The sequence below is a fragment of the Polyodon spathula genome, chromosome 10 (assembly GCF_017654505.1).
Source record: "Polyodon spathula isolate WHYD16114869_AA chromosome 10, ASM1765450v1, whole genome shotgun sequence".
Classification (NCBI taxonomy): domain Eukaryota; kingdom Metazoa; phylum Chordata; class Actinopteri; order Acipenseriformes; family Polyodontidae; genus Polyodon; species Polyodon spathula.
In genome coordinates, this window is record NC_054543.1 from 32,059,946 (window position 1) to 32,190,892 (window position 130,947).

Sequence of the window (130,947 nt, forward strand, 5' to 3'; positions counted from 1 at the left end):
CCTAGGCTCAACTTAAACGCTACCATCATGTGTAGCCCCTCCTTCGACTCGTAATGAATAGAGCTTTCGAGAAAAAAGATACCAGAAGCACATAACTCACTTTTGGAAGTTGCTAAACGAGGTGAAGTTACAAGTTTTATTCAAACTTCAGCCCAATCCTTTACCCGGTAGGGGATGCAAGTCCTAAAATGTTAGTATTGCTGTAAAAACCTTTGGGACCACTCTTCCAAATTTTGTGAAACGCTTTTGGTTTCAAGTGAAGCTAAAGTGTCACATAGTCCTAACTGAACTGGCGTTATTCTTTATTATTGCATTATCTGTGGTTAGATCTAGAGTAAATAGTGCCAGGGTGTGCTTCTAGTGGCACTAGCTCGGAGCTGAGGGGATATGAACTTACGTGTGGAACTTAGATTTCTTTGTTACAGTGACACATTTGAAACTACCAAAACCTCACTTAGGTGCATTTTACAAACTTCCTGAGTTGCCTGAAAAAAAATCTGAAAAAGGACCATGCTGTCTGTCTGCTCAATTTTGCAGAAAATTATAGTTTTGTGATCCAAGACGCTGCTCAAAGATTTCATTTGGACAATTCTCAGGCCACACTCCATCCGTTTGTGTTCTACTTCCATCAGGACAGTGAACTTAATCACATGAGTGTTGCAGTGATGAGTAATGAAATGCAACACTGCGTCGACAGTGTATGCATTTCAGAAGAAGGTCATTCCTTTGATCAAGAGGGAGGTCTCTGACTTGAAACGTATACCTTACATTACTTCAGTGATGGATCTGCTAGGCAGTACAAGAATCGCAAAAACTTTGCCAACCTTAGCTTTCATCAGCAAGAAGTAGGTGACTGGGTGAAGGTGTTGTATGAAATAAAATGTTCCCTGGAGAAGTTGAGACTGTCTCTGATGGAGCACAGGTGAAGGTTATGCATCCTGCCGGGCCGAACACCTGCAAGTGGCCCTTCCCCGAGGATAGGCTGTTCTATGAATGGATGCAAGTGACACCAGAAGTTCTTAACCCCTCAAGTTCCTTAAGTTTACCATGGTAATCTATTTTTATGTTTTCTATCAGTTTGTAGTTTTTAAAACACAACTAATTGAGGTTTTGGTAGTTTCAAATGTGTCACTGTAACAAAGAAGTCTAAGTTCCACACACAAGTTCATAACCCAAGCTAGTGCTACTGAGAGCACACCCTGTCACTTTTTACTCAAGAGTCTAATAACACCAGTTCAGTTAGGACTATGTGGTACTTTAGCCTCGCCAAAGTGTCCATAAGCAATGCTCGAATGCATAACAAATGCAACTTCAAAAATTTGCCAAAAATCCAAAATCTGCGGATGCCAAAATGTTTTCCTTGATTCTGGTAGAGCTCATTAACGCCTATCCAAAAACATCTTTGGGGGATATTTAGAGGCCCACCCACCCCCAAAATTTCAGAAGGGGTTAATGATGGGTGGGGGGAGCGTCTAAATTGAGCCCAGGGTCCAGGTCACAGCTCAAAGGGGAATTTAAAATAAAAAAAAAAAAAAGGTCGGGCAATGGCTCTGGTTTAGTTGGTATGGAATGACCCTATTCTACTAAATTAGATCCATCAGTCTGTGAATTCTGTAACTCTAGTTCTGTAAGAACATTTTTTAAAATAATGTTTTTAAATTATTTTTCAGCGCCAGCCTCGTGCCCTTCCACCAATGCCAAGGTACAGTAAAGTAATAATATTTAGATAACCATTTTTTTAAGTGCATATTTAGTTCAACAAAAGGAGCCATATTCAAATTACTTTTAGCTGAGTATTGGTCTATAGTGGGAGCATCAGTGTCTTAATCATAAGACTTACAGCCATCTTAACTTTAGATAGATGATATTGCACTTTCAGTGCAAGACTTCTACATCTCATGAAAATATCATTTTACAAGTATATCATTTACCAAGTTCCTTAAGAAAATACTGGATATTGTTGGATTGTTCTGGTTATATCAGGATGGCAAATACAGTACTAGTATTAAATAAATGAACTCTGTTGTGGTTATTTTGTGAAAATGCTGTAGTTGTGAATGTGTTTACCTGCACCAGAATTCATACTAAAGTTTACTTGGTTTTCACAGAGAGCAGTGCACTTGCTGTATCTAAATAATTAAGTCAAAGGACAAATGTGTAGTTTTAAATCAAGATCCTCATAGTAAGCAATATTGTGGCGGCTTAAAATTAAATGTTTATGATTGCACTATTGTAATTTAGCATGCTTTTGAAGTGCTTTAATTGGCATGAATTGTGTAGCGCCTTACTGTACAGACCGTACACTAGCATTGAATCTGGTTGTGTTTTTGTTGACATACTGTATTAAAGTAATAATATATGACGTTTGCATTTATGTAGGTTGTAAGGGCTGTTGCTTTTCAGATAAGAGATTGCTCTTTTAAGTCCTTTTAATATATATATCATCTTGATTGTATGTTTCTGTCTTTTCTTTCCATGCCCACTGTTGGCAAATAAAGCCAAAACACTGGAGGTAGGTCTACTTTTAGATTATGAATATTTGATCATGTGTATTTGGACATTAAATCTTCTGTAAAAAATAGCTTTAACTTATTTCTTTGTCCAGCAAGGAATCCAGGCATTGTAAGTAACTTTATTACTGGTGTACATTATAGGGTGCAAGTCAAACTAGTTTCCCTCCACAATTCACACTTTTTACAATGTGTATTATAAAATGTCTATTTTGATTTTTTACATTTTTTAATTTTATTTAAAAAAGCATATTTCTAATTGTGGTGTTATGCTTGTGGGTATTTTAAATCGAAGTTAACACCAGGGGTTCCATTTTTATTTTTAAAGTGTTAATCCGTCTCTATAAAGCTATTTTGAAACATGTTCTTTTTAGTTTCAACAGATGAGATGCCACTTAGCAAGACTAAAAAGAAAAAGTTAAAAACAACCAATGGAATAGGTAAGACAGAAGGTAGGGAGCACTTTTTAATTCAAATATATCAATTCGATGTACCTGGGTCATTCAAGAATCAATTGTATATTGGGGCTGTGTGGTCCATTCAGTGTTTAAAGGAATGGGCTTTTAACCAGGAGTTCCCCGGTTCAAATCCCAGCTCAGCCACTGAGTCCTTGTTTGACCCTGAGCAAGTCATTAACCTCCTTATGCTCCTTATGTCTTTCGGGTGGGACGTTGTAAGTGAATCTGCAACTGATGCATAGTTCACACACCCTAATCTCATTTCTTGTACAGTGCTTTGTGATTGTGGTTCACTATGAAAGGCACTATATAAAAAAAAAAAAAAAAAAGATGATTATTATTATTGCCCATGTGCTAGTGGTGGACATGGGTGTAACGATCATGATACGATACAAATCATGATACATCAGATCTTCCCGTGGTTTAATTTGTAGGATATGTATAAAATTATCATTGATGTTTGATTGTGTGTTCATATCAACTGTAAATCACATTTATCTTTCAAAAAACATGCTGCAAGTAGCTGTGTAGTGCTATTTAATTAGGTGCATATCAATTATTAAGCTTTAATCAGCCAAATGCCCTTTTTTTCCAGGATTTCTTTTGATCATAGGTAAATTGAAAACCATGCAAACTGTAGTAATGAACACACCAAAAAAAGCATGTTTATATCAATAAATTATAAGTAACCTGCTATGGGCTTTGACATCAATATTTGCGCTTAAGGTTTTAGTTGTGAACACATATTTCTACACTTGCAGTAGCTTGTGATTCAGAATCCCTTTGAAATCGCAAAACTCACCAATGGCTACAGATATTAGTATAATATATACAATTTTTATTTTTTGTTCTCCTTTAAGGGTCTATAATGCAGCCTGGCAGCTGGAGACATTCAGAAAGCAAAGAATCTCTGACTCCAGAACCTCTGGACATGCCCCCACAGCGCAAGAGAAAGAAGAAAAAGTCATTGCAAACACCCGGTGAGTGAGCCAGACGGGTCCCTCACAAAATGAAAAGCAGCTTGCTGTTCAAGTCAGACCATATCTCCTCCAGTACCTTCATAGTTAAGCTTATTAAGTCATGTAATTCATTTTCATATGTTGGTTCAGAATAACATCCAGCTGGTTAGTGCTGATGACTCGTTTGTCTATTTAAATCCATTCTGAATTAAGTATTTTAGAAACTTGAGTATGTTTTGAGACATTTTTCATGATTACTTGTAAAATCTGACCACAGACAGAGTTGATTAGTTTGCATTAAAGAATAATCTCTGTTTGCTGTACAGGTAAGGCAAGTAAACACACAGTTAATTTAACTTGTACATTTGTTTGTGATTTAACAAGATCCGTTTCACAACCATAGTACTCTTTTTGCCATTGTAATTTTGATTTATGTGCTATAGAATTACATAAAGCTAATAGGAAATTAGAGTTTATGAAGCTTTTTAATTATTAGCCTTGTGAGTAGCTATTTAGTGCTTAATAAAGGATGTTTAAAATTCATTCATGGCTGTTAGCCTGCAGAGAGGACATTGAATACAGAGCTCCGTACAGGAAACATGCTTTTCTAATTTGTACAGACATAGAATGCTTTCTCCAGATTCACTATAGAACGGTAATCACTATAGATAAAGATGCATCTGTGCCTTTATGCTTGGTTCTTATAACACTATGTAACACAATTTTTGTTCCTGGGTAGTAAGTGTTATTTCCTAATTGCTTATGCCTCAAAAGTATAGAAAATGGCTATTATTCCCCACAAACTTTGCTTTTGTGACCAGGACAGTGATATATGAATCCAAATTAACATGTATTTCTACTAAAGTAATATAAAAATGACTACAAAAGATTTAGAAGTGAGTAGTTGTTCGAGATTTACGATTATACTGTATTTACTCAACTACTCACTTTTGAAGCATAAGCAATTAGGAAATAACACTTACTACCCAGGAACAAAAAAAAATAAAAAATTGTTACATGGTGTAATTGCTGTGTTGAATCATTTCAGGGGACCTTGTGCACTATTTAAATTGACATTGTGCCTCTGTGATTAAACACAAAACACATTGATTAACCCTGGTGATGCGTCATCTCAGTTTAGTTGTTCGATTTGTAAAGAATTCTCTGCACAATGTTTCTTTGGTTTAGTAATTTATTTTCCTGTTTACCAGGATGATTTTATCAAATCAATGTTCCTGTTTTTTACTATCATAATTAGGGTTATGAAACGTATATAAATATGTGAAGATAATTAGGAAGCAAAAAGTTGTTTAAAGAGTCAGATACCTATTAGCCTTATGGATATTGGGTAGTAAAGGAGACAATTGGGGGGGGGTTGGGGAGTATTTCAGTATCCATTTAAAAATAAATACCAATAAAACATTAAATTTACTCTCAGCCTTTTAGAAGTTACTTAAAACCAAAATGAATTGATTTCTGATAATAGATTTCACTGTTAACTCAGCTAGCATAACCAAATGCAGCATTCACCTCTGTGGCTGGCTGTAGTAAGTGGATGTATTGCAAAACAATTACCAACTACCACAAACTTTCATTATCTCTCTACAAATACAGAGCAACCCGTTTTTACATCACCTCGCTTAATATTGTACGCCGTTTATTATCATGTTTTTTGAAAAACCACTTGCCATGCACCATAGGTTCTTTGAGAAATCACCTCTCAATATCATTTCACAGACCCGCTATTGTCATGTTTTGTGCAGCCTGTCAAATGCTTCGTGGTCGTGCTTTACTATGTAACCACAGGATATAATTAATTTCCAACGCAACTAACAACCAGTAATCATCTCGTCTGATAAACTGACATTTTGTGCAGCTTGTCAAGTGCTGCATGGGTGGTCTTAAAGGGATACAGTTCAGTTACAAAACACCAATTTTGAACAGTCAGTTTATACAAATGCACACAAAAAAACTCCAAGTATTGATATCGCTCATCAGTCGACAATTCATGCCTTTTTTAGATAATGATGCAAACTGTTTTGTTCCAGTTAATGATACAAAAGGTATTTGTCCTGTAGTAAACTATATGCATTTGTTTCAGTGTAAAGAACGACTAAACGTACAGTATTAAAATGCTGCTCTTTAATTGACAGTTTTCTTTCTTTTTTTCTTGTACTCATAATGTGCTCTCATAGGCAAACGTGAAACTCAGTTTATATCGTGACCCGCTATATATCACAAAGTATGTCTGCACAGCATTCATGATATATAGCAGGTTCATCTGTATCTTGTTTGGTACTTTCAACTGCCAGATTCCACTGAAAGTCTTGCACTATTTCAAAATCATGCACTTTGTGTTTCTGATATGAGTAAATAAATTGGATAGAGGAACCTTTTATGTATGCTTTTTATAGGAAAAAAAAATGGCAATCCTCATTAAGTAAATTACAAACAACACTGTAATATTAGAAAATAATAATATTGTTATTGAAGTAGAATTAACTAGTAATGGAGAAATGTCACATTATGTACAGTTATAACAGTCACACAAGAAGTGCTGTGTTATTAGACTTGCTTGGTCATATAAATGTTTCCCTTTTAGATTCTGAAACATCGTTTATGCAGAACACCCCATCAGAACCCTCCATGCAGACAGAGTTGCCGAATGACAATAGTGTAGACAATCCGGATGATTTTGAAGTGATCCGCAAGCCACGGAAGAGAACCAAGTGAGTGCAGCCACATCATAAAACAATTAGTACTGCCAGGTTTAACCACTGAACTTCTGATCCTCTGCTATATGAAATTTCCCTCTTTGAAACCGATACCTCCTCTAACAAATACAGCTATTGTCTTTCACCAGGTCCCTTCTACTGTACTACCTTCTTTGTCTCACCTTCAGGTCTAACTTAATTAAGCTATAGAACCCTAATTGAGGGGCATTACCATTTTATGTTTGACCACATCAGGAACATTTGAAACAGTACAGACAAGTTCAACTACCATGGTTATGCCCAATAATCAGAATTTGCTTTGGAATGGAGCTTCCTGATTGGTGGATTCCTGTCTTTCCTCAGGAAAACCCGTCCCACTGATCTCCAGTACGCCAATGAGCTTGGAGTGGAAGAGGATGACATCATCACTGATGTCCAGCCTCCCATTTCACCGCACACTCTTTTCACAGCTCCGATTGGCAGCAGCCAGCCAGTGGGAAAAGTGTTTGTGGAAAGAAACCGTGAGTACCGTCATCTTCTTGTGGTGGAAGAAAGGATTGATTTTTGTCCTTTCCTAAACTTTAATGCATCTTTGCCTGAACAGTCCATATACATATATATGTCACTGTCTTGTTTCACTGCAAATTGTTGAATAACTCCTTCCACTTAGTTTGACAAGCCATTGCTGGATTGTAACCTGTTTCTGTTGTTTTTTTGGCAGGGCGATTTCAAGCTGCGGACAGGTCAGAGCTGAGTAAACCTGCTGAACAAGCAGATGATTACATGGAGGTGAAATCCTTGTGGACAACAAGGGATGTGGCAATGAGCGTGCACCGGGGCTTCAGGTGAGTCCAGTGCCCTTTAAGAAATCTGTTCAGTTGTTTATGTTGGTATGTCAAAGTTATGAAAACCAACAAGCTCGTTGTGTATTTAGAATTAACCCTCAAATGATGAACATAAATTATGCAGTGCCATTTATCAGGAGCTCTTTTGGTGTTCTACTCCACATTTACCCAATTTACCACCCAGAAACAGCAAGTGCATTTGCAAGATAATTGACTATTAATAATAGTAAGTAATAGTCTCTCCTTAATAGTGGAGAGGCAAAAACAAGGTTTTGTTTTGGTAAAATTCAACCACCCGTGCAAAGGGATCAGGGCCTTGGTCAAAATAGAAATGTTTGTTAGGGTAATTATAATATTTTTAGCATAGTGACTGCTTTTTACCTCTTGGGTTGCGCCAAAGTGTAATTTATAGTCCTTTTTATAGATATTTTAGGCATTTCCATTCATTTTTTGTACACTCTTCCAACTCTGGAGGAGATGTGTTCACTGACCAGAGGCGGCTTGCTGCTGCTGTGTGCTTTTCAGAGTGATCGGTCTGTTCTCTCACGGTTTCCTCGCTGGATACGCTGTGTGGAATATCATTGTGGTGTACGTGCTGGCTGGAAACCAGCTCACTACCCTCCCAAACCTGTTGCAACAATACAAGACTCTGGCCTATCCAGCACAGTCCCTGCTCTACCTTCTACTGGCTGTCAGCACCGTATCTGCATTCGACAGGTATGACGGTCATTCACAAAGTTCTATTATGAATATTGAAGTTGGATCACTTATCTGCGAAATGGTAAGCTCATATGAAATCAGTTCTGTTAGTTGCATGTGGCTACACTTCAGTCATTGAACTGTGTTTTGTAAAGTGCTTTTGATTCATGTGGGAATAAAAGATACTAAACACAACTTCAAGTGCCTTTCCATCCCATATGTAAAAAATATTAAGAGTAAAAATAGTTATTTATCTTAACTTGTGTTTCTGTTTTATTTTTAAACCTTAAATACCACACAACCAATTGGCCAATTCCAAAATGAATGTTTTGCTCTTGCTAATGATTTCGCAAACAAACAATTATAGGGTGTTGTAGTTTACTGAGCAACTTCAGTATATAGGCTGTCCTGATTTCAAATTGCCAGTACCAAAGTAACATGGAACTAGGTTGTGTGCTTTTTTTTCATTTCCTTTCAGCTTTGTATCATCCCAATTAAATAATTCATTGAGCGTTGCCTGGAAATTTTTTATTGCTGTGTTCTGTTTTCTTTCTGCTGATAGGATTACTTTTTTATTGCTCTATCCCAGAGTTGAACTTAGGTCAAACCTAATGCATTTTGGTGTGACTTAATGAAATGAGCTATTTGGGTCACAGCCTAGGACCCTGTAAACACAACCTAAATTGGTGCTGAAGAAAGAAATGTCTGCTGATGCAGTGGTGGTTAGAGAAAAAAACACAATTGGCACCAAAACAGGACATATTGGGAAAGATGGGATCGTATATCATATCTGACAGTTTAAGATAAAAGTGCAAATGGGTTAAATAGTAGTACAGTAACTTTTTGTTAACAGTGCATATGTCTGTTACTGTGAAAAAAGAAAAAAAAAACTAAACTGGAGAGTATTTGAAGTTACTGTACAAGGAAATCTGCTCTCAAAAATGTTGACATTATTTATGGCATATCATTAAACACCTTCTAGATTTAACGGTTTCATAACTGGACTTGCAAGCAGTCATTTATCTTTAATCTTTAAGTAGTCATTAATAAGAAAGATTTTATTTTCATTTGCTTTGTTTACATTGCATCTGGGTGTGCTTGTAATTCTAGGGTTAACCTGGCCAAGACGTCTATGGCACTGCGTGGCTTTCTGACACTCGACCCTGCAGCTCTGGCCTCTTTCCGTAAGTAACCCTGAACAATTTCTAATATTTAAATGGTATTATTATTTCCTTAGATGAAAGCAATTATTACTTGAAATTCAGGGGAACTGCTAGGGTGAATAGCCCGTCAACAGACACAGCTACATAGACAAAGTTTATTGTGCATATGTAGCAAAACAGAAAGGGAACAGCAATGTGGACACTGCCTAACTCTAAATATTATTTTTTTGCTTTCTCTTTTATAGTGTATTTTGTTGCTTTGGTTCTGTCTTTAAGCCAACAAATGACCAGCGACAGGATAAACCTTTACACATCACAGTCTGCCAATGACACCCTATGGTAAAAAAAGAATTCAGCACTTTTTAAATGTATATTTTTTTCATCTCTTCTGCAAAGTTCTTGTTAAATATACAGTGGGGACTGGCACTGCTCTCCTTGGACCAAGCCCACCCCAAAACATCTATTACAATAGCATGATGGTTATTAAGTGTATTTTCATATTAAGGATATTTATTTATGGATGCAGTAACATCTATGAGTGATTTCTTCTAACCACAGTAGGTTGGTGGCCTTGACTCTCAGCCTTTCACAAGCCCTAGGATTAAAGATAACATATGGGTTTTGGCATGTTCTGTAGTGATGGCATTAAATAATCGTACACAGGTTATCACGGTTTTTGTTATTTGGTAAGTGTGTGTGTAAATATATATATATATATATATATGTGTGTGTGTGTGTGTGTGTGTGTATATATATATAAATTATTATTCCACTGAGCACAGTTTAGCTGTTTTCGTTTCCCTGTGTTTGTTTTACTGCGATTACCATTTCTTTCTAATGCAGGCCTTCCGGCTCTGAGCAACAGATCCTCCAGCCCTGGATTGTGGTCAATCTGGTGGTGGCTCTCCTGGTTGGAATAGCCTGGGTTTTCCTCTCTACCAGACCAGAAATGGATTGCACTGAAGGTAGCTAATTTACTAGTTTGGTTTTCTTTTAAATGTCAGCACACCAGTATAATCAAATCGTACTACCCATGTTTTTGACGGTTTCTTTAAAACCACTAGACAGATGCAGATGGTACACCAGGTGTCCATGAAGTCACTTTGTGTACATATACCTCACCAGTGAAAGAGATCTGTATTTTCAACATATAGTACAATCTGCCACCTTATCCCCCTGCACATGTTGCAGACAGTTTGTTATTAAATGGCTGCAAATGCTTCAAGAATTGACTGATTCTGTTTGTTTGTTGGTCTTAAATTGTGTTTTGACTATTTTGTCCTTGGGAGCCAAGTTTTGTCTTATCTTTGTATATTATCTACCTTCTATGGTAAGATTACCTATTGTTCCTCTCTCAGTACAATTTTTGTTTGTTCTCAATAGATCTCATATTTTCCATGGAAGTGGAAGAATACCCAAAAGAAACTCAAGCCTGAAGTATTTGTACACATGTTTAATTATGTATCCATTGTTTTGTTATATTGTTGTGAACTGTTTTTAAGAAATATATATTTTTATGTTTTATCATGTAGATAATCATATATTAGAAAAAAAAAAAAATCATTGATTTTTCAAATGATCATATTGTTCTCTTTCAAGGGAATGTAGTTAGTACTACTTACAATCTGAGAGACATTTAAAATCAATACAACAACACTACTGCTGTCATTTATTTTGCCAGTTTCACTGAGGATTTCAGACATTCCCAAAACACTAGGAACATCTTAAACACAGTGTCAGACTGTAGGCTTTAAAGCTTTGCTTTTAGGAATTGTGAACAGTGTTAATTTAACTTGACAATTTTTCTTTTCACTGAAACAATAAATATAGAGAGATTGAATGTTGTCAAACAGTCCAGTGACATGTACAAAAATGAATTACAAACCTGTAAAATGTGATTTATATTGCTACACTCCACTGGTGGTAAAACTAGCTGAAAGATAAACAAAGGAAGGTATAAAGTCAATTTGTTCTTAAGATGTATTAAAAAAATAAAAAAATAAAAAATAAATAGGCCCCACTAGACCTGCATGTCTTAATTCATATTTGGAAGGGTCTTTGAGAATATTCTTTGTTAGTCTATTAGGAGCAGAGACAAGACATCATTGAAGCTTGTACATGGCTGGCTGCTGATCAGAATGCAGGGCAAAGATCTCTGTGACAGGCTAGATTTAACTCATCTTTATTTTTTAGTGCTCAGACAAATATTTGTATAGTAAAACAAACAAAATGTATTCAACGGCAAAAGTTACTATGTTTTCAGAAATATATATTTTAACTGTAATATGGTATTGTGACCAAGTGGCTTTGTGGGTGACATCAGAACCAGGAAGTAAATGCACACAGGGATACTGGATCGAGGGTGAAACTGAGGCACTGTGGCCACACTTAGGTTTTATTAAATAATAAACAGCCTTTATAAATGAACACACAAAATAAAGGGCATGATGGCCAACACAAACATGGAACACAGATAATGAAACAAGTGTAACTATATTTAGCAATTGTTCTTTCTACAGACTCATGCCCCGCCTCTTGCACTAGTAAACGATAAGTTTTTTATTGTTTACAAGCCGAGGGGTTAATTAGCTATCAATTATCTTATTACCAATCAGCTAGTGTTTTGCACGAGTTTAAATATAAATGCATGACTGTCAGCTTGTTTAATAATCAGTAGCTGATCAGTCACGCATTCCCACGTGAGTAGGCTACACCAATATAAAATACAAACAGTAACAAGTAATGGCGGACGTCATTTCGCTTGTCCTGTGTTCTAAATCATACTAAACAATAATCATATTGGCTTTCCACCAGTCATCTATGTAATAAATCACAATACATAATAACAACAACAACAACATACACAGAGGGCAGGTAGCCTGCCACAGGTATATATTTTTTTCTAGCTAATCCAGAATTAAAGAATATATGAATAGTCCTTTTTAAGAATGTAGTTCGTTCCAGCACTATATATGTGTATGTAGTGCCCAAAATAACCACTTAAAATCATAAGCACCTAAACAGTCTAAGTGTCTATAAGCATTTAAACAGACCAAGACATCTTGTGGTACTCCTAAGAGTCCTAATAAACCACTGATAATTATTAAATAGATATACAACTAAAGATAAAGCATACCCGCATGCTAAAAGCTCCCACTGAAAAAGGCTTTAAAAATGTGATCTAGAAAAGGCATTGTTTAACAGGCCAAAAGAGGATAGTAATTTAGCATTTATTTGTTGTTCTGTACAAAGTACGACAGCTCCATGAATAAAGAGAACAAAATCTAAGGCCAAGAAAACAATGTTAGGTGCTGTGGTTTTGTTACGTCTTCATTTTGAAAATGTTTTTCATAAGTTACTTTTTTTTTAAATACTATTAAAGCAGACAACTTATACTTCTAGTAACAGGCCTAAACTCTTAAAATATTCTGTTAAAGAGTACAATAGAAAGTGCTAAAAACATAGATACATGGTCTACATTTGTGGGACAATATATTGTCAGTTTGTCATGTCAAAAAATGATGTAAAAATGGTTTGAAATGAGGGGAATTATAATTGAAGTGAAATTATTATTTTTTTTAAATAGAAACAGTGTGAAAATTTCCAATATAAATTGTTATCCTTTTTTTTCCTGACAAATAGTATTGTTTATTTTATTATTATTATGTAAATGTATCCACTGTTAATATTAAATGTCCCTTTGATCAGGGTTACATCTCCAAGTACAGGGCAATACAATTCCAGTACTGTGAATATCACAAAATATTAATATTAAACATATATATATATATATATATATATATATATATATATATATATATATATATATATATATATGTATATATATATATATATATTATATAATTATACATTGTATTTTTTTTCTCATTCTATATTCCTTTGTTGCATTTATAAATAAATACCATGAGTTAAACTTTACAGTTTAATTTAGAAAACCACCCTAGATGCATCTCATATAACATAGTGGAGTGACCCTTTTAATAGTTAATCTGAGGTAAATTATTTGTGGGTCAGTCCATTACCACCTGTGGTAGTGGGTCTATACATTATTGAGTCTCATGTCATTGTTATATAATTCCTGAAGCTCTGCAGTATTTGAGATACAGTTGAAATGTCTGAGCTTATCAAGCCAACAGTCCACACATGGGAGTAGTACTGTAGGTATCTGCAAACAGTCAGTAGCTTTCAGTTAATGCATTGTTGTCCGTTTTCAGCCAGGAGGTGCTTGTTTTTACACAATCTTGTTTGAGAAATCTCAAAATTGAGCCTAAATCAGTCATGAATCTACAACATAAAACCAAATTAACACTGGAAAATCTCATTCAAGAGATAGGAGAAAAGGAAGCACTAAATATTTGTGTTGTGGGTAAGGCTTGCTGGTGACAATGTAAACCGACTGTAGAGAATAGCTCATAATTCATTTATATTCCTCTTTTTATATTGTTTAATACATTTTTGAATACATGAGTACATTTTAAATCAGAATGTCATTCTGGGAAGTAGCTTTTGCTTTTGGTTTGTACAGCTGTTTGTGGAGATAGTTGTGTTATCTACAGTTGGCACATGCGGTTTTATCTTGCAGTTGTTGCGTGACAGCTGAATGATAATTGGGCTGTTAACTCCTGTAGTTTTATACAGATGTAAGTGCTTCCTAAGAAATTATAAATGTTAATAATTTGATGAAGAACTGTACATGTTACATAACTAATGATCATTTGAGATTTGCTTGCTATGTGTCATTTTTCCAACTGAACACCAGAGGGTGCCACAGTATACTGTACCTTACGGCAAGTTAACAACGCTGCACACTTTGGGCTGCATTCTCAGAGCTTTTTAACTCCAAATCATTATTAGCAATTGAAAAAAAAAAAAAAAAAAAAAAAAAGACAATGCTACCAAGTAGAGTGTGATTAATTTTATTTATAGGACCCCACAACTTGTTCAGCTACTTTTTAAGCAAGCATGGAAAATATAGTACTTTTAAATCATGATAGATAGCTTATTTATTCACCACACATGCTAATAAGTGTTTTAATGCAATTTTAAATTGCACAAAATGAAGCTGAGATTATCTCTGGGTTTAATTTGGTGTGAGAATACTTCTAGTGTGATGGTGTAGATAAAGCTGTTAATAAACACAGGAGGGAAGATTTTGTAGTGTCCAAAAAATGAAAGATGTCATCTAAGGTATCATAGCTCTATAATGCACAAGCATCTGCCTAACACTGTCAGAACAACACTGATTCAATGTGACAAGTCTGCAAGGTGTTTGCAATGTTCTGTATATAGCCTGTTGTGTTAAAATAAGGTTTAATGTTCATAAAACATTTCATGCTTGTCCTAAAAAGGGGGTAGTGTTTATCCTTGTCTTTGAACATGCTCTCTAACCTTGGGGAAAGTTTAACATTTAATTTACAATTGATATATTGTTATTGTCATTACATTTGTCAGGAATAACCACAAAAAGTCATGTGTATTTTTTATTTATATTTCTGTGTATTCTTGCTGTAGCTACTGAATCTATAGTATTCATAAATTATACTATGTTACAACCTTGTGCAATCTACATACAGTATAGACATACTATTTCGTGAAGGCCAAAGATCTCCATAAAAAAATGATTGGTGCACCAACCAATAATGGAAATGAAATCATTACTTCATATATCTCAAGCATTTTAGCACTCATTATTGTTTTTCATTAAGTAAATTGCTGTTTCATTCCATAGACAGAACGAAACACTTTGTAGACATTGCATCTGAGCCATCCTGACAGAGTTTTGGCAGATATTTCAAATGTATCGCTGATTTCAAGTACCCTGAGCCATATGTTCCCTGAGAATACTATATCTCAGTGTAGCTTGCTGTATAACTGGCATTGTGCCAACCCTCGCTCTATCAGAAGCTCAAGCTGCCACACAGGGAGTTTAACTTTTGAGCCTCATTTCTCCTTTGCTCTTGCAAAAGTCATGGTTCTGTGTTCAGCTACAAAAGTAATACTCTGGTATGCCTCAATGATACATTGCCAGCAAACACTGTCATAAACCATTTGCAACATAAAAGCACTCCGCACTCAGTCCTCTATGCCATTCAATTGGATGTAAAATGAAACAGCACTAAAACAAATCAAACATGTTTTGAAATCAGTGCACAAAAAAAGTTGAAGCATATTTCGACTTACTGAATGCAACCATCTTCTGAGGAGCAAAAAAGTTTTTTCTAAAAATAACCACTTGTATATTGTTTGGACCATTAGCAGTCTACAAGTATACTCACTGGGATACCGGTATAACATTAGTGCATTACCCTGAAGAAACCATGAAAGTACTGTTTGCAGACCACAGCATTGCCAGCAAAATGGCAACACAATGAATCTGGAATTAATAATGCCTGTCATACAGTAGCACAGTGGTGATGCCATAATACTGCAATGGATTTTCAGTGTAAATTGGTTCATAATAGGGTAATTCAATGGTATTTTTTCAAATCTCCCCAAATCTGTTTGCAACAGTGAACACTATACCAAGTGTCATAAGTCAGGCATCATAGGCAATATCGTATATTATGCAATTAGGAAGGTTTCCATTAAATCAGGTGGCCACATGTCCTGCATCATACATGAAAATTAATTTCTTCCTCTTTACTTAGACATTTCACAACTAAAAGAAACAGACACACCGTATGAACAGATGCAGGGGGTGCAAACGTGGGGGGAGAGTGGAATACTGTGGAATGACTTACTATTATGATACCTTTCATATACCAAAATCTGGCAAAAAAAACCCTGGTAAAATTTTACTCGTATCTCATACCACAATAGCTTTCCTTGATCGTTGCCCCTTACTACTGAACCATGAAGACCCTTTGGTAAAGAGATTTCAAATGTGCATATATTATACATACACAAGCTCCTGGAGGAAAAATTCAGAAGAAAGTTAACATCAACATTCATATTCCCAGTATAGCAATAGAAACATGAGTGCATCCATAACATTTATGCATAGTACATGGACTTTAATATGATATTGACTGCACCTTACAGAGGACATAAAAATAGGAGGAGTGGCAAACACTGTTGCAGCAGCAAAGGTCATTCAAAATGATCTAGACAAGATTCAGAACTGGGCAGACACATGGCAAATTACATTTAATAGAGAAAAGTATGAGGTACTGCACGCAGGCAATAAAATATGCATTATAAACATCATATGGGAGATACAGAAATGAAGGAATCTATTAAAAAGACTAGGAGTTTATGTTGACTCAGAAATGTCTTCATCTAGACAATGTGGGAAAGCTATAAAAAAAGGCCAAAAAGATGCTTGGATATATTGTGAAAATTGTTGAATTTAGATCAAGGAAAGTAATGTTAAAACTGTACAATGAAATAGTAAGACCTCATCTAGAATATTGTGCTCAGTTCTGGTCACCTCGCTACAAAAAGGATATTGCTGCTCTAATGAAAAAAGAGTGACCAAAATTATTCCAGGTCATATGCAGACAGACTAAAAGAATTGAATCTATTCAGTCTTGAACAAAGATGACTACGCAGTGATCTGATTCAAGCATTCAAAATTTTAAAAGGTACAGACAATGTCAACCCAAGGAACTTTTTCGACCTGAAAAAAGAAACAAGGACCAGGGGTCACAAATGGAGATTAGACAAAGGGGCATTCAAAACAGAAAATACAAGGCACTTTTTTTACACACAGAATTGTGAGGGTCCTGAACCAACTCCCCAGTAATGTTGTTGAAGCTGACACCCTGGGATCCTTCAAGAAGCTGCTTGATGAGATTCTGGGAACAATAAGTTACTAACAACCAGACAAGCAAGATGGGCCGAATGGCCTCCTCTCGTTTGTAAACTTTCTTATGTTCTTAAAAGATCACATGCATATGTTCTTATGATTGTACATGATTCACTGGGGACAGACATCAGTCTCAGTTACTTGCCTGATAAATACTTGAAGATGTGAAAAATATTATTGTGGCCAGCACTGGGTTTGAAATACATGTTAACATTATGTTCATAGGGTTAACCCTGGGGTAAACCTGAGAAAATAAAATCTGTGACACCAGCTCAAATGAATTGGTTGTTGTTTGCCTGGCCGTGCCCATTGGTCCTGATGTCAGCCAATGGGGTGTGTTTGATACTGCCACAAGGGAAGGTAAATACTAGAATAAAATGGGACAGAATACCTCCATATACTCTACTACGCCATCTAAAGATTAAGGAGCCCCGGGAAACCTTTAGGTAAATATAGAACTTTTAAAAAAAAAAATTATTTAGTAATCGGCAATTGATTTTACCTTGCTGTTCTCCCAATTTTTACTCTCAGCTCACTACCACCCCTGCACTGACTCGGGAGCGGTGAAGACGAACACATGCTATCCTCCGAAGCATGTGCTGTCAGCCGACTACTTCTTTTCACTCTGCAGGCCCGCCATGCAGCCAACCCAGAGCTACAGCATCAGAGGACAACGCAGCTCTGGGCAGCTTACAGCTTATAGGGGTAGCTTGTGCGTGGTGATCCGAGTTCCCTCTGGCTGACCTAAGCCCCCCCCCCCCCAGGGTGGCGCTCGGCCAATTGTGCGCCGCCCCCTGGGAGCACCCGTCCACAGTTGGCAGTGGAATAGCCTGGACTCAAACCGACGACCTCCAGGCTACAGGGTGCATCAGAAATGCTACACTGGCATCAGAAGCGGGATCAAGGACGGAACACCCGTGCGTCAAGCAGGAGCGGCTAAGAGGGAGAAACGAGCAGCGAGGTGGGACGTCTGTCAGCTCATCCAGGAACTCGGGTCGGAGCTCAACCGAATGGAGGAACAGGTCAGGAGCCGCGCTAAAAGACGACAGTCACCGGCGGCAGAGCGCATGGGGCCCGGCTGGGTCCCGCAGAGTGCCGCACCGGATACCTGAAGCAAGGAGATGCGAGTCTGTACCCGCACGGAAGAACAGTGGTCACTGCTGTCAGAGCGCATGGGGCCCACTGGGGTCCTGCAGGGCTCTGCGCCAGATAACTAGAGCCAAGCGAGACCGTGGGCCGATCAACCTGACGGTGACAACAGCAGAGCGGCAGGGAGCGAAGCTGCCCAGCTTTGAGGGCACCAAAAGCTGGGAGGCCTTCCACGTGCAGCTATCTGTGGTGGGTAAGCTTTGCAAGTGGAGTGGACAATAGAGTACAACAATTGACGTTTAATTGACTTTCAGTTTAATTCTTTTTTATTCATTTGGACACAATCTCCACTCAGAGACTACTGCTCTGTCCGCTTTGCTGCATGTCAGGAACCACACCACTGAATGGTGCTGCAGCCATCCTTATAGGCTTAGGCTTAGACCTGCTGGTACATGGTCCGACCTTCTCAGAGGCCCTGCTCCACCGGCGGAGGGTACAGCAGAGGATCCAGACCGCTAGAATGCAACTGCTCTCAGACAAGTGCCACCTGTGCAGGCGCAAGACCACCTTCCTTGGCCAACAGGTCAGCGAGGAGGGCATCACCACTGATCACCCTCGAACACGAGCCCGCCTTCTCCCAACTGCACCATGCTCTAACTAGCACTCCTGTGCTCGCAGCCCCATCCACAACAGCTCCCTTCACCCTGGACACCGACGCCAGCAACAAGTGCTATTGGCAGTAGTAAAAGCCATCAAACACTACTGTCCCTACCTCTGTGGTCGCCGGTTTGTGCTCTGCACCGATCACGCAGTGCTGCAGTGGTTGCTACGGCTCGGGGAATCCGAAGGACAGGTAGCCCACTGGCTTGAAATTCTCCAGTCCTACAATTGAACATCCAGCAATGGCAGGTAGTGAAGCACGGCAATACTCACGCCCTTGTCCAGGATACTGAAGCATAGCGCCGATACCGCTGTACTGTACAGAATACAGCCCCTGGTTCGTTGCTCCTCCGTGGGCTCTGCCATGATTGATTAGCATTGTGGGCTACACAATACTGTTTAGCATATAATTTGTATATCATTTGTGTACATTAGCATTAAGTTCAGCTTTGTTCAGTTCACCACTGGAACTCCTTATGAAACCAAGGTGCACTAGAGCAGTTCGGAGTAGCAGTGGAAGGTGTGCTAGCGTCAAAAGAGCGTCCAGGCCAACTTAATTGTTTCAGGCGGCATTCTACTCATCTACTTAATTGGGACTCAGTCAAAATGTTGTGCTTGAATTTAGTTTGGCACGCCTCTAGAGCACTGGTCTGAAACTGGCCTTATAGTCTTTTCTTAATTAAAACCCTCCTTTTTCAAGTGCAAATTAACGCCTGATAAATTAAAACAGTTAACACAGATTTGCTTTTAAATTCTCACGCAAACAAAATAGTCGCAAGAAGCCCTGCTCGTTAAGATATTAACATTATTTCTAAATCAACATAATTTCGGAAATCATGTTAGCATGATTATTTAATAACTGGACAGGCATAACGAACTCTTGAAAATGCCAAAATCAATGCTACATAATGATTTGTTGACTAACACTGGAGTTATCATTTACAAACCTTTGAAAATCCTGCCCGTCATGTTTTTAAAAATGCCCTACGGGATGCAAAAATGAGGATGATTTATTTTTTATATATATATATATATAGTATATATATAATATCTATATATATATATAATATATATATATATTTTTGAATTTTGAGGAGGCACTGCCTCTCTTGCCTCCTCTAAGTAGCTTCCACTGGATTATTAGATATTTATTCATTGAACATTTTTTAAATGCAGTCTTTATATGAAACCATACAATCAGGATTATCCAAAATGCACGTGGTCAGTCAGTGACCAATCAAATTACATTTATATAATTTTGCCTGCGTGTTCGTAAATTATAATGTACGGTCTTAAACCTGCATGCAGTCACGTGTTCATATTTGAATTGCCATATACATTATAGGACTATGTTTCTTTATAATGTCCAATGATTATATATTGCTTCATATATTATTTGATAATGCTTTGATAGATATTTTTTACTATGTGTATGCATCATCTGTGTGTGGGTTGCCTAGCTTCTGGCTACACATTCTAGAAAGTGATACAAAAAATAAAAAATAAAACTTTTCTCAAATTGTAATAGTTGATCAAGTATCCCTAAATATTTCACATATTTTTGGTTCCTTAAATGTATTTTTCAAAAGTATATATTTATTATATTTCGTTGTGACTACCATGAATACATATTTTAAGCCTCTAAATACAATTAGTTCATTGTCACGTTCCGACCTTTAGGTCTCTGGTACTCTTCTCTTCTTACTGCTGAATCTGAGATTGATTAATATCGTCTTGTTCGTCTCAGCCCGGCTTGTCGATGACGGAGGGGGTGATTCGTAGACGTGGTGTTGGCAGCGGTGCAAGCGAGGAACAAGACAATTCACTACAGGGCGACCGCTTAGCTGTTGCTTTAAAGCAAAAGTCAAAAATAACCAAAAATGCTGGACTTTGTAATATTTGCAGTTACTTTCCTAGTTATCCTCGTCAGCGCTGTGCTCTATTTATACCCGGTAAGCAAATAAGAGTGACGTGTTTTTTTTGTTTTTTTTTTTACACTCAAAGTTGACATGTTAGTACTGGAAACTTAGATGTCCGTATTTTTTCCATACCAAAAACATTATTTAATCTAGTGTAAATAAAACATGCATGTCGTCGACATTGTTTTTATTGTTATTTTAGCCTGCATATACACTGCCAAGTACAAGTTTACTGTTCTGCGCCCTCCCAGTCTGTTAAAATGTAGTTGCATATTTAAGCCTTTCTTAAGAAGCCTCTGCACCTGGAAGTATTAGTATTGCCACAGCAGTTGCAGTTCAATGTAGTGATGGGCAGTGCCCCCCATGTTCACATGACTAGCTATTTGTGTTTTTGCAACACAGAAGTAGTTAACTTTCAAATGTCGGGTTTTTGCATGTTTTTTTGTGAAAATGATTTAGAACTGCAGTATAGCACGTAGCATAACTAAGGAAAACTTGAAACAAATATGAAGTCAATATCATGACCCACAAGTACGGTAAATTATGCAGGGTATTCAGTAATGTGTTTTTAACTGTTATATTTGCCTTAAATCTCCAATCAGCAGTAGAACAAGGCCAGTCACACTATCTGGGGTCGTGGTCACTGGTGGTGTTCAGTTAGCTGAAATTGCTTGCAGGTTTGACTGTAGTTAATAAAGGAGACAGATGACATCAGTCTCTCTCATTTTTAGGCTTCTAGACAAGCTTCTGGCATTCCTGGAATTACTCCAACAGATGAAAAGTAAGTATGAAATGCAGGGGGTATTTTAACTTTCTTGTTGGATTTGGAGGGGAGGAGGGGAGGAGGGGGGGGGCAAGTTTCCTTGCATGCTTTGTACTGTAACATACAGAGATGTGCAGAAACACCAAAATATCACACTCACCTTTATTTTTTTTTCTTTGCATCTGGCACAGTGCATGCTAGTGGCCAAATGTTGTAACTGTTGTTCCTTTGAATGGGATTCATTTTATAAAACACCTCCCTGGCTATTGTCATAATTACATCATCTATTTAACACATCACATGTTGCCTAATGACCAACTGAGCTGTGACCACATTATTACAGTATTGAAAAAAAGCTCAAAGGCAATGTAAAATCCCAATTTCTCCACACTCCTAAGAATGAATGTGCTTCTGTCTATATAAATCCATCAATCTATCCCTCCACACATCCTGCTTCACTGTGCTAATGCGGCCCTGTATGTGTGTGCAGAGATGGAAACCTCCCGGACATCGTGAACAAAGGAAGTCTTCACGAGTTCTTGGTAAACCTCCATGAGCGATATGGGTCTGCTGCCTCCTTTTGGTTTGGAAGACGTCTGGTGGTCAGTCTTGGCTCGATAGACCTCCTCAAACAGCACATCAACCCCAATAGGACCTGTGAGTCAAATGATGATTAACAGATGTTATGTATGAATGATAAGAACTAGTAGTTGAATATCTGACCATGAAAGTAATGTCAGAGAAATATGTATTCTTTTTAATTGTAGACTGCTGTTTTCATTTGTAACCTTCCAAGCGCTGTATAAATATGTATTTGATGTATACACGCACAACGTATAGCAAAAATGTTAGTGTTTTAGCCACTGTAGTGTTGCATCATTCCACATTGGTGTTAAAATATGCAGTATTGCTTTATTGATGCAGCAACATCAGCTGATGACTTAACCAGCTCTTTGTGCTCAAAAGAAAAGGTACGAGACAGAGAGCTCTCCTGAGTGACACTTTTCTTTTTCTCCACAGCCGATACCTTTGAAATGATGCTGAAGTCGTTGCTAGGATACCAATCTGGGCTTAGCGGGGATGCAACAGAAAGTCACATGAGGAAGAAGCTATATGAGACCGGAGTCAGTAAAGCGATCCAGAGCAACTTCTCCCTCACTCTGAAGGTACAGAGAGAGGGAATACTGCCGTGGCACAACTGTCTTGTTCTGCCAGAGCTATCACCACTCGACTTTGCTATACTGATAGAAAGGCAGAGGTCTAACCAGATGGTGATGGATTCAGTCAAAAAATACAGGACCAGAGATTAATGGGCTGAATCATTAGCGTCTCGTGTTTCTCATCTCTGAAGGCAGGGGTTAAAATCCGGGTCAGGTAAGAGGTGAAATGAGATTGTTGGTTTCATCTTAGACTTAGTGCCCAGTACTGAATGACAGTGGGTGTTTCAGTTTTACTCACAGAGCAGTGAGTAGAAGCTCTCGTGTCAGCTGGTGCTGTGCCTGACTGTGGAAAATGACTTAAAGAATTTTGCAGTTTTGCAACTGCAGTGGTGTGTTTGGGGATAAATAGCATAAAGCACCAGGAACTAATTCTGTCCTCAGCATCTCTGTTGCAGAACAGAAAAGAAAACATAACATTTTTAAACCTGGTACTTTTTCATCCTTAACTTCAAACACTCACATGGCTCCACAGACTTTGATTAGCACTAATCTTAGACTACCTAATGTTACTTTATGTAAGGTATAGAGTTATACTGCGGTTTGTGACTTAACATTTCAAAAGGAAACAAATAGGAGGAAACAAATAAAATACTATTATTGTGTAAATCTAAAAACTGCAAATGTTTATAAAAGTAACAAAAAATGATTAACTTTTCATCAATTTGCAAGACCTTCATCCATTTGACATGCCAAGATGTGTTTTGAATATCCATGGGTATTATCCAGTTACCCAAGTCCTCAAATGCAGCAGTAGCAGACTTACAATTCCTGATCGAGGGGTGGGTTCTGGAAGCAGGCAGAATAAAAGTTGATAAAGCTACAGCCATTGCCCATTGTATTGCTGTTATGATCGTGGAGATTTATGATAAGTAGGTTATAATACTTAAATATACAAGAAGAAAACGACATGGAACTACAGTGCATAAAGCAGTAGCAGTTTTAAAATCTGCCTGAAGGAGACAGCATACTGTTGTTTACTATACAAAGCTACTCGTCGGCTCCTAATGCTGATTCAATTTCTCACCCAGCTATCACTCAGCCTGTGCACACCTGCGTTTCTGGGGTAATATATTCTCTGTGGTTTCCAATTAGTCTGCTAAGCTTGTGCTGTTCATATTATTTCACAGTCCAAGGCAGACACCTGCTGAACCAATCTGTTTTTTACACTGTTGCATTGCAGTCTATATCCTAGCTATATATATTGACCCCCCCCCCCCCCCAAAAAAAAACCATAATCTTGTTATTGTTGATACTGAATTTGATGTTGCTGTGCAGTATGATAACACAGTTAAACAGCAAGGCAGCAGCACTGTATTCCATGTCCATTTCAATGCCTATTAGATGACCTGTTCATTCTGTTCAAACAAAAGCCTTGCATATCTCAAACTGCTATATAATGGCTTATATTCCCTTCCCTTCATTGTGTAGTGTGTGTCACTTCATAAAATTAGAAGAATGCATGTAAAGATGTTCAAAAATCTGTCTGAATTAGGTAAGTAGATTAGTTTATATAATTTGCATTAAACATAACAGAAAAAGGAGGAAAACACATATTTTAAGGGTATCTGAAACAGTGAAGATCTAAAAACATTAAATTCAAAATACAAAGGACATATTAAGGAATATGTAATAGCACTTTTTTTTTTTTTTTTTTTTTTTTTTGCATAAACCATAGGCAGTGCAATGCCAGAAATAGCCGGTATTGTGTAATATACAGCTTTCCTCATTATCTACTCGAGATGTCTGATTTGTGTTGAAAATCCCTATTTGTGCCTGCCACTGCCGGAGTCATTTCATCAGCGAGGCTGTTCAGGTCAGACCAGTGTTTTCATCTAAATACAGCGCCAGTCTAACCTTTCTGAGAGTGACATTTAAAGACAATTGCAATGTGTTGCTGCCTTGAGAAATCATTTGCATTGGAGTTGATGATAGCTGAAATATATTTGAATACAAAAGATATACAACAAATGGGTGCTGAGGTTTGGTTTCAGTTGCTGTATGTTTACCATTGAATGTAATCTTATTCTCCTGAAACGTGTGTGTTATACATCTGAAGAATTTATATTTTTAGAAAGAGCCAGATAGCAGCCTGAGGTTTTTATTAGGGATGTAACGATACAATAATCTCACTGTACAATACACATCACAATATGCAGGTCGCTGCACAGTCCTTGTGATTATCCTGATCGGCGACTTGTATGATGCATAATAAGATCAAATGGTAATTTAACGATGCACCATTTTGTTAAGACAAAAATGTAATGACATAGGGAGAGTATGTATCTATACCAACTGTAAAACACCCTTATTCTGCATTCAAGAACTATTTAGTGATCAACAATAATCTGTGTTGTATTTTTGGTCTAAGGATAAATGACACATACTTCTATTACGATATGATATCATGTAAACAAAGTATCACAATTCATTGATACATTATGAACACCTCTATTTTTTAATGTAAATTTGATAATTGAAGCTGTTTTAGTAATTGGATCAATTCCACCTCAGTAGTTGAAGGTGTTCCAATGCATTCTGTCTGTTGCTCACTTATTTATTTTGCTACCTAACACACACTGTGTCAGAGCACTTGATACTTGATAACTCTTTTGCATTTTGTCCCACTGTGTGGTCTTGTTTGAGTCGCTTATTTCCACCAGTACAGTACATTTCCCTGTAATGAGAGCTAATCACAGTGCTCTACATTCTAATTATCAACCCAGTCTGGACTCCTCTGTGACTAACCAGGCTGTTCATCTAGCAGTCGGACAATGCAACATGCTGTCCCTTCCTCTTGCAGCTGGCTGATGAACTGCTGTCTAAGTGGGAATCCTACCCAGCCTCTCAGCACGTTCCCCTGTGCCAGCACCTGCTGGGCCTCGCTATGAAGTCAGCTACCCAGACTGCGATGGGCAGCAGGTTCGAGGACGATCAAGAAGTGATCCAGTTTCGCAAAAACCATGATGCTGTAAGTCTGAACACATGTTTGTGTTTTCGCGTGTTCTGTATGTGCACTCGCCTATTGAAGCTTGTTTGTGTTAGGTGAAGGCTGGACTGCTGTTCAGTGCGTATCTGTAAGGTGGTTATTTTATATGGGAGACATGACCATCAGTAACCACATGGGAAAGTGAAGTCTGTTCTACAGAACCATCACTATTGAGCACCTACTATCAGCCATCTTCCAAAGTATGTATTGCGGAATAGTTGTCAGTGATGCCATTTGTGTAACAATTGAAACTGCCATATGAGAGTGAGAGCAGGGGTTTGAAGTATATTATATTTAGTTCATAACTTCAATAAGATGTTGTTATGGTAGCACTGAAAAGAAAGTTGGTATTCAATTTCAGCAAACATTTCAACAATAAGTCTTTATCAGTGTCACTATATGGTCTAAAAACATTTGTCTAAAATGATTATTCAATTTATTTTTATATTATTATGTTTTTACTACTAAGTATAATAGAACTACCATAACAGGTTATCCAATCTGTGGGAAAATCAATCTATGGCATTTATTTTTTTTTCTCATCCATAAAACAATACAGAAAAACAAAGCTTTGTACTGTGTGCTGCACATCTACCGGCAATAATTTTCACTTATCTCGTAAAGTCTTTTCTCAGCAATGGTTATACAGTTTCTACCTATGGTTATACTGTGCATAGCCTTCCATTTACCATGTCAGTGCAAATCAACAAAATACAATATGCATTAAGTTTCAAGAATACATGCAAACATCGATTTGATTGTTCAATTACTTCTTCTAAAAGTGTAGTACTGTAGTTTCTTTTTTTACAACCTAAATCATGAATTATAACTAAAGCTGAAAATCACTTTGCTCTTCAACACACTTGAGTTGTTTCCTGCAGTACTCTTCTAAAGTTAGTCGTTTGCAGAAGTATTCAACCCCTTCAAAGTTTTCACATTGCGTTGGCACCTGAGCGTACTCCACAACGCTTTCAAATTAGACTTTACATGTAGAATCTACAAAACTAATTAGCATTGATAAAGTTGAAAAAAAATGCATATAAAATGTAAATAAGATTAACAGAAAAACAGATAATTCTCGGTTGCATAAGTATTCAACCCCTTTGATACTGCAGCCCTAAATCAGCTCAGGTGCAAATGATTTGTTTGAAAAGTCACAAAATTAGTGAAATGGTTTCAGCCTGTGTGTACTCAAAGTGGTTTAAGTTGAGGATAATTTCCCTCAGGTATATAAAGACTTTCAAGAAGCAACTTACATAGTGATCCAACAAAGCAATCATGAAGACCAAGGAGCTTTTGAAAACAAGTCAGAGATAAAGTGGTAGAGAGGCACAGATCAGGAGAAGGGTACAAGGAAATTTCAAGGCGCTCATTATCCCTCTCAGCACGGTGAAGTCCATCATTAAGAAGTGGAAGGTGCATTATACCACCCAGACACTACCCAGGTCAGGTCGTCCTCCCAAACTGAGCAGCCAGGCAAGCAGGAAACTGGTTTGGGATGTCACTGTGAAGCCAACAATGACCTTGAGAGATCTGCAAAGTTCTGTGTCTGAGGTGGGAGTCAGTGTTCCCACATCAACAATAAGCTGGTCCCTATACAAAGCTGGCCTGTATGGAGGGGTGGCAAGAAAGAAGCCATTAGTCAAAAAGCCTCATCTTAAAGCAATGTAGCATGTAGATGAAACAGCAGACATGTGGAAAAAAGGTTTTTTGTTAAGACGAGACAAAAATTGAACTCTTCAATCTAAATTCCAAGCATTACGTATGGCGCAAGCCCAGCACTGTACATCAGCACCATCCCAACTGTCAAGCATGGTGGTGGCAGCATCATATTATGGGAATGATTCTCTTCAGCAGGGACTGGGAAGCTTGTCAAGATAGAGGGGAGAATGGATGGTGCAAAGTACATGCGAATCCTTGAGGAAAACCTGTTTGAGTCAGCCAAGACTCTGAAACTGGGGAGGAAATTCACATTTCAGCAGGACAATGACCTGAAGCACAAAGCCAAAGCCGCACTAGTGGTGGAACAAGAAGAGAATTAGTGTTCTTGAGTGGCCTAGTCAACGACCTGACTTGAATCCAATCGAAAATTTATGGCGAGACTTGAAGATTGTAGTCCATCGACGATCCCCAACAAACTTACAAGAACTGGAGCAATTTTCCCGTGAAGAATGGGCAAAAATGTCACCATCCTACTGTGCAAAGCTAGTAGAGACCTATCCAAAAAAAAAATAGTAGTTATTGAGACTCATTGCTGGCCCTGTGTGGTAGGGCTAAGGACCTGGTTGATTAACTGATTGTCAATTAGACTGAGCCACATGGTATAAAAGAGAAGCCAGCCTTTGTTCTGGGGCTCAGTTAGTTTAGAGAAGGACTGAGAGCAGCAGGTTGTGCTCTGTCCTGCATCACGATAGCTTTTGCTTGGGTGCCGTTTTGTTTAACTGCAGTTTTCTGCATCGGCTATTTCTATCACTAGTCAGCCTTGACCATCCAGCTCCCCGACCACGTCTTGCAAATTTAAGATATTTCTGTATTATGGCACTGGATATTTTACTAGAATCATTGATAGTTTACAATTCAGGAACAATTCTCTTTACATTCAAAATCCCTGTGCTGTCAGTCTCATCCTTGCTGTCGTTAGCATTTCTGTCAGGGCTGCGTGTTGGTTGACTTTCTTTTGTCTCTCCACTGGTAGACAGTAATTAGTGTCTCTCACCTGCTCCAGATGGATCTGTTGGAAGCTGTAGGAGCTAGTTTGATATTGCCTGATTGCCTTCAAAATGTAAACATGTACTAGTAAGCAATAATATTGCTCATATTCCCTAATTTTATCAAAATGACAGAATAATCATCAACACACAGACCATTCATTATCTAGAAATGTCAGCTACTTATGTTCGCTTTTTACTTAACAGCTTAGAATGGCATAACCAGACAACAATTATTCCCCTGGAAAGTCTCTTGCCCTTTATTATTATTATTATTATTATTATTATTATTATTACTACGACTACTACTATTTTGACTGCGAATGTTATGAGTTACAGTATACTCCCAGTTGAGTTGCAGTTACTCTTAAGGCTAATGTTAAGCTTTTTTCGTTGCAGATTTGGTCAGAGATTGGGAAGGGCTTTTTGGACGGATCCCTTGAAAAAAGCTCTGCCAGGAAAAAGCACTACGAGGATGGTAGGTTAAAGCTTTGTGAACTGCAGTGAAGCTTTTGGGATTCACAACACTCCAGGGCACCCCACCATGGCATGACTTGGCAGAGCCAGGTAGTACAGCTCTCCAGGGCACCCCACCATGGTGTGACTAGGCAGAGCTAGGCAGTACAGTTCTCCAGGGCACCCCACCATGGCATGACTTGGCAGAGCCAGGCAGTACAGCTCTCCAGGGCACCCCACCATGGCGTGGCTGGGCAGAGCCAGGCAGTACAGCTCTCCAGGGCACCCCACCATGGCGTGGCTGGGCAGAGCCAGGCAGTACAGCTCTCCAGGGCACCCTACCATGGTGTGACTGGGCAGAGCCAGGCAGTACAGCTTTCCAGGGCACCCCACCATGGCGTGACTGGGCAGAGCCAGGCAGTACAGCTCTCCAGGGCACCCCACCATGGCGTGACTGGGCAGAGCCAGGCAGTACAGCTCTCCAGGGCACCCCACCATGGCGTGACTGGGCAAGGCCATGCAGTACCAGAACATTATTGCCTGTACACAATGCTCTTACTGTGTCAGGGCGAAGAATTCCATGGACACAGACATGTTGGGGAGCTTTTTTTGTATGTAATCAATACAGCAGAGTGACGTCAGGTGACTAGAATGAAGCATTGTGTTTTTGTGCTCTTTGCAGTAAGACTTACAACACAGTATTATTATGGATGTTTTTTCTCAGCACTCAAAGAAATGGAATCGGTGCTGAAGAAAGTTGCAAAAGAACGGCGAGGGAAGAGCTTCAGCCAGCATGCATTCATTGATACATTACTTCAGGGAAATCTGAGCGAGAAACAGGTACAAATCTACTTTTTTTATGTACTTCTATAAATATAGATTAATATGCTTTGTGTCTGTTTTACTGGATTTAATACTGTCAGCCCATGGCACTGCCCTGAGAACAGGTATAAAACTAGGTGTTCTGATTGGACATAGCCACAGGAGAAATCTCACACCAAGCTTCCACAGCTGCAGTAAAGCTAGAGGCTGAAGAGAACACATTCAGCTGGCCGTGGTTGGAACTAGAAAAACAATAATGCCCACAGCCTAGGAAGCAAATGCTTCAACTGTAATTGTGACAGTTGGGAAGGTATTTAGTTTTGAAACTTCTTTTGTGCAAGTTTTCAGTTCAGGTTTTTCTTTTTATAGTTAAGGGTCAGCTGCAACAGTTTGGGGGGCCCTGTCAGAGGTTGAAATTGTAGAGAAAGTCCTTCAGATTTTAAGGATATTGTTAATAAATGAATCCGATCTCAGCTGAATGCAGTGCTATTCACCATGAAAGTCTCATACTTGATTATGGAAGAGCCGCAAGTCATGGAAAAGGTGTACAGTAACAGTTGTGTTTTTTTTTTAAATAATATTATTGTTGACACTTTTGTGCCCAATTGATTTCCTCTGAATGTATGTTTACTTGGAATAATGGGAATGCCAAAGAACATTGGGCAAATGCAGTAAATGTCACTGTGTTCAAGCAACGATGCTAAATTAATGTGTTATGTTTATGTCCACTCAAACCATTGAATTGAATAATTTAATTATAATTGAATACCTTGTTTTGAATTCAATTCATGTAGAACCTGACCCTTATTGAAATAATCAGACTAGACCACGTTTCTAGTGAATACAGAGTAACAGTTTTATTAGAAATAAAACTAAATAAAGGAAAAATTAAAGGTGCAACAACTAAACTAATACAGAAAGGAAGAATTAACTAAACAGTGCAGAAAATAAGGTTCAAACAAGAACACCCCCACTCCTGCTGGTTGATTGGCGATTCAAAGCAATCTTTGGGAGATTCCCTTAAGGTTACAACTGCATTCCTGACAACTATTTAAGACAAAGGTTAATCTTAACAGGGGTATTGTTAGTAACACAAGTTTTCACTTTCGTGAATATTTGATAAACAATGCATCGTTAAATCAGTCTCATTCATATATATATATATAGTTTTGGTTCAGAAGGCAATTTACACTCTTGCGAGGTAAAGACGCTCTTTGCGTCCAGACAACCTATCAGGAATTATTTATTATCAAAACAGCTAAATTTGGACTCTAGCTTTTAAACGCAGAATGATAATTGCCTTATGAAACTCACGTCAATTTGTATAAATCGCATAAAAACAAATACTATAGTGTTCATTAACTCAAAGCATGAATTGAAAGCAATAATACTTTTCTTACAATCCACTTAAAACAAAACATTAATTTTACTTGCTTATTCTCGAGTTCATAAGAGGATTACAACACTACTCGTTGAGTACGGATTTGCGCTGCTTCCTTCAGCTGTTCCGTGTCTTCAACAATACAGGCGACACGTCTCAAAGATTGCCCGCTGGCAAGGTCAGCTAGTTTCCGGGGTCTGCCTTCCTCGCGTTTCGGCTCCACTTCAGGGTACGAAAGAAATGTCTTTGCGAAGAACTAAGAGTCATTAACGATTTAAGTATTCCACTGAAACAGCAATTCCTCCACCAATATGTGCAATCTTCGTCCGGTTATGTCTGGGATATTCCACTGCAAACTCTGGCACTGCTAGCTCAATAAATTAGACAAGTTAGACAAGTACTTTAAAAACTTTTATTTTAGACGTCTCACGCAGCGGACTCCCACACCAAGGCAAACACTAGAATAGTTATCTTGTATTAGAGTGTCCGAAAACTGAATCTCTGTCCCAGCTGGTCGCAGGCTGGATCTCCAGGTTATCACAGTTCAAAGACTGGTTTGTGTATTGGTGTCTTGGATTTTGTGTCTGGAGTGTTCATATTTTTGTAGGTCTCTTTCTACCCCTGATTGGATAGTTGGTTTAATTTGGGCAGTGCCTGAGCCCACTTGGAGAGTTTTTCATTGGTTGTTCTCGTACCAACCTGGCCCCTTGTTCTCCATTGGTCCGCTATTCCTCCTCCTGTCGGCTGGATTTATGACCTAGACTGGTTCTGGTCTTAAGTGTGAATTGTTTGGCTTGTGGCGCCGAATGAGTCATTCAGCGATCGTGAAGATAAGCCATGTGTCCAGTATTTAGTTTACAACTCTTTTTAAAAGCATTCTTTATCAGTGGGTGAGTTGGAGACCAGAAACCAAGAAGAAACAGAGAATGGTTTAAGACTCCCCCCTGTATATTCCAATTCTGTTACTTTCATGCACAGAATGATATGATGACCCCCCTTTGACGCTACAACACATACTGTGTTATTGCAGTAGCCTTGGGAGCCCCTTGGAGAAAACAAAGCCCATATGGGCTGGGATACAGCCCAGTCCTGACACTGAAAATACAGCACTAGGCTCCCATAGGGTAGGACAAAAATCAGGCCAATTATAAACAAAGGCGTTTGATAAACAGTATTAGGTAGAAAGAAACCTTGAAAAAGTTCTTCATAATGCATTTCATTCTGTACAAACCTGTTTGCTTACAATAAAAGCTTTTACCAGGGAAATGTCAGTCCCTATTGTGGCTTAGCCTCCCATTTCTAGAAAATTGTCAGCAATAGGGCACCAAAATAGTGTAATACTACTTGATTTTGTTTTCTAGGCTCAAAGGAAAAACAGTATTTCTCAAAGGACTTTTAAAACGTCCTTAAGTCTGGAAGTTTATAGAAGTGCCACCATCTCTACTGTACTTTGATTGGCATTTTGACCTATAGGAGAATGGAAGAACTTCCTGTGTGATTCCCCATTGGATGTCTTCAAAGGAAATGTAGATTGATGGGCCTTTTTGGTTAAAAATGTCATTTTTTATCTGCAAGGATCTGATTGAGGGTTTCAATCCCTTTTAAAGACCTTCAGGAATTGAGTTTTTATTATACCAAATTAAATATTTATTTAGTTGAAAGCCAAGCTTCATCTTCATAAGAAAAGAATATAAAAATACCTTTATCTTGTTATCCACATTTCTGACAGAACTCAGGGTGCTTGTTGAAGACAAAAAAAAGTGATGATGGACTAAATTGGTGCTCAGCTATATTAATTGGATTTTTGCGCAGTTGGAGCTTTAAATTTAGCCACTACAGATCTGCTGTTAGTCTCAAACTTGTCGGTTTTTAACACCCCTGTCAAGGTAAATCCATCTCATTATCTTCATTTTTACTCTTAAAACTTGAGAGAGACATTTTATGGTTTTGTTTTTAAAGTATGAAGTTGTGATGTATCAGTCAGAAGGATAAGGCTGACATAAATATAACTTCTGGCCCTTCATGGTGAAGACCAAATTTAAAAAAATCATATTGTATTTCTAAAGCAGGCAGGGAGAGTGGGGGTGGGTTGAACCTATTGCATGATAAGGTCTGTTAGATTCAGCATCATCCCTGCTTAATTGCTTTCTCCTGTTATGCACAGAAATCAGCTGTTATAGCTAATCCACTTGATGAAAACTGGTGTAGCGTCGCTATGAGTTTCCAAGCAAAATATCACTTACCTGTACCCAGTCGCCCATCCATAGGCACCTTTGGCGAGTCTCGCTCTCCAGTGCTCCAAACCCTAACGCTTCTACAGGCCTTGATTGTGGATGGAATAATTTTCCATGTCTTTCTGTAGTGTGATTTCTCTCAACATTTGTTTGTCAATCCAAATTCCAATTAGGGGAGATAATGGTACAGCTGCTGAACTAAGTATCGATGTGACCCCAAGATCAGCTGAAGTGGTTAGAGCTGAAGTATACCTTAAGTCACAAGGCCATCATCAAAGTGACAGCTGATGGTGGGGGGGAGAGAGATTACCAAGTTAAGAAACATCACAAGTTGGGGTTCAGGGGAAAACAACCTAAAATGAATGAAATATATACATGAATGTTTTGCATCATTTCTGGCTTAGGTGTTGGAGGACAGTATGATTTTCTCCCTGGCTGGCTGTGTGATAGCTGCCAATTGTGAGTATAATGTTTAACAGCTTTTGGAATTTTTCACTTTCACACCTGGTAGTGCTTTCTGCCTTTTCTGTTATGTTATGCTGCTGCTACGTCTACCGCAGATGTTATTTCATGCAATTTAAAAACCTCCAGCTTAAAGTTCAAGTCACGTATCAAATCAAAATCAAATCCCTTCTGTGACATACTTGGATTTTGTTTTTATGTTGATGTTAAGAAATCAGGCAGTCAAGCTCTCAGAACAAACAACACAGTGTAATGCAATGACAACACAATACGAAAATGAAAAACAGCACAATTTAACTACATTTAATTGTAAATACAGGTGTGGTTTATCCAGGCAGATCAATAGACCTCTTAGTTTCCTAGAAGTTTTACCTTAAGCCAGACAAACAAACAAACAAGCACAAAATCTGAATGTCTGGAGAACAGAAATACAGCTGACTATCGTGAGTCTTATGAAGCATGCTGGTCTCCCATGACAGCTAGTTCATTGGTTTGCATTTATTCAATGGTGTTTTTAGATTAGACACTAGTTTGCCTTGCAAGGCAGCGAGAGAGCTAGCTCAAGTGTCTCCTTGCCAAAACCTTGCTCCAGTACTTACCAATGCCCTTTCCTCTTCCCTTGCCAGTGTGTAGCTGGGCAGTTTATTTCCTGTCAACTTCAGAAGATGTGCAGGAGAAGCTGTACAGAGAGTGCAACCAGGTGCTCGGAAAGAGTCCCATTTCTCTTGACAAGATAGAACAATTAAAGTAAGTTAAGTTTCTGCTATTCATGTTGTAGCTAATGAATGCTGAAGAGTAGGCTGCTACAACTTTAATTATAATTATACTCATTGTATAGTAATTGTTAATTGAGAGAGTGAGAGTGGTCTGACCATGTTTTAATTTGTCCTGTGAAATCACGCCTTCCTCCTCCTGGATGTGGTGTTTTAATCCTCTGTTTATCTGAATACATCGCGTTGAGATTTTCTCCTGAAATTCTGCATTTATAAAATGGAGGTGCTTAATTTCATATTACGTCATGCACTGCTTACTATGATTCCTTGGCAATTTATGTTTCATTCCAGCTTGTGGAACAAGGGAGGAAAGACAATGCATGAAATCCCCGGCTTTTATTCAAGCCGCATCGGTGTCAAATGAGAACTAGTATTTTCTTGAATGTAGCTAGTTTTGTGCTCCAGCAAACACTCTCTTATTCAAGTAATATGCCACAATCCAGCTAGGTAACTCTGATGTGGTCCCCGAGTTACTCTCCTGGTAAAGGCGTGTTTGCATAGTGTGCAGGCTGAGTTAGACAGTCAGGGGAGTGCAGGTTTGCATCCCAACTGTGCCTAGTTGCTGCTCTTTGCTGTGGATTCCACAGGGAGCATTGACTGTGGCACTTTTCAGAAGATTGCTTAGCTGCAAATATGTGCAGAAACATCAAAAGAGAATCATATAGGACACATATTAGGTAAGTGTTGATGTGAAGTATCCCTTTAAGGTGTTATGGGCAATGCCGCTGTGTTGAATTGCAGGTACTGCCGACAGGTCCTCAATGAGACAGTGCGGACCGCTAAGCTCACCCCAGTGGCAGCTCGTCTTCAGGAGCTAGAAGGCAAAGTGGACCAGCATGTCATTCCTAAAGAGGTACTTTGTGATCACCTAAATGCGGTCTTTTGTTACAAAGAAACTTACTAGATGATAAAAGCACGATTCCTTGATTTGGATGTGGGCTAGGCTTGGGGAACAAACTCTTATTGTCTTCATGCTAGAAGAGTTGCAGACAATGATCGTTGCCCAAAATGATCCACAAAAGCTATGTGTGTTTTAAAAATGTGAAAGTATTTTTTTGTATTATTTTATTTTTTTATGGCAAGTTATTTGTAAATATTGAAAAAAAAGTTAGATTTGTTATCAAGTATATCTTGATGAGAAGACAAAAATTGTGTAGCAGTATTAACTAAGGTGATATACTGTATAGATACTGGGGAGGGGAGGGAATCTAAAGAGGCATGTAAAATTCAGGTTAAAGTATCCTGCCATCCCCGCTGCCTGCTGAAAACACAGAGGTGTGTGCTACAATAACCTTCATCAAATTCCTATTACCCCTGCTCAATCACATGCTCTTGACTGTACCAATGTACGCCTAGGTTTCTTTAATGTCAGATCTCTGTCTAAAAGCTCTGTTAGTGATTTTATTCAGGATTACAACATTGATATTCTCTTTTTAACTGAAACTTGGCTTGGACCTAATGACAATGTTTCCATGATTTAAGGTTTCTTAACACTATTCTTTTTTCCAGAACTCTTTCTCTAGTGGGCGGGGAGGTGGACTTGCTACTGCTTTTTCGTAGTGAACTTAGAATCAAACAGGAAATTGTTGAAGGTTATTTATCTTTTGAAGTTTTAACCTTGACATTGAACAGTCCATAACTGTTCATATTGTAATTATTTATCGACCACCTAAGTCAAACCCGCTATTTCTGACTAAATTTGGGGATCTGCTATCTTTACTGACATAGTATTCTTTTATTGGGTGATATTAACCTTTATCTTGACATTTGATTCTGATTCATGGAAGTTTTGAGGCTACTGGGTTCTTTAGATTATATCCTGCATGTCAAAGGTCCTGTGCACACAGATCTGGTCATTTCTTGTGATTTAGCTGTTAAGAATATCGTAACTCTAGATCTTACTATTTCTGATCATCTTGGCATTCTTTTTGAGGTGAATCAGCCAGTATCTATAAAGACTGTGGACCATACATTTAAATCCTAGGTAATTAATTCTTTAACTGCTGTTAAGCTTTCTGATGTATTGATCTCATTACCACTCTGAGTCCTTATCAGTAAATGAACTGATTAATGCCTACAACATCACCATGACTGGTATCTTAGATACTGTAGCACCAATCAAAACTCGGAGAGTGTCTTTTAAAAAAAAAAAAAAAGCTCACCGTGATTTAATGATACAATTTGTAAGATGAAATATGAGGGTCGTAAACTAGAACAGAGATAGCGGGAATCTAAACTGCACGTTCATTACATCGCGTGGAAGGGCCACTTGGTTAAATGTAGGAAGACTATACAATTCGAGAAGTTTCAGAATGCTTCCATTGCTATGCTGATGATACCCAGCTGTGTTTGTCCCTAAAGCTTCTTCTGCCACTGTGTTATTAGCTACTTGCCTTAAAGACAACAAGCATTGGATGTCACAGAATTTTCTGATGTTGAATTCAGATAAAACAGAGGTTATGCTAGTGGGATCACAGAACCAACTAAAAGGAAATGTGGGATTACATGAGCTTGACCCTTGGAGTCTCTCATCAAAACTTAGATTAGAAATTAAGAGTTTGGGGGGTCATCTTTGATCCTGATCTCTCATTTTAGACTCATATTAGGGAAGTTACTCAAGTATCTTTTTACCATGCGAGAAATATAGCCAAACTTAGACCAATTATTTCCGTATCTGATGCCGAGAGACTAATGCATGTCCCAAAATGTGTCGTATCCTGCTTGCAGCTTGTTCAGAATGCTGCCGCTAGAATTCTGACTAAAACTAGGAAAAGTGAACATATTACCCCTGCTTTTGTCTTTTTATACTGGCTCCTTGTGCAATATAGAATTGATTTTGAGATTAATTTACAAGGCCCTGAATGGATTAGCACCATGTGATTTGCAGGAGTTACTGACCCCGTATCTTCCAAGCCGCACTCTGAGATCACAGGATACGGGGCTGCTGGTTATTCCTAGGGTCAACAAAAGCAACACGGGAGGAGGGAGGGTTTTTTCTTGTAGAGCGCCTAAATTATCAGTTCAAGTCAAGACTAAAAACACACTTTTATAAAATGGCTTTCTTATCATAGTGGGTTTTAACGTAACTTTAAAATTGCTGTTTTTGTATTATGTGTATACTGTTACTTTAAATATGTTATTTAAATGGTCTGATTATGCCAGTTGTATGTGTGACATGCTATATAAATGTATTGTGATTAGTTATTTTTTTCTGCTATATACTGTACAGTGCTTTGCGATACTTTTGTATAAAAAGCGCTATATAAATGCATGAAATAATTACATTAATTAATATGACTGCACTCTACAGCTAATTCATTTAACCAAAAACAGAAACACATTTTAAGGTGTTATCATTCTTTTGCTATCTATAACCTGGTGAAAACAGCTGCAGTGGTGCCAGTGATAAGCAGATTTTTTTAATGCCATTAAATTATACCTGAGACATGCCATTTGGAGCTTCACAAATTGTTTGTGAAGATGAAAAAGGATAATATTTAGTGACCAAAAGAGGTTAATTTTTGCCTGGTCTCTTCATGTTCATAAATATATTTGGAATAATTGAGAGATGGTTCTAGCAAACACACCTTCAAAATAACTGTAAGATGTCACAGAAACCTTCCCTTTTTGCATGTGATCTTTTAAGAACATAAAGTTTACAAACGAGAGGAGGCCGTTTGGCCCATCTTGCTCGTTTGGTTGTTAGTAGCTTATTGACCCAGAATTTCATCAAGCAGCTTCTTGAAGGATCCCAGGGTGTCAGCTTCAACAACATTACTGGGGAGTTGATTCCAGACCCTCACAATTGTCTGTGTAAAAAAGTGCCTCCTATTTTCTGTTCTGAATGCCCCTTTGTCTAATCTTCATTTGTGACCCTTGGTCTTTTGTTTCTTTTTTCGGGCTGAAAAAGTCCCTTTTGGAATGCTTGAATTAGGTCGCCGCGTAGTCTTCTTTGTTCAAGACTGAATAGATTGAATTATTTTAGCCTGTCTGCATATGACATGCCTTTTAAACTCTGAATAATTCTGATCGCTCTTCTTTGCACTCTTTCTAGAGCAGGAATATCCTTTTTGTAGCGAGGTGACCAGAACTGAACACAATATTCAAGATGAGGTCTTACTAATGCATTGTACAGTTTTAACATTACTTCCCTTGATTTAAATTCAACACTTTTCACAATGTATCCTAGCATCTTATTGGCCTTTTTTTTTTTTTTTTTTTTATAGCTTCCCCACATTGTCTAGATGAAGACATTTCTGAGTCAACAAAAAGTCCTAGGTCTTTTTCATAGATTCCTTCTCCAATTTCAGTATCTCCCATATGATATGTATGATGCACATTTGTTTTCCTGCATGCAGTACCTTACAGTTTTCTCTATTAAATGTCATTTGCCATGTGTCTGCCCAGTTCTGAACCTTGTCTAGATCATTTTGAATGACCTTTGCTGCTGCAACAGTCTTTGCCACTCCTCCAATTTTTGTGTCATCTGTGAATTTAACAAGTTTGCTTACTATACCGGAATCTAAATCATTAATGTAGATTAGGAATAGCAGAGGGCCTAATACTGATCCCTGTGGTACTCCACTGGTTACCACACTCCATTCTGAGGTTTCTCCTCTAATCAGTACTTTCTGTTTTCTACATGTTAACCACTCCCTAATCCATGTACATGTGTTTCCTTGAATCCCTTCTGTGTTCAGTTTGAGGATTAATCTTTTATGCGGGACTTTGTCAAACTTTCTGGAAATCTAAATAAACCATGTCATATGCTTTGCAATTATCCATTATCCATGTTGCATCCTCAAAAAAATCTCCCTTTCCTAAAACCATGTTGACTGTCTCCCAGGATACTGTTACCATATAGGTAATTTTCCATTTTGGATCTTATTATAGTTTCCATAAGTTTGCATATAATAGAAGTCAGGCTTATTGGTCTGTAGTTACCTGGTTCAGTTTTGTTTCCTCTTTTTGTGGATTGGTATTACGTTTGCAATTTTCCAGTCTGTCAATACAACCCTTGTGTCAAGAGACTGTTGCATGATCTTGGTTAGCGGTTTGTAAATAACTTATTTCATTTCTTTGAGTACTGTTGGGAGATCTCGTCCGGCCCAGGGGATTTGTATATTTTAAGAGCTCCTAGTCCCTTTAACACTTCTGCCTCGGTTATGCTAATAATAACTCTGCCTAAAGTTATTTAAAACTGGATAGGAACTGGATGACATGTGGGGCATGTTGTCCGTATCCTCCTTTGTAAAAACTTGTGAAAAGTAATCATTTAATAGATTTGCTTTTTTTTTTCTTCATCTATGATTTTGCCATTTGTATCTCTTAGACATTTAACCTCCTCTTTGAATGTTCTCTTGCTGTTGTAATATTGGAAAAAACATTTTGGAATTGGTTTTATCCCCCTTAGCAATGTTCATTTCTATTTCTCTCTTGGCCTTTCTAACTTCCTTTTTGACTCGCGTTTGCAGTTCCTTGTACTCTTTCTGCATACTTTGTTTTTGGTCCCTTTTTAATGCTCTGTAAGTGCCTTTTTTTGCTGAATATTTTTTTTAATTGATCTATTAAACCATTTTGGCAATTTAGTTTTACATTTAGATTTGTCTACTTTAGGGATGTAATTGTTTTGCACCTCTAGTACTACATTTTTGAAGAACAGCCTTTTCCTGTGGATATTTTCTCAATTTGATTCCAATCTACTTCTGTTAGTCTCTGTTTCATACCTTCATATTTTGCTTTTCTAAAATTGTAAACCTTAGCTTTAGTCATTACTTTTGGGGATTTAAAAAGCACTTCAAATGAGACCATGTTGTGATCTGAGTTTGCTAGTGGTTCTCTGACCTCTGTTTTAGTTATTCTGTCTTCGTTATTTGAAAAGACTAAATCAAGGCATGCCTCCCCTCTAGTCAGTTCCTTGACAAATTGTGTTAGGAAGCAGTCATTTGTCATTTCCACCATTTAAATTTCGTCCGTCGTGCTACCCACCGGGTTTTCCCATTTTATATGGAGGAAGTTGAAATCCCCCATTAGTATGGCTTCTCCTTTGCTACGCGCATTTCTAATGTCATTGTATAACAGATTATTTTGCTCACCATCTGAATCTGGCAGTCTATAGCATGCTCCTATTATTATGCCCTTTTAATTTTTGTCCGTTATTCTGACCCATATTGATTCGGTTTTATTTTCTTTGTCCAGGTTTAACACCTGGGCTTCAAGACTGTTTCTTATGTATAGCGCTAACCCTCCACCACTTCTGTCCTGCCTGTCTTTGCTATGCAGTGTATACCCACAAATATTATATTCGTTCCCATCACTCTCAGACAACCAAGTTTCTGTAACACCTATCGCATCATAGTTACCTGTTAGTGCAGTAGCTTCAAGTTCTAAAATTGTTTCTGATACTTCTAGCATTTAGATAAATACATTTAATGGTTGTCTTGCCTGAGTTGTTGTTCTTGTTTTGATGCGGTCTCCCTTCTGTTTTTTTGTTGATTTCTCCCCCCTTCCTTTCTAGTTTAAATGCTTCTGAACCTGCTTGAGGATCTTTTCTCCAAGCAGATTGGTTCCCTTTTTATTTAAGTGCAGGGATTTTGGTCTGTCTCTTCCAATGTTGTTTGTACTGATGTGGACGACCGCTACCGGGTCATCTCCTGTTCGTTCTCTTTTGGACATACTTTGTATAAAGAACTGCTTTGGAGGCCCAGCAGCTCTGTGGGTGTAACTGCGAGAGCGAGCACAGTGAGGCTGTCACTGTATTGATTTGTATTAGAAATGGGTTAACTTGATTGAGTGTTGTTTCTTCAAACCCACAGAACAGCTGTCTATAAACTGCACCAGAGTGAATATTTGGTCTATATCGCCTTAGGGGAATATTTAAGATTTAATTAATTTGATTCAGCGAGTTGTAAATTAAATGATACAGGGGCTCAGTTCATTGATCCGTGGGTAAGTTACTTAATATTACATTTTTAATTTCAACTGTTTGTTTTGACTTTGTTCTTAATATTGATCCCAACTTGGGTCGTCATGAACCCTTAACATGTTTGTTTAAATTAGGTTCTAAATGACTGTATCTCTAAAATTCTGCATTCCTTTATTATGCAAAATGTATTTGGGAAAACATTTGCATTTCCTTTCCCTCTTCCCATTGGGCAAACTGAAATCCTGCTGTGTTATGAGTGCATGAGTTATTGTGTTCGTAATTTTGGATCAACTTCCAGCCTGTGAAACGGCAAACCACAGAACAGTTTGATCCAAAATGACAGCAAAGGAAAGAGTGAAATCTTCAGGATGAATTCTTCCGTTTACTTTAAATCTAGGATTCTGCTGGTCAATCTGCTAAATAAGTGTTCTTTGCTTTGTGGGGTAGCCTAAATGTGGAATGTTTTGGTAGATTCTAAAGAGAAAAATATAAATCCTGTTATATAAATCCTGTCCAAGGTGAATTTTCACACTGTCTATTAAGCAAAATAGAATGTGAAACTTATCACAAATGACGCATCTATTTTTTGTAACTAGCCACTGTTACCAGTTTTATCTGTTTACTGGTGTGGAGCGGATGCCCCACAGAGCTGTTTTCAGCAGTACTTAAAATGATGCTGTTGGCATCTTCTTTTTCAGACACTGGTCATATATGCCCTTGGTGTGGTTCTTCAGGACAGCACAGCATGGCCGTTACCGTACAGGTTTGTGAGATGCAATACTTTTATTTTCTTTTCATTTTTATCTGAAAATGTATCTAATTTACCCCGCCCCCCCCACGGCAGTTTTTTTATTATGGTAATTGTACGACACCCTCAATCTAGATTGAAACTGTACAGGTAGCAGTGCAACACAACTGAATTCAAGCTGAAGCACAAATTGTGAATCACCAGGAGCCAACCCCCCACAATTTCCTTACCTTCTAAGTAAGAAGATGGACTATTATAAATCTTTAATTTAGAGCATGTGCTGCGATGATGATCTGTAATAGAATGTCAGTGACTTAAGCACTTTGATTAGCTGCGAGGAACTCAATGTATTGTCTTTGGGCAAAAATGTCAGTGGTAAGGGGTTTAAAAATATCTATGTTGTTGTGACACATCATAACTTCTGTACCAGGTCGTTTAAAATTGCACAAGCTAGCTGCTGATTGAACCTTTAGAGTGAGAGCCCTGCTGACTTAGGGTGGCTTTGTGAAGTGCACATCCTGTCTAACCTTGTTCACAATTGAAGAGAATCACATCTGTCATTCAGATTGGTTCCTTATCTCTGTTTTGCAGGTTTGATCCGGACAGATTTAATGAAGAATCTGCCAGGAGAAATCTGTCACTCCTCGGGGTCTCGGGAAGCCAGGAGTGTCCTGAGCTGAGGTAAAGGCAGCTTTGTGTTACCTGCAAATGCAGGCCTAGCATGGGTCGATTCTGAGCTTTGAAAAGCATGATCTGTTAAATGTGCTAAAAAAGGAGACTAGATTAGTTTAAAGTGCTAGTGGGGGGAAAAAACACTAGGAGGAATTCAATAGGAGTGAGAAAGCTGTGCTATTAATAAAAGTTGCTACAGTGCGGGGCATGAATATTGCATTAGATTAATAGCCATTTGTGTTTCTCCATTTCCAGGAGATCAAACAAACCCAATAGCAGAAGCATCATTAGTATATATTAGTAACCTGTATTATAGGAGTCCCAGTAATTTGCCTGTGGAAATAAAAACCTTTAATATTAAAACAGATAAAAGTAATGAAATGGGTTACTTTTCTAAACGCAGAGAGATGAAAAGCACCTCACGCAACCTTTTCTCAAGGATCTCTTCTGCCTTTTTCAATAATTGGTTCCCTTTTAAAATCTCAGCTACCTACTGGAAATATCATCATGATTTTCTGCAGACATAGGTTCAAAAGCCAAGCTTATGAGGTATTTTATAGTGATACTGGTAGTTATTGTAAAAGCAAGAACACTGCTCTCTTGAGTAACTGGACTTAACAGAAGATGGCTTTAGTTTATGCCCCCTGCAGAGGTAATTTCAGAAAGTATTTTATTTATTTATTTATTTTTTTTTGGAACTGCTACATTTTGACATCAGTGTCATCATTTCATGCATGACTGTCTCGCATCATTACCTACCTCGATTTGAGCATAAATTTAATATTTTCTTTTAAGTCTATCATTCTCAGCAGTCACTCTTATCTGTCACCGAACAAAACCTGACAGTTGTAAATCACCCTCAGTAAGGACAGGAGTTGAGATAAAAATGTTAAAAAGCAGGAAAGAAATGTTTTTCATCCCCTTGGTTCATCATAAATGCTCCATTTTTATAGGTGTAATAAAAAATAAAAACATTTTGTTACCTCTTTCTTCATTTATCCTGCAGCACACTGCATTTCTGGTAACAACACGTAGTTTCCAATGTATAACAGAAAGCAAAGATGATGTGGAAAATAAATCAATGTGGAAAATAAATACCCTCTTCAAACTACAGAAACAATTCAATTTTTTTACAAGCCTGTTTTCAAAACATGATGATAGTGCATTATTTAGGTAGTGTGAATGGGGTAAACAAAAAGATCAGCAACAAAACCAATACGGTAACGCTTTATATTGCGTGGCATAAATTAAGTTAATGTTAAATTAATATTTAATACGTATGCAATAGATGTTCTTGCTAAATGTTAACCAAATGTCGATAAATTAAATTTTCATATCATGTCCATTTCTATTACCCTTGAAAATATGTAATACTTTCCCATCTTTTACATGTTTTTAATGGAAAGTACACTTAGTCTGAGTTAAATGTTAATGGAAAGTAACAAGGAGTAATTGAATGTAAATTGAATATCAATTGCATATCCATTAAATATTAATTTAACATGAATTTAATATGCAATTCCATATCTATTTAATATTAATTTATGCCACAAAATATAAATACTTGTGTGAAGATTTATGTGCTTTATAAGATGAATGATTTGTATAGCCTTGATTTATTATTCCTCCTTTAATGATCTAAATGGCAGTATTGCAGTGTTTAGTTCCCTTGGTGGTTTGCTGAATCAATCCTGTGTCTGGAACATTTCTCTGTCTTCAACTTTCAGGTTTGCCTACACTGTAGCCACAGTCCTGCTCAGCTCCCTTGTGAGGAAACTGAAGCTGCACCACGTCCAGAACCAAGCTGTGGAGACCAAATATGAGCTTGTCTCGTCACCCAAGGAGGAAACATGGGTAACAGTGAGCAAGAGGACCTAGAGTCTATACGGCTGACCAACGGGGAGTTATGACAGTGTAGGAGATCTTTTTGTGATGCCTGTCTGATTCGAAGGTCACCTTTGTGGAATATTGTTGGGGTCTATTTTAATGATCTAAACAGTGGCTAATCTTAATACCGCCACCTTAAAATACTCTCTTTACCGTATTTTTATTGTATGTTCTGCAATAATGTTTATAAGTGTGTCTGTGTGGAGGGTGGAAGGGGGCCCAAAAAAATTCATGTAGAGTTAAAGTGGCAGCTATTTATTATTCGCTGTGTTTTAGATCAATAAATTATAGCCTAGTGTGTTAGTGGCAAAGAAGCTTGTCTTTGAACAGATTTAAAAGCAAGATTAAACCCTGCCAGGTATTTAAAATTGCACCATCTCATTCCTTTTGACTGATGGATCTCAATTTATTTTTTTATATGAATCAAGACATTAATTAAACTAATCAAGTGGTGTGGTGTTATGCACTTTAAAATCATGGCCCATTACTGAAAATAAAATAATACAAATAATGTTTTCTCTTGCAAGTGTTAAAAATGACCATTTGTGTTTTTTTTTTTAAAGCACAAAATACCCTGTATTACTTGCCTGTAGTAGTGTTGGCTGTTTAAATATACATAGCAGTTCCAGGTTATACTGTGAGCTTAATTAGCCCCATGCCAGAGTTTAAGACATTGAAAGGAAAAGCTACAGTGTGAGCTTGTTTTTTACCACTTTGTCAAATGGAACTAACACAGAGTCATCACCCTCAAGGTTATACATTCTTCCAGAGCGAACTTCTAAAAAAAACAATGGTCTACCCAGCATTTATAAAAATAAAAAAATCCTGTGATTTTAAAATTGTAATGTTTCTGAACAATGGGCTCGGTAAACCCCCACTCTATTGTAAATGGCTTGCTAAAAAACTTCCTGCAGGTCTAATAGCAGCCCCCACTATCCAGAAGTAACTTCAATGCACTTGACTGCTACCACTCTGAACATTTGTATAAATGACTCCCTACTTCTTGGGGGATTTTGTCTCCATGGGAAGCAGTGGAGTAGTAGTTATAGTCTATTAGAGGCTTAGGCAAAATAATCACTTTAGTGTGTTCCTACATAGTCCACTGAACGTCTTCCTGTTCATTCCTGTCAATCAAAGCATCAAAAGCATGTGAAGACCACACGTTTTAAAAGACCAATTGCCTTCAGAGAGACAGACTAATCCAATAGGACTTTGCATTAATATAAACCATGTGATTCTGTTTTGTTGAATATCAGATAGCGGAATGTTCTGTTTGACTGCAATGTGGTTTTGCACAATTGTACACAATCATGCAGCTATCCATTGCTGCATTTAGTTGTAAACCCCACAAAAGAAAAGAATGTGCACCATTGGACATTTACTACAGCAGACTACATACTGAAGTCTGTAATGATATGTTTGTTAAACTGTATGTTACATGCCTTAAAATACATGTGTACAAATACTGTAAAAGAATAAAGTTTTGTACCTGGGTTTGGCATTTTTTAATACTTTAGCTGGGTCCAGATTTCTGGTAAAACTATGAATTGTTAGCTAACATAATTCTACTATATCTATCAAAAAGGGCCAAGTTGCAAAACAAAGCACCTGTCCCTTGAAGATATGGTATCAGTTCACCAACATATTGGCAACATTTGTTGGTGACATTAACAAACTGAAGCTTAGTTACCATTTTAAATTATGTTCATTATTTTTTATTCTATAGATTTTAAAGAATGCTTTTTCTTGTAAAACTGTTTTTCAAGGGGACAAGGACAGTCTCGTTGTAAGCTAAACATATAATCATGTACATGGCGGACTACCGTTGTTGACTTTAGAAAACATAGACAAAGCACGGCCAAAAGTGTTGTGACCCAAAGCACGTCGCAATCCTGGCACTGAGTAGCCAGGTGTTTACATGTATAATCCAGGAGTTGAGTTCAAGGGCAAAGTCTTCTGGGAGGCTTGTTCTGTAGTTCAGTTGATGTCAGTTTTAAAGTCTTTGGATGGTTTGTTTGTCAGAGGATCCTGGCTGTTCAAATCCTAGCCTAGTCTCCCTTATACTGGGTTTATATTATTGTATCAACATTGCCTTATGCCTAGATGATGCATTTTGACATCACTGAAATGGAAACCTAAAGCAAAGTGACATGGAAAACTCCCCTACTGAGCGTCATGCTTTCTGTGGTCATTGCAGTCTAAGAAATAAGAACAGATTGCATCTCCTTTGTGTTGCGTAGATGACGTACCAGAGCTCCAATAACTGAATCTTCCATCCCACTGTTGATATTGTTAGGAGACGTGGATGAAATGTTAACCTATGATGTAATTGAAGAAAGTTAAAAACCTCAAATTGACTTTTCTATTGCAGAGTGGGATCAGTCTTCCATATGTGGACACAGCAAATGGTGCAGTGCCAGCTATTTGCCTGCAGTGGGTGTCGTAATGTGAAATATAGTTTGCCCAGCCTGATTGTATGGTGCCTTCCACTAGGGAGGCACAGGTAAAAAATAGGTCCTCGCTGAGCCTGCCATAGTTTGCTCCAGTGAAGGTGGTTGAGTGACAAGTTGTATTTGCCATTTATATTAAATATATAAACAAATAATGTGAAACCAAAATGAAGGTATTTATTTATGACTTTAATTGTGAATTAAAATGTGAATTGGCAGCTTCTGAATCGTGGACACTGACCTGGAACAAATGGGCAGCGTGAGACACACAACATAAATAATGGAGAAGGTAGTAACTTCGTATGAAAATAATTTGAAATTGTACTTTTTTAGGAGCAAGGCAGCTTTAGTCTTAAGTGATTTAAAAAAATATTGCCAGTATTAAAGTTTAAAATGTGAAGAGGCTGGTGTTATTTTCAGAGGTGTCTGAACTATAACTTGAAAAGTATCTTACCATTTCTCCTGCCAAGTTGAGTGTCTTTCTAATTTTTTGTCCAATCCCTGCAGAAGAAATTCAAAAACTAGTGTTAATCCAAATGTTTCAGTAGACACAAGATTGTAGTCCCATATGTTTGGTGTTGTCTTTAAAAGAATATGATGCTATGATTTTAGCTTGCACTAAAGATATGTTTGCCTGCAAAAAACTTGACAGACGCTTTATAATTCTCTAGGCAATGGCAGAGAGAAAACAACAGTTCAAATCCCACTCCCTTTGCATGAATATGTATCTTATTTTTGGAAGTGTCAAGCCTTGGTCAGTTCATCCCCCTGGGTTTCCATCTTCTAGATCCTGAGCATGGATACTTTTCTATGATTTGTAGTTTTTATTATTACCATAGAAAACAATAAGGGTGCTTACAGGCATTTTAGGAATTGACAAGACTAGTATTCAGTGGTATTTCAGATACACAGGTTTCTAGGTTCTAAACTACTTTGATAGTATTATAGGCTGGCTGGAAATCGTTATGGAGGAAGTGACCCAGTGAATGTGAGATGATGAGGGTCAGTCCTCCAGCTGCCGTAAAGAAACCACAACAAAATAAAATAAAATTAGGCCTCTGTCTCTCCTGGTTAAATGATAAAAAAAAAAAACAAGCAACTGAGGATCACACAGATATCGGGGATAGACAGACATTTTTGTCCCGGTTAACAAGAAGGCCAGCAGAAAGTCATCTTCACTGGACTTAGTGTTCATATTCATGCACGTCTTTGTCCAAGTCACACAACAGTGTCCTGTGTAGTTGCAAAATGCCAGGTGCCAGGCCAACAGCAGAGCTCAGTTCTAGCTTCTGTAATAATGTTTTGCTTTTATAAGCAATCTTTCAACCTTAACATCTGATTGAAGGTTTGGCTGTAGATAGCAAATTGAATAAGATGAGATCTGCTTAACAGTTTTAAATGGCAGATGAAATTGTTAGGCTTTTTTCTATTTCTAGTGCATTTAATCAACTGGTCTGAGTTACTCAAGATGTAACTGCTGCTGCTTCTCTGTGTTGTGTCTGTGCTTTCAGGAGACTACTTCATTCCTGAAGTGCTTCTGTTCCTGCTTTTTAGACCAGCTCATTTTTCTAGCACTGGAGAATAAATTGACAAAAAAGAAATCCAAAACAAAGCAGGTCAACTAAAGTTCAGCTTGAGTAACCAATATCCGCTGAATGACTGCCATGAAAATCAATATGAGAGGCAGATGACACATGCTTACTATTTATAAAATGTTATTTGTGGTTCTCAAAGTTATATATTTTTTTTTCCCTTTTCCCCTTTGCTTAACAAATTACAACACATAAGTTAAGGTGGATAACCTTTTCAACCAGATGGCTTTATAAATATCTGCCTAACACTTTTAATAGGTGGTCCTTGAGTGGCTAACCTTAGCTGGGGATTCTACAGGTAGCTTCACATTTGTTCTGCTGCCCCCGCTAGTGCGGGAGGCAAAACAGTTCTGAGCTATTGTGTGGTACTTAAACATAAAGTGTGGAGAAACACAGGGCACACTAAATTAAAAACAAACAAACAAACAAAAAAGTGTAATTTTTAGTATGTACTAGTTAAGATCTTCTGGACTGTTTAAAGTTTCTGATGGTTTGAGAGTTTACATGAATGAAGCCTTTTTGGTAAGTTTTCATTTATAAAAAAAATCTAGTTAAATTGCCTTATTAGCACAACGTTGTTACTTTGACCATTACCTAATGATAACATTAATTGCATTGTATTTACCAAATAATTATGTGCTAATTGCTTTATGTACAGTAGTGATGCAGTTAAGTGTTTCAAAAATTTATAGTAGCCTATTGGCATCACATTATTTTCTAAGTAAATCATTTCAATGAAAGACTGAATGGAATGGTAACTAGGAGACATTTGGCCTCAGTGATCTATAGCATTTCAAGCTTCATATATAATGGTGCCAGCGGCATTTTAAGAAGTGACTCAACGTGAAGGTTAATTACAAATAAATAACATGACCGTAGCATTTTGTCATTGACATTATGTGACATGGCTTTTACTGTTTCATTTTTTTTCTCCATATGAGTTACTGTTCTATGGAATGATTTTGCATCGCACTGTTTCCTAATATTTTTTGACATGGCCCTGATTTAAAAAAAAACCTAGTTGCCTTAAGCTCTGCTGCTCTGGTGGCTATAAATCACACTACTACTAGTTAAACTGCCTGCCTCTTACTGTAAATACTTCACCATTTAGGGCAAATTTCCTGGCCATGGTTATGGTGGCCCCATTTGTTGTTGCTTAAATACATATATATACATATCATTTTGTTCTAAGGTTGCAGTGGGTGGTTTTCTGAGTTTGCAGCATAGGAGACTTGTAGCTATAATCTATAGAGCATGTCGAGGTTTAACTCTTTATGTTAATTAGCTCTGTTGAAAATGGCCTTAAATAAAATATATTTTATTTATTTATTTATTTAAAATGTTCAGTCCAGGATAGACCCTTGAAATGGAACATCCTCACAGAAAATGCTTCCCCATACTACTACTACTGTAGTTACTGCCTCATACTTGGCGTACCTGCACTGGATGGAATAGTTGTCATGCCCATCCAGTCCCTGGCCCACAGTATTTTTTTCAGTTTTCTTCAGCACATTGAACCACTAGGTTTTCTCATTGAAAGTATACATATTTGTTCTTTAGTGATAGAATTTATAATATTTATAATTTATAATTACCACCTGTAAGTTGACTTAGCTAAAGATGCCAAATAAATCAATAAAGAAATATGTTAATAATAATAATAATTAGTAGACAGTTTTAGATAGAAATGAGTTTCTGCACCCCAAGAACTGTATATTTAAAGTAACTGTTGAGTTTTCACAACAGCCATATAAAAACAGAAAGAGTGCAATCAATCGCATTTTCTTGCACACGTGTTGCTGCAAATGCTGGAATAATTGCACATTTGTTCTGGCTATGCAAAGGGACAGTCTGAATGTGATTTATAGTCTTATATAAGACATAACTGTGGCATGACATGACTAAAATCCTTTCAGTATTCAAGATTTGATAAGGGGTGGCGTCTCTTTTTGGGACTGCTTACAAAGGTGTGTTTTGGGAATTGTGCCGAATTGCATGCTGTGGTGATTATCCTGGAGGAATGCAAAGATTTGTTTGTTGTATAAATAAACATAATATTATACTGTGACTTTTGCAAGTGTGGAATGCTTGTAAGGAGGAAGGGGTTATGAAAGAAATGTATTAAGATATTCAGCCCCATGGAAGCTTCTATTGACCTGTACACATTTATAGACTAGAACAGCATTTACTGTCACTTTAAGGGGATTTTTGTCCATGAAATGTGATCTCCATTTAAGCATAAACGCCTTGAAGCATTTCTTTGCATTTGTTTTGCAAATCCAGTCGGAAAACATATCAGGTTACGGCAAACAAACACTAATGATGTAGTTTCTGCCTCAATGAAGATTTATGTTTCAAGGTACAGTAGTCCTTGGCGTGCTGGCTTTTGTTGTGCCTCTATTACTGTGTACTGAAATGATTTAAACAGCTGTAGGTATAAGGGCCTTGGTTGGCTCAATTCTTTGGGCTGAATATGTAAACTGTACCATCAAAATGATTGTGCTTGTGAGCGGTATGAGTGAACCTCAATCCTGAACATCCTGCCCTTCACAGACAGTGAAACATAACCCTACTGTGTGCAGTGCTGTGGGGGCTATGCAAGCGTAGTTTGAGTCCCATGCACACAGGATGCCCAAGGGAGAAGTGTATTGGTGCCCAGCAAGGCCAGATTAAGATTAACCAGGCTGAGTTCAGTAGTTTTGTGTGTGTAAATAGATGATTGGCTTGAGAGGGGGAATGGAAGTTGCCTGTTCATCTTTAGCACTCCTGATAGTCAACATTATTAGGGCATTAAAGATGTGGTAGAAAAACAGGTAAAACACAGAAATTGCTTGTATAAGCAAATTTATTAGAATTGACCAGTGGTCACGCTAGGAGTTGGAAAGTGGGGTTGAAGAAGTTCAACAGCCTCTAAATTTGAAATCTCCCAAAGGGATTTTTGAAATGATCACCGCAGTCCAGGCCTGCTCCAAGGGCAAACAAGCTGTCAAGCTACTGTTTGATACAATCAGGGTTCACTTGCCACCACTGACTCTGCTGTTGTATTACAAGGAAATGGTAAGTGGTTGCTGCATGTTCCAGAACTTGAAATCTAAAAGATCACCTTCAACGGGAGTCTTTTTTCAAGCTTCTGGTGAAACGTGCATTGACTTTACATGCTCAATTGCACTGCTAAAACCTTCTTTTTTAATGTTTGTTTTTTTTAATGTTATTGAACAATATAATGAAATATGAACTCACACATTCCTTGATTCATATTTAATTCATATGGAAAATACATTCATTACTGATACAATAATCTTGATGTTAATTCTGGTTGCAGTTACTATGTAACATCATGGGTATTAGTATCACTTTAAAGATTTAATAATATTTAAGTGTTAACAGAAGAATAACAGCATGTGGATTTTTTTTATTTTACTATAAATGTAAAAAACAAAATGTTTGAAACAAATACAGTACTATATAACCCGTAAATGTGCCCCGTTCAGAAAAAAAAGAGCAAGCTAAATTCTGTAGTTAAAAAAACAAAAAAAACAAAAATTCTTATCGTTGCCCTGTAGTCAATATTGACAGCAGATTATGGACTTGAAATGTTTTTATGGCAAATATTAGAACACTGTTAAACAATGTAATTCCAGTAATTGCAGGGGTTATATGTTAAATAGTTATTCAGGTATCATTAAGTTGGAGTTAACACAGACCTATTTCGGGATGGACTTGTTTTCTTTGAAACTTTAGCCTAATGTGCTGTTGAGTAATTGTAAAATTTTTTGCCATAATGTGGTCTCTAAAAGCTGATTTATGTGATACTGGTATAACTTCCATTACCTAAGTGAGTCATTTGTGCCAGAGGCAATTTTAAACACTCCTCAGTAATAAATACATAAACAAGGCACGTCAACAATTACAAAAAAAAGTCGAATTTAAATACATAGAATACCATTCTCTTTCACAAAGGATGGCGTTGTCCTACTATTTAAAGCTAACAAGAAGCATTATTTATAAATCATTAGAATTCATCTGCGAGAGGCCAAGTGAGATGAAAGATTTAGTTTCACACAGGGTCAGAAAGCAAGGTCACACATCTCATGCAGCAGTGATTGGGGCCCATGATACCCTTGCTCTCATTTCACTGGAACCATTAGATGACAATGGGTTGACCCCCAACTCTTCACCCCCACCTACAAGAAAAAAGCCTCAGTAGCAGAGTCTCCTGAATGAAGAGCTTGTAACAGATCTGAAAGACCTTACACAGAATCTACTCAGTTTATAGAGAATAATAGATGCTATTGGATGTATTGTAATACTGCAGATTCATCCAGGCGATGCGATGGAGAAATAGAGTGAAGCTTGAAACCCCATCAGATCCCTGAGATAGACTTACAGTGTTAAACATGTATTTTTTTTGTTTTTTTATCATATACTGTATAATTTTTTTTTCTTTAGTCATGCCATCTTTTAAATGTTGATTCTGTGTATTACAGAAAAGACCCTTTTGTAATGCATTCAATTTAGAAATACAAACAGGAAATCAACGACAAATGTTTTGACTACAAGATTAAACGTTTGCCATTTAATTTACAAAGTTGAATTTAGTATTTCTAAATTGAACACAATTGAATGTTTTATATTATTGGATGGTAAGTAGGAGAGAGCAATGTGAATTACATTACAATTTACCAGCTATAGTTTTGGTTTTGGTTTTAGGCTTTTATGCTGCTAGGGGGGACATTATCCAGCAAGTATTTTTTTCCTGTGTTTCTTGTTCTATTACTGCAAAATTCATCCAACCTCATGCCCCTCACAACTCTTGTGAAGCAGGTATTTCAATCTAAAACACTAAGCCTACAGACAATACTGGAATAAATAAAGAGCATGCTCATATTAATCAAGACTAAAACGAGGGGAGAAAACTTTTATAGCAATTACAGTACCACAAATGGGATTAACACCTATACTTTTCACACTGGTCTTAAATAGCAGAGTGCACAGCATGTGTTTTAATTAACTTTAATAAAGACCGGTACAATTCTGTTTCAGTGATGCACATCACTGAAATACATTTTTATGTGCGTTATAGAATATGGGATGAACCTACACCTGATTGACAGTGTTATGGCAGGGGTTTGTTTGTTCACATATTTTATAGAAATATATTTTTATACTTTGTATTCTTCTGGAATGTAATTCTTTTGACATTCAATATGCATTCCAGAAGATTAATATACATACAGTACATCATTTTTATAGCATTATTTTACTATGTTGCAAAAATATGTTGTTATTTATTGATTTAAATTATGCGTGTAGTTTTTTTTTTTTTTTTTTTTTAAACATTTGCCATTTATTTAAGCTTAAATAATTTATTGTAATGTACAATCATGCGGTGCGCACTTTATTACACAACGGGAATCACCTTTCTTGAATATCAAGAGTCAGAGGACATCGCCACCTGTTCTGTTCACTGTGGTCTGCTTCTACAGGTGCAAACGTAATACACTTATAATGCCTACCCTAAACTCAAAACCTCGCCCCTCTGGTTCAGTGGTCTATAACACCTTTCCACCGTGGTAGTAGAGGAAGTGGTGTTTATCCTTGCTTCCTGTGCAGTGTTTGGTTGTGTGTGGAAAGATGGCGGAGCTACAGATGCTGTTGGAAGAGGAGATCCCGGCTGGACGGAGAGCTTTGCTCGACAGTTACACCAATCTTGAAAGAGTCGCAGATTATTGCGAAAACAACTACATACAGGTAAGGTAACGGGGTACAGTAATGCTCAACCAGTGGTTAAAAAACCTAATTAGAGTTGAAAACGGTTTTCATCCAAGAGGATGAGACGGGATACAGCAGCAGTTACTACGAGTAGCTCGGTAACGCTATGGTTTTGTATAGCCGCTGTACAGCAATCCTGTTTGATTTCAAAAGTGCAGTGTTTTGATCATAGCTATTCTATGAGTATATTATGTAAATCTTCTGTTTATGATTTGTTATACAATAACGAATACAGGGTTTTAATAAACTAAGCACATATGAAACGGTTTCTCCAAACTAGCCTAATCAATAGTAATATTGTTGAGTCGACTGCAAACCTGTGAAGTTTTGTATTTAACAAAACGTAAATACATTGTCCCAGTCTGCAGTTTCGTGTCGTTGCAATTATTTTTTCAATAGCCAAAAACTGTTTTTTTTTAATCTTATAGCGCGTACAGATTTAGCAAGAAAAGGGAATGTAGCCTCTAGCATTGTGGGAACTGAAGTATAATTCCAAAACTAAACAAATGTTGTTTGAAAAGTTGTCTGTTACAATAATCAGTGTTGAGGAAATCAAGAATAGGAATTTGACCAAACAGTCAATTTTTCTGCATGGACTGATTTTTGTTCAATAGTGTTATGATGATTTGCTATTTCGAGGGGTGTGTGTATTATTTCCACGCATATTTTTAAAATCTCATTGATGTAGTAGAAATCCGGTAACCAGTTTTAATAGTAAATAAGCGTGGGTATTTGAAAAACGCTTAACTGAACAATAAGTTACCTTTAAAGAAATACACATTTCTTTTCTTTTAAATCATTTAGCTAGGTTACCGATGCACATAAGCTTTAGACCGGTCGAGTGTGAAGTAATGCTGTATTAATAGGAAATGTCCGTTAGGCTTTTGAGTAGATCTGGGATTTCTTCCGCAATTAATTTTACAGCTTTTCTGTATACGTATGAGTTGTGAGTCTCGTTGTCCTTGCAGTGAGTTCACATTAAGTGACAACAGAGAATTTCTGTTTCTGTTCTCTGCATAGATCACTACTGTAGTTGAGGTCCCTGTCGCAAGGCGGTGTTATTATATTCAAGTCATATGTTGTGTTCACAGCGAGTGTTTTATTTATTTATTTATTTATTTATTTTGTGCCTGGCTTCTTTTTTAGAGTTACCTGAATATGTATCATGTGGCTACAGATTAAGAATCTATACAATTCCCATTGAGTCCTGTTGCTGTAAACTGCATTGACTTTCCAATACATCTAATAAGCATTCCTATTAATTGAGCAGCGTCTTGTATTTAAAAATGCTATTTGGCAGAATATTGAGTTGCTTTTTCAGCAGGGAGGAAATGATTGCATAGCCTTAGGATAACTATCAAGATAGGGCTATATTTCTTGAATTTCACTTCCATGGCATGGGATGCAAATACACTAGCCTTGTATGTAAATTCAGTTTTCAAAGAAGACTTGGTGATTATTGAAACAGATCTAAAACTGATTATTGTTCTGATTCAAGCTATGTACTGTAGTTGTACAGTGGCAGGTCTCTTGGGTGGCTGAAGGTGTATCACTGTGGTTGCCCCGCACTACTGGTCAATGCGATTTTCGGCAAGTAGCATAGGAGTTGCATGTTCATGCTTGGCTGAGCTGCATGCTGAGCTTCATGCTGCTCTGAACAAACATGTTTTAAGGGTATATCTGGGCTGGACTGGCTAAATGGTTTCCTAAGCATTTTCCTCCCCAAACCGAGTAGGATTTCATGGCCAGTGCTTTGTATCCAGAAGTCTATTACCAGAGTACAGTATTTAAGCTTGATGTATGAATAAACCCCAACTGGGAATTGAACTCTTTTTGGCCTTAGCAAATCTATAATGCACTTTTGTGGAGTGCAGTGGTTGACACTGCTGAAATAAATTGTCTGGTTTCACATTCTATTAATCTGTACTGTTGCAAGAAATAGGTCTCCTGTATGTAATGTATTCCCTGGAATTATTTTGTTTGTTCATTTACTGATTGGGTCTCTTGCTGCTTTACTGTGAGAACTAGCTTGTAAGCCTTTCTGGCTAAACAAAACAAAAAAACTTGTGTTGGATTGATAAAGAATTAGTGTAACAAATGAAAGAAACTGGAACACCGATATATTAGAAAACATGCTTGAAATGTTTAATTTTGTAACTCTGCTTCTTTGGTACTGCAAATGTGTTGAACTGTAAATGCCAAGGTCTTAAGACATTCTTTGTTAGACGAAGTGATGAACAGTGATGATGATTCAAGGTAATGTTGAATGCCTACAGCAGGAAGCTGTTACTGGATGTAGAAATCAGCCTGACTGAAGGTCTGAGTTATGAAGCATTTTTGGGGGGATGGATGGAGTCATGGCATGTAAAATGATTCATTTGTTGAAAACAGCAGCCAAAATGCAGAATTTTGCTTTCAGTACTTAGTTTGTGTGATAAAGATCACATCAGACGTAATCAATTTGGCTTATAGTTTCTCCAACTTCAAGGTTTTTGTAACTAATCAAATAACTATACAGGCAGTCCAAGCACTTACGACACAGTTGTTTTCTGAAAGCCATGTTGTAAGTCGAGCTCATTTTCCCATAGGAACAATGTTATAAATTGGGGTTACGTTCCTGACTCTTCGGCCAGATAATATAGCTTTACAAATGACCCGTTATATTGTACTCATGCAAATATTTATTTAAATCTTTACGCTCAGCCCGGTGGTTACGCACATATTACTCAGACATCTACCTGGCTTGTTTAAAAGAACAGACTCGGGGCTTTCCAATGACATACTCAGTGTGTGTATGTGGTACTCCTAGCAGGAAATATGATCGCCTGAACTTAAGCTCCTCATGTGACAGAGTTCACAGCTTAGGTTTCGTTTTGAGTCCATTGCTCTTATCAGTCATTAAGGGCAAATAAATTCTAAAAAACAAAAAAACAAAAACAAAATAGTTGCATGCATAAAAAGTTGCATCCATGGCAGGTACTGCGGTTCGGACACTGAGCATGCACACATGACGCATGGCTCGGGTCTCGCTGTGTCGGTAATGCCGTATCGATGTCGTAAAGTCGAAGCAGGGTAACAATGCAGGAGAGTCGTAAGTGCCGTGCGTCGTAAATCGAGGATTGCCTTTATTTCTAATTAGCCTACATTGTTAGACCTTGCTGCCTATTTAATCCTGTTTGGCTTTTTTTTTCTTTTTTTGCTTGCTTGCAGAGTAGTATAATACAATATTGCCCTACCCAGCAGTTAAAGGAGTGCCAGCCATGTTTTTCAAATCCACTCATTGCTGGTCCTGCTTTTTCCTAGGGTAACTCTTGGATCTTTATGTATACTTTACATTTTAATTTGTAATATGCAGATAGAAAGACAACACTACAGATTGTGGCTGCTCCCCGCTACAGGTGGAATCATATATTGTCAAGATACACATTTTGCAATATGGTATGCATCACTATGCATGTGATGGTCCTGATTGGGTACTTGTATGATGCTCTTCAATAAGCTATGTTGTGCTTTTTGGTCTTGTATCACGATACAAATGATAGCCTACAGACCTTTTTTCTGATATGGTATATCATGTAATTAATAATCGATGCACAGTGAATTGTTGCACCCATACTTCCTGGTCCCTGCGATAATACCTTCTTGTGGTACTGGTAACTCCAGTGGTGAAGCTGCAGTCAGTTCCACTCCTTGAACATTATTGAACTTAATTACTCATTTTCAGTTTAAGTTTCTTTCCGATGTTTTTCTAGTACTTTGTTAAATCCAGTAGAATATAGTTTTGATGTTGCAGTAATGAAGAAACCAGCAGCATAAACTGCGTCATTTTTTAGGGCTGGCTTACCAAGCTGCCACGGTTGGTCTGCCTGCTTGTTTGTTTTCGTAATTACCCAGTTCTCCTTTCAGCTCTCCTCGCTCTGGAGTTTGAATTTCCATATCTCAGGAGTTGTGTTGGCAGCTGCCTTCCTGTATTTGATTCCGGTGATACTGCTGGAGTCCTTGCCTTTGGTGACCTGTCAGTATCTATGCTCCCTTCCTCTTCTATTGCTTTTAACCATCAAGACATTTGATACAGTACATGTCTAGCTCTGATGATGCACTTGTTCCTTCAATAATTGGCTTTTGACATACCAGGAAGAAAGCCAATCCTATTACAGTAGTCAGTCCAGGTTCTGTTACCAGCATTAATTTATTCTTTCAGCACCTCCAGGAATAAAGAGCTATGAGCTTGAAGATCCCGAGTTTGAATCTTGGCTCTGCAGTAGCAGTCTCACCCCAGGCAAATCTCATTTCACCTCCACATGCATCCCCAGTGGATAGATGCTGGGGTCCCAGTGGAGGAGACGTTGTGGCTCAGTTGGGCTAATCTGATCATAATTTAGTGCAGTACACTTATGCAGATTGTTTATTTGTAATGGGGGTGGAAATGGCAGTTTTTTTTTTTTGGCTGTTCTTGAAATTTCCAGGTGTCAAGAACTTTTAGCATATGTTCTACAGAGCACCGATTTAAATACATTTATTAAACACATTTAAGTATAGTGACACGCCATCACAGTCAATACAAAATGAGTGTAAAAAATAAATGATGACCTACAAATGCTCGCACAGTATCCCTGTTGCCAGTGATATGCATCCCTATCTGGAGATAAAAAGGGCAGTGCTGGAGCACTGCTAAATTCTTAACTTGACATTTAAGTAACCTATTTATTTTTTTGGCTGTTCTCTCCTGGTTTTGTAGGAGACTGTCTACTTTGTTGAAGTCATGGCTCAGGATCAAAGTAGCAAGGATGTTAGGTGGCACAGCCTACACTACTGTGAGCTGTTTACACGCTATTGTGAGGCACCAACTGGGGAGAGGGACTGGAGGATGGCTGGCTTGCTTGCTGGCTGACAAACAGGGCTCTATTGAGTGGGATACATTCCAGACATCTTGCTGTGGCTTGTGTTCAAACCTTTCCATTACTTGCTCTATGATTTCTTCTTTTTGCCAGTTTGTTTGACTTCATGTTGCATGGGTGGGGGCTGCTGGATAGTCACATGGCAACAAGAAGATGTATGCTTACTTCATAATATGGTTTTGTTTTTCATTCACATGTACAATAGGCAGGGAGACTGAAAATCAGCCGGGAAGGCACTATTCTGAGGCCCTTGCTGACAATGGGTTGATGTGGCCGGTGTGCTGCCTGATTGCATTAGACTGCCCTTATATAGTTACCATCAGGCATACATAAGCGATGATGTCTTTGGCTTTTTCTATTTTATTCTGCACTGAATTTAGGTGCAGAATAATAATTTTAATTTAAAATCGGCAGCTGGTAATGATTGCTCGTCACAGGGAAACATGTCTGCTGTTTTGCACTGACTGTAAAATTGCCTGTTTTTTATTCTACAGTCTGTGTTCCTTTAAGGAACAACTGTTGGTTAGTCAAGTACTTGAATGTCTGCTAATCCATGTTGCATTGTGCTGATAAAGACCAGCTTATCCGAATAGCTGTTAATTCGTCTCCTAAAGTGTTGTGCAGCATCCAAACAACAATATTGTATATTCGGAGGTGAAAAAATAAAAAGTGGACCCCAGAATAGCATGTATTGTGTGTGTGATCTCTTAGGCTGTTAAATGACCTAAAACAGGAATGTCCAATCCTGGTCCTGGTGGGCCGGTGTCCCTCCTGGTTTTTGTTCCAACTGTGTGTTAAATTACTTAATTGGACCAATTATGGTTCTAATTAAATAATTTTGGGCAACAGTTGAAACAAAAACCAGGAGGGACACCGGCCCTCCAGAACCAGGATTGGACACTCCTGACCCACAATATGACCTACTGTAGTGTGCTTCTTTTGTAACCATAATGATTGGAAAATCTAGACCTTTCCTACTCAAATCAAGGCTGACTGATTTTTAAAAAGGTTGTGCCCACATGAAATGTTGGGATTAGCATAACAATTTTCTATCAGAATGTCTAACGTTGCAAATCAGTTTTGAATGGTCAGTCAAATAATTTGCATAATACCATGAACTTAATTACATAATTTGCTAATGAACAGCAATGATATGAATCTCATTGTTGATACTGTGCTACAGTAGGCTTTTATTGGGTGAAAAACTGCTTTAAGTTACAAGAAATTAATCGCAAGGATTTCCTGGGGATGCCCAGTAGCATTAGCATCCTGGCTGAGGACCCCCACCCATGTAACCAATGTCTGTTTGATAGTACGTGCAGTTAGCAAATTGAAAAGGAAGATTGAAATAGCTGATGTCAAGGTAGTAGCGTTGTATGTGAAATGACCCCAAGCACCTACATGTACTGTAAATAAACTGGGCAACTACACTGCTTTAAGTGCGTTTGGTCTAGAATGTTTCTCTATGCGCTACAGCCTTAATGGAATCATCTTGCTGCCCTGGGACATTAGTTTGGGAACCAAAACGAATACCTCTCATCAACTGGATTCTCCTGTTTTATTCTGTCTGAGCAGGACTGAAGTCAAATGCTGTGTTGCTTGTATGTCTTTGGTTGTGAGGGCCTCCCCCTCCAGCTACTGTACCACAGCTCGCCATTTATGACCTGTGTGGTTGTGATTGTGCAAGTCTCTTGCAGCGAATCTGTTTGCAGGCTTGTGCAGATGTAGTTTTATTAGTGGAACTGTAGCTTCGTCTTGACATCTACTGCAGCCCTGTTCTTAGTATATAAATGGCTCTGACAAAATGTATTCGCCCAGGGCCAGATGAAATTAAATGTAGTCAGAATTTTCTTCTGCAAAGACAGCTGTAGGAGCAAGACAGAATGGGTTCATTAAACAGGGCTACTTCATATTGAGAATTGCTGATTGGATTTCTGTTGGTATACTCTAGGCAAGCATTTTGTGGCATTGTAAATGTAGTCATGCTTGTCTGGCACACAAGCAGACTGGCAAATCTTCCTACAGTAAAACTTATTTGAGTTCCAAATGTAGGCAGCAAATTGCTGTGCTAATCCTGGTGCCTAATAGAGGGACTTGCTCATTTATAACATCTTAACAGGTACAGTAGAAGTATGATCTTATTATTTTATGATATGCAGTACATTTCTTTTACCCAAATAGGCCCATCAGAATGTTTTTGATATCAAGCAGTGCCTCAATTATTGACTGAGCCGCGTTTCTGTTCTTTCCTAGAAACTGCTGCAAATTACTGTAGCTGCTGGGTTCTAGTTTGTCATGACCTCTTCTCAATGTTGTTAAGTGAACTAAATGTAATGAAAGAAATAAGCAAATTGCTTTCACATACCAGCCATACTAGTTCCATCAACTCAAGTTTCCAAAAGCCTGTGCACTTTAAACCCAAAACCTATGTCAGTCTTCTATAGTGCAAATATGAAATAACTTTAAGATGACTGTGACCAACTCTTTCTTCTCCGCTGTCGGTAAACTAATAATGTTCTTTTGTATCTAGCAAAACGCTGCATGGTACGGTGAAAATAAAACGTTTTGTTTATTTTATAATTTCGTAAAATCCAGTGCAACATTGAGCTCCGTAGATACAGAAATAGATGAAAAGAAAACAAATAAATGCCGGATCACTTCTTTCACTGTCAATTGCTCTTCCTGTGTAACTACAGAGTTCTATATTACTTCATCCTGATCCGATCTGAGTTTTAAGCCAGCACCTCTCTGCTCTGCCTTCCCTCTAACACAGTCCACTCTCTTCTTATTCTTCTTATACAGCAGTACCTGCTCCAGGTGGATGATTGACCAACCAATCCCGGGAACGAAATTCCCCACGTTCTCATGCCGGTCAGTCACTCTATCAGGCCACCTGGGTAGGCACACCTGAAAGTTTTTATTATCTTCAGTAGCAGGACACAGTCACTCTGCCACCCATACGCGCACACACACACACACACGCACGTTGAGAGTGTAAAAAAAAATACTAATGTGCCGAAATACCTTGCGTTTACAAAAAATATTCAAAGGCTATGTACAGTACACCGGCACACACAGACAAACGCACTGTACAATAGTGTGCTGTGGTCTATGATACAAAAATCCTACTGTACCTAATATCGGGGTATCGTGATTTTTCAATACCATTTTTTTAAAACTTTTTTTTTTAACTTTTTTAAACAAAATTCAAACTCTGTACTTTTAAAAACAATATGAACTAAGCTTACTTATTTCTGTTTAGTGGAAGTGACCAGCTACCCTGCGTGTTCTGTAAAAATGTAATTACTGCAGCAGTCATGGCGAATGCCAGAGAAAGAAGCTTGGTGTGGAACTATTTTGTATTTCAGCCAGATGACAACAGCAATCTGGCTGAAGACGGACAGCCAACATGTCAGTTATTTTAAAGAAGTGAAAAACAAGGAGGAAGTACCACCAACATCTTTCGGATCGCCACCCTGATCTCTTTGCTGAAGTTAACTTTTATTGTACTGTAGTTTCTTCAGTTTTTAGTTTCACTAAGTGAATCTCCAGTGCATATTACTTAAAAAGGCACAGCAAAAATAACAAATACAACACAAATGCACTAAAAGCTGCTCAAAAGGGGGTTCATTGATGCTTGTTTATTTCATCATGCAGTGCATTTGCTATAAGCTGCAAAAATATACTTTGCAGTGTCATTAAAACTACCGCATGCCCAAAATGTTAGCAATGATTTTATATTCTTTGGATTTTGCGGTAATCTGTATTTTATGTGTATGTATTGTTATAGCTGTGAAACTCCTGTGTTTTGAATTGTGTGCATTAGCAGTGGAAAGATCAGGATGAATACAAACTTCATTGCTAGCATATGTTTCCCTACAGATAACAGGATCAATATGACGCTTCACCTGCAAAAGCAGAGGACCTAGAAACATCAGTCACACTACAAAAGTCAGTACAGACTGCTGCAGGTTCAGCATGAACGCAATAATAAAAAATAAAAAAAAAACACTTGCAGTTTATTGCAGTAGCCAGAGTGGTTGTCTTTTGTCTAATTTACTTTATTTGCAAGAATAACCACCAAACGAGTATGGTGGGTCTAATGGCCTCCTCTCGCTAGTAAAATGTCTTATTTAAGGTGCACAGAGACATTTGGCTTGAATACGTTTAAACGGAATTATGTTCTAATAGCATGTAAGGGGAAGGCATCTATATTAGTGGCCTGTTTTGTTTTAGAAATGTAGCATTAAATATAATGCTTAACTTTGCATTTTAACTATTGAATTACAATGTTGGCAGCGTTTTTAGTACTATCAGAATCGGTTCTTTTGCCAGTTTTTTTTTTTTTTTTTTTTTTTTATCTGCTGAACTAATTTCATTAAATTATTTGGAAGTTGTGATTTTCAAAATATCTAACGCTATAGAATTGTAAAATGAACGCATACTGTTTAAAATTAAGGAGTACAACTTTTGTGTGTTCCCTACTGTAACACATTACTGTGTTCAGTTAAAACATGTTTTACAGTGTACATGAATCAATCAGGCTAGTTGAGTTTAGCATTTATACTCTCTTTACTTGTTTTACTTTCTAAAAGATGTGAACGGTATAGATTCATGGAGGTGTTATGTTGTATGTGACTTTAAGAAAAGAAATGTTACAAACAGGGAGGTCCATTTGGCCCATCTTGCTCATTTGGTTGTTTATTGATCCAAGCCAGAACCTCATCAAGCCATTTTTTTGAAGTAACCCTGTGAATTGGCTTCCACAACAGTGATTCGTTTTTTCATTCCTTGCTCACATTTTTAGAGCGCTTGTAAGATACCCCTGTATGCAAAACTGGCTTAGTTATAAGATTTCTTATAATTGGAGTATTTGAAGCTGTCCGAAACGCCAGAGTTTTTTATAAATATATAATATGTATATAATTATATAATATAATTATATAATTTTATATGTAAGATAATTGTTTGTTTTACACTGTTGCACTTTCTTATCAGTTTTATTTGAATTTTATAGTCGTGGCAATTGCCTTTTGAATACACTGGAACTATTTTCCAGCAAGCATTCCACCATGCTGTAGCATTAACTGTGTATTAACCTCTTACACTTTGCACTTGCAAAAAAAAAAAAAAAAAGGAATTTGGCAGCTATTTAACATCTAATGGACGTAAGATCCAAAGTATCAAATACCATGATATTGTGCATGGTATCGTATCGAGGCTTCCTAAGTGAGGTATCGCAGAACACTAGTTTTTCTTTCAACCTAAAAATGTTTTGGGGGAATTATAGATTTGATACTCATTTGGCATTCATTTTGTACAGCTGAACACTATTTTGCAAATGCGGTAGTGTCTCTTCATTACTACAGTAGCTTGTCAGTATGTAGATAAGTGACACCAACGCACCAGGAGACAAGAGAGATCAGACATCAAATTAGCCTCACCAGCTTCCATCTGGACAAATCCCTTTGAACTGGTCTCTTCCCTATGTCCTGTCACACTGTACATGCTGTGTTTCTGCAGCCCTGTCTCCATGCTTGATATGTATATCTACAGTAAAGGGATGGTGGAGCTACGTTTGCATAGCTGTACTGTACACTAAATGTACACCCTGGGATGAAAAGAGGCACTTTCTGCTCTCCTAATAAGGCACCCTGGATTTAGTTTGATTACTGACACTGTACAGAAGTGTGTGGGACCACACCGCGCTGGCAAGAGCTCTCTGGTAATTGAAAGCAGCTCTTTTAGGGGATGAGCATACACACTTTATTAAAATCTTGGTGTTCTTTGGAGTGCAGTCTCTGAAGTGCTTTGTGTAGTTGAGTATAAACATGTGCCCGTGGATATTTACTGTAGTTATTATACAGTACATTTGGCTGCGGATTGTAATAAGTTGGAATTGACAGACCTGTGCTAGAAAGGGCAATCAGCACTAGTGACGTGAAGACAGGACTCCCACGGAATTCCTGCGGTACGGGGGGGGGGGGGGGGGGCAGGATTGTCTTAAATTTTGCAGGATGGGATGGTACAGGAGTGAAGCTCACGGGAACGGGCTGGACCGGGAAATAAAAAAAAATAAAGCACTCAGGACGGGCAAGAATGGGATTTAAGCTTCCGGGAATGGGAAGGAACGGGACGACTCTGCCACCAGCAGACACCCTGAGGGCGATCTCTATTTCCTGGTTCGCTGCCAGGCGATACTGACGTCACAGAGAGAGATACCCACAGGCTCCTTGCATCTGCCAGTATGACTGATGGCGACAGTGAATGTGAGAGTAGCCTAATTGTATCAGTTTCAGACACCTCTTATGAATGTCAGTCATTTAGAGATGGATCTGATGTAGAGAGAGAAAACGGGGATTGTCTCCTGTATCAATTCGAGCCGTATGCCTCTGAATCAGAAGTGTCAAACTCTGAGAGAGATTCTGACAACACCAATGCGGACAGACCAGAGGGACAGTGATGTCTGTGGAGAATCAGCATCTTGGCAATGCGGAATGGTTAATAAAAACCCTTGCGTTTTAACATAGATTGCTACTTAAAATATTTCATATTACCCATAATTGTATAGTTATGTCAGTCCTTTAGTTAACAATATTGATACGTGAATTATTGATAGTAGCAGAATAAATGAATGCTGTCGTTTTGTTACTTGCATGTATGTAACATATCTCTCTCTCTCTCTCTCTCTCTCTCTCTCTCTCTCTCTCTCTCTCTCTCTCTCTCTCTCTGTGTATATATATATATATATATATATATATATATATATATATATATATATATATATATATATATATATATATATATATATATATATATATATATATACAATAGTATATTAAGGATGTGCACCTTTTTCAGTTTTTATGAATATTACCCCTAATCATAATGCAGAGATGCCAACGGCTACAATTAGGCTGTAGCAGCGGGTATTTTGGAGGTTCTACTACGTTGAAGGGGTATGTATAATACTACGATTTAATAAATAAACGTTTATGAGATATATTATTTCAACACCATGTGTGTTTTTGTTTTTAAATAATTAATGGTTCTTAATGCTGTATTTCACTGGCCATTTATTGTGGCATTGACGTACTAAAACAGCTTCCACATGCACATACCAAAGATTGATTTGTATTTATTATAATATAAAGGGTGTTCCGTTTTTATTATTGATAGCATGGTCACTATCCAGTGCGTTGTTGTGGTAAATACACTTCAATGTAAATGACACTTTGTCTTTAGGAAAACTCTTACATTTGCTCAATTAATAGACATCAATATTCCAGCTGGAAGGTTTTGTTGGCGAGTCTCCAATTTTTGCACGATCTGAATACATGGGGGGTATTTAGGTTAGCCATCATAAACACTATTATACACAATTATTATTTAACTGATAACCTAGTGAGGCATAGAAGTGCTGTGGGATTTAAGCTTCATGCATCATACAGTACTGTACTTGCAATAATACTTTTTGGGCCTTTAGTATTCCATGCTGGCAGTTGCTTTACAAGCACGCAGTCATTAAAAACTTAACTTTCCCATTACCATAACATGATTATTACACAGTTCAGCTCAGAATGCAAGTTAAATGCATTACTGGGCAATTTTATGAGAGTATTAGGTTAGTTTCACCATGCGTTTTTTATCACTTTTATTCAGACCGTGTAATTAAATTAACATGTTTATCTGTCTTCTGGTCTGGATCTAGTCTGTGCATGAGTTCCATTTTATTGTTTGGCCAACCTTATTAAGAATCTTTAACGCACAAAAATAAGAACAACAAACTGCCCCTATACACCTATAATTTAATTGAAAACATTTCTCATATATATGAGAGGACCTTCCTGTAATATGCTGGTGGCATATTCCAGGGTTAGTCTGTGATTTTATTGTTGATACAGTGTAAATTATAATTGTGTATTTATTCACTTTTGATGCAAGAGTTACTGGTCAGGTCCCCCCACCCCTTTTCATTCATTGGGGGTGGAAAGAAATCTTTGTTTCGCCTGACATGACTTCATAATAGACGCCGTCAAGTAACAATGGGATGCTGCCTAATAAAACCTGTTCAGATAATCTGCCTGCTTTCCATTGCAGATCTGAAACACAGCCTTGACCCCTGAATGGTTTGACACCCTTTTAACCCTTTAGACTGCGTTCTCACATAGTGCTGTCTTGCTCTGTTGCATTAGTTTTAAGTATTCATTTTCAAAACAAACCGAACAAGAATGAGGACCTGAATTGTGTGAGTTTTAATAAATGTTTATGCTATTCTGTTATTTAGTGCATGTACACAGTCTTCCTTATTTAAATACACATATTTAAATGTTACAATACAGTACATGCTGTAAATTACCTTAAATGTAATCTGTAGTAGCTAAGAATGTTTTATGCTAATGTTGTAATGTGTGAGAACTTGCATATACTGTAAATCTCTCCTGTGTTTCCACTGGGCTTGTGGACCAGAGAATGGCAAATAGTGCTGTAGACTCCCTTTTTTTGTCTGGTTATCATGGAAAGGGGTCATAATTCAATGGGATGAAATGGTTTAAAACTCTATTGCATTAAAATAGCTGAATCTGTCCATGTGTTTAGGATAGAAGGTTACACTTGGCTTCTCTGAAATACCCTTCCCTTGGTACATCCCATTGAGGGGGGTGGGGGGGTTGGTTAGTAAGAGATGCTGCCACTGGTACAGGGAATGTTTTTTGCTGAACTTTGTACTAAAGTAGTGGTTCTCAAACTAGGGGGTGCGAGGTGGATTTTACCTATAGCATTAACTCTCTTACTACTGATGCTCCAAACACGGTCTGTAGATGGCGCTGTGTATTTGACAGATTGCTTTTCAGTTACGTTATATTGTTGTGTGTCGTTGCATCGTTCTGTTCAAGATTTCTACCACGTAACGTGGTTAGTGTAAGCATCGGTAGCGATCAGTTTTGTGTTTTTGAGCTTGTGAGATCGTTGGCTCAATCGGGTGAAAGAAAAAGAGACAAACAAATAAGCGAATGAAGTTGCTTCAACTTCAAGTACCAGTAGCAGATCCCGAAAAGCAAGTCACACATGCAGTGAAGCGGAAAAATAAGGCCCTGACGTGAAATAGTTAAATGGAAGAAATGTCAAGAATACATACAGTATGGCTCTACCTACTTGATTACTGAAAGCGAGCAGTACTCAGTGTCTTATGCACAGAAGTGCATCTGCAAAGTAAACATGCAACACATGCCGACAAGTCAGAACTGAAAGGTCGGTGGGGTGTTAGGAGCATACAAACAACAATCCCAACAAAAGCACTTGCAGCCTCCTATGAAGTTTCATACCTAATTGCTAAATGTAAAAAGCCACACACAATTGGAGAAACACTCGTTCTTCCTGCTGCGGTACCAATGTGTCGCATTATGCATGGAGATAAATTTGCAACTCCGCTTGAAGCTGTTCCGTTGTCTAGTGATACGGTTGCAAGATGTATTGAAGATATTGCTAATGATATAAAGGTTCAGCTTATTCAACTTAAGCAGCCGCAGATTTGCCTTGCAACTTGGTGAATCTACGGACATTTCTAATTCAGCTCAGCTGCTTGTGTATGCAAGGGAAGCTACACAAAGATTTATTATTTTGCATCGCTCTCCCAGGAAAGACGATGGGACAAGAAATATTTTGCAATATTGACACCGTAATGCGCAAAGAAGGCCTGCAGTGGGCATGTTGTGTTTGTGTATGTACAGATGGAGCTGGTGCTATGATGGGGAAAAACATTGGACTGAGGCTTCTAAGAAACTCGAACAAGAACTTAATTGTGTTCTGCAAACTGCAGTAAAAATAGTGAACTTTGAAGTCTTGTCCAAAAAATTCAAGATTGTTTTCAATCTTATGTAAGGAAATGGGTTCAGAATGCGAGACGCTGCTTTTGCATACAGAAGTCTGGTGGCTGTCTTGAGGAAAAATCCTAATGCGGATGTTTGAGCTGAGAGATGAACTGCGCTTGCTCCTGATTGACACCGGATCACCTTATGCAGAACACCTGACTGATTCTAAGTGGTTATCAAACTTGGCAGATATTTTTGAAAAACTAAATGTACTGAATTTCTCACTTCAAGCGCGCGCAATCTAAAAAGTTTGAGAACTTTTGAAACTTGCCAATTCAGACCATTTTCACCATCTTCTTCTGTCAAACATGTTACATTTACAATGGGACATTAGATACATTAATTTGTAAACCTTACAAATATGGCTTGATTAGGTGAAGATAGTATCATTACTGATTGAACAAATAAATACAGCTGTGGCATGTTCATTGTATGGAAGTGGTGTATGTCCAATTTATTTTCAAAGTAATGATTTACTGAAAAGTGGCACAATGACTCTATTAAATGTGTAGGCTAATTCGCAATACTGTCCTGAAATCAGCAAGATTAGGCTAGTTTTAATGTCAGGGAAATGCTACAGCATCTTTATTATAAGAACTTTTTACCATATGTCATCAGTAATGTATTCTTTCAACATGCCTAGATTTTCTGTTTTTTTTTTTTTTTTTTTTTTTTTTTTTTTTAAAATCATTGAAACCTGCTGAACTTTTGATGTTCTGCAGTAAACCTGATTTGTTTCAACTTTTGTCCCAATGCATTAAACTTCTTCCACTTATCTATTAACACTGCTGTCATATTACAGGCAAAAATGTGCCTGTAACTGGGTCACGATTGAATAAAACCGTCTTGCAAACTGTATAGTAAAATAAGAGTAACAATTAAAGAAGACAAGAAGTCAGTGCTAATTACAGGCTTGCTGCAATTTACACTGAAGAATGCTAGAGCAAATCAGTAAAAAAAAATCCTTGATTTTAAGACTTTATTTAGCCTGTTTAACATAGCATATCCCCCCGCCCCCCCACACACACCTAACTTTCCTTGCAAATTGCTTTTTTTTTTTTTTTAATTGTGTGAATTTCTTGAACTAGGGTTTTCTCCTCCAGTCGGGTGCTAATTTTAATCCACCCTTGACCGTGTCCAGCTTACCAAAGGCTTTAAAGCTCCTTCCTGACGCTAAGTGACAAGTGTCTCTTTGATGAATAATGTACCTGTTTAGCTGGGATAATCTGACACAAATATAGTTATGATGAGGATATTGTATGCCATTCCATCATAGCAGCGGTTGCATTTGGATGCTAAGCCTACCATTCATCTCTAAAGTGTATCCTTTTGCCTTCAAATCGACTGCATGCATCAGTTTTTATAGGAATGTTATGCTACGCTGTGAAAATGTCTTTTGGACCTAATCCAGATTAAACATTTGCATTAGGTTGTTTAATGGAAAAAGCAAAAGCTTGCTGTTTTACAATACAGTGCAGCACAGCATGGCTCTAGAGTAGGGGAATGATGCAAGTACAACATCCTCTATTTTGAGTTATGCAAGTTTAATCCACTGCCTACTCTGTTCAAATATGCATTGTGGGTGCAACTCTTGTTAACATTCAAATCATGTTATATTTGAACAGAGTAGGTAGTGATTGGGGTCAAATTTCTCAAGTGATCTTCAAGTATTTAGAGGTGTATTTGTATGGATTCACTGTAATGCAAGCGATATAATTTGGAGCAGATACTGAATGAATCCTTTTGCAAGAGTTGTAATATTCCTACAATACTACTTGAAGATTACACTTTATGGATATTGTAAAACAGATGGAGAAATGTGTGCTTTCATTACATCCTGCCTTCCGCGGAAGCAGAATTGCACTTTGTCGTGACCCATTTACAGTAGTTGGGTCTAATCCTGTAAATGTGAATAGGATAGAGCTGTTCTTTTAAAGCAAGTAAGTCAGAGCTAGTCCTGTTGTGTCACATTCCTATCCCAAACAAATGGTGTTTAATAAAGTGAAACCGTGCAAAAAAAGGGAAAGCAAGAACTATATACTTTACAACTGTAATTTTCAGAGACAATGTGGTACTGTACAGCCTTGTTCTGGAGAACTGTCTGTTATCTGAGAAATCAGCCTTATTTTGTGTCAGGTTTAGCTGCGGCAAGAAAAGAAAGCATCTTTGGCCAGTTTACTATACAAAAATGTCTAATGCACTGTATTTTGTTGGGATTAGCCACAGTGTACTGTATATTTTACATAAGATTTGTTGTGTATATGATATAACATTTATCATATCAGTTGGTATTTCGCAAATAGCAAAAGAATGACAGTTCTGTACCATATTCTAGTTATTACTGACAAAGTCACTGCCTCAGAGAAAGCTTGTACACACACCTCTGGGCTCAACCATTCAATCACTATTGCAGAAGTTCACTGTGGATTGTGTGCCCTTTACAGACAAATCTGAAGCCCCTCCAGTAATTGGGGTAGGGGACCGGGGAGGAAGGTAGCCTCATTGTAGAGATGCATGCGCTGATGCCACTGTAGTTAAACATCTTCAGTTGATCTCCTCTTTGACAACATGAACAGGAATGTACAGTAAATCCAATGTTTCTAAACAGTGGCAGGGCTAGTGATGAAAGGCCGTTGATTTGGTCATGGAATTACTCCGATGCTGTTGCGTAATATGTAGTGCCTGTCACTACATATGTATAATATAATGTATAATATAAAATGTGCTCGCCAATTTTTGTGTTTTAAAAGTAAATGTCCAACAAAACACGTGCTCTTTACGCACTGGCTCTGAACTTTACAACTCCTCTGCCTGTAACTTTTTATTTGGCAACATATGTTGGGTTAGGCATGATTAGTCGAAACCTCATCTATCAAACTAGTCTCAAGCTGATGATTTCTGGTGTTTGTACACGGAGCACAGCAGCTGGCGTCAAAATAGAAAAGGGAGGAGTGTAAAGATGGAGTGTTCAAAATGAAGTTGTGTGGAAACATTTTGAGAAAATAAGACTACAGTTAGATGCAAGATGTGCTATGTTGAGCTTAAGTTTGCAAACAGCACTGACTCCAAGCGCTGTAGCTGAACCAACTGAGCCAGCAGCTAAAAGACCATGTGGAATAGACAAAAATAGTGCCATGTCAGTGCTTTTAGGTGAAGACTATGTTCTAAAACCGGACGATAGTACAGTTGAGAATGAAGTGGAAAGTTACTTCAGGGAGCCTTGCCCTGCATTGCAATCTATTGGAGTGGTGGAAGGGCAGTGCGCACTGCTTTCCTACACTGGAAAAATGGCAAAGTTACCTGTGCATTCCAGGATCCTCTGTGCCTGCAGAAGGTGTCTTTTCTACTGTGGGACTGACTAACTCGGTTGTGTACAAGACACACTGGAACACGTCAGCATGTAAATTTTTCTTTATAAAAACCACTTGTAGTTGCGTAATTTTTATATATATATATATATATATATATATATATATATATATATATATATATATATATATATATATATATATAAATATATATATATACACACACACACTACCGGTCAAAAGTTTTAGAGCACTCCCATTTTTCCAGTTTTTATTGAAATTTAAGCAGTTCAAGTCCAGTGAATAACCTGAAATGGTACAAAGGTAAGTGGTAAACTGGCAGAGGTTTAAAAAAAAAAAAAAAAAAAAAAAGTTTAGGTTACCAAAAACTGAAAAATAATGTACATTTCAGAGTTATACAAAAAGGCCTTTTTCAGGGAACAAGTAATGGGTTAACAACTTACAGCTGTTCTGCAGCAATGGAAGTAAATTAAGCCTTGAAAGTTGATGCTAACAATTCCTACAGGTGTCCCAACTTTTGTTGATTACTTACAAACCCTCTGTCTGTATAAAAGCAGTGTTGGAACAGACTGTGTTACTACACCCTCTTAAGCATTATTTGGACAGTATTGTACTGCAGGAAGTAGTATATTGCTATTATAATGGCGAGAAAAAGGCAATTAACAAAGGAAGACAGACAGACCATTATAACCCTTAAAAGTGTAGGTCTTTCCTTTAGAGAAATTGCAAAGAAAGCCAAGGTGTCAGTGAGTACAGTTTCCTACACCATCAAAAGGCACTTGGAAACTGGAGGAAACTTTGACAGGAAGAGGTCTGGCAGACCCAAAGTCATAACAGAATCAGAAGACAAGTTTCTGAGAGTCAACAGCTTGCATGATAGGCGGCTCACAGGACAACAGCTTCAAGCACAGCTTAACACTGGTCGAAGTAAGCAAGTCTCAGTTTCAACTGTGAAGAGAAGACTTCGAGCTGCAGGTTTGACAGGTCTAGTGGCAGTAAGAAAGCCATTCTTAAGAGTGCAAAATAAGAAAAAGGCTTGCCTGGGCCATGAAGCACCGCCAGTGGACTACTGAAGACTGGAAGGTGGTCTTATGGACCGATGAATCAAAATTTGAAATCTTCGGTTCATCACGCAGGGTTTTTGTACGCCGTCGAGTAGGCGAAAGGATGGTTCCTTGGTGTGTGACACCAACTGTCAAACATGGAGGAGGAAGCGTGATGGTCTGGGGCTCTTTTGCTGGATTCAGAGTCGGCGACTTGCACAGAGTGGCATCCTGAACCAAAACGGCTACCACAGCATTTTCCAGCGCCATGCAATACCCTATAGTATACGCCTAGTTGGTCAGGAGTTCATCCTACAGCAAGATAATGACCCAAAACATACCTCCAGGCTATGTCAGAACTACCTTAGAAGAAAAGAACAAGACGGTAGGCTTCAAATCATGGAATGGCCAGCCCAGTCTCCAGACTTAAACCCCGTCGAGCTGGTTTGGGATGAACTGGACAGAAGGGTGAAAGCAAAGCAACCTACAAGTGCAACACATTTGTGGGAACTTCTGCAACAGTGTTGGGAAGAACTTTCTGAACAATATTTGATTTCCATTGTAGAAAGAATGCCACAAGTGTGTTTGGCTGTTATATCTGCAAAAGGTGGCTACTTTGAGTCAAAAATTTAGATTAAATTTTGTTAACCAAAATGTTTCCATGATTTCGTTTTTATCTCCAATTGTTTATCTGTTCTGTGCTTTAATTTCAGATTACATTGAGACATTAAACTGCGTAAATTTCAATAAAAACTGGAAAAATATTTTAATTTTTCTAAACCAAGATGTTTTAGTTCAGTAGTTGTGTGCACAGTTTGTTAAAGTTGCAGTTTATCTGTGGTCATTTCAAGCAAAGGAAAGAAAGTGTCCCCAGTAGTGGATCGAAATTAACTATGAAGGAGATACTAGAAATTTAGAAAGATGTAGCAGTACACACATCATCAATGTGATACAATTGTGATAGTTAGAGGATTGGTGCACTAAGCTGGCTCTGTTTGGTAAACAAATGTCAATGCTTGACAAAGACATAAATTATATGTGGAAATTGTATTTATTTAAAGTATTTAGTGTGAGTATGTAATTATGGTTAACTGATAGAAATCAAATAGGTTAAACATTTTTTTTTATTAAACGATATTTACGTCCCTAATCAGAAACAGTTAGGGGTGTTGCTGTAACCCAGATGTAGGTGCCAAATGATGTGCACATTTCTTTTCCAAATTCCCTTTTTTTTTTCCTCTGTTTGAAAGACTGTAATCTGAAAATGTGTTTCTGTAGCACTTATCTACAAGCTGTGCATGTGAGATTTGAATATTCAAACAAACCTTGTTGAAATGCCAGTACATCAAATGTAATTTAGAAGAACTCACGCAACAGTAATTGGCCTTTTTTTAAGTTTGTAGGTCTAATTATGTCTGAAATAATAAATAGCATGCATTGTGCTGAACTGAATGATTGAGTAAGGTAAGTGGGTTGCAGTGCTTCATTTTCCTCTTGAGAGCTCACCACTTTTCTGCTGCACTTTTTTTCCCCTGTAATAAAAGAAAGAATGCCTGAATATTTAAACAAATTTTAATGTTTGTCCCAGACTCCCAGGACAACTAATATGGACTACTGACAGTGAACTATCAATTGCTGTATTTATTGTAATCTGTTCTACTTTACCTCCTTTTTGCACTAAAACAAACACAATTTTTATAACTAGCATAAGTATGTGGTGTGCAGAAGGCAAACTGAGATAATAAATGTATTGCTACAATGGCTATCATTTAAAAAAAAAAAAAAAAAAAAAAAAAAAAAGCTACCTGTATATACAGTATGCTGTGTCCATGCACTGTTTTGTAATAGTAACTTCTACAGCAGTGTCAATGATGCAATCAAATATTTTATAACCTGCCATCTGCTCACATTGAGTTATAATTGGCAATACCAATCAGCTATTGATTTGCAATGTAATTATTACAGGCCTAATGGTTTCCTTCTCAAGAGGCATAAAAAACTGTGTGCAAGTACTGTACATGTAAAGAATGTTGCATTCAGTAGAACCAGTACTGCAAGCATGTACAGTATTCCATTGAGAATTGTCTGATACAATGATCAAGTGAATGCTTTTATAGTAGAAAAGGGCTTGGTATAAACAATAAGGACCTTGCCTGTTTCTTTGTATACTGTGCATTCAGGAATTGTCTTCTATTGCTCTGGGGATATACCAACACAATGCCATTTAGTTTCTGAGGTTTCTCAGTATTGCTGGGAGATGCACAAGGATAACAATCCGTTTGTTGTGCTAAGCCTTTCAAATGCAGGCAATATTGGATTCAGAAACTAGAATTTCAGCGCTTATTTCCTTGTCTGCCTGTATGTCACAACATGTAGTATGCTGCGCGTTTTTACCTCCATCTGGAGAATTGGTTCTGATGAAACTTGCAAAGGATGTACTTGACATCAGCATACTGTTCTTGAGTATCAGAATATACAAGATTTATGTACAGTGTCTAATTTAACATTTGTACATATGGATGCAGTGGATGTCGTTGGGGATTTTTGTAAATTTTTTAATCCTCCTGTGATGGGGGTTTAAGTTATTTGTCACTGACAATAACTACAAACTAGCAGCTGTAGTCTGCAGTTCTCGGGGCAATAATGATACAATCTCAGCTGCTAATCTTTCAGCAAGACCCGATATTTTTGGTTTAATTTTCTTTTTGATTCAGTGTTTTGAGTTTGTTTTCTTTCTGAACTTCAAAAGCTCAGTCAGTGGTAGATATCCTTTGATAATGGAACAAACGAAGAAGCTGCAATTGGAACGGCAGCGTGACGTGACCAGTTGGCTTCAGTCAGATCTTGTTTTAAAATGCAAATGATTGCAAGCCGAAGGCTTGGCCTGCAACACTTCAAGATAATTAAAACCATATTTAATGTTAGTTTTAAGTTTTAGTGGCTTTGCTTCATGCCTTGTACACTATTGATGTATGGAGGCAGTTTACAGCAATCTGTTTTCTCAAAGAGCATTTTTTTTCCCTTTTTGTGAATAGTGGTATTTTGGCAGTAGACCCTGTTGCTGGTTCAGCTGCGCTGCCACTGTATAAACAGGAAGACTTGCCCGGAACGGAACAGATCGGGAGGCCCTGATTGGCTGGGGGGGCGTGCCCGGGGAGCGTACGCCTGTCTAAGAAATCAGCAGCATCAGTTCGAGGCTACTGCACGGCCATAGCTAAGCAGGCGGGCACTGAGCGAAAGCTTGCTTTGTTTACATCGACATTGTGGTTTTTTTTTTTTTTTTATTGAATCTGCTGTTTTAACTACTGTTAGCATGCGAGATTGTGTGAACTAAAACATTGCAAAATTATTCTAACCGCTTCTACCTGAGAGCCACCAACGGGTTAAGATTTAAGCAGTATGACTCGGACATTTACCTGGATATTGTCCCTGAAGTCCTTTTCTTCAATCAGTTGCCAGGTTTATTGAAATATGCAGGGAGTCTGATCCCAGGTACAGGACAAACAACACTCAAAATTACAATGTTTGCGTGACGTTAAATACCCTTCTGTATAGATGGTCCACCTCCCCTTTCTCTGACATTAACCAATGGTCAAGGTAATTTAATTTGTTGTGTGAGTGTTAATGTGTGTGTGTGGTCTAGTGTGACAACCTCTGAACTCAGTGCATTCTTCACACTCCTGGAGACAAAAGGTCCATACATCTGCCTTTTGTTATCTCCTTGCGACCCCCTTTGATGCCAGTGGGATTATCTCTTTTGATCCCTCTGAAGTCTAGAGCCTGTTCCCTTCTACTCCACAGCATTGTTATCTTATTAGCTTGCAGTCATTGTTGGGCAGTTTGTAGACGCATCGTCTCTATCAGTGGTTAGCAGTACATGCAATTTGAACCAAACAGTCTGCTATCTGCAATATTAGTCTCCTTTCAGAAAAGAACACCAGTATAGCTCTGCTAGTCCACATGCGTAGCAAACCCCTAATCAATTCTCAATCCATGTTTTCCAACAGTCCCTTATGAAACCCGCTGAACTGTACTTTGTGTTGTAGGGTTAGCAAAGCAAAAGAAGGCTTGAGTGGTGACAGCTTAAACTGCATTGTTAAACTAGCTACAGTAGGCTTGGGTGTAGCATACATTCTGTAGTTTTGAATTCTGGGTTGTCAGATTAGATATAATTACACCACATCTTTGTACTGTAGTGTTCAGCTCGGTAATAGTCACTGGAGAGCAGAGAGGCGTGTTGCCTGTTTAGTGCAGTAAACCACAACCATAATTGCACACTGAAGACGTGACCAAAGCCTGCCTCATAGTCAATATACCAATTTACTTCCTCACATTTCCATTCCTTTGCAAATGTAGCATTTTACGTACACATTATGATCTCTAAATAGCTCTCTTGCGTACTGCATGATTGCAGTATGTAGCCAGGATGAGTGTTTTTGTTCATTGCGGTTTTTGTTGGCTTAGATATTGGTTTCAATTTAATTTTGAAACCTAAATTGGAGCAGAAACATCAAAATACAGCAAATAGGCTTTTTGATATAAACCCCAAGAAGTAGAATGTTTACATCATGATTCATAAATAACTTGCCTTTACATTATGAGGATCTTACTAACTACAGTACATTTTGTTATTCTCGGAGTGTCTTATGAAGTTGTTTCTACAGCTGTTAAGATGCATTTTGCACTGACTGCCTCCCCCTTTAATGGCAGGTGCTCCCATTTAGGCATTAAATTAGACCGTTCGTCAAGTGGCTGCACAAGGGATAACATTGGTTGCGGTTGGTTTTGGAATCCTGGCTTCTAATGATGCCTGTTCAAATGCTGGAATCTGGGGATACACAAGTGTACTGTAGCTTGTACCAGTTTGCTATTAATGTGTAGATTGTGGACGCACTATAGTTCATGTTCTGTTTTACCTTAATGCTTCCCTGAGTAGAAAATTATTGTGATTCCAAACTCTGTTGTAGATTTCAACAAAGATATTTTATTAGATACAGTACAGCAACTGGGTACTCAATTTTCCTTAAGCACAAGTTATAATAGAATCTACAAGACAATAGAATGTTCGGATTAATAAAACTTCTCTTATGACATCACGCAATATTCCTTAACCTATGAGAAGAAACAGTTACATACTGATGCCAGTTTTACAGGCCTCCTATCAACCAATAATATCTTAGTCACGTGGGGCCCACTTTCTAAATTAACACAACTTCCAAACATCCTTAGGTGTTTCACTCACAAGGCAATAACTAGTTGAAAGGGGAGGAAGAGAAGAAAGATGCAATAGGCCTTTTGTCTATTTTCTTTTGAAGTGTAAACTGGCAAAGAATGTTTAGCCAAAGGTGTAATTTCCCTGAGAACGGAGTGTAATCACCTTTCAAGTTGTCATAAAATTTAGGGTACACTAAAAAAACTTCCCGCCATCTGGCTGCTTCACTTAATATTAAACCCAAATTGTCTTCAAATTAGCTTAGTCTATGAAATCTAGCTAATTTTGTTAAACTAACCAACAAGTATCGAACCACAGGTTGGTACAGTAAATGTTGTGCGAGGTCAACTTTTGATTTATTATGTTATGCACTTAGTACAATTAATTAATCTGTTAATTTCAGAGTGTAAATACTCAGATTGATTCTTGTCATTACTGTGTTTTGGAAAAATTCAAGTTTGAAACGTAGCTCCTTTTAATTTAAGTAGTGTACTGTATATATTTTGAATGTTGAATTTGGAACAAACAACATTTTGTTTAGTCCAGACTGTGTTCACGTTTATGAATCTACTTCTGTTCCACTGTTTGAACATTGATGCTTTATGGTAACCAAACTGGTACACACTTATTAAGCAGCGCTCAAAAAAATTACTGTTCAATCACAGTATAGCAGCCTCATCTGTTCAGAAATCAAGAAATGCTTCTTGCACTCTGCATATATCTATGCAAAGAACATTGACTTTGGGATCAATGTGATTAGACGCACCCGAGGTAAGTAGTGGTCCGTTCTCCACATGGCTACAGTCCAGTAGGTTATGCAAGACTACATTCCAGTGCCGATTTGTACAAAAACACTTTTTGTTACCAGTGGAATCAAAAGCAAGTGGTCTTGGAGCTGGCACTTAAAGGAGGTCTGCAATGTTGAAAGAAATTTGCTGAGAGCTTGGTCCTCATAGAATAGTTACATGAAAGAATGTTACTGTAGTGTGTAATTGTAATTTAAGAAGTAGACAAATAACCTTGAGTATTTACAAAACAAGAAAATCAGAGCGAAGGACAGTTACACAGATAGTTTGAAGAGCGCATGAAGCATTGCAATTCATTTTATTTTTCAATTTACATACAAATTGTTCAGTTACTCACTGGTGACCTCCCTATTGTAAATGCAGAGTCCAGAGACTGCTAAACAAGGAAACCTCTTTCTATTCGTAACGTTTTAACCGGAACAGCGTTCTAAGTTCTTCAGAGTATTACTAGTCAGCCTGCGTTTGTTTTTTTAACACCCGAGTCCTGAGCTGAACACCCTAATCTATTCCGTGTTGGACACTGCGAGTCAAGAATTGTACAGAAGTGTATTGTGGACTGTCCAGGGGTCTACTGTTTATTGAGACTGTCCAAACAGTTTTTTTTGTTGTTTTTTTTTTTTTTTTGTGCTAAATTTAATGATGTACAGCAACTAATTAAAAACATGCCTGACACGATTCTAATCTACGATACCGTATTTGCTTAACTAAAAGTCGACCCCTCTATTGTGAGGGTGAAATTAGGGTATGATTATTTGTAAGCACTTCTACCTGGAACTGCAATATAGTACATGTTTTTTTTTGTATAGCCTACAATAGTATTATTTTAGTGTATACAAGCCCCAATTCCTTCATAGCCCACATGGAAGTATGCATTTCAGTGGAATGTAGGTGGGGGTGTGGTCTGCTGTAATTCAGTGAAACGACGCCTGTGTTTTATGTGACAGCTCCTGGTGTAAACAAACCTGGGATTTAATTTTTATTTTATATATGGACAATGTCACAGACTCGTTTTCGCCAAACCTTTGTTTGTGTTTTGATTTGAGAGAAATTAGAAGCATTTGTTCTGGCAATCAGAGCCACAAGGCTTTTCCCACAACAATGGAGGTGCTGCTGTTTTCCACAGACGCACTATGCTGCATGGTCACGCAGTAGAAAGGTAACATTTATTATTATTATTAATATTGTTATTATTATGATGCCCCTCCATAGCGTTCATACTACCGCTGGTCATTGAAATCAGTAAATGTAGGATTTTCCTACAAATTATAGATCAATTCATGTTTGCTCGTGTATTAGTCAACCCCTCCCAACTTCAGGATTATGTTTTGTGTTTAAATTTCTTGACTTATACTTGAGCAAATATGGTATATAAATAAAGACTGAATGAATAACTGTGAAAGGTATAGGCCTAAATCATGTACAACACAAATTGCAGAAGAATTCTCAGACCCCTGAGAATATCCCAACTGTACCTTGGACTTTGGAGACAGTAAAACAATTGCCACTGCTTCAGCAGCTAACAGATCACTTCCCAAACCAAATGAAGAATGTGATGATTTAAATGCATTGGGTAATTCATTAAAAGCTGTATCCCATTGAGTGGTGTATGTGTTTATACAGCACTGAGCAGGATTTGCAGTACCCTTTCAGCTGTGGCTAAAAATGGCAATTTGTGACATTTGACCCTAAAAATATATCTCCTAATGTACTGTAATTTCCCCAGTCTTTGTCAGATGCACATTTCTCTTCTTCTTAGCGTGTGCTGTTCTTGCGCAGCCAAGCAACTGCTGAATCAACAGCTGTGTGTAAAGTACGGAATCCACCCGGGAAACTTGTCAGCGGGCAGTCCTCCACAACATGAAGCATTGTCTGTTTCTGCCCACATGAGCAGAGTGGGCTATCTACGAGGCCCCAGTCATAAAGACACGCTGCACACCGACCGTGACCAGTACGATAGCGATTAAGTAAAGTCCAATCTTGGCGTGGGAGGTCAAAGCCGGGCAGGCAGTCTGTTGGGTCGGCAACGAGGTTGCGAGTCTCGCTCTGGAACCACTCCACTTGCCGCTGGGTTGTTGAATACCAATCCGGGTGAGGAAGTGACAGCCAGACTGGACGTCTAGATTCCAGATGCACCTTTGGTGGATGGAGGATAAAGTCATGCAATGGAAGTGCCGGGTTATCCTGGATCTTGTTGACGATTTTGACCACTGCTTCCTTGCACCGAATGTGTGGAGGTGTGATGTTGCTCAGCACCGGTAGCCACTGGACCGGAGTTGAGCGAAAAGTGCCGGAGATGGTCCGCATTGCAGAGTTCAGCTGAGTGTCAATTTTCTTTGCATGCGAACTGCGACACCAGACTGGGGCACAGTACTCAGCTGTTGAGTAGCAGAGAGCAAGGGCTGTGGACCGGAGGACCGGTGTTCGTGCTCCCCATGATATGCCGGCCAACATACTCGGCAAGTTGTTTCGTGTGTGGACTTTCACGGCTGTCTGTCAGGTGGTCGTGGAATGTCAGTGAACGATCCAGGGTAACACAGAGGTAAATTGGGCTGTGATCGCACTTAAGCCGTTTACCATCTAGGACTACATTCAGTTCCCGTGAAGCACTTGCATTATGCAGATGAAAAACTGTTTTTGTGATGTTTGGTTGGAGTCGCCACTTTTTGCAGTACCGGATAATATTGCCATATCGATGTTGAGACGCTGTTCCAGTTCTTCAAAAGCTTGGGCCTGAGTCGCACAGCAGATGTCGTCTGCATACATGAACTTGCTAGATTTCTCTTATCTTATTTCATACATACTCTGAGGATTATAATGATAATAGCATTGTGATTACAGTACAAGTAGTTAATTTCAAAGAAAGGTCACCAAATCAACAAATTACAGTACTTTTCATGATCAAGGTTAAAGCTTCAAAGGATTCCTCAAAGCAAGAAACGTGGCAGTGCAGGTCTCCTTGGGTGACATTTTCTGAAATGGACAGCCATGGCCACGTTTGAGAAACAAAATCCATAATGTGCTAGGAGGGATAGATAGGATACAGGTTCTCAGTGGGCAATGCAAAAATAATCGGAGAGGGAAGACGTGAAGAAAGGGGCACATTCCAGAGGAGGTGGTGGTTGTCATCTTTTTGTCTTTATTCATGAATTGATTATTTGAGTCACCCACTAAGGACGATGAACACTGCACTTGCTGTGGGGAAGCTCTGAATTCAAAGCTTGCCGAATCCATATTGTGATGTAACTCCTATAAGCAGGGCATTTTAAATATGAAAAATGTATATGCCTTGGAACACCCACACAAAATGAATGGTGGCACGATATTAAAATTTTCATGACAATAAAACCGTATTTTACAAAGAATTGCAAATTGCATCTTGGACATTTCTGAAGTCGTGCTGTCCACACTGCAGGCTGCTGTGTGTCTTCTATTTAGAATAAAAGGGTACATAATGACCTTTTTTATTTTGTGTTACATGTTCCAGTGTGTTGCTACAACTGTTTATGTAAGGTGTGTGTGTGTGTGTGTGTTTTTTTTTTTGTTTTTTTTTTTTTAATTTTTTAACATTTTGACCACCCCCCCTCACTCAATACTGGCATGTTGTATTCGAGTCAAGCCTTAGCTTAATCCAACAGCACTAATTCAGTCTGCTTATCATAAAATGAATTTGGCTGCTTTTATCATGTGTTGACAGAAGACTAAAACAGAAACTCCATTATAATACAGAGCTCACTCAGCTAGGTAAGCTGGATAATTTGATTTAGGGATGGCAGTGCTTCGTTTTGAGCATCTCCGGTGCAGCTCCACACTGCTGCTTCAATTCCAGCTGCTTTTAGCTGTTCCAGCTCTGGCTCCAGAGCCACTAAAACCTCTAATCTAGTAATGTATGCACTTGACTATCATAGTAACATCCTATTTAAATGTTCTTTTTTTTTTTTTTAATTGTTCAAGCAGGTTAAGGTAAGGAAGGCTTTAAAAATAATTAAGATATCACCATTCATTGTTTAAAATGTCTAAATTACCAGCAATGAAAGAGTGTCATTTTGTGTGCATTCGGGGTAATACATTTGAACAAGATCAACACATACGTACATCTTATTAACCAGTATTTGGTCTGAAAAATAAGACTGTACATTGAATTTTGTTTGGTGCACTTTTGCAAAAACATACCTCATTTGGTTGATATGCCACTTTTACCGAAATATAATCACTTATCTTTCACTCGCTGTCCTTTTTACCATGTGATTTATGAGGACCCTCTCTATATGCACTGGTTTTCATGAAAGGCAATGGCTGCAGATTGTAGTTGAGAATTTGATGGCCCCTTATCAACAGAAGTATTGTGTACATTAAAGTACTTCTGGATTTTTATATTTAGGTGTTTTGTATACCTATTTATTTTGTTCGTTCAAGTGTTTTTAAACTGAATAATTTGGGAAGGATTTTTTAAAATGTGAAAGGCAGGAAATGGTGAAGCTTCTCTGGAACCTCAGTTCCCGCTCCAGCCTGTCTCTAGACCACGGAGATGGCTCCAGGGTCTTTATCCACTCTCCTGGCTCCCACTTTTCATCTCCCCACTGTAGGCCCATGCTTGGAATGTAAATGTCACTCTTTACACAGAACAATCTCCAGCAGTGCTAATTATTTATTGAACTTTAGGCCCTTGTGAAAAACCTAGTGAGCCAGAAAGATAGGTTTGTCCTTGGAGACTGGAGGAGCTGAAAGGGTTTCCTGATGAGAAAGAGGGTGGTTGGTTCTAATGAATAACTCTGTGGGTCATGGCTGAGTGGCCATGAGCAAATGGGCTTCGTTTTAGCAGTATCATCAGTTGAGAACAAACAACCTTTTCTGTCTGAGATCGAAGCTGTTTTCAGCTGCCTAGTGTATGGTGCATTCGTTCTTTAAGGAAGGTTAGTAAGAACCACACATTTTGTGTGGCTGGGTCTTACCAGGACAGATCGTAAGGGGGTAATTTGTCTTATTGAAAGATGGAATAGTGTCCCTGAAGGGTTTTTAAAGCAGAAAAGCTGAACAATAATGGACTGTGCTGTGATTGCTGCCAGCTTCTGGACTGCCAGTTTTTGAGCCAGTAATAAAACCAACTGAAAACAGAGCAGACCCTCTCATTAACTGTCATTCTGACAGACCGGTTTAGAAACCTTGTGAAAAATGTAATGTGGAAGTGAACATATACATAATGCAACATACTATAGCTACTCGGTGTTAAACTACAAGTTTAAAGTACCTTTGTGCATGTGTGTGTGTGCATTATGATGCTGTTGCATCAAAATTTAAAATAAAGAATTATGCATGGGTTTCCCAATTTTAAGACGTTTTCTTCACTTTGCACTCATCACTGCCTGTGACATTTTGACTATTTTCTTAAACCCGTCCTGTTGCATTGCCCCAGAGAGCTGAAAACATTTATTTTTATACAGCGCTGACATTTAAAATGTATAATCTGGTACTGAGAGAAATGTGACTAGCTTTAAGATGCATCCCTCTGACAGAAATGTAAACGGCTCTGAAATTTTATACAGCATATCCATTTTTTTTATAGTGGGATTTGTCAAGTTTTGGTTTAGTGTTTCAGCCTCTCCCCTTCTCGTTCTCTTATTTATCACACATGGACTTGCTCTCACATTACTGCATGGTAGCAGCTGTCCACAGAGGCACAATCTGTCTGTGTGTCTGTCATTTGGGGTCATCTCCAGGTCATCTCCCTCCTTTTTTCAGTCTACAGTGATTTAAATCTCATACATTTTTGTTTTTGATCAAAACTGATCCCTGCTGAGGGGGTGCTGACTGCACTAGAAATACAGTATAGGAGGGTGGCCTACTAAACTGTACTACTGTACATATTGCCCATCCAGTGCAGGATTTGGAACTCCTGCTTCTGTTGAATCCCAATTGAGATTAAAAGGTTGTTGAGCTATGACAAGGGCATGATTTGACATAAGTCTGCAAGGTGGTAGAATTGTTCTGTCTCTGTTTCTTTAAGGGAAGATGTGGATGGAACTCTGCAGTACTGCAAAATACATGTCAGGAATGCTATTTGCATAACCAATTAATCAATCAAGTGAGTTCTGCATGTTGCAGGTGTGTTTCAAATTTCAACACCATTTACAGAATCTGTCATATAAAACCACTTACAAGCGGATTTGAGGTTTTTTTTATGCAAGATATTTCTCTCCTAAAGAATTGCTCATGCCAAGCATTTTAAGGAAAAATGTAGCCAGGAAATATTTAACTTCATGGCTCCGACTCTTTGGAACTCTGTCCCAGCTTTGGTGCGTGATGATCCCACCGTCACTCTCTTTAAATCAACTCTCAAGACCCACCTGTTCTCTCTTGCTTTCCATGCTCCTTAAGCCTGATATATTTCACATATTATGTTACTATTGTGTATTCTTCACTTTCCACTGTATTTAGTGTACTATTTCATGTATTTTGTTTTTTCCACTGTATAGTGTATTATGCGTTTTTTTACTGTGTCACGTATTATGTATTTCTCTATTTGAGGTATTATTGACTTTCTTGTATTTACTACATCTTGTAAAGCGCTTTGTGATGGTGTTCCACTATGAAAGGCGCTATATAAAATATTGATTTTTACTGTAAATGGTGAAATATACAGCCCCCTATACGATTTTAGACAAGTTTATGGTTGTTTTTTAGATGATACATTTTTAGTAGTTTGTTTGTTTTTAATTGGAATGAGAAATCAGATTACTAGACAGCATTGACTGTCCGGCCAAATCCCTGCCTGTTACTGGTGGACAAAGGCTGCTATTTAAAACTGCAGGGCTCCAGGGTCATGTGGCTCCCTCACACTACAATGCAGCTTAAGAACAACAGCTGACTAGCTGAAATACCAGTCAGTGAAAAATGTAGGCTTTCAAATATGAGAAATGAGCGAGCTGTGGACTGGGAGCCACTACCAAGGAGTGTGACCCTGAGGTGATGGGGGTCCCTTCCAGCCTTTTAGAATGGTTAGATACATATTCTGTATCTTCTGTATTCTATCACCCTGAAGTTTACCCATTCCCCTATGAAGATTCCCCTATGAATAATTGCTTGCCCACTGTTTCAACCGATTTTTGGATGTAATGTAAAGATAGCCACCCCTGCCTCAGGGTTATTGGACAGTGAGATGTGGGGCTATTGAGACTAATAGCCCAGCCAGCACTGTGTGTAACGCAATTGGGTAGTGCAAGCAGAAGCCCTGGCCAGTCTAAAACCTACCATTCGGCAGCAATATCATAATGGCTGTATGTGAGTGAGTAGTGCTGTTTTGATTGGGAACTCTTGTCAACTGTACCTCTCTGAATGGTTGAACAGACTTTAGGAATTCAGTGTTTCTAAAAATGAAACAAAGAAATAATATATGCAGACATCAAACCCACTTTGTTGCACTCCTGTCTGTTACAGTAGATTATTATGAATCCGATTGAGCACTGGAGTACAAGCTGCAATACCTGCTTCATTCACCTTTTAATATGCTGTGTTCATCCAAACTCTGCATCTTGAATTTCAGTGCTGAATGCAATTTGTCACTCTGCATGGGGTTGTTATGTTAATCAAATTACTTGGGAAGATAAACAACCCTGTGGCAGTGAACTGTTTAAGGTTTTAAATAATTTGCAGTTCTATTCGCTTGAGATTCACAAAGCAAATATTCCTGGTTGAAATTACAGCAAAGTAGAACATGGAATTATTTAAGATTTCATTGTACAGTACTCTGCTTAGAAGCGGTGAATGAGATTTATTTAATTTATTTTTTTATTTATTTTTCTCACCATATATAAATCTGCATTTTAGAGTGGACTTGCATTGTCAGACTTGCATTTTGAGAACTTGGGACTCAAGTGAAATCTCTCAATTATTCTTTTGTAAATTCTGCTGTAGAGGTTTAGTATTTTTAGTCATAGACTATCAGTTTTAGCTTACAGGTGATAGTGATTGCAATTTAATTATGCTTGTTATCTTTTGAAGTGAGGCTGTTGAATCCTAGTGGGATTTCTTTTGTTGGTCTGCCATGTGAGTCATGAGTATCACAAGCTGCATAGCTGGAGAAAGGAACTTGAATTGTCCCTTGGTAGGTTTCATCAACATTCCTGTTTTTGTAGAGAACAGATGGTGCTCGTTTTCAGTAGCTCTACATTTTAAAACATGTATTAGCCTACATATTTAGACCCTCCATGTCTTTTGAGTAGACAATATTTGGTAGCAGTCTGTCTCAAGATGCAACATTGGTTATTTTTTTTGCCCAGAAACTTGAAATGAAGCTTCCTGTAGGTACTGGACTATTGCCTAAATGTGCTTCATGCTTTTTGTAGCATTGTTATAAAACCCTTATTTTTACAATGGTTTCTATCTGACTAGTTTTTAAGGGTCATTTTATGTCTACTATAAATTTAGCTATTCCCTGCACTTTCAAGGTCTTGTCATATACAGTATAATTGAACCTGCACATTCCAATTGTAATTGATCCAAAGCAAACCAACACAAATAAAAACTGAACCTGGTGCTAATTAATATTTTTTCCTGTCTGTTTGCTTTGATTTTTGTGGCATGTCATTTTGATTGTGGCAAGACCAATAAACTAAACTCTGTTGTATCGGTCATTAAATTAATTTAGTATGCTCATTTCATTTGCGGTTACTTTATGCATTGCTTACTAAAGGTGGAGCAAGGTTTTAGCAAAATAGTTTGATGCACATTCTCGGATTTAATTGTGCTTTCATTGTGTGAGTTGACCCCTAGATTGTGCTATTTGAAAAATGTTGTTAATGTCAGTGGGCTGTATGTATCATTGATTTTTCTTCTGCATCTTGCCTTTTCGAAGGTTTCGTAGACCTGCCTGCGATGTACTGGTCATTTTCACTCCCGTAACTTGGTATCATCCCTGCTGCAGTAGCTTAGTTACAACCTGTTTGTTTCAGACTACTTTTGTATGCAAATGTACGAATCTCATTATAATGTCGAAGCTTCGCGCTTACCCTTGATGCATTTTAATTTTTACATCAGTTTCTACCTGTTATTTTATGCATGACTCTTACTTTCTTAGATTCAACTGGATGTGAAACTTCCTGTTTAAGTTTACTGTCTTTCGTTACTTTTAAAGCACCTTTTAAATTATAAAATAAACAGTTTTGTTTGTCTCTTAAATAACAATGGCAATAAATACATGTTTTAGTTTCTTTTATATTAAGGTGCTTTTATTATAAACTACTTAAAGCAAAGCACTGGAAGCACAGGGAAGCATGGTTGGGATACAGACAAGTACACACATGGTAAACTGCAGAATTACCATGCTAATGTACCATGGTAATCGTCCATGTGTAAAAACAAGCTCAGTTTTATTTAAGCTTTCAGTTTTTGGGGACCCTTTCTTTTAGATCTATATTTTGGTTTGTTTTCTCTGTGCCCAGGGTCTGTGCTACATTAAACACATCACATTCAGTGCTGTTTTTTGCAGTACTAGTTTTCTGTTCACTCTACCTCCCCTTTATGGAAGTGGATACCAACTCCCCTCATAACTTTACCAGAAGGAAATTCTAAATCTTGACCTTCGGCGTTGCCAATCTATGTTGAGATGCAAATTCTGATCTCTCCTGTATAATGAGCATTCATTTTATGCTGTTCGTAAACTTGTGGTGATATGGTAGTTAATGAAAATGAGCTGTTTAGTACATCCACGCAAAAATTCTACGAAGGACTGAAGTTATGAATTTGCCATATTTGCGAACACGCAAGTAATATTAGTGCATAGGGCCCAATGTGTCTGAGTGTAAACCAAACATGTTTACCAAGTATAATAAACATGGAACCATACTACCGACGTAAAAATAAATAAATAAATTAAAAAGATCTCTGTTGCCTGATGTATGAAATTGATTTAGTTTGACAGTTCCCTGTTTCCTCTCTGTTTCCACAGTCTGTAGATAAACAGAGAGCCCTAGAAGAAACCAAAAATTACACAACCCAGTCTTTGGCGAGTGTTGCCTACCTGATCAACACCTTAGCCAACAATGTCCTCCAGATGCTGGATATCCAGGCGTCCCAGCTGCGCCGCATGGAGTCCTCCATCAACCACATCTCTCAGGTAAGTGTCTGTATTATTACAGGGTTCCTCTGCAGGCTCCAGCATCTGGTCTAGATACGCTAAAATCGTCTCGGACAATGTTTTACAACTTCTTTTGGGACCTAGAATTGTGTTGTCATGCTATATTGTGTGGTATCTAAACCAGCGACCAGGGATGCATCAGTGCATCACCAGGATTGTCAAAAGTACTACTTCGGCATTTCACTGCCCTAAGCAATCTCGAAACGAAATTATTGAGCATGTGCTTGTGGCATCTAAACTGATATTGGGCAAGTCAGTATTAGAAAATTTCTGTAATATCATTCTGAAATTATTTTAATTTTGAATCTGTAATTCTCGTTTTTCTCCCCAATTTGGAAAGCACAATTTATTTATTTATTTATTTTTTTAAATGTATTTCAACCCCCATCTCACCGCTGCTTCCCTGCTCTGACTAGGAAGAGACGAAGACAGGCACACACGTCCTCCGAAATGCGTGTGGTCAGTCGTCCGCTTGTTTTTCACAGGCCCGCCATTCAACCATCTCAGAGCTACTGCGTCGGAGGACAATGCAGCTCTGGGCAGCTTACAGGCAGGCCTGCAGGCACCTGGCCAGACCACAGGGGTCACTGGTGCACAGTGAGCCGAGGACACCCTGGCTGACCCTAAGCCCCCTCCACCTGGAAAATTGTGCAGTGGGCAGTGGAATAGCCTCGACTCGAACCGCCTTCCTCCTGGCTATAGGGCGCATCCTAGACTCCAAGCAGAGTCCATTGCTTTACCAGATTTACCCCCCTTTACCCGCCTTTCTGAAATTTTAATGTCATTGTAAACACTCTTTTTAAAGCAGTGCACATTTAATTTGTTGTGCAAGACCTTATTCTTGATATCCAAAATATTAGCATAGCTCCTCGTAATTCATCAAAATCACACCAACTTGCATGGGACATTTGAAGTTGTAAACCTATGTCATGGTAAGAAAAAAAAGGCCAAATTAAGTTTTTGTTCTGGAATAATAACGCTCCTATCATGGCGTGCTACTTTAAGGCCAGGGAGAGTTTTGGATTGATGGAAGAATGTTCAGGGCAGCGTGACAAAGCCACAGATATTTCCTTGTATGCTGTAAGTGCATATCTAATGATCCTCTGACAAACAGCAGGCTTTTTTGAGAAATACAAAAGTGACGGTAGTTTTTGGTTCAGAGTAATGAGCTGGAGCCTCATGAATTAAAGCATGCATCTGCTTACGTGTGTGCAAGACCTGTTATCCTGTTAGCTTGACTTACGACAACTTAAGGGGTTGACGTTTGGGGCTTGGGTACAGAAGGGAGTGAAATTGATTTCCCACTTTCCCACAACAGGTTTGTTAAGTACAGAAGTACATTTTACTTGTTTAGAAATATACTGGTCCATTTTTGTTAGGAATACTCTGTATTCAGAATTAGAAATGTCACGCATGTAAACTGTTTACGGAGATGTAGAATACCACAGAATAAGCCAGTAGAAGGTACTGGGCTCTTGGAGTTTATGAAAAGCAGACTACGACTTTGGCAGGTTAGAAGTTATCAGCGATATATAATTGAGATTTGTTGCATGCAATAGGAAATAAATAAAAATAAAGATCAATAGCACAGTCGTGTTTTTTTTTTTTAATTTAATTTGGCTCACACATCCAATACTTGGTAAAATGGCTGCTTATTTCTAATATATATTTCTGTACATTTAAACCATGTCCCTTATTTCAACAAACTGTTCTGTATATAAATGAAGAATTACGACCTGCTGCAATATGAATACAATCTCCATGTGATTTTGTGAGGTTGTAAAGCAACCTTTGGAATTTGATAGGTAATCTCAAACAGACTTTGCCCACTTGAAGACCCCAGAGATGTACGCTACTTAGCTCAATCCAGACGGTTGTCATGCTGATGTGCTAGGGAGACCGCACTGTGGTTGATTCCCAGAGCCAGCATCGCAGCTGTTGTGTGTGCTGATGCGCTGGGGAGGCAAAATAAGCTGATACCTGGAGCCAGCATTACACTTAAACCATCATCACCAGGCAGAAGGATATCTACATATCAGATGGAAAGAAATGCAAATGGATGGAGATGCTGATAATTCAGATTAGTTTACTGTAAAGCTGCGTCTTAGTTGGTGCTTTTCTTGGCGAGAGCAGAGTTCAAATCAGCATGCAGTTTTAACGTCTACTCTCTTGTAATGGAAATCTTGACTGAAGAACCTTGGGACCATTAGTATGACCTTGGTACCAGTGGCATGAAATCAGCACACATGTTCACATGGCTACTGATATTAGATATACTAAAAACATTGAAAAAGTTGAAAGCAATGCCTCTTCCTCTGGATATCGAAAGAAAATATGAAGTTCATGTGTAGTCTCACTTCCTGGAAACCAAATTACAAATGCAATAGCTCATTCTCCACCACTAAAGTTGGTACACCATTAATCCTCTCAAGAAACTGAAATCTACTGCGGACTGGTTCAGAATGAGAATTTGAGCTGGGGATTCCTTTTGCTATGTGATATATATTTTTATTTTTTAAAAGCCTGAATTCCCAATCTGTGTCTAACACTATGCTGTTCCCCTGAAGGAGATGAGAGAAAATGTCTTATGGTGTTGAGTGCAGTTTGATATGCTGTGCAATCCTTCCCCCACCCCCTTCCTCGGCCTTGAGGTTCTTCAGTTTTAAATAGGGACCCGAGGCAGTCTAGTGCACATGTGGAATTGCAAACGGCAAACTTTTATGTAGTGGGAGTATCTGCCTTGCTTTAAATGTCAATTTTATTCATTTGATATTGCAATCTTTAGTGTGACTAAGTCTAAAATGAGAGAACGCACTTTTAGATTTCTATTTTGTTTGATATCGGAACTGTTTAAATTCTGTACACTAGCAGTTTAGTGTGGCACAAGATGTCATTTCTAGCCATGACAGGTGACACAAGAAGAGGAACCTACACTATTTTATGTATTGGATGAGGTGTAGGTTTTTTTTTTTTTTTTCATCAAATTATCAGTAAACTAATATTGATTTGAAGCTGAAATGAGTGGGAGAAATACACTTTGCTGTTAGCTAGCAGATCACTTTTAGTCGGTGTTTTTCACAAAATCTTTTTTCTAAAATTATTGTTTTTAAAACTGAATTTTTATTCATTTTCCAATTCTCACAATTTCTGTTTGGAATGTCCAGTTATTATTCAACTTGGCTCACAGCTGCAACCCCCGAACTAACTCTGGAGAGCAGAACACTCGCCCTTGCATAATCTGAAACAAGCGCCATCAGAAGTCTGCTTTTTTTCACTTTGGAAGCCTTCCGTGCAGCCATCTCAGAACTTAGTGTCGAAGGACCACGCAGTTCTGAATTGGGTACAGGCAGGCCTGAAGGTGCCTGGCCAGCCACATGGGTTGCTGGTGCGCGGGGAGACAAGCTAGCCTAACTCCTATCCCGCCCGGGCAGTGCTTAGCCAATTGTGGGCCACCCTCTGGGATCTCCTGTCCACGGTCGGCAGTGGCATAGCTTGGATTTGAACCGGTGATCTCCAAGCTATAGCTCATGCTGCACACTGGGCAGAGTGCTTTTACTGGATGTGCCACTTGGGAGCCCCCATACCAGTTGCATCCTAAAAACACCTGCAGAAATAATGAATCCTTATTATAGTAACCATTTTTAAAATCAACTTTTGGATTCAAAATAATGAATACAGTCATCTTCAACTAATTATTTTTGGATCTATACATGTTAGTTGACTATGTCTGTTAATACAGTTAGCATGACCAGGTTCAAAGAGGAGGATAAGATTCCAACATGTGTGCTGTTGGTTTGTATCCAGCATCGTTGGGCGCCGTTCTGAGACAAGGAGCTGGTTCGGAGCTACAAGCACAAGCAGACACAAACAAAAGTAAGACAGTTCATACAGCGATAGTATGGGAGAAGTACAGTTGTGGAAAAGTACAGAGCAGTTAGAAGCAGTTTGAAAGCAGGTTGACAGCTGCAGAAACTAAAAAAACAAAACAAAAAAATGACATGGTCTTCAAGCCAGTACTCTGACACATGCAAGATGTGGAAAATCCGAGAAAACCCAGCAGAGCTAAACTAAGTGTGTGTAAAGTGCTGTGTGATCGAGGACTTGCATAAACGAGTAAGTATGCTAGAAATGGAGATGCAGGAAATGACAGAGCAATAGGAGTGTGAGGAGCTGGAACACCCACAATTCCTGGAAGTCTGCACCCCTAACAGACAGAAAGCCACCAGGGAGAGAGAGAGGGTCTAAACAGCTGGGTTCAGGTAGGCAGAGTCAAGGGGAAAAAAAGAAATGTCATCGAACACAAGAAATCCGTACATCAGTCAAATTTGAGCCACTTCAAAAGATCATAACCAGCATCAAGAGAATGAAAGGAATGACATCCAGGATCCCAAAAACAGTGCTGGCCAGACAGTTAAAAAAAAAAAAAAAAAAAAAAAAAGGGAGGTCATGATTGTTGGGGACCCCCTTGGAATAACAGTGTGCTGCCTTCCAGGAGCCTTTTGTCGCTCACATCACTGAGGTGGTGGACAGACTCCTAGAATGAACAGGAGACAACCCGTTAGTAGTAGTCCATCAGTAGAAACAACATTGGAAGAGACAGGCCAAAATACCTGCAAAACAAATTCAGAGAGCTAGGAAGAAAATTAAAAGACAAGACCAAAAGAAAATAACGCAGAATCGATATGGGTTAGAATGGACAAATTCAAAGGGCATAATAAGGGCATGCTATAGAACACCAAATTCGGACACCAAGCAAAATAATCTGTTATACAATAACTTTAGAAATACATGTCGCAAAGGGGAAGCCATACTAATGGGGGATTTCAACTTTCCCCACATAAAATGGGAAAACCCGGTGGGGGAGCATGACAGACTAAATTGAAATGGTGGAAATGACAAATGACTGCTTCCTAATGCAATTTGAAACGGCCTAACAGAAGTAGATTGGAGTAAAATAGAGAAAACATCCACAAAAAAGATGGATGTTTTTTAAAAATGTAGTACTGGAGGCACAAAACAATTGCATCCCAAAAGTAGACACATCTAAATCAAAATTGTCAGAATGGTTTAATAGATCAATTAAAAAAAAATAAATAAAAAAAAAGGCACTTGACAGAGCATTTAAAAGGGATTAAAAACAAAGTACACAGAAAGAGTATTTGGAACTGCAAACGCAAGTCAGACAGGAAGTTAGAAAAAACATTGCATTGCTAAGGGGGCTAAAACCAATTCCAAAAAGTTTCCAATATTATAACAGCAACAGAACATTGAAAGAGGCGGTAACATGCCTAAGAGATGGCAAAATCATAGATGAAGAGAAAAATATAGCAATTATATTGAATGATTGCTTTTCACAAGTAAACTCATGGTCCTACAGACCAATAAGCCTGACTTATATGTAGACTTATGGAAAATATAATAAGGGCCAACATGGAAAATTATCTATATGGTAACAGTATCCTGGGAGACAGTCAACATGGTTTTAGGAAAGGGAGATGGCGTCTAACTAAAATGCTTGAATTTTTTGAGGATGCTACATCGACAATGGATAATTGCAAAGCGTATGACATGGTTTATTTAGATTTCCAGAAAGCTTTTGACAGAGTCCCACATAAGATTAATTCTCAAACTGAACGCAGTAGGGATTCAAGGAAATGCATGCACTGGATCAGGGAGTGGTTAACATGTAGAAAACAGAAAGTACTGATTAGAGGAAAAAACTCAAAATGGAACGAAGTAACCAGTGGAATACCACAAGGATCAGTATTAGGTCCTCTGCTATTCCTAATCTACATTTAATGACTTAGATTCTGGTATAGTAAGCAAACTTGTTAAATTTGCAGACGACACAAAAATAGGAGGAGTGGCAAACACAGATGCAGCAGTAAAGGCCATACTGCATACATAAGGTACTGCATACAGGCAATAAAAATGTGCATTATAAATACCATATGGGAGATACTGAAATGAAGGAATCTATGAAAAAGACCTAGGAGTTGTTTGACTCAGAAATGTCTTCATCTAGACAATGTGGGGAAGCTATAAAAAAAAGGCCAAGAAGATGCTTGGATATATAGTAAAGTGTTGAATTTAAATGAAGGAAAGTAATGTTAAAACTTTACAATACATTAGTAAGACCTTCTGCTATACTATCTATATCTATACTATCTACTGTACTGTTCAGTTCTGGTCCCCTCACTACAAAAAGGATATTGCTGCTCTAGAAAGAGTGCAAAGAAGAGCGACCAGAATTATTCCATGTTTAAAAGGCATGCCATATGCAGACAGGCTAAAATAATTGAATCTGTTCAGTCTTGAACGGAGACTTTACGTGTGACCTGATTTCAAGCATTCAGAATTATAAAAGGCATTGACAATGTTGACCCAAGGGACTTTCGACCTGAAAAAAGAAACAAGGACCAGGGGTCACAAATCGAGATTAGATAAAAGGGCATTCAGAAAATAGAAGGCACGTTTTTATACAGAGAATTGTGGGAATATGGAATCTTCCCAGTAATGTTGTTAAAACTGACACCCTGGGATCCTTCAAGAAGCTGCTTGATGAGATTCTGGGATCAGTAGCCAACTAACAACCAAACAAACAAGATGGGCCGAATGCAAACGAGAGGAGGCCAAACTTTAAGTCGCAGTTATGCAGCTGTGTCTGTGGGAGTTGACCTGCCTGCCTCCTGTCATGTGCTGTGAAGGGCACTTGACCACATTCTGCTTTGCTGCTCAGTTCAAAATAAATGCATTTCAGACCACATCGATTTGACATTATGGACAGGACTCTGTCTTGATGACTTCAGTTGAAAAGTGTTTGCTGAAAGACATTTGAGTAGAGATTATTTTATAGAAAGAAATGTGGAGACTATAGGGTTGGTTGACCTGAATTATGAGGTTCCACCTGCTTTGTTGTAGACGGTGGACATCCACAAAGAGAAAGTGGCCAGGAGAGAGATTGGCATCCTGACGACCAATAAGAATACCTCGAGAACCCACAAAATCATTGCACCCGCCAACCCGGAGAGACCTGTGCGCTACATCCGGAAGCCCATTGATTACACGATGCTCGATGATGTTGGTCACGGAGTGAAGGTAGGAATTGGGGGTGGGGGTAGCTGTGTCCATAAGACCATGATTGTGATATACAGATCAGTGTAATATTTACCATAGCTAGCCTTGTTATTCCTGAGATTCTACATTTTCACAATTTCCCTATCACTATTGACATTTAACATCAGCAGGTGTTACATCAAACTGTAGAATCTACCAGTGTTGAGGTATATTTGACAACGATACACAGTTGTACTGCAGGGACGTCTGATGGGTCAGCCACAACATTGTTGGCTGTTTTCTGTAGCTTTTGGAAATTCCTTTAAAAAATACTCTGAAGTTTACACTTGTTGATTTCAAAGAATGTACTTAAATGCTTTTTTCACAGAAATAACAGATGGAATTAATAATTTATAACATGCTGTATCCCCCCATTGATGTTTATTTAAACCTGTCTGACCAGATTGCTGGCTTACCCAGTAATAGGGTTGTGTGTTTTTTACATACTGTACTCCGCTAGTATTGTTACAGCCTATCATTTTAATGCAGTGTTTTTGCAGCATCCCCTATATATGCATGTAAAATGAAGATGTGAGATCCTCATAGGCAGAATTCCTGTTTGATGAATCATGTTCAGGACAAGGTGTGCAGGTTTTTGCTTCCATTGCATTTCAATAATGAAACCCCCTTATGTCAGCAAATCTTTAATGTCTGCAGAAGTCCTGGCTGGTGTGTGTACCTAGCAAGGTTAAGGACCCAGGAGAGTCTGGTGGCAGGCATGCAGTCAGTGCGTGAGGCAAGTTCACATACTTAGCCATGCACCTGCACTGGCCCCAATCCCTCTCCCCCCGACTCTACAGGGGAAACGGTAAAAAAAATAAATTAAAAAAAATGTAGTTTTCAAAAGCTGACAGGTATGGGTATACACCTATATTTTTACACAGGTGTCTGCTTGTCATGACTCCTTAAATGATTCATTTCTAAATCCTCATTTCCATCCGTCAGTGGGACTAATTTTAAGTCCTTTTGGTTTCCTTCAACAGCAGTCAAATTTATTTGATTCTTAGAAGTGGCCCAACAGGGGATTGTTTCTGTAGGGCCTTCTGGTATAATGTCTAATAGCAGATGAAATCTGTGCTGACACCAGTTTCTTCTCGCTTTTATGGCTCGGATAGAAACGTAGCGCAAGTCTTCCTTCAGGCCAATAATTCTGTGTAGTATAAACTTTTGCAGTTAGATCTTTCCATTCCATCAGACTATCGATCCACATGTCATGACATTATACAAGGGATACTGCATCTTGTTTGTGAATAAACTCTTGATGCTTTTTTTGTTAATCGACTCATCCTAAAATGTTTCTGATCATAACTCATTTTGCTTTTCTCACTTTTCTCTCTCCCTGTCTTTATCGGACTGAAAACATTGTTCGTTGAATGCTGGATGCTTTTGACTTTAATTTTTTCTCTTCATATCCTTACAAATTTCCAACTAACTTATCAATGCTGTTTTTTTTTTTTCTTTACCTCTTTCATTTGCTTCATTTATGCATTAAGTGGTTGCTTAGATTTAAGGTAAGAGATTCCAGGGCTCATTGTTCTGATAATAACCGAGAATATCACATAAGGGGAGGGAAACAACAATGATATCTCCAAAGCTTTTACACTTTTTAAACATGTCCAATACACCCTACTTCACATTTATATCAGAAATAAATATAACCCTCGTCTAGGAATTTAAAGGCTATAATTTACTTTGTGGTCTTCTGGCTTCTACAGCACTCAAATTAAACAAAAAAAATTCAGGCTTCAGTTGTTCTTCAACTAGCCAATCTATTTAGTGTCACTATTGTGATCTGGATTTTTTATTCCTTTTACCACCCATTGATCCAGACTTGCAATGTGCTGCAGCGCTTGTGTTATCTAGGATCTGGAATAAAATGCATCCGTTTAATAAAATCCACTTTTAAAAGGCTCATTTACTATAATGCTGCTTGATCTAACTGATGCCGCTTCATTGTATTTTGGCAGTCACAATGAAGGGCTGATGGACACTCCGCATTCATATAAGAGCTGATGTGCATTCCTTCTGGGGGGTGGGGAATATGCGTCTTCTAATCTAGGGATAATACGCCTGTTAATGTCTGTAAAATCTAGCAGTTTTTATAGATTTCAACTTGAACAGTTTATACGTGTTAAGCATATTAACACAGTGATTTCACATTATCTTGCTTATTTTTATATATGATTTTAATATGGCATATTGAGATATCATCAGAGTTTCCTTTCCTGGTTTGTCATATTCCGTTTATTCTATATACATGTTTCAATAGTTACTGTATCAGTGATGTTCTCCTGTGGTAGATTTATTTATTTATTTATTTATTAATTAATTAATTAATGCTAACATATCTTTAGAACCATAAAAAGATCCTCCAATCCCACTTGTGTTTATTGTTTAAAATTTTTTCGATATACACGACATTATTTAAATACTGACATTTGTGCAAAATATGCTGTCTCCAAACATGAAGTGGAAGAATACAGGTCCCTTCTACAGAAGACGGGTGAATACTAAACGTGTTGTCAAAGTTCACGGCAAAATGCCAACCCGTCCCTGAGCCCTTGTTGAGAAAACATCAGCAGATTGTAGCGTGTGTGTAGAATAAATTGCACATTTCTCCAGCTTCCTACAGTGCTATCGTAATGTAGTTGGTGCAAATCTTCCTGCTGAAGTGAAACCTGTTGAACCTGTCACTGCTAAATATTTAGCTGCATTAAAAAGCAAAGTATCCATTGGGATCGATTGTAATTGATCTAAATGGTGGTGGGTCTAAAAGTTGCCACTGTTTCACATTGACAGATTGTTTCTCATAACTTTTATACTCTTGGATCCACTCGTTTTTAGTTATTTTTTTAATAGTCCCTTAAACCCCTCTGGCCCCTGGGTAAGCTCTCTAAACAGGTTTCACTATTTATTTTATTTATTTATTTATTTTTGTTACCTTCATAGAGCTTTGCTCTCTGGTTCTTGCTGTTTAAATCAGCACCAGGACATTATTTACCGGACCTGACCTCGCCTCCTGTAGCATCTGGTGTGTGTGTTCAAATCAACACAGCTGTCTAGACTTGATAATCTAACAGCCTCTGGCACAAAACAACAATACAGTATAGATCCTCTGCATTTAACGGTACAGTTTTACCAAACCGTAGAAATAGGTTTCTGTTCAAAGTTTCCTATGATTGCACTGAATTATTTTAGTATGTTATTTTGATGTGAACAAAAAATCATGTATTAAACTACTTGTCAATAAATCATGTTCTAGAATAATCTGACACGATAGCTTAAAGCATTTTACCATTCTGTATGTTGTTGCAAACTGACTCGCTGATCAGTTCAATTTGTGATGACAATGAGGTTTGGTATCTTGATCTGTGTATAGGTATTCCAGTCATTGTTTTATATTTGTATGCAGACAAATAGTGGATGAGGTGGTTTTATATTTGAGTAAAGTACGGGAGTGTTTAAAATAAATCATATTAAATACTAATGTGTTTTATATATATATATATATATATATATATATATATATATATATATATATATATATATATATATATATATATATATATATATATATATATATATATATAAATAAAAATAAATACACATACTCATATTTAGATGTTTCTGCCCTTAAGCCTAAACTTTCAATAGCTGAGCAGCTGGCTTCCTCTGGGTGGTTTGACTACATCTCCTCTTAGTGCTGATCTATCTGTACTGATAAAGGTATTGTGTTCTCTTGTCTACTGGGCAGTGTGTGTGTGTGAGTGAATGATTTATTTTCATAGCAAGCTGCTTGTTGGGAATCTTGGTGCACCTAGTAGAAAGAGTCAAACAGCCTATTCAAGGGACCGAGACAATCCTAAACATTTGAGGGACCTTCAGACAAGCGAAAGTTTCAAGTGCTTTTTAGACAGGTTAGCAACATGATGATTTTAGTATCCTAGCAACAGCCTTGTATTTGTTAGGGGAGAAAAAAAATATTTTTTCAATTGGTTCCATTTGTACTGATGGCAGAAGATTTAATTTAATTGTACAACTTTTAACAAATAATTAAGAACTTGCTGCTCCTGGCACCATAGCATGCAAGAAATTCTTTAGAATCTGCATTGTATAAATGAACCGTGGTCCACTTATACTCTGTGAAGGTAACAATGATTCCAAACAGTTTTATAGCAAAATGCATGGCCTTTTACTGATGTGCGTTTCTTTTTGTTTTCCTCTACCCTTGTCCTTGTTAGTGGTTTGTTGTAGGCACCTCTTCATGTCGCACTAAATGCTTTGTTGCACAACGGAAGGTAACTAAGCAAGAACTTCTGCCAATGTCCTTGCAGGTCAGCACACAGAACATGAAGATGGGTGGTCTCCCGAGAACCACCCCACCCACCCAAAAACCTCCAAGCCCGCCAGTATCAGGGAAAGGAACGATTGGGTAGGTACCATCAGTGGTTCGGGGTGATGAGGACCCCCAATTGCAATCTGATCAGCTTTCAGGCCTTATCAAGTATCATTGCTGCTGGCCCTGCAAGACTCAGTATAAAGATGTGGGCCTGATGGTATGCGAGCACAGAGCACCGCAGCCCATGCATTAGATAGGCTGTTAAATTGATAATTAAAAAACAGAAATTAATCAACTGTAGTTTGGTTCCTGCCACTTGCCCTTCATAACTTCATTCGCACATATTTTTTTAAAAACTAGGCTATGTTATTTCTGTCAGATGTAAATGCATTTAATTGATTTCGTATCATTTGAAAATGAATTTATGAATCGTGTGGTTCTCTAGAAGCCCGCACTTAAATGAACACTGACCTTCAAGAGCTTGCCCTTATTGAGACCAAACTGCTGTCCTCCTACACATGGATTGATCATGTCTATAGAAGTCCTCGGGTTTTATTCCAACCTGATGTATGTTTGTTTGTTTTTTTTATTGATTTATCTTGATGCCTAGAAGAGACTTGCTGTGAATTTTAAACAGTCGCTTTGCAAGAAACCAGTCTAAAATGAACCAGCTGTGAACAAAGTTTCTTTCACAGTTGTGGTGGGCCAATTCACATTGTGGTACCAATTGCAATACATTCTTTTTGTTCTGGATTCTTGTATTTGACACCTATCTGTTTTTCATGCGATACAAGGAGCTTGACCGGTCTACAAGTTGTTGCTTCAAAAATTGTGGATAAACAGTAAAATACTTTCCAACATTCTCTTATCTGCATTGAAAATGTTATTTAAAAAAACAAAAACAAAATGCACACACACTTTAGTTGTAATGATAAAACTAGAAAATCAGATACTAGTGGGGGGGTGAGCGTACGCCTACAGCAATCAAGACCCAGATGGGTTATTGCTCCCTGCTGGAAGACTATAAGCAGTGTCCCCTGACACTTACTATTAGATCTCCAATGTCTGGCACTGACACACAGCGAGAGGGACGTTTTTTTTTCTAATTAATCCACATAGCAAGGGTTCCTTTTGTAAGTGAAACCTAGCCTTGGTGCTTATCTGCTTGTACTTCAGATAACCATTTCCCAGCTTGGAATCCAACTGCACAGTGACAGACATTTGCTCGCCATAAGTGGCTCTGTTGTATTTTGGAAAGCCTTTTTCTAGTTATCCACCTTCTGCTTATGGAAAGGTCTGTCTTTTTGCACCTTGAAATGGTATTGTACCTGCAAGCATTTTGAAGGTACATCCTCAGTGATGTCTCCCTGACTCCCCTACAGTGGAGTCTGTAAGCAGCTAATACAGCATTAAATCTAAGTTTTTGGGGATTGTATTTAATAATACATGGGTATAATTTTAAATGGAGTTACTTGGAAATTTACTTCCAAGGTAAATAAAGCAAGAAGTTTCAATAACTTTTGTTACAAACTGGTTTTTAATTTAAGTAAATTGATTTTGAGTGCAATGCAAAATGACAGGAAACACATTAAAACCATTCAAAATACGCTGTTGCGACACGTTCCCTGGTGAAATCTTTAATTATATTGCAGGCATGACTAGGCTAAATAGATCAATATTAAAACTATATTGAGATATTTGGTGTCTCATAGTAGATAGTGTTCACTTTAGAAGTCACCTTTACACCAACCCTCAGTTATGTTTGTTATTTATTTATTTGATATGGCGCTTAAATCATTTTTGAATTTTAGAACTGGGACTTTTAGTATTTAAATGAGAGCTGGACGCATCCAAGATATGACCCACTGAATTCATTCATCTGGTAAAATTTCACATTCGTGTAATTTTATATCACCGGGAAAAATGTCTTTATTTATTTATTTATTTTTTTCTGTGCCTTCCTCAAATGTTATTCTGCAGTTCTCGTTTGGCATTAGATGTCAAACGAGGTGCCCCCTTACTCTAATCTGTAGGTTCAGTGAATGTGGGTTAAAATAATAAGACACAAGTGTTGATCCAGGCATTTGATAACTGAGTATATTTGTGTTCACATTCTCCTTCAAAAGGTCACAAACTTGCACCTCTGTACCAGTAGTTGGATTGTTACTTCATCTTTCCAATTATCAACAGGATCCTCTGTTTTTCTAAATATAAATGTCCACATTGGTTATGTTTGTCATTTTTTTAAAAAATAAAGCCTTGGAAGGTGGAAGTCTTGCTAGAGTACATGGGCCAGAATGTAATGTGTTTTAAAGCGGATGGTGGATGGTAAAGATACAATGTGAACTTCAGGAGGTTTATGCCTGTTGCACATCCCCACATCCTCAGCAAGGTGCTCCTGTCCCAGAGGGAGGGGTCTCTCTCTACACAAGCCAGTGCACACAAAAGGGCCTTTTTCTCCTAAATAGATCTGCAATCAACAGGAGTATGGAGTTCAGCACTCAATCAATACATCCTGCCTCTGACGGGAAGATGGTTTTGTTTAGTCTAACTAGGATCAGCAGTTCTTCTCCAGTTTCCAGTTTGATCATTAATTTGAAGCCCTCAGGAACTTCCTGTAGAATGGCAATGTGCATTCAGTAGGAGGTTGTGGATTAACCTAATCGTGTTACAGCTTAACATGAAGGATGAACAACAACAAAACAATGATACGTTTTTGGAACATTTTAGTTTTTTTTTTTACTTTAAATGAATCCTAAAATACTTTCATACCCTGCAGGCGGCACTCTCCTTACCGAACCCTAGAGCCTGTTCGCCCTCCTGTGGTTCCCAACGACTACGTGCCGAGTCCGACACGCAACATGGTGCCCACTCAGCAACAGAGCCCGGTCCGAACTGCTTCTGTTATGCAGAGGAACCGCACATACAGGTACCTTCCACTTCTCTGCTTACTCTACTTTGAATAAGGTTGCCGGTAGAATGTACAGCCTCTAAGAACAGTGAGGAAAAGTGGGACACAGCCCCATTCCTAGTTCTGCTGCTGTTTGGACTGAAGACTTACCACTTTATACCTGCAGCTACTAATTCTGACTAAAACCCATACTCTCTGCAAGAAAATCTCGCACAAACAAAACAGTATATTGCCATCATGATTTATTTTGAAATTGACTTGCTTTGTAGTTCATGGGGTTAATTACATGACATTGAGACACTGCAAAGTTATTTGAAGTTCTCCAGAGCTTTTTTTCATCGGTTTCTGCATGGAATTGCTTAATTTTAACTAGAAATAATGGTTTTGGATATACTGGAAGATAGCAGTATGTACATGGAAAAAGTCAGACTGAATAAATCCATTCCCACAGTAGATGTCAAATGTCATTTATTTTTGGGGCAAACCAGACACTGTGACAAACGGTACAATCTGATATTAAAAGGCATATTAGTTTAGTTTTAAGCTAAACACGTACATTTGCATTGATGGAACAGTACTGCGTACAACAACTTGACTTGAGTAGGTTCAAGCTCCACAACAGACTTTGAATTCAACATGTGCTCATGGAAGCACAGAAATGTTAGAAATGTGTGTAAATTGAACCAATCCAAAAAGCTGGGAAATGAATCCTGAAACTCTTAGCCCAATAAACATTTAAATAAACACCCCTGGGCAGCCAGTTTTGTAAAATGCAGCACTGCCTTTGCTGTCCTTCACCCTATATAAATACGTAATGAGCTTTTCTGCACAGGCGTGAATGGATACTTCAAAATATCATACAGAAAATAGCAGCTAGTCGGCATGGCCTAAGAAATCCCTTGTCTCACTTCACCACACCCCATATAGGAAAAGCAGCAAACAACAACTTTAACCTCTGTGGAGGATTAAACTCGTCACTGCACTGATTTGAAAGTACCAGGTACATAATAAAGTTAATGACATGTTGCTAATGTATCTAACATCTCATTGCATGCTGTACTTCATGAAATGCCAACATCCCAATAGACAGTTCAGAAGAAATGGCATTTCTCAATTGCAGCTCTCCAAAGTAATTGCAGCCACCTTTTGTAATTAAAACTCAAGTCCCAGGACGTTTATCTAATTCATTTTTATTTATTTTATTTACTACTTATGTAGTTGACTTTATTTTCAATGCATCAGTTGAGTTTCTGATGACCCCCATCCTACCATGTGTTATTAAACCATAGCTTACTGCTATTGCTGTAACATGCTTGGTCACTGTCAGGGTAGGTCTGTGCATGCTGAACCCGGAATATACAGCTACTGACCAATACCAAATGTATCTCCCACTTTGAATCCACTGGGCTTACACTAGATCACATGAATTGTTTTAATGGAAACTATGAGAGGTATGTGCTAGAATTGAGATCCCACATTTTCTGAGGGTTTTAAAATGACTGATCTATTTCTAGCTGTACCATTAACCCTTATAGAAGTTTACCATGATATGTAAGTTTTCCTATGCTTCTACTATGCATGTATCACAGTTTACCATGATTTTACCACGTTTTAATATTCTTTACTTTACCTCCCTATTAACAATGCTTACCTATGAGGCACCATACTTTCACTACACTTTCTTACACTTGGCTGTGCTTTCACAATGGGAAACTTTTACAAGGGAAAGTAGTACTTTCGTAGTTGCTTTGTATTTCTCTCTTGCATTCCCCAATTTTGAAACTGTTGAATCTGCTGTTCTGATAACTTGGCTAAGTTCAAGCACATTTTGTATTGCAACTGCAACATTTGAAAATAGAATTTGAAATGAAAAGGCTTTTCATGCAAGCCTTCTCTGTCTGGTATGGGTCTTCTGCAGTATTAATGTACAGCATACAAAAAAATATATAAAATACACATACAGCGTACGCCTTTTGGTATTTCGTTTTAATTTAGTTTCTCAATTTAGATGAGAACTGTGAAAAGGTGGACTTTTTTTCACCTATTTCAAAACTATAGGATAGATTACACAGTGTAACAAATTATTATAATTTTTTTTTTGTGTTACATAGTGTTATTAAAGCCATTCACTTCAAAATGTCATTGGCACATTTTTATTTTAATTGTTAATTTAATAAGTGGCTTCTTAATCTGTTCTAATATAAACTTGCCTTGAAGTTGATTTTCACAAACTAGTTCTGGGGATTTTGTAACACCCTGCCTTCTCTCTGAGCAGCAGCAGTGGGAGCAGTGGAGGCAGCCACCCGAGCAGCCGGAGCAGCAGTCGAGAGAACAGTGGCAGTGGCAGTGTAGGCATCCCCATCCCCATCGCTGTGCCCACCCCCTCCCCACCCAGCGTCTATCCAGGTAAGGAGCCGTGGAACCCCCTCCTCTCCCTTGATACAAATATTGACTCTTCATAATGTGCTTACAAGTTGACATGATCTCACTCTTTGCTTTATCACTTTCTGTATTCTGCTCCCAAAATTAAATCGATGTTCAAACCACATTAAAAGAAAAGTTCCAGGTCGCGGGGTGGCTCATCTGGTAAAGCACGGCACGTGGTGTGCAGGCTGCATGCGTCATACAATCAGGTTCCTGTCCAGGCTGTGCAGAGACGTCCATCTTTTTACTGGGGATTCCAGAGTGAGCATCACGTTGGCTTTGGCGCTGTCGCGCGTTAGGGAGGCAAGACCAGCAGGGACTGTTTCTCCTCCATCTTGCTGCAACAGGCCCTTCTAGCCAGGCACCGGGGAGTAGACACCTACAGAGCTGGCCCCACAAAAACTTTCCTTGGAAAAATACAAAAAATTCCTGTTTTACATTTTAATTGATTTCGTTTTTTTTTCAACATCAAGCTAGTGACTGAATCAGTTCAAATTTAACAACTGCGAGACACCAATACAATTAATTTGATTTAAGGGCTAGAAAACACTTCCTTAAATATTTAATTCACTATGTAAAGAATTAGGCTAATCATTTCTGTGGGAGTGGTGTGTTCTCCTTTTTAACATGATTATGTTCTGTTTGAAGTCAGACTTCTGGTTTTGTTAAAGCTAAGACTCCCACTCTGCCTTAGACAGCAGCTGAAGACAGCTGTTCAGTATGGCAATGTTTACCTAAGAAAAAAAAAAATGTTAACTGCATAAGTGTAGGACTTGACTAATAAAAGAAAAAATTGACTAGACTCCAAGTTACCAAACTATCAATTGTTGAAAATATCGTACATGATTGGATATGAAGTAAACACTGGTGTTTTGTATGAGCAGATGTGCATTCCGAGTTTAGTAAAATACAGTTGTGGCTGGTTATTGTCAGCTATTTTTGCCTGTTTTTTACTGTTAGATGTGTGGCTATAACTCTAACTATAAAGGTTACAGGTACGTCATACATTAAATGAATGTGCACACACTAAGCTTTCATTTAAAAAAGTGAAATAGTGTTCAATACAGATAACAAACCACAGAAAGATGCTTTTTATAAAAAAAAAAATATGTATATTTTTGCATGGCCAGCTCTAATCGATGCACAATGAAACTTCGACATATAGGGAACATGGAAATTTTTTTTAACAAATTGGATAAAAAATAAAGGTATTGTGGCCATATGTACAAAAGGGACCAAAAGCAAAAAAAAAAAAAAACGGATTAATTGAAAATGTGCAAAAGACAAAAAGAAAAAAAAAATTAAGAATTAATATTATTCGTCCCAGACACCCTGATCATGTGGCACAAGATGGGGCTGTTCACTGTGGCTTGAATATCCAGCAAGGTGACAACCAGGGCAACATTAACTCTAAACAGCTCTGGTCTCATGTATATGATCCACAAACACAAACAAAAAAAAAAAAAATTATTGGAAAATAGGTCCTTGTGCCTTTTGATATTGCCATTTCTCTTATTTTTGTAAAGACTGTGTAAAAATGTTTGGTTACTGCATAGAGGTAGGTCTGTCTTCAGCGCAGCAACATTCCAAAACACTCGCGTTCGAGGCTATCTCCTAATATGGTCATCTACCGGAAGTACAGAAGTAGGACCTCGTTTTAAAGGTTTGAGTCTTCCAGTGACCCAAGCAGGGCTGTCTCTCTGTGTCTGAGTAAAAAGAGTTAAAGGGCCAGGTCGCCGGCGGGATATTTAACATTGGGCTAACCCTAAATGGTTAAGCTTTAGTCCCAAACTACTGTTTCTATCCCAGGTAACTCGGCTATATTTGATGTTGTGCACTGACGAACTCTGTTTTTGATACCAAAAAGATGGGAGATACAGCAGATCCAAAGAAACAAAACCTGTTGTGGAAATCCCTGCTGAGTGCTTTACTGGGAAAGTAGCCAGTTACTAACTGCACTAATCCCAGCTAACACTTTCCTTTTATTAAAACCTTCTCTTCTGGTTCTCCTGTCTTTACCCCCTCCACCCTCAAACTCCCTCTCCCAAAGCCCCTGCTGGCTCAGCTGGTACACCACCTGCCCCTACTGCCCCATCTGCGCCCCCCAACCCTCTCCCTCCTGCCCCTGCCCCCTCTCCCACCCCTCCCTCGGAGGTGGCTGCAGGAGCCCAGCAGTCTACTACTGACTGCTTCACCTCTCCGACTCCCTCTGCTGCTGTAAATACTCCTGCTGCAGTGACAGGTGAGTCTGCCCCCCACCGCACTCTCTTCAGGCTGGTAGTTGAAATGTCTGCAGTCTTGAAAAAAAACAGCACGCTTCACCTGTGAATCCATTCCCGTTCCAGATATGTCATCAGAAACGATGGTGGTGATCCACCACTCCACGCATACGCAGTCTCACATAGATCCATCCTGCACTTTGGCTGTGGTTTTTCAGGGGATTCAGGAGGGAGCTTGTGCAAATCAGTTTGCTTCTAGATAAGGCTTCAAAATACCTTTGCAACGCAGACTTGAACTGGTCATGTCAACCGAAAGTAACAGCACGTTTTATTTTGCTGGCAGTCGATGACTTATTTAGGAATAGAAATTTAATTTCTCATAAATAAGGGATGCAAATAAGACTCCTATTGCATAGCAGTTTCCTCCACATTTTTTTAGCCACAGTGTATAGGTAACAAGCTCAGGTATGTCCGATCCAGGAATGGAGCCAGTTGCTATGCAGTGTGAGTCTTATTGCCATCCATGTACAAAAAAAACAAACCTGGTGGTGTGTATCAGTTCTAGCTGCCTGCTTTCTTTACTTGATGGTAATTTGGAAATCTGTACTCCCTTCCCCTGCACACTGGCTTTCTCTGCAGGGGGGTCTTTCTACCATACCATGTGTTTGTCTGTGAAGGGGTGGTGAGTAGATGGTATAGCCAGCCCAATGTGGGCCCTTTCTGTGACAGCTGCCTGAAAACCTGTGAAACACCCACCACATTATTGTGCTGCCCTTTAAGTTGCAAAAATTAGACATTTGTTTATTTATTTTTTTGTATTTCTCATGATGCATGAAAGCACAATGCCACACTAAATGTCTATATGTTTTCTATAGGGTGTGTGGGTGTAAAGTGTTGAAAAGAATGATTAGCAGTCTAGGTAATGCACGTTAATATTTATAACAGCCCCTTCCTTATCGCTTTGCTATAGGCCCAGGGGTCTCAGGGCTGAGAAAAAGGTTAAGTATTGTTTGTCGAGTCTATAATGAGCTAATCAGTAAGAAAGCTGCTGGCATAAATTGAGCGGGCCCAACATCTGACAGGCTTAAAGTTAAACTGAGAGAATTGAAAATGTCTTTCTGACGTTAATGGAAGGGCTGGCAACTATTTAAATAAGACGAAATAAGCCCTGGATCTGTCAGTTGTGGGTTAGTTGAAGAAGTCAATATATTTCAATTTTTTTGTGATTTACTCTCTGTGACTTCAGTTGCTTGGTTTGAGTATTTTCTGTCTCAAGTTGGAGCAAACAGATGGCATGTAAGCCAAACTGTATATTACGTTCTACTGCAGTTTGGGATTTGTGACCACCTGAGACGTTTTGTCTTTTCGTATCTAATCTGTATTTTCTTCTGCCTGTTCCAGGTCAAACTCCCCAGTTCTACAGTATGAACAGACCAGTGTCCCGACATGCTGCACCAACAACAGGGGGGTCTCTGCCCTACAGGCGCCCTCCTTCAGTCTTATCCCAGACCAATCTGCAGAACCACATCAACGGAGGCTCCAATTACAACCAGAGTCAAGGTAAGGATGCCGAAGCTAGTCTGACATTTGCAATCTTACACCCCACTGCAAGGTGCCACAGCAGGATCATGTTTGCAACAGCCTGCAATAGAAAAGCATTAAGAATACAGTATTTTCACTAGTAGTAGAGGCTTATTGCTATGACATTGTTTGCTTATTGTTCTCATAAATATCTTTTCAAATATTTGATAACAGCATGTTTTTTGGTCAGTGCAACCAAGGTTTTAACAGTTTTTGACTCCCAAGGTAAGAAATGCTGTATTTTAATCCACAGTCACGCCTTTGCAGAATCCTGCACAATGAGAACGTTAGCTGTCCAGTGTTCTGAAGTTGGTTTTTCTTTTCCCCCTAACTCCTCCAGCTCCAGTTAAGAGGGTGTTTGTCTTACTAACAGGATCCTGCTGCCTCTGGTCATGCGGTGTTCTGCTTTAAGCAATGGTCTTCTTTCAACGTCTGTGTTTGTCTGTAGCTTGGACTAACCTGCTGTTTTTGTTTTTTGTTTCTTCCCTCTTGTCTGTCTCTCTCTCTCTCTCTCTCTCTCTCTCTCTCTCTCTCTCTCTGTCTGTCTGTCTGGTGTAGCCTCCCTTGCTCCCCCACCCCCCTCTGTCCTACAGATAACTCCCCAGCTCCCACTGATGGGCTTCGTGGCGCGGGTCCAAGAGAACAGTAAGTGGTTCACCTCGGTACTCCTGCGCCATTGTGCAGCACAGACATGTCAGCTTTTACTCGTGGCCTTGTGTGCTGGGCAGATCATATATATCCGATAAACTTTGTCAGGATGCTGGTATACATCCGGTACCATTGAGCCCCTTGAATATATAACATAAATACACAATACTTTTCATACAGTCTAAGTAACCTGGAAGTGTTTGAAGAGCTAGTACAGTAGATTGGACACACTTGGCCAGAGGTTTTTTTATTTTATTATTTTTTAGGCTGTTTACTTTAAGACCTCCCTTCCAAGAACTCCTAAACTCACGAGGACTTGTGTTCCAGTTGAACTGTCATATAGTTTCCATGTGTTTTAGTTTTACTGTCTAAACGCATGAAATTATATTGTGGTGGATCCTGTTTGGGTTTTGTCCAGTCATATGGAATGAAATAAATTTAAAAAATCTGCTGAATTTGTATGTATGTATTTATTTATTTATTTAAAAAAATTTTTAAAGCAGGCATTTTTAGCTCGAACCTTCAAAAGCTGCAACTTGCATGCCAAATTAGAGATGTCAATGATATGCTGTTTAACAGTTTAACAGCACACAATTGTCTTCCCTGCCACTCTGCAGCTGGCATGAACGTGGCTTCCCAGCTTTTTCTAGTGGTGGAAATGTACCTGTAGTAGGCTGTACCTTTTAATGTATCGTGGGCACTCAGGTATTTCCCAGTTCCACACTGGTTGGAAAGTAATATAGGTGAGTGATGTAACAGCAAGGGTGGTTATAGTTTCAGTATCCATCTCCTGAACTGCTGCTGTGAAAACTGATCTGGAACCCAGATACAGTGTTTTCTTAGTCAGTAGAGTTCAATCTTGTTATTATAAAATTGTCAATGTTGAAACGTTAAAGTATTATGACATCGCCGTTATTAATTGAATACATTACTAAACAAGCAATTAATTTATTTGTGAAGCAATTGGTTGAATATACAGGCTACAACCAAGTAATATTGAAGAGGTGGGTATTTCTTTGAGAAGCAGGGGGAATGTGGTTTCGCGAGTTCAGAGTCCAGCATGTAAAATACTCCCCTCTACCGCACTGGCTTTGCCTTACTTTTTCATTGCTTGGCTTTCAGCTGTATTTTGACATTTTAAGTATTTTCATTATGTATTGAATTGAAGGCAATCAATCGCGACAGTATAATTACAAAAATGAAAAACCCAGAACCAATTTACACCGCCTGTCCCTGGACTAGCATTGTTGTACTTTTCACTTCAATTAGTTGAGCTCAAGTTCTTTTAATGTTTTTATTTGCAATTCCCACCTCCTGTGGCTGTCGTGATACCTATATCTTTAGACTGCTGTGAGGAATTTACATCTGTAGACATGTTGTATTGACACGGAGCGTAAGGTTAAAACCCACACATTTACACGGTGGTATTCCTAGAGTGACATTTAACAAAATGTCTTTGAAAAGCACTTTCATTCTTATTTTTATCCCACATGACCTAAAAGTAAGGCATTATGTTTGTGTATTTTTATTTATTTGTTTGTTAATGTAGAAGAATGACTTTAGATTTCTATTTTGTCAAGGTTATACTTCCTGAAAAGGAGGGTATTCAGTTAAACAGGAATCCTTGAGAAAAGCCCTTGTTAATGCAGCCTTTTCCTCTTTTTTTTTTTTTTATTCTTATTGGTTGTTTGTTGTGGTAGTTTGGTTATCAAGGCTGTGCCAAGTAGCTCTGTTTTAAGCGATTTATTTTTATTCCTCAGTTTCAGATGCTCCCCCGCCCCCTCTTCCTGCGGACGAGCCTCTGTTTGACGAGTCCCCTCCCCCGCCCCCTCCCCCAGAGGATTATGAAGAGGAGGAGTCTGCGGTAGTGGAGTACAGTGACCCCTATGCAGAGGAGGATCCTCCTTGGGCTCCCAGGACCTACCAAGAAAAGGGTATGCATGTCTGCACTTCCATAGGCATGGCTAGCTCTATTATAATAATGATTTAGAATCTGAAATGCTGTAACCAGTCTCCCAAGTTGTTCTCTTGTGTTTGGTTAACTTGTTGGTAAGAGCAACCAGTTACAACCATTTGTTTCTATTACAGGACACTGCTTCCAGGTATATAATGCCAAGCTGGATTTGCTTCAGTGCTCTTTACAGATGTCCTTCGTATGCATTTGACAAATTAATTTTACTTTTTTTTTTTTTTTTTTTTTGTCGTCCAGATTTGAGAGCTGCAATCAGCAAAAAAAAAAAAAAAAAAAAGCACTTGATTGAAATTCAATGTTGCATATTACATCAAAAATGTCAATGTTCATTTAAAATGAATGTCACCTTATTCTAGCATAAAGCTGCCCCCTTTTTTTAATTGACCTTTTTTGTGCAATTTTTACACATTTTGCATATTTTTAGCCTATGGGGATGTCGGTCATTAAAATGACTTGTTTTCTCAATGTCCCACGACGCAAACTCCAGGAAAGTTTTGCTACGAAGGCACTTTTTTTTTTTATATCATTGTGGTTACACCCAACACACAGTTGAAAGGGTATACTGCTGATACCAACAACTGGTTCATGTCTGTCCATAAAAATGCTTGTGTCTCAGCACAGTCACACTTTTTGTTCTTGACATTGGCAATATAATTGATTAATATTTGTTACTAAACACTTGGCTGTAACAGGGGAGGGTAATAGGGTTGTGGGTATCTGCTGACAGCCAGGGGAGAGAGACTGAAGGCTGTATTTGCCACACCACGCCACGCAGGAGCAAAGGTTTCTTACTGCAGTTGGTAGGTGACCGCCACTCCTGGTACCAGCAATGGTAGTCCTAGTGCTTGAGGACATATACAAACGCAGTGTAATAAATACGTAGTCAAAACAAAACACAGTGGGCCAGACAACTACAAAGTAAGTTTGCCAACAAGCTGCTCCCACTAAAAGGGGAGGTATTGCTGCAGGAACCTTCTCCCTGATACACACAGATACACTATGGATGATTTAAAATCCTCTAAACAAACCCCTATGCTATCAGGAGTCCAGTCAACACGTGGTTGTCCTCAGTTGTGCTCCCAACCCCGGTTAGACACACAGTGGTCACATATTTGGTTCAATCACCCTGGATGTGCACACAGTTGTGAGCCTGCAAGCTGATGAACAAAGGACTGGCTTTCCAGCCAGGATTAATTGGCAATTACTCATTTAAATACCTGGCCACATCCCACTCTTATCCTAATTTAAAAGGATTCCCTAACCCCAGCCCTGCCATATCTAGCATAAACTACAATTTTAAACAAAATACTTTTTATAAGAAAAAGAAAAAAACAATATTTAGGACCTCCGCCTTGCCACAGTGGCCTTAATAATACAACTTAGTATTGCCGTCAATATGAGCAACTCAGGGCTGAAAAAGTGGCCTTAATTGTTAAGTAGTCTTTATACTGAGGTAGCCTTAAAGGGAGTTCTTACTGCTTTGTCTATTAGAACAGTCTGTGCATTTTATATTTCTAAAAAGTGCAACGTTACTTTTCTCACCTCAGTTGTGGCGATCTACGACTACTCGAGGGACAAGGAGGATGAGCTGTCTTTCCAGGAGGGCTCCATCATCTACGTGATCAAGAAGAACGACGACGGCTGGTACGAAGGGGTCATGAACGGCACAACGGGCCTCTTCCCTGGGAACTATGTGGAGTCCATCATGCATTACGCCGAATGAGCCCGCTGCTGCCCCGGCAGTGTTACTTTGGACAAGGGAGGGAACAGTGTTGGGGGAGTCCTTTTAAATATCCGAAAGGCTTGAGGAGATCCAAAGTAATGCACGCACACTTTGACAAAACAAAGAAAATTGCAGAATAAAATGGAAGGTACTATTGTAATAAAACCACTGTCTTTTCTTTATTGTACAAAGAAATTGATTGAAGTGGCGCGAGGTGATTGAACAAAGCTCTTCCTGCAGTCGGGAGCAATCCAAGAGGGCTGTTAATAGGTTTTATTTTTTTGGACGAGCAAGCTGACGTACTTACACCTGGAGACTCTGTGTGGGGGGGGTTAACTGCTTTTTATACACTATTTTACTTTTTCAGATTCTTATATTTAGATCATTTGTATACAGCAGTATCCAAATGGCAGATGTTAATGTAAAAGGGATTGTAACCATACCGGGTGACAGTTTCACTAGTGTGTTCTTTTTGCTTTGGTTGCATTGTAGGGGGTGAATACTGTACACTACAAACACTTGGCTTGAAACAGAAATGCCTAAAGGATTAAAGGAAGGAGCTGGCATGTCTTTTCACTGCCATTTGGTTATGAAGAGTCATTTGTAGGTTGCAGTTGTGTTTTCCTCATCAGGTCTTGGGGTACGTAATACAAGGTTAAGAGATACTTCATGTATACATATTTCCAAAACAAGGTTAAAAATATATACTTGAGTGCTGAAGTTCGTAGAACAATAGTGTTTGGTAATTTTTTGCAAAAAGCCATGTAATATTTAATATTATATGAGGCAGCCCAGCCAAGCAAATGGATATGAATCTCCTTTTTTTTTTAAATTTGTAAGGACCTGGATATCAAGTCACTGTTTTTTAATTTTTGTATCATTCCCATGCAGGCAAATGTTCACAACCAAATCACCACTGTAGGTAAGATGAGGTCTTGAGAGGTAGTGGATGAATGGAAATCTTAGTACCGTGTCGGCTCGGTAAACATGGTGACGGTCAGTCATGAATTAAACCATCGTGTTGACATGAACGGATCGCACTGTGTTTAGCTCTGGGAGGTTAGAGGAGAGGAGTACGATATACTCATTAAGCAGCAAGGATTAGGACTTAAAAGATGGGAAGCTGCATTGTTCAGATCTGAAACCTACATTGCAAATCCAGAGAGATCTTGGCTGTTCTGCCTTGCTTGCGTTCTACTGAGTTTTGCTCCACTCCAAATTGCACCAATTTTCAAGGATACCTGAGAACAATGTGTAAAATAAATCTGCAAGAGGTTGAGGGAATGGGAAAGAAATGCTGTTTTTAGTTATGGGTTCCACCCCAAGCTAATGATTTGGAAAATATTCCTAATTGTAATTGTCCTTCTTGCTAAAATTGTTTAATCTTTATTCATTTGCTTTACAGAATTTGATTTCCTATATGTTTCTGAACTGTGCTGATTTATATATATATATATATATGTATATATATATATATATATATATATATATATATATATATATATATATATATATATATATATACATCTATATATATATATATATATATATATATACATACACACACACACACATACAGTGGAACATTCCATATCCGACCGTCACACAATCCCCCTGATCAATTAACCACCTCGCTAAATAAATATTAAAATTAGGTTACGAGTAATGGATTTGGCGGCAAGTGCAACGTCCACAATGGAAACCGAAAGAAGGTGTTATAGCAATCGACCTTTTGGTGCATTCCCCTTGAGAGACGGGCTGTGTGCGTGTGCCAGTCATCTGTGTGTAGCAGTGACGTTTCAGTACACCAGTTGAGAAAGCTTTGTGTTTTACTCTTTTTTTTTTTTTTTTTTGTGCACTATGTTTATATGATGGAGCGCACAATTGCAGATATTGACAGTGTGTTGTTGTAGCTTTGAAATGCATTTGAATTAAACAAAACAAGCTTCATAAATACAAAGCTTACCAGTCATTTGTTTAAAATAGCTGAAGCAATATTCAAACCAAGCTGCTTATCGGCTGTTCCAATATCAACAAAGAGCTCAAAGTACCGTGACAGAGATAATAAGAAAGCAGAACCAGGGAGGCAGGGACTTCTGCAGTGAAGAAAGAAGACATCAGTTGCAGGTTACTGTATATTTACTGTTGTGTTTTTTTTTTTTTTTTTTTTATAAAAGCTTTGCGTGGAGATGGTTTATAGTAAACCGCATAACAACATGGTATATTCTAGCTTAATTAATCTTGTTTACGTTTGTTTACTTTTAAAGCAAATCATTTAATTGTGTTTTATAGCAGTTTGAGTTGTTTTTGTTCACTAACCTATTTATGCATGTAAATGTCATTTTCTATAGATGTTCGCAAATATGACTTTTTCACTTATACCCCAATCCACAGGGGGTCGGATATGCTACATTGTACTGTCAACCCCCAGTGGTTTTATGCAGTACTAATTGTGTGGATATCTTTGAGTTTTATGTGTTTCTATATACTGAGCATCAAAAGAAAATTATCAGTATTATAATGTTTGTTTGAAAAAAAAAGTTATATAAAGGATGGAGATTGACAAAATGTTGTTGGTTTCTTTTTAATCACTCGTTCATTCATCCTTGACTGTGACACGCTTAAGTGACTTTGACTGAAGCGCATGCACTTAATCATTTAATTAGTGAGACAGTTGATTGGACTCTGGATATGGAGTGACTTCAGCTGTTTAATTGCGAGCTTGAATAAAACCAATAAAGAAAATCACAGCAAAACACCCATATGCCACGTCTGTCATGAAAGCAGCGCCTTCGTGCAATCAGAATGTTGGAGGCTAGACTAGAGAAGCATACTGTGGATCTCCGTCTTGAGTGCTCACAGCCAGCATTTTCAAACCTGGCGAGATGGTATAACTAGACACACCAGTAAAATGTCAATTGTTAATCAGCACAATAAAGTCACTGCACCTGCTCTAAAACAGTTTGTCACATCTAGTGAATTTTATCCAATGCTCAAATATAAGTGATAAGTTTATTTTGATGCTCAGTATATATAAATATGTATTATGATTTCTTTTGACTGGTTAGAAAGCTATTGTGTACTGGATCTGAACTACAGCCCAATTCATTTGAAATTGTGTGTCTGTAGAGCTCTATGGACTGTATGCTATAATAAAGCAACATTTGAAATTCCTGCTTTTACATTTCACCCCCAATATATATTTTTTTCTAGTTTTGTAATTTGATTTTTTTGATTTGATTTGAAAGCCAAGGAGAAAAGATTCACTCAGTGAGGTTGCTGGGAATCTGATTTTCTGGTCCTTTCTTACTGTCAAACTGTTCTTTTCAGTCAGGAACAAATGGAAACTGTATTCTAAGTTCATGTTACTGAACCACAAAATTTATAAAACAAAAAATAAAACAAAAATGTCTAACTGACTAGTGTTGGTTTTATCATAGTCTGGAATCTAGTCTAATTTTGTTGACGTTTTAAACCATCTTTCCTATCAAAATCTATGCCGTCCTTCATGGAAATTCCAGGAGTGACCAGCACTGGTTTTCGGCTGGTATTGCTGGTTTAACTGGTCCAAGAAAAAATAGGTCCATTAAAAACCCTTTCCTGTAAAGTTCTAAACACAACTGTTTGTTGTCTACTCTTTGAAAGGACCATATGTGCTGTAAATCTTGTGGTTTTATATATCTGCCCAGTAAGAGGCTGGTGCAAATGTGTTTCAATTTCCTTAGCTGGTCACCAGCTCACCAGCAGTTGCTAGAATGTTCAGCAGAGTTTGCTGGTTGTTGGTCCTCCAGCACTACCAAAAACTGCACCACAAAAACAAACAAAACCAACTGAACGTTTAGCTTCAAGGGCAGCTGGGATCACTATGGTGAAATCTAGTGGGATGATTTATTATTGTTGTTGTTATTATTATTATTGTTAATTATATTTTCTTGGTACAGAAAGCACATAGAAATCTCACTTCCGAACACAAAAGTGGAGAGAAATGTAGATGTGATTTTTTTTTTTTTTTTGTATCATGAACATGGACATTCAAAAGATACTAATGATTTTGCAACATTAATAAATATGGATGCTATTGTAGAGTAATGTATAAATCACTGCTAAACAATGGACCTCTCTTCTGATGGGAAATGGAAGTAGTGATCTGTTTTAGAAAGACATGATATAAAATGGATCATTGCAGTATGCAGGACCTTGCAGGAAGTGCAATATTGTATCTAATCTTTTTTCAGTGGGGTCTGGATTTGTGGCTCTTGCATGCAGGTATCTGTATAGTGCACCTTTATGTTTTCTTAGCTGCAGCAAATTATTAAATGTCTAGATCGACAGGACAGGGTGAGCATGGACACTGGACCACAAGACATGACAGCCTCCACTGTTGCTGGAAAATAAGATGGTGAGGGTAACCCCTCATGCACTAAAACAAGTAGAAATTAGCGTGTGGTGCAAATTAGTTTGAAAATAGGAGTTAAACTTTTTTAAAAGTTTAGCACCAGAGAACCTACTGGTGCTAAATTATCAAACGTGCTCTAATCAAGCCCCCCACAAATTCCCACATGACACAAACTTTTTCTTCTGTGTATATGGATGTTGGTGGGTTATGTGAGTCCTCATAATCTGTGGTTGCTAACAAATAAAACAATTTAAACATGTCTACTGCTGCCAGAATTTAAGGTTGCTGGCATTATATGTGGTACCCTGGTACAGTCTAGCCAAATTTGCACCCCTGACACATACACACACAACACCAACTGCAGCACTGATAGACATAAGCACAAACCAAACTGGAACAGACACACACACACAAAGGTCACTGCAGCACAGATACAATACCCAGATGCACACTCGGCACTGTAACACTATACAGCCTGGATGATACTGGGAGGCTGGTGTCCTGCATGCTTCACTGTGAGGTTTTGGAGTGCATAGAGCTGCCCTTCCTGAACTGAGGAATACTGCACTACTTGACCCCTCTGTCTTTGTGTAAATGAATAGAAGTGCACAATTCCTGTGTATTCCCAATACTACACCCACTGTGCAAGGGATTTAACAGCCCAAGATCTGACCACCAAGGGTGCCATTTTACAATAACACTAAATATTTACTGACTGTTCTTCAATAGTTTGGACTGAAGCATTGTATATGTTTGGTAAGACAAACGACATGGTTTATCCTTTCTCAACAAATACTAAGAACTATATAAAACAGGGGTCTCCAGTCCTGTTCCTGGAGGGCCGGTGTCCCTCCTGGTTTTATTATAAGCTTAATTGGTCCAATTAATTTACGGTACAGTTAGAACAAAAACCAGGAGGAACATCAGCCCTTCAGGACCAGGATTGGAGACCCCTGATATAAAGCAGTGAACATATTTTCTGTGTCTTTAAATATTAATATAACAATAACAGTAATATGCCTTAAAAGTTTATATGTCTACATAAACAATGACATAAACTAACATGCTTACTCTGTTTATTCTAAATAATCTCAGGTACAAATACATACACATACTATATTCAAATTACAACTTTATGCCGTTTTAGGCCTTTTCATGGTCCTCCACCTGTCCTTGATCATAACAGCTGTCCTTTCTCTAAAGGTGTAGCTTTCCATGATAATCTTCCACTTCCCCCCTTTCTCAATCTGCTTTGTCTCCTTCTGGGTCCACTTCTGCAGAAAGAAAAGGCAAGTGTTAATAGAGCTCACTTCACTCACATAGCCAATAAATCAAGGTCATTTTCCTACTTCGGTCACCAATGCCAGTGGTTGCTGGTAATGCTAAGGTATGTTGAGACCTAAACAGCAGTGCTGTCTGCCTATTTAGGAAGGATTGTCACTCATGTTTCAACAGTAATAATGAATTCAAAGTGGAGATAGTACAGTAGTAGGGGGTATCAAAGTTTACTTCATAATGAAATGGCAAGAAAAACCTCCAACTAAACTTACTGCATAGTAGGTTTGGGTTTGATAATTCCTTCTCTCTTCAGTGGCATGAAACTCTGTAATTGTGCAACAAGATCCATGATCCTCAGCTCCAGAAGTTTGCAAACTAGGAAAAGGGAAGTTCATCTTGTGTACAAAGTTAAACTACTAGACTGTCACAAGGAGCTAGGTGGTGCAGTGTGCTGATTCACTAGCATGCTGTGCTGGTCCTCCTTGTGGGACTAAGTTTGAATCCAGCTGATTCCTTCCTTTATTTTCAAAGACTTGGTTAATTGACCTTGAAGTCAATTAAAAAGCAAGTAGTCTGTTCACTAGTATACCGGGGTGTTCGCTGTGGGAGACTGAGTTAAAATCCAGGGGATTCCTTCCTTTTATTTAAAAAAAAAAAAAAAAAAAAAGTTTTATTTACCTTCTATTCAGTGTGGAAAAATAATTTCCTGTGGGAGCTGGTGGTGCTGGTGTGCTAATCCCATGGGCTTCTCTCCCGGGAGACGGCAGTTCAAATCTAGCTCTCAGAGGTAAGTTCCTGAAGTAAGTAATGGTGTTGTTTGTAGGTAACAATGTTGGTTGTGTTTCCACAGATGATGGAAGAGGAAGAGAGAGCTGGGGGCTGGTCTCCTGGTCCCAGGGAGAGTAGAAGATGTGGGTGTTGGTACCTGGAAGGAGGGCAGCACAGTGTACTAGTGAATTAGCCCACAATGCCTTCTCACTCTCATGGAAGAGCTTGCTATTTCATTGACCATAAAATAACTTAACCAAGTCTTTGAAAATAAAGGAAGGAATCAGCTGGATTTGAACCTAGTCCTCTAAGGAGGCATTGCACAACATGCTTGTGATTTACTCCCCTGTGCCCATCTCACTTCTATGGCTAATCAAAATGGTAAGTAATGTTGACACACATTTTAAGGGCACATAAGAACCTTGTTACATGTTCCCATGTGTTGCTACAACTATTTAGTAAGGGGTGTGTATTGTTTTTTTTATTTTTATTGTTTACATTTTGACCACTTTTTTAATCTTTTAAATTGCATTCCCTGCCTCAAGATGGCTTCCCATGAACCCGCATGGCGCTCTCAGAACGTAAAGGGAAAAAAAAGCAATACACACACCTTACATAAACAGTTGTAGCAACTCATGGGAAACATGTAACACAATAAAATAAAAAGGTCCTTATGTACCCTTTGAGACAATTAATTATTCCTGGCCCCTGTCAGCCTGGGCTACACCAAAAACAACAACTAGTCTTGCACATTCACACAGCAGCTTGTCTGACTTGGCTGTCAGCTCTGTCTGCTTGGATTTGGGCTTTCATGTCCCTGCCTACCGAGATATCAATCAATCCCTGCTGAGACAAGCTTCCTGCTTCTCTGCTTACGCACACGCACACACACGCAGGGCCTGTAGACCAGTCTTTTAACAGTATAAATCCTGGATTTTTACAATAACATATAATAGAAACTGATATTGCACCAGTTTAAAGATTACACCACTCTTATTTAATTGTATTTTTTTTTTTTAAATAATACATTTTGTAAACTGTAAATAAATAACACAGAATCCAAGGAGGTTTATACACACTTGTATTGTTTCGTACTTTGTTTGTAACATTAACGGACAGTTTGTTTTTATTTTTAGAAAAAAATACAGAACAAGCATGGGAGCTTTATAAGTACTATGTGTCCCAGTTTCAACTTAACTGGATTTAAATACGGTAATGTAAAACTACAATAAAACCCAACGTTTGTGAGTCAAATTGCATTATGGAGGAAATGGGAGCCACAACCTTACCATGTTATAACCGATTCCGCACTATAACGGATTGTATTGTAATTGTGCATCAATATTTAATTTTTGTTTAGCAACTCAAAGTGAACCGCAGATGGAAAAAAAAAAAAAAAACCACTGAATCCCTTTGGACCATTTTTAGCTTGGCTTCAATAAAGTTATTTTAAATTAATCTTGAGGTTAATGTTTTTGATATTGTAATTATTTTAAATGGCATTCATAATTATGGTAAATGGTATTTTATTTTGTTTTATTTATAATAACTTTGCTGAATAGAAATCAAATACAAGTGTTTCCAAAGAGATTCCCCAAATACTGTCTTTTAGTTCTGTGCATACAAAGACATGCAATTAAAAGTGTTAAGAATTAAGCCTACTGTTTGGTATTCTGTCCTCACCTCTCTTGAGGTCAGCATTTGTGACCTGCAGAATGGGTGAGCATTCTAATGTATCCTGTGATTGATGCACTTGTTCTGATAGCTGTTTGTCTCAGTTTTACAGGAGAGTTGTACTGTACTGTACATTTGCTTGGGCTCAATTGTGTTCTTACAGTGCATGCAGAATCTTATTGTAGCTTTGAAAGCTGATAAAAAATCCTTGGGTGAACCTGCATGCAATCTCCGTGAGCTAAAATAGAGTGTGAGTTAGACTCCAGTGCTTTAGGGTAGCTGATGCAATGTGCGTGTTACTGTGAGGAAAAGCAAGGCTATTGACTTAGAATGTGATCCGGAAATGATTACTTGCTAAGACTCAATTCCAATGAGTTATCAGGGCAAGAGACAGCACATTATAACAAGACTACAAATAACATCAAATGATCAAGCCATCCATCATACAGTACGCACATAAACATAGTGGCGAAACAAAGAACATAAGATGGCTTCAAAACAGCATCAATTCTTCTAGGTACACTTGCACAAAGTCAGGGATTTTGTAGGCATATAGTCAGGTGTATGATTAAACAATTATACCAAACAGGTGCTAATGATCATCAATTCAATATGTAGGTTGAAGGAAGGAATGAGGAAAGGAGTGAGGAATAGCCAAAAGTCATACACCATGGCAAGATTGAGCACAGCAACAACACACAAGGTAGTTATACCGCATCAGCAAGGTCTCTCCCAGGCAGAAATTTCAAGGCAGACAGGGGTTTCAGCTGTTTTGAAGAAGCAGAAAGAAACGAGCAACGTTGAGGACCGTAGATGCAGTGGTCTGCCAAGGAAACTTACTGCAGCAGATGAAAGACACATCATGCGTACTTCTCTTCGCAATCCGAAGATGTCCAGCAATGCCATCAGCTCAGAATTGGCAGAAAACAGTGGGACCCTGGTACGCCCATCTACTGTCCGGAGAAGTCTGGTCAGAAGTGGCCTTCATGGAAGACTTGTGGCCAAAAAGCCATACCTCTGACGTGGAAACAAGGCCAAGCGACTCAACTATGCACGAAAACACAGGAACTGGGGTGCAGAAAAATGGCAGCAGGTGCTCTGGACTGATGTCAAAATTTGAAATATTTGTCTGTAGCAGAAGGCAGTTTGTTCGCCGAAGGGCTAGAGAGCGGTACACGAATGAATGTCTGCAGGCAACAGTGAAGCATGGTGGAGGTTCCTTGCAAGTTTGGGGCTGCATTTCTGCAAATGGAGTTGGGGATTTGGTCAGAATTAATGGTCTCCTCAATGCTGAGAAGTACAGGCAGATACTTATCCATCATGCAATACAATCAGGGAGGCATCTGATTGGCCCCAAATTTATTCTGCAGCATGACAACGACCCCAAACATACAGCGAAAGTCATTAAGTGTAAAGAAGAACAAGGAGTCCTGGAAGTGATGGTATGGCCCCCACAGCCCTGATCTCAACATCATCGAGTTGTCTGGGATTACATGAAGAGAGAGAAGCCTGCTGCTCCACAGAAGAACTGTGGTTACCAAGATGTTTGCACAGCACTGTGTGTGTGTGTGTGTGTGTGTAGATATATATATATATATTATATATATAAACTATATAACATATATATATATATTATTACTATACAGCACACACACACACACTTTTGACAGACTGTGTGTGGTGAGCCTGTATAATATTTATTTTGCTCAAAGAGCCAGCTGCCCACCATTTCCATAGGGTTCACTTACCTTCCTTCTCAGGGATTCTTTGATCTAATCTTTAAATATCCAAATGTATGTTTGGTGGTTTCAAATGCTCCTCAGTTGCACAGAGAGTGAAAAGCTGTTTGTTTGCATTTGGAATAGATGAGGCAGGACATTTGAGTTTGTAAAATGTCAGCAAAATGACAAACATGGCATCAGCTTGGTTCATCCTGGCTGCGTGTTCTTTTTCAGTTTCATTTCTGCTCAGGTAAGTTAAACACTACTAGACTTTCAGTTCATTATGGACTTTGAGAGACCATAATAGATGTTCCTATTAACGAGACTGGCATGGCGTTTTACAAATTTTGTATATATTTTAAATAATGGTAATTACCTTTTATCCATTCGTGTCATGTTGTTTTTATTCCAGAGGAGTCTCTCTAAGCCTATTAATATTCTATATATTTTTCCTTGTTGGCATTATACTTTCAAACAATTCCAATAATTCTCACAACTGACATTGTCTATGGCTTTATGTTATATATTATGAATGTGTGCACTGGAAATATTGAATAGGTGTTTTGGTATTCTGGACTGCAGTGAAGTTCAACGGCTTCATAGTGAAGGATCCTGAAAAGGTCAAGGAAGAGGGTAATTTGATTTGGTGTAAAATTTCGATGACTCGTCTCAGTCACGTTTATGACATTATCCCATGTGAGGGGAATCAGGAAATATACCTGATTTATAAGGTAACATTCTATTGTATCTCCAAACTTTATTATCGAGCTATAGCCAACATAACATATCGAAAGTTGAGTAGACACAGGCAGCATGCATATACACCTCATTTAATATAATTATTATATATTCCATCCATCTGTTTAAATGAAGGAACACATTCACGTGTAAACATTTGAAAATACTGTGGCTTCCATGAGCTTAATTTGCATATTGTTTTAATGCAGTGTTAAGGTCTGTAGCAACTTATGAACACAACTAATGGTATATATTTAACGCAAACCTATTCTGTAGCCTATTCAATACTTGCTTCATATTGTACTGTAGGTTATACTGCAATCAGTGTATATATTGAAAAACGAAAGAAAAAAGAACTGGTGAATAACCTGGCACATGCATTAAAAGACTTGAACTACAAACGTACTGCATTCTGATGATGTACTGTTCCACTTTCTCGTTACACCAGTACAAGTAATTGTGCAAGAACTAGTTAAAAAGAGGACACACATTCTACCCAGTCATTCTGCACTGGTAATAAATGGGAAGCGTTCAGGGTGTCCATGTTCTTTACTACTAGAACATGGCTACCATTTGTATGACTGCACTTGTGAAACGGTTCTTTCTTTAGAATCTTTTCTTTATCTTTAAAGAGGAAATGATGATCTATTGAGTGATATCAAGATATTACGCAGGTATGTGAGGTGAGAGGCAGTAGCAGCCCCACCGCCAGTCATTCTGTTTCAAGGCCTTTGGTGGGACAGAGTATAGAATGCTTAATATTCCCATGAAGAGATCGATGTCAGGTTTTAGAAAATGTATGTTTGTTCATATATTACATCTATATCATTCTGCACTAGAACCTGATAATACACAACATATTCCCTCACCCCTATTTCAAACCAGTCAGTTTAGCTGCTGTAAATTAAAAAGGAGCCAGCTTCATAGCAGTTCATATACAGTGCCTATAGGAAGTATTCACAGTTTATTGTGTTACAACCTGAAATCTTGATGCATTTAAATTGTTTATTTCCCCCCCTTTGATTTACACAACCTACTCAACACTTTGAAGAGGCAAGATAATTTTTATTGTGAAACAACAATTAATGAAAAAAAAAACATCTGAAATGTCTTGTTTAGATAAGTATTCACCCCCCTGAGTCAATACTTGGTAGAATCACCTATGGCAGCAATTACAGCTGTGAGTCTTTTAGGGTAAGTCTCTACTAGGTTTGCACATCAGGATCGTACAATATTCGCCCATTCTTGGCACAATTGTTCAAGCTCTATCAAGTTGGATGGGGATAGTTGGTGGACAGCAATCTTCATGTTTTGCCACAGATTCTCCATCGGATTCAAGTCCGAGCTTTAACTGGGCAGCTCTAGGACATTCACTTTATTGTTTAAGCCAGTCCAGTGTCGCTTTGGCTATGTGCTTCGGGTCATTATCCTGCTGAAAGGTGAATCTCCATCCCAGTCTTAGGTCTTTTGCAGACTGAAGCAGGTTTTCCTCAAAGGATTTGCCTATATTTAATGCCATCCATTTTGCCCTCTACCCTGACAAGCTTCCCAGTCCCTGCCAATTAAAAGCATTCCCATAGCAAGATGCTGCCATCACCATGCTTCACAGTAGAGGCGGTGTTACCTGGGTGATGTGCTGTGTTGGATTTGTGGCAGACATAACGCTTTGCATTTAGGCCAAATAGTTCAATTTTTGTTTCAGAATCTTTTGCCATATCTTTCCAGTCTCTCACGTGCCTTTTTGCAAATTCCAAGCAGGATTTTACAATGGCTTCCTTCTTGCCACTCTTCCATACAGGCAAGATTTGTGGAGTACATTAGCTATTGTTGACACATGGACAGTTTCTCCCATCTCTGCCATGGAATGTTGTAGCTCTTTTAGAGTTGTCATTGGCCTCTTGGTGGCTTCTCTGACCAATACCCATCATCTTCTGCGGCTACTCAGTTTGGGAGGACGGCCTTGTCTAAGCAGATTCTGGATGGTGCCGTATACCTTCCACTTCTTAATGATTGACTTGACTGTGCTCGAAGGGATAGCCAATGCCTTTGAAATCTTTGTATACCTCTCCCATGATCTGTGCCTTTCCATAACTTTATCCCAGAGTTGTTTTGAAAGCTCCTTGGTCTTCATTGTAGCATCTTTGGTCTGAATGCACTACCCAACTGTGGTACCTTATGGAGACAGGTATATTTAATCTGAAATCATGTGAACCACTTTTATTGCACACAGTTTTATTGCACTCTATTTAACTTATTGTGTGAATTCTGAAGGCAATTGGTTGCACCTGAGCTTATTTAGGAGTGTCACAGCAAAGGGGGTGAATACTTATCTAATGAAGACTTTTCAGGTTTTTATTTTTAATTAATTTGTTTTTTCACCCCCCCATTTTTTCACACATTGAAAGTGTAGAGAAAGGTGTGTAAATCAAAGGAAAAACAAACCCATTTAAATGCATCAAGATTTCAGGTTGTAACACAACAAAATGTGAAAATGTCCAAGGGTGTGTGTATTTCCTATAGGCACTAATTATATATATATATATATATATATATATATATATATATATATATATATATATATATATAACGATTAAGTCAGTGTGTAGAAATGTTCTTTGCACAGTACTTTGTCTATGTGGCACACTGGAGCTACACAAACTGGATATTCGATTATTCAAATTGACCTCTCCATGTCAACCAGGTGATGACACTCAGACGAGTGTTGATTCATATTTATTTTTTAAATTGGTAAAAAAAAAAAATCCTGAAGTAACAACTACTTGAATCTGTGCTAATTGCTGCTCTTCACAAAGCCGTCAGCTTTTCTTAGCCTCTGTGGAGAGCATTTGCTTGCTGTGCCCAGTGCAATCTGAAATGGAGATTGGAAATGGTGAAGCATATTCTTTTGTAACAGTGCCCTCTTGTGGAAGCGAAAGCAGCTACACACAGTAGGAAATAGAATAGTTCAAGATTATTTCATAGCCAGTACTGGGGTGCCAATCCTGGACGGGGGTTAATTGGTTTCATTTAGTAATTAAGGACAGAGTTGTAATGAAGACCTGGATTGGAAGTGCAGACCCTTGCCTACCCTTGTTTTAGAATATATTTAATACAGATTGTTGGGACTTTTCAATTAAAACACTGTCATTGTTTAGATAATAATCAAAAATAGGGCACTTTCTGTAGCAAGGCAATGAGAAGATAAATATTTAGTATTCTTATTCACAATACAGGCACCATGCATGTTGACGGTGGTTTACAATACAGAAACATCATTTCTAATGTATTTATTTCACCAGGATAGAACCCTTGAGATATACATCTTGTTTTGAATAGGGGTCCTGGCAAGAAATAACATTATAAAATCAATGACAAGAGAGACAAATCATTAAAACAGGACTAAAAACACAATCATAAAACAGTAATACGAAATTATATCTATCTATCTATCTATCTATCTATCTATCTATCTATCTATCTATCTATCTATCTATCTATCTATCTATCTATCTATCTATCTATCTATCTATCTATCTATCTATCTATCTATCTATCTGAGATCCTAGTCAGGATTTGCAAACCTGATCAGATTTAAAATACATATATTTATAAGTGGTTTATGTTCAATTGTTCACATAAAAACAAGTTAATACACCTTTGTTGAACCCAGTAAATCAAATAACAAATGCTTTATTTTTCATACATTTTCCATGTCTACTTTTCTTTAATGTGGCAGTCTATGTAGACAGTGTGACATGAGAAATGCATGAAACACTCCCTATACAATGAGAGTGACAATAAAAAAATTAAAAGCAGCAATTCCAGGTACTTTTAGGATGGCAGGGTTTTAACAGCTTATATATTGAACTGCCTTGAAAGTGTTTCACTAAAATGAATAGATTCAAAAGAAAAGTGCTTTGCAGTTCCACTCGAAGAGTACGATCAATACTGCAACAGAATATTGTGCGGGAGAAAAATGTAGACAATATGCTCATGGCAAATGGAAAAGAATCAGAGAGATTCTTCACAGCACAGAAATGAAAATGAATGATGCTGTTTGAACTGGTATCGGTACTTCATTACATATCTTTCAGTTAGGTAAAGCAACACTGCCAAAATATAGTTTGTCCTGTAAGAACAATATGTATCTTTACTTGGAGTCAGATAAGAAATGAGTTATCTTTTTTGTTTTTCACATTTAAAAAGTAGGAGTTACTTTTTATTAATGTTTCTGTGAGTATTCTACTAAACTATTTAAAATGATATGAACAATTGCTTTCGTTTCATGTTAGGTTATTCCTGTGGGGGAGAATGCTTATGATATGATTCAGAATTTCAGCATTCGAGAAACTGCCTGTCTTAAAGAATTTGGAAAGGACTCTGATGTTTGTGATTTTGAAATGAGGCGCTTTGCAGCATGTCTTCAATCAAATGAATATATCCAATGTGTTATTACTTTATTTTGTGGCTAAACATTGCTGTGCTTATTCTTTGTCAACTGTATTTTGTGCACCAAGTCCCTAAGGCTTTTGATAAAACAAATAAACATATGGCATATACAAGCACACATGCACAGCCCTGTATACTGGACCTGCTTTAGAGCTTTTCTTTTTAAAGAAATTGTTAAAGTAATTTAAACTTCAATTTGTTTTTTTTTTTTCCTGGTAATCATCAACAGCCTTTTCCCCATATAGAAAAAAAGTGAACTAATTAGATCCACAGGAGGGCAGTATTTCATAACCCTGGAGAGAGAAATCTTTTAATGAAAACTGTGCATATTAATGAACACTCTGTGTCCTGTATGCTATCCGTGTGTGTGTTTGTCAACCACTCCTACTGAGAGACTCAAACAGCCAATTTGACAGACAAACCAGGAAAACTATAGAAGGCTGTTTTGTGGAGTATGTGAGGTTCAATAGCCAAGCCTTTTAAAAACACCCCTTAGCACAATATCATTATCACCAGTTTACCTTATTAAATTAACTTCCTTTGCAGCAGGCATTATAAGGCCTCTCTTCACCTGACAGAGCCCTAGACTGTGAAGCTCAAGTGGGGTCCTTGTACCTGCTGCACAGGAAGTGCATTCATACTGCCATGGCAGTGTACACTGTTTATACACTTGATTCAAAAGGAAAATAAAGTATGAAAGAGGACTAATAAAAATGATTTGCATAAATGTTGTAGTCCATGAGAGAGGTACAGTAATTAACACATTTTCAGAAGGGTTTGCCCCCTTTAAGTTTTTTTTCTATTCATCATTTCAGGATGCTTGTGCGTTTTGTCTGTAATGCCTTGTTTCCACGGAACTGCCTATTAAAAAAAACAACAAACAAACACAACACACCACAAACGTTCTGGTTTCAAATGATCCGGTTTCAACTAATCCTGTAGATAGGATGATGTTAAAGGAGTACCCGTGTTTAAATTTCTGGGGGTGGTGTTGGATAAGAAGTTGAAA

At 38.2% G+C, this 130,947-nt stretch overlaps 3 protein-coding genes across 13 annotated transcripts in view; all 3 read left to right on the top strand.

Moving 5' to 3' along the window:
* Positions 1-11,373, top strand: part of tmem237a (transmembrane protein 237a) — a 15,407-nt gene extending 4,034 nt beyond the window's left edge. The window contains exons 2-13 of one of the 2 annotated variants that reach the window (XM_041261660.1): positions 1,671-1,702; positions 2,499-2,512; positions 2,885-2,950; positions 3,829-3,948; positions 6,530-6,656; positions 7,005-7,162; positions 7,363-7,486; positions 8,012-8,203; positions 9,296-9,369; positions 9,594-9,687; positions 10,192-10,313; positions 10,732-11,373. In XM_041261660.1, coding sequence (XP_041117594.1) covers positions 1,671-1,702; positions 2,499-2,512; positions 2,885-2,950; positions 3,829-3,948; positions 6,530-6,656; positions 7,005-7,162; positions 7,363-7,486; positions 8,012-8,203; positions 9,296-9,369; positions 9,594-9,687; positions 10,192-10,313; positions 10,732-10,784 — 1,176 coding nt within the window. In that variant the 3' untranslated portion in view covers positions 10,785-11,373. Of the gene's footprint in view, positions 1-1,670; positions 1,703-2,498; positions 2,513-2,884; positions 2,963-3,828; positions 3,949-6,529; positions 6,657-7,004; positions 7,163-7,362; positions 7,487-8,011; positions 8,204-9,295; positions 9,370-9,593; positions 9,688-10,191; positions 10,314-10,731 lie in introns of both variants that reach the window. The other variant, XM_041261659.1, reaches the window with a different exon arrangement.
* A 9,312-nt stretch (positions 11,374-20,685) lies between these two features.
* On the top strand, positions 20,686-46,374 carry LOC121322120 (cytochrome P450 20A1). The gene is made up of 13 exons (XM_041261658.1): positions 20,686-20,877; positions 21,576-21,625; positions 22,098-22,264; positions 22,628-22,773; positions 25,628-25,795; positions 28,921-28,999; positions 29,702-29,817; positions 33,819-33,873; positions 34,503-34,623; positions 35,391-35,502; positions 42,273-42,337; positions 42,914-43,003; positions 44,722-46,374. Exons 1-13 carry the CDS (start codon positions 20,806-20,808, stop codon positions 44,870-44,872), a joined length of 1,392 nt encoding a protein of 463 aa, XP_041117592.1. The 5' UTR covers positions 20,686-20,805; the 3' UTR covers positions 44,873-46,374.
* Positions 46,375-54,518: 8,144 nt separating this feature from the next.
* LOC121322118 (abl interactor 2) lies at positions 54,519-116,366 on the top strand. Of its 10 annotated transcripts, none has more exons than XM_041261653.1 (13): positions 54,586-54,674; positions 62,396-62,490; positions 89,793-89,960; positions 96,903-97,079; positions 98,591-98,608; positions 101,432-101,529; positions 104,216-104,365; positions 106,623-106,753; positions 108,822-109,013; positions 110,392-110,550; positions 111,130-111,216; positions 112,980-113,153; positions 114,739-116,366. In XM_041261653.1, the coding sequence occupies exons 3-13, from the start codon at positions 89,898-89,900 to the stop codon at positions 114,912-114,914; spliced, it is 1,425 nt and encodes a 474-aa protein (XP_041117587.1). In that variant the 5' UTR covers positions 54,586-54,674; positions 62,396-62,490; positions 89,793-89,897; the 3' UTR covers positions 114,915-116,366. The 10 variants fall into 10 exon arrangements, with proteins under 10 accessions (XP_041117580.1, XP_041117582.1, XP_041117581.1 ...); XM_041261650.1 differs by having other exon boundaries at positions 62,396-62,464; XM_041261646.1 differs by lacking the exon at positions 62,396-62,490 and having other exon boundaries at positions 54,519-54,674; positions 114,739-116,365.
* Positions 116,367-130,947: the final 14,581 nt, after the last annotated feature.

Coding starts and splice junctions, on each gene's coding strand:
- LOC121322118 (XM_041261646.1), top strand. CDS start 54,558: ATGGCGGAGCTACAGATGCTGTTGGAAGAGGAGATCCCGGCTGGACGG. Junction 54,675..89,792: donor GCGAAAACAACTACATACAG/GTAAGGTAACGG, acceptor CTGTTTCCACAG/TCTGTAGATAAACAGAGAGC. Junction 106,754..108,821: donor CCCACCCAGCGTCTATCCAG/GTAAGGAGCCGT, acceptor CCTCTCCCAAAG/CCCCTGCTGGCTCAGCTGGT.
- LOC121322120 (XM_041261658.1), top strand. CDS start 20,806: ATGCTGGACTTTGTAATATTTGCAGTTACTTTCCTAGTTATCCTCGTC. Junction 22,265..22,627: donor CATCAACCCCAATAGGACCT/GTGAGTCAAATG, acceptor TTTTCTCCACAG/CCGATACCTTTGAAATGATG. Junction 34,624..35,390: donor GACAAGATAGAACAATTAAA/GTAAGTTAAGTT, acceptor GTTGAATTGCAG/GTACTGCCGACAGGTCCTCA.